Source organism: Anomalospiza imberbis, chromosome 3, assembly GCF_031753505.1.
Source record: "Anomalospiza imberbis isolate Cuckoo-Finch-1a 21T00152 chromosome 3, ASM3175350v1, whole genome shotgun sequence".
Classification (NCBI taxonomy): domain Eukaryota; kingdom Metazoa; phylum Chordata; class Aves; order Passeriformes; family Viduidae; genus Anomalospiza; species Anomalospiza imberbis.
The window spans coordinates 6,650,683-6,794,390 of NC_089683.1; the positions used below are offsets into that span (position 1 = coordinate 6,650,683).

General features: G+C 40.5%; 3 protein-coding genes and 1 long non-coding RNA gene across 6 annotated transcripts in view; all 4 read left to right on the forward strand.

Moving 5' to 3' along the window:
* Positions 1-2,136: 2,136 nt before the first annotated feature.
* Positions 2,137-9,532, forward strand: LOC137470199 (uncharacterized). Its single transcript, XR_010996938.1, has 3 exons — positions 2,137-2,310; positions 2,666-2,727; positions 9,152-9,532. It is a non-coding gene; the product is annotated as an uncharacterized lncRNA (long non-coding RNA).
* A 5,990-nt stretch (positions 9,533-15,522) lies between these two features.
* CD2AP (CD2 associated protein) lies at positions 15,523-92,549 on the forward strand. 2 transcript variants are annotated; one of them, XM_068183283.1, is made up of 18 exons: positions 15,523-15,538; positions 37,924-38,084; positions 54,013-54,166; positions 57,681-57,781; positions 61,812-61,932; positions 64,305-64,489; positions 67,862-67,970; positions 70,617-70,708; positions 72,250-72,354; positions 74,682-74,718; positions 75,020-75,082; positions 78,380-78,539; positions 80,352-80,494; positions 86,510-86,625; positions 87,411-87,497; positions 88,119-88,288; positions 89,013-89,076; positions 90,236-92,549. In XM_068183283.1, coding segments are annotated over exons 1-18 (1,911 nt in total). In that variant the 5' UTR covers positions 15,523-15,537; the 3' UTR covers positions 90,278-92,549. The 2 variants fall into 2 exon arrangements, with proteins under 2 accessions (XP_068039384.1, XP_068039383.1); XM_068183282.1 differs by lacking the exon at positions 15,523-15,538 and adding an exon at positions 16,349-16,557.
* A 2,047-nt stretch (positions 92,550-94,596) lies between these two features.
* On the forward strand, positions 94,597-106,458 carry ADGRF4 (adhesion G protein-coupled receptor F4). 2 transcript variants are annotated; one of them, XM_068183281.1, is made up of 8 exons: positions 94,597-94,975; positions 98,091-98,192; positions 98,574-98,610; positions 98,738-98,898; positions 99,877-100,155; positions 100,844-102,208; positions 103,078-103,119; positions 103,199-104,880. In XM_068183281.1, exons 2-8 carry the CDS (start codon positions 98,115-98,117, stop codon positions 103,322-103,324), a joined length of 2,088 nt encoding a protein of 695 aa, XP_068039382.1. In that variant the 5' UTR covers positions 94,597-94,975; positions 98,091-98,114; the 3' UTR covers positions 103,325-104,880. The 2 variants fall into 2 exon arrangements, with proteins under 2 accessions (XP_068039382.1, XP_068039381.1); XM_068183280.1 differs by lacking the exons at positions 94,597-94,975; positions 98,091-98,192 and adding an exon at positions 105,460-106,458 and having other exon boundaries at positions 98,457-98,898; positions 103,199-103,258.
* Positions 106,459-138,926: 32,468 nt separating this feature from the next.
* The window catches only part of LOC137471986 (opsin-5-like), a 17,623-nt gene continuing 12,841 nt past the window's right edge, over positions 138,927-143,708 (forward strand). The window contains exon 1 of the mRNA XM_068186687.1: positions 138,927-139,080. Within this exon, the coding sequence (XP_068042788.1) occupies positions 138,942-139,080 (139 nt within the window). The 5' untranslated portion in view covers positions 138,927-138,941. The remainder of the gene's footprint in view (positions 139,081-143,708) is intronic.

Here is a 143,708-nt window from a genome sequence, read left to right on the forward strand (position 1 = left end):
AGCATTATATCCACAATGGGTGACATTGGATTTTGGGAAGTGGTATCCCATTTCACCTCAGAAATACTGTGCTACAACATCAGCACAGTGTGGGAAGCATCAGAGCCATCTCCTCTCTGTCACCACCATGGCACATTCAAGGTCAGGTTGAATGGGGCTTTCAGCAATCTGATGTAGTTCAGGATGTCCCTGCTCATTGCAGGGGCCATGGACTTCAAAGCTCCCTTACAACCTAAGCCCCTCTAAGATTTTATGGTGCTATTTCAGCTCAGCACAGCCCTCTACCCCCATCCTTCCTTTGCTCCTTCCACTTGTACCCTCACTGATTATTTTTGCTTCATTGCTTGTCTCCTTTTGGCATTTTGGTGAAGAGAGGAAAAAGGACAACAGATGTTAAATAGGGGCACAGCTCCTCCTGTCCCTAGGAGCAGAAAGCCAGTGCAACACAGCCCTGGTTCTGTTTCCTTCCTACACGGAGAAGTTTAGGATTCCATCACAAAGTAAAAGTACAAAACTGCCTCATTGTCCTAAAAAGTCATGTAAGAATCTGAAGTAATTTTTTTGTACAATCAAAGTTGATGAGAAGTCTTCCCACCAAATTCATAAGCAGCAGGACCACGTCTGTACAATTAAAATGGGAGCTCCAACATCAAAGGCAGGCAAAGAAAGGGCATAGCATGAGCTCATGGGATTGTTTACTATGCAACTGTGCTCTCCACATTTTTCAGACTTTTGCTTGGATCTTATTTTCCTTTGAACTGCTGGCAACGTGCATGTTTAGGCCCACTAAAATACATGATGTTTTCTAACAAACTACAATACAGATTAGATCAATTCTTTAAATCATGTTTTCATCTTGAACACTGCAATCAATCATTTTATGCTCCATTGGATATAAAATTAACCCAGGGACTTCAGCTTTATTTCAGAATGTTCTGTATTCTAAACTGTCTAATTTTGCTGGGAATATGCCAGGGTTTTCTCATCCATAAAGGTGAACATAGCTCAGATCTTAACAGAAGGTACAGAGCTACTTTACTGTGAAAATACTGGGTGAGGTGGAAGCACACAACATTTTGATGGATATTAAAGAGAGGTCACAATCACAGGCACTTTTGTCCAGGGAAAATGAACAACATGGAGTATGCTGGTGAATCTGAATAAATAACTTCTGAAGGAAAAGCAGCTCAAGAAAATATTTTAAAGATCTGAAAATCCCAACAACAAGACCACCACTGACAATGTGAACCATTTGCAGTTACTGCTCCAGCTGCTCTCTGCCAGTGACTGTCTGCTATGGGCAAGTGTTTTCCTTGAGCACAGGGACTGTGTATGGTAACAGTCAGAGAAGTCTTCTATTCTGTAAAAAAAAGGTCTCAAAAGTATTGGGAAGCTTGTGATATCACAAGGTCCTTGTGATACTGGGAGACAGACCTTTATGTAATTTACAGGAAGTGCTTTTAGCAACTTTATGACTACAATTTCTATAAATATCTGTTGTAGAAAAAACACAAAGGAAGCTTTCTCAGAAAAACAATAAACTGTCATAGGCTGACTACGCTTTGCAAAAACTATACACAGAAACTTTGGGTTATATTTTGAAGAAGTAACCTGCAGCCTTCCGATCCTCCGGGGCAAAACTCTGTTTTTCTAAAATCTGCCTGTTGCTGGATTCCTCTTCTTCCATTAAGTCCTTTTGATTCTCTTCCTGGGCTGGACTAGTACTGTTTTCTTGTACTTGGAATAAAGTTTGATTCTGGGGAGAACTGTGGCCTGTGTAATTTCCCACGTTTTGGACTTCTGGGAGCAGGTTTTTGGGGACAGGTATTTCACCGTCCTTAATGCAGCTACAGCCTTTTTCCAACACCCAAGTACACCATAAAAGTGCTCTCAGCTTTTCTAGAATATTTCTGGAGGGCCCTGGATGGCAGCCATAAGTGCTGGTTTTGATTATCTGTGAAGTACTGTTGTGAAGATTGGTTTGAGCCCCAGCCCAGACACCTGAGAAAATTTCCTTTCCCATAACACTAATGGATCACTGTGTTAAATGTGACAGCAACTTGTTAAGGGTGGAGAAGATAAAAAAAAAGCATGTAATGAGCAAGAGCACTTCTCTCAAAGTTAAGCAATAAACAACGTAAAATGATTTGAAGTCTCCTTCTGTAATTTCAAGGTTTGTGTCTCCAGTACTAACATCCCATGGGGCAGACCCTGAGCCCTGTCTCTCCTCCCAGGATAAAAAAAGCTGATGACTCAGTTCTGAACAACCCTTCAGCCAACCCAAGCTCCTTCTCTCGTCTGGCTCCTCTAGTAAGCAGCCCCTTTTTGACCATTATTCCTCTTCTTCAGTCATTTCCACCTCAAGACCCAATTTCCCCCTAAGACCCTCCTTACTGTGATTCCTTCTCTCTCTTGTTTAATATGTACTTTCATGCCCTAAAGCTACAAGCTGTGAAAGATCAGACCAGTCACCTCAGGCCTGTTTTGGCCTGGTGAATTGGCTCAGGTTTTTCTTGTGTTATAGTAATTGTGTAATTTCCTCACCTTTCTCATGTCTTTTTACTTTATTTTTTTAACAGCAATTCTCTAAATATGAAGAACTTAATGAAAATCCAATATCTTCCAGATGGCTTCCTCAAACACAAAAATTAATCCATTTCCCTAGGTGAAAGGCTTTGTTCTCCAAGGCTCAGCTCAGATCTATCTGATACAAAGCTCTTGTGTGAGGTAAGTTTCCTCTCCAACACTTGGGCTCATTTCCTGGAGAAGGCCTTCTTTTCCCTGGTCTGTATTTGCTGTGTGGGCTACAACTCCTTATCAGCCTTTTCCTCCCTCTGACCTGCTGTCTTTTCAGCTTCTCTGGTTTGCATCTGTGCCTGGAGCAACTTTGCCTTCCCAGATCACAGACTTTCTTTTCTCCTGCTCTGGTATTGCCCCACTGCTGCTTGGATCAAGCTGTGCTCCCACGTGCAGACTGTCTGAAATTGGGGCTAGAGGTTACTTTATGAAAACCAGGTGACTTATAAAATTAGTCAAAAATACAGACAGTTATAACACATTTGTGACTGTTACAACCTCACTGGGGAATGACTTTAGAGGGTTTTTAAGGCAGCAGGCAAATAGCTGGTGCTTCAAAGACAAGAATCATTCTGAAGCTTATTACAAAAATTATCAGCATTTCCTACAAATGGCAAGATGCAGATCAGACCTCTGGATTAGATACCAACTCTTTTGTAAATGGTTTTACAGAAAGAAATAAAAATGGATACACAATTTGAGCAAAAATTAATAGTGTATGTGGAGGTGAGAAGGACAAGGAGAAAAATGGTATGGGCAAAGGGAGATTAGGCTGTTGAAAAAACCCCAAATATATGTGAAAGGTGACAGAGCAGAGCAATAGGAGACTGAGGACTACACAGGGCAGTGCTGTTGCACTGACAAAATAAGTAAGTAGAAGGAATAAAAATCTCTTTTTCTAAGAAAAGAAGTCACCATGTAAAGATGACATAATGGCTCTTGTTTTTTTTTCTCCCTTCCTCCCTGCAATTGCAGTCTAGGAGAATGTGATTACTACATCATATGCATCACATTTTCTCATGGAAGTTACAATGCTGTTACCAGATACTGTCATGACACTCATCCCACTACAACTTTCTTCAAGGACCTCGTAGAGCAGAACTCCAGAGTGTAGTAAAATTAGGCATATTTTGTGTCTCTTTCTTGTCTTTGATAGGGGTGAAATTCAACCCTGTGCATATTTTATGTGTCTCATAATAACACCCACTCATTCATTGCAGAAGAGGCATTCTATTGTCCTCCTGTGACACTTCCTTGGGATTGCAGCTGGAAGATGTGTCACTGGGACTTCCCTTTGTTCCCTTGCTCTGAACTAGATACTTGTGGCAGGTGCTGTGCCTCACAGAAACAGATACTCTAGGTCACAGCTTGCACAAGTGGAGACAATTTAAGTGTCTGGCTTGGGGATGACACCTATCACTGCTGCTCAAGCACAGGGGTTAATAGCAGCTGTCAAACAGCACTGTTCCAGCACTCCTTGGCTGGGGTGGTAACTCAAAGCTGTGGGATGACAGCCAAAGCTGAGAGAAGATTTCAGTTCTTGATTTCAGCCTTTTTTTTTTTTTTTTTCTTTTTTCTTTTTTCCTTTTAGAGCAGGAGAGAGTTGGAGTCATTACTGCAGGTCTGTGCCTCTACCTGCCCTTTTAAGGATGCCCTTTTGGCAGTCTGAAGACTGTCCCTCCTGGGAAAAAGAAACAGAGAGAAAGTGGGACTGTGATAACCCATTAATAAACCCAGTCTGATGAGAAGCAGCTGAGGGAGCTTGGGGTGTTGAGCCTGGAAAGAGGGAGGCTCAGGGGGGATCTTCTCATTCTCTACGTCTCCCTGACAGGAGGTTGCAGCCAGGTGGGGGGTGCTTTGTCCTCTGAAGTAGGAAGCAACAGGACTAAAGAAATGGCCTCAGGTTGCACTGGGGAGTGCTTTAGATTGGATATTATGAAAAAAATTCTTCCCAGAAAGGTTGTCAAGCATTGGAACAGGCTGCTCAGAGGAGGGGTTGTGTCACCATCCCTGGGGATATTTAAAAGATGAGTGAGTGTGGCCCTTGCAGACATGGCTTAGTGGTTGTGTGAACTTGGCAGTGCTGGGTGAAGAGTTGGAGTCGTTGATCTCAGAGGTCTTTTCCAACCTAAATAATTCCATCACTCCATGCTATGACTTCAGACTGCAGACTGCCCAGCTCGTTGAGATCTTTACCATGACTGCTGTCACCAGGACTCAGATTTGGCACTGCTAAGCTTGCTCTGGCACCTGTGTGCTGTGTTGTAGTTACTCCTGCATGTTTGGATGTCAAAGGCAAAACGGAAATAGTGAAAGCCATGCTGTACACTGTAGAAACCTGTGAAGGTGTTAAAAACGGGACCACACTTCCGGTACTAAAAGTGATTTCAGCATTTATTATAAAAAAGAAAGGCCTAAATCATGGGGAACTGCAGGCTGTCAAGGATGCTGCAGTGCTGGCACTGGGTCTTCTTGAGCAGCAATGTCCTCGATGTTCCAAGTGGAGTGGTGTGGCAGCAGCTCTCTGGCCACAGAGAGAAGGCACAGACTTTCCCAGGGGAAAGGCTGTGAGAAGATCAGAGAAAAGAATGAGAAACAATTCTTGTCTCCACTTGTTGCACCTGCTGTTGTGTGCATGTGGAATGTGTCATGGAGATTTGTTTACCAAAGGGTGATTTCTTAATTGGACACTGGATGGTGTTTGGATGGATGACCAATTAGGTCAAAGCTGTATTGGACTGGCTGGAAGGGTTACTGAGTTTCTTAAGAAGTATAGCATAATATAGTATAGGATGATATAATAAAGCAATTGATCAGCCTTCTGCAATCATGGAGTCAATGCTAATTATTACCCGGCTGGGGGCCTGCACTGGGTCAGATGCCCCTTTTTATCCTGTTTTTTGTCCATTTGGTTGGTTTCTGTTTGGATCCTTCATTTGCATGAAGGTTTATGGTGTGCTTGATTGGCCCATTACAGTTCTGTCTAGGCTGGCTCCTCTCACTTGGGGGTTGATGCACTTTATTTATTTGTAATACGGTACATAGAGTACTGTATTTCTTATAACTACCCTTTAACCCCTTTTACAATAACCAAACTAACAGTACATGCTTAACAATTATCAACTATTTTATAACAGTTTCTAACCTATTTTTGACAAAGGTACACACATGCCTGTGCCCTTTGTTTTCCATGGACTGGTAAGAACTTGACCCTTGTGCCTAGGACTTGTACAAGATGAATAAAAAGCTGTATATATACAGCACACACACAAACAAACATACATTCTGTATGTGCGTATGTTAATACGTGAACTTAGGGAACAATGTAACCAAGGCCTTTTTCCTGCTACTAAAGCAAATCATTGAATAATAATCCATTACATAAAAAGAACAAGCTTCATCTTGAGAACCATTAATGTCATTTTTCTCCAAACTCCTCTATGAATGTTGTTCCAGAATATCATGGCAGTGCTCTGCCATAATATCTCTTTTCTAATTTCCGGTTTAAGCACATCCACCACCATTTTGTATCTATTGATTCTGAGCAGTGCTGCTTGTAAGCTTTAGTCATGAGCTAAATCTAAGTCTGGGTTGTCTGCACTGCACTGTTGATTTTGTTTGCAAGGAAGACAGAGGTTTAGCAGAATCTAAAGGCAAAACTAACACAGGGATGCTGCAAAAGGAATTCGTATGATGGCATTTGCTTTATCCAACTTTAGTCATCAAGTCTAAGGTGGTTGTGTGTTTTCCCTCCACAGCTATCAGAAAGATGCTGGCACATCTCCAGGGTTTTTATCACTCAGGCATTTATTTGAGGATATGATGAACTGTTTCCCATCAGTGCCTGCTTCTTCCTTTCCACAGATTGTCAGATGAATCTGCATCAGCAGAGTAGCTGAAGCATGCACCTAAAAGCAGATGAAATGAGCCTCTCCTCACTGTTTATGTTAAAATCCAAAGAATATTCCAGTCAATGACACTTGGATTTTTCACTCATTGAGAAGAAAAGGGATCACAGAGAAGTCACCTAGGATGTCAGAGAACTGTTTTAAATGAACTAAAGTCCCTAAATGTGGTCTTTATCAACATGTCATGAGACAAGCATAAACACTGAAAGAAAAACATGGAAAGTTTAAACCATTTTCTTTCTCCAGAAGCAAGTGGCTTTTAGAATATTCATTGCACAAATTGCTTTAATTACAAATTGGAAGAAGAATAAGTTTTAGAATTCTGATTTCACATGACAGAGCTCTGATTCTATGGTGAAAAAATTGCTGAAACAGGAAATTTCATTCCTTCAATAATGTGTTGCTCTCTGCCCTTATATCAGACCAATTCTATCTTCTAGGAGCTCACTCTGAAAAAATATGATCTTTCAGCAGACCAGTGTGTTTAAACAAAACTATTGTTCTCCCTCTTGTTTGTGACAAAAGGTGGTGAATGGATACTGGGAGTTCCTGAATACAGCAGGAGTTCTGGAATAACTATTAACATGAATTTCTGAAAAAGGAATTTGATGTGAAGGGCCAAAGCATAAGGACAAATTAGATAGAAGAAGATATGCTGATTTTCCAGTCTGGGCTGGAAATAACACAGATGGAGAAGTGAAAAAGAATAGGAAACATCGTGTCTGCAAAGTGTTCTCTCAGTGTGTGTTTTTGGGAGAGTGTCAGCTAAAGAATTCAACTTTTGGTAGGATAAGTATATGTTACCCATGCCCAAATTTGTGGGTAATCAACTCACAAATCAGCTGATGAGTTAGTTAAATGTTGCTTCCTTAGAAAAAACACTCAGGTTTGCAAATAAATACCTTTGATGATACACTTTGGCAACTCAGGGACATGCTGTAGCACATTCTCCTTCTCTGTCACACATTCCTCTCTGCACTTTCTGATAGGCAAATGTTAAGTCCAAAAATGCAACAAGCTATTCTGTATTAATTTATTTGTGGTGTTTTCCTCTGCAAACAAAAAACTGCAGTTCTTCACACATTTATCAGGAGAAGTAGCAATAATCTCAATTCACCATCTCACTTAGAATGGGAATTCAGAAACATTTTACTTGTCAGGCCATCAATCCAATCTTCTGTTTGTGTCTCTAACTTCATTGGCTCTGAAAGCAGAACAGGAGCTACTTTTCCTCCTTCAGGCTGAGATTTTGGTAACAGTTAAAGTGGGAATACAGAGTCAAAATTTACACTTGTAGCCATGAGTCGAACAGGAAACTCATATTCTGCTGCTTTTGTGGAAGGGAATACACTGTGGTAAATTGAATAATCCCCAATACTTTAACTTCTTAGGAGGGAAAATATAAGGCAATCAGGTGCTTCTGAAGTGCTCAGTCTGTTGTTTGGCTCTGTTTGCTGCCTCTAGAAAACCTGATGTGTAGTCTTGGCGGCAGGCATCAGTGCCCCAAGGGAGAGGATATACAAGCCTGCAGGAATGTAGATAAACATCTAAGTTCTTACTCTGCATAACAACAACAAAAAATAATCAGTGAAAGCCTTCAAAGTGCTGCCAAGAGCCCTTCTTCATAGTCACAAGTACCTTACTAAGAGGAGAACTTACACTTCTAATTGAAAATATTTCATATTTAATAGATCCAATCATAATTCTGACTTTTTTGACAACATAAAAAATAATCTATACGGTTTTATTTTTCTGGGGCCAAGCAGGGAGAAATGTGTGTTTTTTCTAGCACTGGGCAATGTTTTCCTTGTAGTAATGTCTAATGGTTTTGTCAGTTGTTATTTACTTAATAACTTTCAGAACCAAAAATGCAGAAAATATTATTTTGTAAAATTTAGTAGCTTGCTGGGAATAATTACACACTTCACAGAAGCATCTACTAACTCTAGAAGCACATAGAGTTCAGCTGGTATAACTGAAGGTGACAATGCGTAATTGACAGGGGAAATAGTTTTATTATAGAATTTTCTAACAGTGGGTATTTGGTCAACTCTGGCAATTCCACAGATGTACAGAACGACTGCCCTTTGGGGGTGCTATTTATAAACTCAAAAGCGTCTGAACAGCACTAACAAAAAGGCTGCCAGTTTCAAGAAAATTAATGACAATCTGACATTGTTGGAGGATGAAGAGAGAAGAGGCTTTGTGCTGAGCTTAAGGCATGAAGTGTGTTTGCATTTCTTTTTCTCGGCCTTTCTGTGGAAGCCTGGAGTATTGATGAAAGCACCCTGCTCATGGCATTGTCAGCCTAGGCAAATCAACACAGGAAAATGTAAACTTACAGGTAACCTCACATCCCTTTCTCCTAAAGGCTCCAGAGAGAAAACGGTGTCCTTGTGTTTGGGAGCCTTCAGTGTGTGTCTTTGCTGTACTTCCATTAAAAAACAATCCACAACAAAACCACAAAACCCACCCCCCAAGACAATCACACCCAAAATAATCCCCTGAGTGCTAGTAGTTTGTGCAGAGTTTCTGCACCTAATCCAGCCTTTTGGTGATAGACTGGTTTTATTTGGAATTTTTAAAATTCCAGTCAGACATAGTTCAACTAAAGGTCCACAGTGCTCTGAAGACTAACAATTCCCTGCTTTAAATTTTCCTGCCAGATGTTGAAACTGAACTTCCTGAGCACAACCATCAGATGAGCACCAGAACCAGCACAGGAGTGAGAGAGCCAGAAAGAGAAGTTCAGTGTCAAAGAGTGACACATTCCAGTTGCTGTGTCAGTGCCTCAGCTGCTGTTGGCAGCCACAGCACAGCTTCCAGCACAAAGGGCCTGTACAGGTATCAGTGACTGTCTTTGAATAAAAAAGCACTTTCAGTTGATACCATCATCCTGCCTGTGACACAGAAATGCAGGCACATATATAACGTGTGTGCATTTACTGTGACACAAGTATTTATGTATCAAATGTTCTAATAAAACTCACTGACTTTTGAGCAAACTTTGTATCTTCTGATCACTTCAAGTTGGGCTACATTGCAGTTACTGATGCAGCAAGGGGAAAATTACATTTCTAATGCTGTATGTTTTGTGTGAAAGTCATCTCTGCAGAAAAAAGGCTTTGTATCCTGCTCTCAGAGCATATGTGAGAACTCTTGCAACAACAAGAAGCAGCTTCCCGTAACTTTTATTTTGGAAAGACAAAATGGCTGAAGGCCACAGCTGTTGATTTATTCAGATGCCGAAGGAAACCATTAGCCCATTGGACCCTGAAGATGAGATTCCTTTGTGCTAAATGTTAATATAAGGAAATCCCAAACAGGGGCTGCCAAAGGGACATAATACAAATGCAAAATGCCAAATGTACCCAGAAAGGAAGGAGGTAGATAGTTGTTTATTAGAGAAGAGAAAAAAAAAAAATCCAGTGAAAAGCACAGTTTGCTTTTTTCTCCTTCTTAAGTACAGTGTGATTTACAAACTGTGAGATGAAAACTCTACTGTGTTCAAATCAAACAGAAAATCTTTGAAACACACAGGTGCACATATGGTTGTACCGTTAACCACTGCATGTCCATGTGAACTGGTTTTTATCAGCATAATGCAGATGGAGCTGCTCCACAAACTGCCTGCTGTTTGCAGCGTTGTTTTAATTAGTTGTAATAGTCCAGTATAAATGAATTGCATCCTCAGAAGAGAGGTCAAAGAAAAAACATAATAGCTGTCATCAGGCTAGGCAACTCCTCTTTCAGATTGCTGCTATAATGGCCTCATGGCAGAAACATGATTAATCATTGCCTGTTCTTAGCCTGAATTTCACAAACATCTCCCTCTCCTCCAGCTTTTTTTTTTTTTCAAGATTCAGCAGTTACAAGTACTTTATTTCATACCTGTGCAGGAGTGACATTTCTAATACTTCATTCAGAACTTTAAAAATATTTAGTACAGGACAAGCTGTCATCTACAACAATGTTTGAATCAACATGGGGTCCTGTATGAAGAATGTATTTTTAAATGTCACAACGAGACCACAGAACTGAAACTTGTCCTGACTCCCTGTCCTGTTCTCAGCCCAGTGAAATGGAGCTTTTGGCATGTGACAAAGAAATGACACGAGGAGAAGGAACAGTATTCACTAGTCAAGGCTGAACTGATTATAGCAAAGAGAATGTGATTGATTGAGGAGGTTGATAATAGTGGAGGAAATAGACCAAGAGTGGTTGAAACAAAGGACAGAGGAATTTGTTTCCGCTGGCTGATGTTCCTCCACTTTTCCAACTAAGATTTTAACCAATAAAAAACAAACCATGTTTGTGTGGTGTTGTCACAACAGTTTCCAGTTAAATCAAATCAGGATAAACTTCCAGCATCCATATAATTTCTGTCATTTTGGTTGGTTGCTTGCCAAATGAGTGAGAATACAAAATATGGTTGGTTTACAAAGTCATTTGCAGTTATTGGCAGACCACTTCTCATAGAGTTCTTATAGATCAGCATTGACCCACATTCCATGGTTTGAAAAATATGGCACTAGGACTTGATTATTTCAACAGCCTGAAAAATGGCCCCACAAATTCCTTAGTATCACTGTGTTCTGGTGATCCTTGCTGTGTCCAGCTGGTGACAGTTTTTCACTGTCCTTTAGCAATCTGCAAGTCAGACTCTGACCAGATGCTCTTGGCCAGGCTGGAGGGAGCTGTGCTGTACCCAAAGGGTCCAGCCTGTGACCCTGGGTAGCTGCTAAGATGTCCCTAATGGAGCATCTGCAGCAGGTAGGAAGAGAAACAAAGTTGGCTTTGCTTCTTTGAATAATGATAGAATCTGAGAATTATTAAAGTTGGTAAAGACCCCCAAGATCATTGAGTCCAACCTTTGACTGGACACCACCATGTCAAGTAAACCAAAGCACCGAGTGCCCCATCAGTCTTCCTTGAGGAGTTCCAGGGATGGTGACTCCACAACCTCCCTGGTGGCCCCTTCCAGTGCCTGACAACTCTTTCACTGATGAAATTCTTCCTGATGTCAGTCTGAACATCCCCTGGCACAGCTTGAGGCCATTTCCTTTTGTTCTGTCCACCCCCCACCTGGCTGTCCCCTCCTGTCAGGGAGCTGTGGAGAGGTTCCCCACTGAGACTTCTTTTCTCCAGGCTAAGCCCTCCCCAGCTCCCTCAGCTGCTCCTCATCAGACCTGTGCTCCAGAGCCTTCCCCAGCTCCGTTCCCTTCTCTGGACATGCTCCATGCAACCACTTCCACAACAGGTAAAAAAAAAATAGGTCCAATAGTATGCAAGCTTCTTTCCCCCCTTGCTTGAAAATCTGCATTTTAATACCATTTTTAATTACCAAAAAAAACCCTGTTCTGTGGTTTTATATTTTCTCCCTTATTTTTTTTAATAAGAGTCCTGCCTCCTTCTGTGGAATAAACAGATTCACCCTTCACTGATTATGCAGTGAAGGGAAAAGTACTGTGTGTGCTTAATGAATATTTTCCCAGTTTCTATGTTTTTAAATGAAATATATCTGCTGCTGCTTCAAACCAGCAGAGGGAGTTTGCTCATCCAGATAATTTTTAAACTTCTCGACACAATTCCATTTTTTCACTACTGTTGTTACCTGGCAAGAACTGCTGCTGAAAAGAAAAGGTGAAATTTTACCATCCAGACTGTTTAACTCCTTAGTGCTAGAGGCTGCTTGCTTCTAGTCAATTTTTATGGATATCATTGTGCAAGAAGTTGCTGCAATGAAAAATGCATTAGAGAACTAAAAACATGAAAAATCAACTCAGCTGGAGTGTTTGGGAGCAAACTATTTGGTTAAAGGGGAATGTACAATTATTGCAGTGCATGTGCCACTCAAAAGTGCATGAAACCACTGTGTGGTAACAGCTGACACACTTTTTTTGGGGGGGGGAAAAAAGTCAGTTCCTTTATTTTTTGCCCTCTAGAGAGAAGCTTTGAAAGTTCCTGGTTTAGGTTTCTTTATTTGGAAATACTGGAGTAATTTTAAATGACCACAGTGGCAAAAAAGGTCAAGTGAAATGTTCACTGTAGCAGTACTAGGGAAAGAGTCTCATTATTACTAGGGTTTTTTTTGGTTTTTTTTTTTTTTTTTTTTTTTTTTTTTTTTTTTTTTGTGGAAGAAAAGAAATCAGCTCCAGTGGTGACAAATTGTATCATTCTTATCTTGTGTTATAAACCTGCCTAGCAGGAACTATACAATGATCTCTCTTGTAAAATAAAGTTATAGCAGTTACTGATGTTAGCAGTGGATATTATCTTGATCTGGAACAATGTCACAACTCTTCCTCTCTCAAAAGCAAGGTAGGAGTTCAGATATTGCATTAAGCTCAATCATAAAACACTTAAAATGCTAATCTTTCATTTTAAATAGTTTTCTTGAACAAATTTGTGAGACAATTGTGTTATTTTTGGGAACTTAATTGGATTTGAAAACACTCTGAAACAAATATGCACTTTTATAATTCCATAGAGTCAGAATATCACTTCTCTACACCTGGAACTGAAAGAAAGGTCAAAATAAAAAGTAAGAGCCAGTCTTCCCTGCATATCTGTCCAAATATAAGTAAAACTCTTTTCAAATGACTGCATAATACCAATTATTGACTACTATTCAAGGAAAAATGGCTCACTACAATTTTCAGCTTTTACTGAAGTGGAAAATGAGGAAGGAACCCATTTAAGGTGATTTAGAAGGCAATTTTCGGTAAATAAGCATTTAGCACATGCTACCAGACATAGAGCTTAGAGAAATGAAGTAGTCACGTGATTTAACAGTTGAGTGAAAATGGTCAATAGCCTGGCACAGATGTATTTTCTTTACATGTATTACAATTGCTAACCCATATGAGAATGCTAAATATAGGTCTTCATGCTGCTCTGAGTCACACATGAGCAGACTCTTGCACTTCAGTGCCCGTGAAGTCTTGTCAAACGCAGCAAAGCGTGGGGTAGACACAGCTGCCAGTGACACACACCTCACAGGGCACAGCCCAGCTCTAGACAGAAAACTGCTCAGGCTGCAGGGGATGCATTCAGCAGCATTGCAGGCACTCATCCACAGAGAAAGAGACTAGGGCTCAGCATCCACAGGGCTCCCTCAGGAGCCATCCCATTTCTGCCTCAGTGGTACCGGAAAGAGGATGGAGGCTGAAGTACAGGACCAGCAGATGCTGGTGCATTATCATGGGACCAGATGGGCTTGGAATAAAACTCAGGTTTTGTACTCAGGCTGCTAAGAAACTTTAAGCCAGCCCATAACTTCTTAAAGAGTTATCAAGGCATGTTGAAAAAAAACACAATTTCATAAAGCCGGTATCTTACCTGTCCACAGTGTAAGAACCAAGAACCAGGACTTTGCTCTCCAGCCTGTTCTAGACTGAAGGGAGGGGCAAAGGCAGCTTTATGTCAGCATGAATGAACATGAACTGGAACAAATTTTGGCCAGCTTCCAGAAAGAAGGCTACATGGAGCTCCCTCAATGCTCTCTAAACTTGTATACTATCGACATTTTATTTCTCATCTCTTGTTCATACACACTTAGTTTTGTGGCAGAGTTTAAAAAAGTAAAAACTGCTACAACAGATAAAATTTATAATTCCTCTTATCCTTTATCCTTCTTTTTTAGCATGTATCTCTACAAAGGAAGTGGAAAAAAGTGATACATGAGACAGATGAGGATAATTCATTCTCATGGAAGTTATTTTCTGAATTAGTATTGGAAGAGACTTCAAACTCCACGGCTGATGTTTCCTTTCTGTCTCGAACCTCCTCTTCCTATTAAGTAGTATAAACCTGGGGGTGCAGGAGGGTTGTAGTTTTATAAAAAATAAATTCTCCTTTTAAGGGTAGTATCATGGGGCCATTTATCAGCAAAACACTGCACCTGCTTCAAGGAAATTCTGACTATGACTTCTACATTCTCAGTTCTGCAGTTGAAAAAAAATGGAAGCACCTGCCTCAAAGTATGGTGAAGTAGATAAAATACCATAATAAAATATGATATATAGTTGTTTATACACTCAGACTTCATGTTTTGTCTTTAGTGCTCATGATCTGACTCATTTCCCTTTCTATGCCATGAGAAAGATGCTAAGCAAAAGCTGACTCCTGGAAATACTTGACATTCTTTTCAGGCTAATTTTGTCCTGAGCTTGGCTGAAACAGCTTATTTGGAAACACTCAGAAAAGGATGTCTGCAGCAAAGAAGAGGGAGTATTTTCACTTCAGAGAGCCCTGCTGTGTTATATTCCCTGATTTTCATCAAAACCAGACCATGTTTACATGTCCTTTTGGCCTCGGGATCAGAGTTTTTTCTTTAAATTGCTTCAGTTCTAAGTAGTTGTTTCACTCTTTCCTGAGTTTCCCACAAAAACCTAAACAATGGCAGCCTGATATAGCTTGGAGCACTTTCCTACATGCATCTGAAGTAAAAAAACCCCACCCAACAAAAAAGACCCCTACCCTCTAAACTCTTCAAAAAGCAGTGCACAAGCCCACAAACACGTGCATGATGTTAATGATATTGGCCATGGGAATGGTTAGGTTGGAAAAGTCCTCTCAGATCATCCAGTCCAACCTGCGACCAGGCAGCACCATGTCAGCTAGACCCTGGCACTAAGTGCCACATCCAGTCTTTGCTGAACACCCCTCCAGGGATGAGACTCCACTGTCTCTGAGCTGCCCATTCCAGTGGGTAGTCACCCTTTCTGTGAAAGGCTCCAGCCTGAGCCCCCTCAGCTCCCTCAACCTTTCTTCATAAGATTTTTGCTCCAGACCCAGATGAACAGGAAGACTTTGCGCCAGGAAGCAGGGCAGGGATGTGGGGTGGCCCCAGCAGTGAAGGGAGTGGTGCGGGGGACAGTGCTGATCATGAGTCCTTGAGGCCAAAATGGCAAAAGGAATCCCGTGTGCATTAGGAAGAACACTGCCAGCATGTCAGAGAGGTGATCCCGCACCTCTGCCCAGCCCTGCTGAGGCATATCGGGAGTGCTGTGTCCTGTTCTGGGCTCTGTGAGAGACACGGAGCTCCTGAAGTGAGCCCAGTGGAGTCTACTGAGATGATGAGTGGAACACCTTTCTTACAAGGAAAGGCTGAGGGAGCTGGGGCTGTTCAGCCTCGAGAAGGACCTCATCCCAGTCTGTCCCTGCGTGCAGGGAGGGCTCAGAGCAGGGCCCAGGCTCTGCTCCAGGGCCCCAGCAATGGCACCAGAGGAACGGGCAGGAACTGATCCCAGTGAGTTCCACCAGAACATGAGGAAGAACTTCTTTACTGTGCAGTGACCGAGCACTGAACAGATTGTCCAGAGAGGCTGTGGAGTCTCCCACTCTGGAGATATTCCAGAGCTGTCTGGACACAATCCCATGCCACATGCCCTGGGCAATTCTGCTTGATCAGGGAGTTGGAATCACTGTGGTCCCTTCCAACCTGACCTATTCTGTGATTGTGTGAAGGGGGCCGTGAGGGGTGTGAAGGGGGTGATCAGGGGAGTGATGAGGAGGCTGATGAAGGGGCCGTGAGGGGAGGTGAGTGGGTTACGAGAGAGCTGTGAGGAGGCTGACTGGGGAGTGATGAGGGAGCTGTGAGGGGGTTATGAGGGGGGTTTGATGAGGGCGGTGACGAGAGGGGTGCCGAGGGGCTGCCGAGGCGCCCAACGCGGGGTCTAACGAGGGCGATGATGAGGCTGTGACGCGGGGCGGGGCCGGGGGCGGTCCCGGGGGCGGAGCGAGATCCCCGCCCGGGGCGGAGCCGTGGCGGTGACGTCACCCCCGCCTGGCAACGGCGTGGGGGCGGTGGCGGCGCGCGGCTCTCGCGGGACTTGGCGCCCCCCGCCGTGGGCGGGGCGGAGCCACCGGTGCCCGAGCTCGGCTGAGGCGGCGGCGGGACGGGACGGGACGGGACGGGCGAGCGGCGCCTCTGCCCCGGGCCGCCCGCGGCTCGGAGCCGTCCCTTCCACGCCCGTAGCGCCACGGATGGAGCCGCAGTGCCCGGCTTGAGCGCGTCGGCGGGACCCGGAGCCGCTCCGCCGAGCCTGGGCGGGCGGTCGCAGCATGGGTGAGCGCGGTGGGGAGAGCGGCGGGACCGGCCCCCTCTTCCCGCTTCTTCGGGGGCGCTTCGCTGCCCTTTGTCTGAGGGGAGGGCGCGGGGCCCGGGGCAGCCGCCGAGGTGCCCGGGGCGGGAGCGGAGTCGGTACCCGGTGAAGGAGCTGCCGGGCCGGCGAGTGCGGCAGGTGCTCGGTGAGCGCTCCCTCCCGGGAGAGGCCGGGGCCGCTCCGTCCCGCCCGGGCGGTCTCGGGGCTGCGCAGGGGCTCGGGCTGGGAGGAGGCGCGGCGGGTTCCGTGGGTTTCGGTGGGGACAGCGAGGTGTACAGCAACGCCTGGTGCTGCTTGGCTTGGTGAAGCGTAAAAGTTTTTATGGTTAAACCCAGCCCTTTCGCCTTTTTTTTAAATTTTTTTTTTTCCACTCAGCGTCAATTTCAGCTGCGCCTTCGCCCATTTCTCCACCAAGGCGGAAGCACTCACTGTATTTTAAAGAGAGCGAGTGTGGAACCAAACCACTGGGAATCTGTTCCTGTGTTCAGGATGTGCCAGCTCAGGTTCACACTGGAAGCAGTCAGTTGTGATGGGTCTGGTTTTTAACGTAAGCGTCGGCATAGGGAAGTCTCAACGAGTGAACTTAAACACCCCTCTTGAGAGCCCTCTTTGCTTATAGCGACTTGCCCTTTATAGAGACATTGGACCTCACTGGGGTCCAGAACGGTGCGCGGATCATTTTGTCTGTCTCTCGTACCTCCACCCTGCTCTGCTGTGCTGTGCAAGGCCGGTGTACTCGTGGAGAGTGTGTGCTGGGGCGCGGGTGGCAGTGGCTTCAGTGTCCCGTGTGCTTATGCTGCTGTGTGCAAGCATGCTCCATCAGAACGGGAGTAAAGCTTTTTAAGTGGAAGGATACCTGGGTTTTGGATAGCTTCTCTGCCTCCCCGTTGTGCATAAAAATGAAGAAGTGCACGGTGTGCAGATCAAACGTGCAGTTAGTGAAGCGAGAGTGCACCTCCTGGCTGGTGTTCTGCTGATTATCAAGATCCGCTTTCAGTGTGTTCATCTCGGTGGAAGTTGTCTTATACGGGATCCAAAGCACACTTAAAATGAAATCTGAAAATATAAAATGAAATTAGTGATTTAAGTTCTGGTAGAAACCAAACATCTCACTTTTAGATGCTTTTTGTGATTATTCAGAATAGGTAAGACTTGCTCTTAATTTCTTTTCGGGCTGCATTGTTTTATTTGCAGGTGAGAAATGTCTGCCCAGGTCATTGCAGTGGCCTGTGATGGTAATTCCTAAAGCATAAAGGCTTAGTGTGCTAATTAAATATATTGAACCCAGGCTGTAATGCTGAAATGAGAACTACCTCAGAATTGACCTATGGTATGTTTGGGTTATTAAAATCCTTAGTATTCTCAATTACTATAGTTAGGAATACTTTATAGGGACTGAGTCCAGTTCATGATTGTATATGATTATTCTGTGACATTGTTTTATGTATTTTTGTCCTTAAGTTTACTTTTCTAAAGGAAATCTTCTGCTGATGACCATAATGAGCATGTTATTACTGTTTTAGATATGACTGAACTGAGTGGGTGTACACACTGTGTTGAGTATTGCTGTTGTGTGGGTTATTTATTACCATAACAATTTGTGTGTATGTGCAGTTACAGAGCAGGATAGTGGCCAGGCTCTAGAAAGGATTGTATAATAATCCTAGAGCCTTTAAAATAGATTTTCTCTGAAGGTGTTGTACTTTATTCAGATTTCCAAGTATTACTTGATTGTGGTCGAAAGGGGTGAGGAATATACAATAAAACATCACTAAAAATAAGAGTGGAAAAAGAAGCAACTGTATCTTGCTCTGCACTCAGTGTATTTAGTAGTTGCCTCACAATTTACCTTGAGAAGTCATTAGTTGATTATTTTATTACTGGTGTCACGGTAGAGCTGGCTTTTGATAAGAGATTGCCTTTTATGTCAGCCTGTGCAAGGGATTTTACATGTAAGAGGCGGTTTAGAGGGGAGTGTTGAGGTACTCAAGGATTTTTGAGATTTATAGAGAAGTAAGAACAGTCATTATGACTCTGGAGGAACCAAAAGGAGAAGGGCAGAAGTACAGAATGCCTTGGAAACAAGTTCTTTCATGTTCTTCTGGTGGCTGGAAATTAATGTTTCAAGAGCACATGTCATTCAGGCATCTGAAGGAAGGGGAGGGGGATGTGATCAGAGGTGAAACACAAGAGCATATCAAATTATGGGTAATGCCCAGTGACACCCTTGAGCCCTGTCATTATAATTCTCTACCTTCTCTACACTAGATTAATCGTGTGTGTATGACTCTAGAAACAGCTTGGTAAACAGATTAAAGGGAAAAAATGTATCCAGATGTTCTAGGTAGAAAATACTTTATTTATTGAATTGTTTTATGCTGTCTTGGGTTGATATTAACTTGGAGAGATTAGCTTCCAGCTGATTGTCATATGGCTTTATAACTTAGAAGGAAACATTCCAGCAGCAGCTGATAAATTGCCACAGTGAAAAACTGCAATCCACTGAAGGTCTGTCAGTATCTTCTTAGTAATATGCATCCCCCCAATCTTTTTTATTTCCAAAAATTTGTGCAGACTTTGATTTGTGGTGCCTGTGGTTAATATATTTGAATTTGCTACATGTTATCTTCAGAAAAAAATATCATTTTTGAATACTTTAAGAAGCCAGATACACTTCTTCATTGCCAGCAGAATAAGTATCTATATCTACAGAGTAAGTTCATTGAACATTAAACTTCTGTGAAGCCTTTTGCTAGCTTCATGTTGGCAACAAAAAACAATTTAGAAGGTTTTTGTAAGCAGACTTAATGCTTTTGACATATTGCTGTGGGGACAGTGGCAGTTTCAGTATTCATCAGTAGTATTCCAAGAACCTGTTATAACATTACCTGAGGATTTGTTCTTCAATTCAAAAACAAACAAAAACCCCTCACAGCACAACCCCCCAACCAAAAATCTACTCCATACACCCCTAAGCAAATGGGATGGGATAGGGTAGATGAAGACTCCTGCTGCTGCTGTTTTACCAAGGAATGTGTAAGGTGGGATGTGCAGTTGAGCTTCAGTCAGACTTTATTGTAGAGTAAAATGACAATCAGAAGTTCAAGTTGTTCAACCCTTCTGTACTCAGGTACTTGATGAGCCTGATGTTGAGCAGCTGTACTTGTGGTCAGCAAAGTGGTTTCTTACTACTATTTCCTTTACTGTAGATAAAACCATGAGGGAGGGTGATGTAAAATTGACTCTGGAAGATATGTGCCTAAGCTACTGGGAAACCCAATTACAGTAACTGGGAAGAATTGATGGATCCTGACTTTGGGTCAAGGTAGAGCACAAATCACATCAAAAGATGCTGGAGATTCTGTCAGCTCAGCTCTTGCCTTTTTTTTTTTTTGTTTGTTTGTTTTTTGAGTTTTTTTTCCCCCAAGAATGTAAGAACTGCTGTGCTGAGAGTCCTGACTGTGGAGACAGGTAAGGAGGAAAAGGATATGGAAAGCAGGTTTGTAATAAAAAAGTGGTTTTTCCTTTCTTTTTTTTTTTTTTTTTTCTTTTAATAAAAAACCCTAGTCTGGCCGTAAGTGATTTATGAACTTTCTCAGAGGTGTTTGTGGTTTCACCAGATCTTTTTTTATACTTAGTTCAAGTCCATGGTTGTCCATCCCTTAGGGGCTCAAAAAAGCCTTGTGGTTTTTGCCGACCACTGTCTGTGAGAGTGGTAATCCCTGTTTAACATATATGGGAATGCAGGGGGGAAATATGTCCTTTCAGTGTGAGGTTTTTTTTTTTTTTTTTGCTCTAAAACTGCTCCTTGTTCTGCCAGACTTCTTTGTATTTTTGAGAAATGGAGGGTGATTGTTTGATGGCTTTATACTGAGAAGTCTCTCTATATGTACTTTTGTTATGTGCTTGTCATTCCAGGTGCTGGTCACCTTTACTGGATAGTTATTTTAGTATTGATCATGTTTTCATCTCGTTGAAAAGAGTTTTTCATGTTATTCAAGAGTTAACTTCATGCAATGGTGGAATTATATTTACTGCCTTGATTTCTTTTGTTTTTCTAACAGTTCTTAAGAGCTTTAGTTTCAGCTAAGTAGGACCTTACCCTTGAATTATCTTCACCTTCACGGCATTTCTCCACTGTCTGTCTGTGCTTGGTTGGTTTTTTTTTTTTTTTTTTTTTTTTCCTTAGTGGGTTTTTGTTGCATAAACACAGGAAATGTGTGGTCGGGCACACTGCGCTGTCTGGGGCTAAGTGAGGTGGCTGCCTGGTCTGTCCTGCTCTGGCTGTCACAGCTCTGCTCTTCCCATTTGTTTTGCTTCCCTGGAGATGCTGTCACATAGGACTGCTGGTCTGGTAGTTATTTAACCTAGCTTGATAAAAATGATTTGTTAGAAAAGAGCAGCAATGAAAATGCTTAAAGTGACTAAAATCATCTTGACAGAAGTGGTGAGTCAATCAGGTGAAATTTGTTGCTAGTGGGTCTGGGGTGTAGCAGTTTCTATCAGCTGTGATTGCTACCTGGGCACTTAAAATGTGTTGTGGTCCCCTTGGCAGGGGTTTATCCTTTCCTTCTTCTTTTAAAGTGGGTATTTATTTGTCTTTTTTAGACTGCATCCTGTATTTTGTAAGGTAGCTAAATTCTATTCTGCTTTTTCTTTCCATAATGTTGCTTTCTGTTTCTACTCTGAATTGTGAATGTGCTAATAATCTAAAATGTTCCTGGCGTTCAGTGGAGGTGGTGCTTGAGCCTTTGCTGTCCCTTACTTTGGATGTGAGGTGGTGAGAAACAGATTTCCCCAGTGCTGTGGTGGTGGGAGCACAACCCTGCTTGATCATCACCCATGGCTGTCCTGGTGCACTGGTGACAGCAGGACTGAAGCACTAAAACTGCTTTTCCAGTTGCCTCTTTTCTGGTGAGAACTCTTGCTCTGTTAATAGCAAGAGTTTTACCCTAAATTATTCCCTGTTTTACCCGAAATTATTCCTTTTACCCTAGATTATTCCCTGTTTCCCAGTTAAACTTCAGACTTCATTTCACCAGCACAGGTATTTACTTTATCTGACTAATGCCAGCAAGAGTTTTTGGGTGGGACTGTGTTTTACTTCGCTACTTCCATGCAGAATTGACTTTCTTCATATACAGTCAGTATGAAATACTTCTTTTTCAGAAATCTTGAACAAAGAAAATGATGCATTGTGGATATTTTTGAACAAAAATTTAAGTCTTGCCACTGCCAGAGTCCTAAATCAGACTGAAGGAAAAATCACAGTATGTGTCTGTCTGCCAAATGAGTTAAATCTTTCCACTTTGGGGTGATGTACACTGTAGAGAGTATAATATGAGGTAATTTAGAATATTAAGTTCACTTTTCTTAAAGGAAAATTTATTGCCTATAATATGCTCATGACCCTGAGATTGGCTCAGCTCATCAGAGCCTGGTGCTAAAAACAGCAAGGTTATGAGTTTAGTCCCTGTATGGGCCATTTATTTAAGAGTTGGACTCAATGATCCTTGTGAGTCCCTTCCAACTCAGAACATTCTGTGAATTCTGTATTAGGCCAGGACTGCTTTCAGCAGAATTAATTAGAATATACTATTTTGAATAATTTAAAAAATCAAGCATTTGACTTTAATTTCAGCAGTTTGCACAGTGCTGACCTGTGGTGTTACTCTCCACTTAGTGCTGCAGAGCTTTGTGGTTGCAAATTGAGTTTAAATTCGACATTATTGTTACAGAAACTCAAAATGAATGCTATTGCTTTCATTGTTTTAGCTAGATAAAGTGTTGCTTTAAATTATTTAAATGGCTCAAGATTGCACTGTTTCTTAACAGTAAGTAAATCACTGTAAACATGGTACTTTTTGTCATTAGAGGCAAATGGTTTTGGAATTAAGCAGTGCTAGGCAGTCTCATTATTTTTGCTTCTGCAGCAGCTGTGAATAGATTTTTGTAGATGGGAGTTATTAATGATTTTTACTTTAATTTTAAATAAGGCAGTTTTGCTAGAGTTCCTGGAGACTTGCCTGACTTACTACTTAAAGAAGACATTTAAGTCATCAGTTTCTGCCTCTTTGATAAAATTACTGAGTGGTCGGCCTTTGTCAAGTGTTTTTGACTGTGGATATAGTTTGATCTATTTAAGCTGGCACTGAAGTTAAGTCTGAACCTTTGCTTACCTCTGACTAATGTGCATTGTTCTCTTCCCTTGCTTTAATGAGGCAAATAATCTGAAACTTGCCTGTCTTCCTGAATCAGCTTTCAACCAGGCTCGCTGTCCAAAAACTGAGACTGAGCTCATGGCTGCAGGAGGAGGATGAGGATGCTACTGGCACTGATATCAGCTGCAGCACGCTTACAGCAGTTGTCAGTTTAGCCCCAATAGAAATTTTTTGTCTTCCAGTTTTGGCTCTTCAATTGTAGCTTTATTGGTAACATACCAATATACCTTCATTCCTCTTAGTGTGTTTTTATTTCCCCAAGTTGCAGTGTTCCTTCATTTTTTAGGAAAAATATAGAAGCAAACTTGTCAGAATGTTTCAAGTTGTTTCTTCTCAATGCATCTTTGGCACTCAGGGAGAAGGGTCTCTGTCTTTGCTGTGTGAAGAAATAAAACCACTAGTTTCATGAAGTGAGGAAGAATCTCATCACTTAACTCTGGACTTGTATCTTGAGCTATGAACAGATTTGTTTTAAGGCTGCTTTGCCTATAATCTCCCTTGTCCCAAAGTCACACTGTGGGTGCAGTTCCAGGCTGTGCTTCAGAGATAACTCCAGGCTTCAGAGATAACTCCAGGATAACTGTGCAGTGCCTGTGTCTGGCTTGCCCTGGCTCCAGTGGCTGTGAACCTTGCTGGGAGCTGACGAGCTGGCTGGTGGGGAGAAGCCCCTGTGCCAGCTTTGCCATCGTGTCAGCAAGCTGGATGGCCTCACTGGCTTACCTCCTGGGCAAGAGAGTGGATGAGACTGGATTTCAGGAGTCGGGGAATGTAGTGTGTTTTTCCTTTTCCATTTTAACCTGCAGTTATTTTGCACTAGATCCATGCTATAATTTCAGACGTTCCTTCAGCATGTCTATATTAATTGTTGTCCCTAAGTGTTCATGAGCCATCAAACTGGTTATTTCACAACATTCTTTTTCTGTATCTTTAAAGGGGTTTTTTATCCCTTCCAATCCATTTTAACCAGCCAAATGTTCCTTTTAAACTGTACCTCTAATTTGCAATTTTTTTTATTGATTTAATAATACCTTTAAAGAGAAAATAGATTCTAAACAGCTAGAACCTGTTACTGAGATGCCTTTTATATTTCTGTAGGTGTTGGTTTTGATTGTTCTCAATAATGTGTATAACTAGAGAAGAGGACTGAGCACAATGTGTAAAAGTATGCACCTGTTCTTCTGTATCCTGATTTTCTGCAGTTGGGCTGGACTTGCAATGTTCCCATCACTTAAATGCTTTTATGTAGTTTGGCTTTTTTAGCAATATCATAAACCAGTAAATGCAAGATTAAGTAGAATAAGCCTGCCTAAAACTTGAGGTAAATCACATTGCTATTTGCACTCATTTTAACATCTAAATGCTTCTTGTCAGGGAAGTTATTAATTGCTAGAACAAACTGCCAGGAGAATGCTAGATCCATCATTTCTTGGTATGGCCAATCCCTGGATAATGCAGATATCGGTGTGTTCTTTAATGTCCCCTTTTGGCAGGTTTAGTGATCATGTGTCCATACAATGATCTAGTTCAAGACGCTGGCCAAGGCTGAATCCAGCTGGAAGAGAACCAGTGGGCTGCTTTGGCAGCAAACTAGACAGACACACCCTGGAGCAGCACAACTGTGAGACCAGCACAGGGGAAGAGGTGGTGAAATGAGAATGAGTAGGGAGAGACCATGCAGGGTGACTCCTTTAGCCTCAGACTGTTGGAGTCACTGTAAAACTCTGGTCTCTGTAAGTGACTAAAGCAGTCGTTCCTGAAAGGCAGAGCCTGTCTGTTTCCCATTCTGAAGAGGTTAAGGGAAGAATATTCTTTAGTTTAGAGATTTTGGTACAAGACTTGACAAAATTAGCAGGATTTACAAACTGTGTTAGTGTCTGCAGGGTGGGCTATGGGCTGTTTGTTTGAAACCTCAGTGTCCCAAACAACACTTCCTGCTGTGTTCAGCTGACTTGGTGCTGTTCAGAAGCCAGGTGGAATGAGATGCTGTGCTGCAAGTGGGGCAGTGGAAGTGCTGAGGTGAGCAAGGCTTTTGAAGCCATGAAGATAAAAGCAAATATGTTAATCCCATGCTCTCGTGGGTATGGTTGATAAGGAGGCAGCAGATTTTCTTGAGAAGTGCAAACAACAGAATGTAGGCTTTTAATTAAGGATAAATTATCATGAACTGTGCTGTTTTACTCTTGAAAATCAAATACAAGGCTTCCTTTGCCTGACCCACAGGTTACTTAAAATACATCTCATCCTTCAGCACAGGGAAGGAGAGTGTCTGTGAAGGGGAAGATTATACTAAAAACCACTACATTTGGCTCATTCACATTATCAGAAGCCTCAGTATAACAGGGTCTGCTTTTACAGCCTACCAGTATCAGAATAAAGATGTGGGGTCAGGAAGTAGGGGAATTGGAAACTATCTCAGTTGACACCCTTTTCAGCTTGAGGAGAGCTTGAAGGCATTTTTTAAATCATTGTGTGCTATAGGGATATATATATATATATATATATGTATATATATATATGGATATGTATATATACAGTGTGGGTTTGTCAAGTAAAAGCACAATTAAGAATGTATAAAATTGCTTCCTTTTGTTTTCATGTGCTCATCACCTTACTAGATGCTTATTTTGTGGGGAGAGTTTGCTGTTTCAGTCTTAGTGCTTCATCCTTACTGAGAGAGAACTATAAGGCAAATGTATAGATTGTAATGTAAATAGTTTCTAATATGTAGGTTGTAGGAGAAAACCTGCCCTGGTAGATAACCAGTAACAGAAAGCCTCAGGCTGGATGATCAGCAGATGAAATAAAGCTGTTTATGAAACAGGAGATGAGCTGTCAGTACAATGAGGCACAGCCTGCCATCTCCATGCAGCAAGGAGACTCTACTGATTTCCCATCGACACAGAGCTGCTGGATCCTGCTGTTCACTGCTGTATCCTGGTTTTTCAGTTTTGAGCAGTGACTGAAGCGCTAAATCGTGATCTTAGTGTTTGAAAAAGCCGAGGTTGTATTGCTGACTCTTCTGTCTTGATTTCACTTTTTTTGTGTGTATGTAGCTGGATCCCCAGGATTATGCCTGTACTTGTGAATATGTGGGAGCAACCAAGAGCATTTCCTTTGTGTTTCTGAAATCTAAACTACTCCTTCAAGTGACTGTGCTGAGAACAGCAGAGGTGAAGGTTGGCTTTCTGTGAACTTGCCTCAGGTGCTTTGTGTCCTGATGGCAGCAACTGCTATCCCTTGCTTTTCTGCTATCCCAGGCTGCTTTTCATGATCCCTTCTCAAATTCTTCAAATACCAATTGTGGTGTTACTATCAATTAACTCTTCAAGACACAGCACATGCTGTAGCTGCTTCCAAGCTGCATATTTGGTGATGAGCCAGCCATCAGGTTAGAAGGGCAAGTGTTGGGGAAGTCCTGAAGACTTTTCCTCAGAAGGACTGAAAATTGAGTGCTTCAGTGCTGACTCTGCCAAAAGCCCTGAAAATAAAAATGTACAGTTCTTATTTTAGAGATGCTGCTCTTCTGGCATGTTTCAGCCAAATGGGTGTACAGGGGAAGAATTATTGGGAGTGAAGCAGGAGGATGGGCAGGTAGGGATGCTCACTGATAACACTGATTTCTTCAAATGCTCAAGATTATGACCAGGTACCTAAAAGAAACTCCACAGTGAATGGGGTGGGGGATGACTGATGTGCTGCAGTAGCAATGAACTACCTTACTGTCTGCTAGGGGGCATGAGCAGGATAGTAGTCAGCAGGTGATGGGAAGTGGTTGTTCCCTACTCCCTGGCACTCACAGGCAGTCTCTAAAATACTGTGTCCAGTTTTGCTTCTCCCTCCCCTCAAATGCAGAGGGAATGCCACTGAACTGGAGAGTTGAGGTTGTTTGGGAGGCTGGTGCATATGGTGTGCAAGAAGTAGGTGTAGCCTGGAGAGGAGAACAACCTACTCTTGGAGGCACAGTGAAAAATTATGAACCAATGCCTGCAAGTTAGGACAGAGGTAATTCCCACTGAATATAATGTGGAAACATTATTATGAAAATTCAGTATCAGAAAAGGCGCTTGGAGTGGCTGTTTTATCTCCATCCTTTCAAAACTTCTAAGATTTAGCTGGACAAAGCCTTGAGCAACCTGATTTTACTTTGAGATTAACATTGCTCTGACCAGTTTGGAATAAGTTACCTCCAGAGGTCTTTTCAAACCCTATTTCCCTGTGATTGGAAGTATTGCAAACCATGCAGATTGAAATAATGATCTTAAAAAGAATTACTTAAATCCTTCTAAATGCATGTAGAAATAGTTATTTGAAGGACTTGCTCTCTGAACTTGTAGAACATAATTCACCTAATGAAACAATTTTGCCTCCTTTAAAACTGTCTGATTGAGATTGTAGGGTGCCCTTGAGCGTTTGCTGTTTTGACTGGCTTTTGTAAAATCCATTTCATAGGGATTTCTTTCTGTGCTTTTCCATCAGAAGTTCAGTTTATTGTCTTGAGTAAAATGTCCACACTAAAAAGTAAATGAACTTTATGTCACAATTAGTATGCCCTGACAGCATGGAGTCAGATACAAACACTTGTTCCTGTTCTAATGCTAAGCATATTTTGTGGTTTTTGCAAAATTCCAATCTGGGACCATTCAGACTCTTGCATCATGTCTGTTTTTACAGATGAAGGGAAGGGTTTGTGCATGCTCCGAATAATGCTTTTAAGTTCCTGTAAATTTATTTCAAAGTCAGATTCTTGCCATGTTTGCACAAGTACTAATTGTCATTCAGAATTAGAGATGTGCCAAATTGTAGGCTGTCTGTCAAAGCATTTCTGCACTTCTTTGGAGTGTAAAAGGAGTTTTCATCTAAACCCAAAAGGCTTTCAGAGATTTTCTTGTTTTCATAACTCTTGAATTCATAACCTGGGGCTATGATCATTATGTCCTTTTTGGCTAGGAGAATCCTGAAAAAAAAAAATCTGCAGGAGAAGTTGAAGCTTTTATAGTAGTGCTGAGTCCTGACAGAAGAAAGGAAACTTCAAGTTTTTATTTTTCAGGGGAATGACTTTATAAAAAGAGTTCTCAGATAAGCCACAGAGTCTTCAGCTTCAAACTTATTTTTGGAAGCTAATTATGTAGTGAAGGCTTTAAAGGGAACACATATAAATACAGTGTTAACCTCAAGGTACTTTCACTACTTATTTGGTGCTTTGGATTTGAACAAAATATAAATTCTTTTGTTCTTCAGTGCTTTTTTGGCTTTAACAGGATTTGTAATTCAGTGTTTTGTGACTCACCTTGAATGTTTTGCCAAATAGATGTTATAAAATTAACTTAAGGAAAGGAACAGAGGAAGAGGCATAAATCTATATATGGAACAATGTCTGAGTCATGGCTTCAGAAAATGTGGCGTGTTTTTTTTTAAAATATGTTCCCCTGTGCCCTCTAAGATTCCTGGTTTTCTCTGCAATGTGAATTAGTAGCATTTTTTCACTTCCACTCGGGACATTTGCTGCCTTTCCTGCAGGTGTCACCTCTCATTTCCGGGCTGGCTCCTTGCTCTGAGCTCTGCTCACACTGAGGGAAATAGCATGTAGCACAAACCATCACTTTCTGCTTCATGTCACTTCCCAGGCAAAACGTTTTGACCTCGTCTATCCTTATAAAGTATTAAATACCTGGAAGTGGTTGAGGTTTTAGTATAATACTTCCCATTTCATGTCTTGTGCTGTAAAGGGAAGAGCCCAGCAATTCTGCTCATAGAAGAGGGGAGTTAAATTAAATCCACAATTGTAAAGTTTAAGACAAGTATTTCTGATAATATTGGAGGAGACATGATGGGATGCTTCTTCTAGAGTTGATAAATCTGGAGTGAGGTACCCCTAAAACATGTTTCTTCCCATCTGGTTGTCAGTGGTGATTTATCTACAGCACACATTTGTAAATTTATGAGGGTATATGGTGAAGACAATTTGCTTTCGGTAAGTGAAAATTGACAAACATTCAATTTTCAGTTGCGTTTTATCTTATACAGTGTTAAGCACTATAATGCACTCCAGAAAATTACAGGAGCCTGGAATGGGAAAATGAGGCATATGTGGTTTGTGTCGTTCAGATCAGGCTGCTGGGCAGGGTTTCTGCTATACTGTTTAGTTTCCTTCCCAAAGTCTCTTGCTAATTGCCCCCAAGCCAGCATAAGAAACTGATGTTTGATGTGGTTGCTGCTACAATGCAACGAGTTTCTCATTAGTTGAAATATTTTGGGAGGAAAAGCCTACATTTTAAACTGTTTTCAACTGTTCATTTTCCTAATTATTTCAGGCATTCTTACTGGGCTGTAAAATTCAACACACACTTTTTATTAAAAATGCATGGTGAGTCATATCTTGGAGAATGCACCATTGCCTTACCCAATCTAAAAATGCCAGGCGGATCCAGGGTGGCTTCCAGATGGACGAGTTCTGTGCCGACAGAACCAAGTCTTCTGGCTTAAGACTGTCTCAAGGGTAGACTGCTATTTTTGTTTTTATTTTCCTTTGTTTTAGGCATGCTATGGATGTAGAGGAATTGTTGCTTTAAGCAGAAAATATTTGTGCTAGAACTGGGTGATGCAGCACAGAGCAAGTTACAAAAGAAGTAAGGAAAAGTAGCAGATACTGCAGGGTGGACAGAAACAAAATGGAAAAAGAAACTTGAATAAAGTTGCCTTTTCACTTGAGACACTGGCACAGGCTGCTCAGAGAAGCTGCAGATTTTTCATCCCTGGAAGTGTTCAAGGCCAGGCTGGATGGGGCCTGGAGCAACCAGGTATGGTGGAAGATGTCCCTGCCCATGGATGCTTTAAAGGTCTCTTCCCACCCCAGCTATCCTGTGATTCAGGCACAGATATATTTTATGATGTTTTTTGTTATAAACCATATAAATAAATTAAGAAATCCCTGTTGTTAGCATGTTCTTTTTCAGAGACATCCTGTAACTTTCACAGGTTTCTTATAATCCACGAGATCTCTTATATCCTTCACTGAAGTTTCTTACTTACACTTCTGATTTTACCTTTGCAGCTGACAGGAAATTCTGCAGAAGTTGGCCAAACTGAAATGAGTTTCAGCCACTAAGCATTTCTCCCAAAAATACCTTCTCACTGGGATGGCGCTGACATCTGAATCACGAACTCTCAGACAGTACAATCCCCAGCCAGCTCCAGGTGCTGTCTCACCACCCTCAGAAGCAGGAGTTCCTGAGGTCTAATCTAAATTTCCCCTCTGTCAGTTTAAAACCAGTGCCTCTAGTCCTGTCAGTACAGACCTTGGGGAAAAGTATATATTGAAAGGATGCAATAAGATACCTGTTATCATTCGAAAGTAGAAAATGTGGTGAGACCCCATAAGAAAATAACAGAAGTGCCTTTGTGCCAGCTTTTGTTCCTTCCTCTCTTGCAATGGTAGTTTTTTCCCCTTTAAGCTCATAGCACTTCGTCAACATGGGAAGCTGACAGTAGCTGGGCTGTTGGCACTCAAATGTAGGGAAGCAAAGGTTTCCATGAGATATGGGATATTGTGAGAGTTTCAAAGTTGCTTTCTTAACATATTTTGGTTTGCTTGATGTTGCTGGTTTTCTCTGTGTTATGTGTTTATTCTGACTTCATTCTTTTTTTTTCCCTAAAAGCTCTCTTTATAGCAGTTTGAGGTACCCTCAGTGTAAGCACTGGAGAGTACTTACTAAATTTTTAACAGGTCTTGTAAACCATCACATATCCAACAGCTCTGGCTGGTCAGCCCATGTGCTGAGGAAGTGGAAAGGGACTTACTGGGAATTTAGCCTGGCTGCAGCAGTGTCTGACTGCAGCACTCATCTAGTGCTGTTTTGAAACTGCTGAGCCTTCTGAGAGGGGTGTGTTGAAGAGAGAGTGAAGGCTCATACTCACTTCAACATGGAATTACTTTAAACAGAGCAAATTCTGTTGGCATCCAAACTGAGTCCCCACTGGGTGACAGCAGGGTGTTTGTGGTGCTTCCAGAGACTGGGTGAACATAGCTGAGCTGGTTTTATGTAGAATCAGCTTGGGTCCAACATTTGTGTGTTTGTATGCATTGGAGGCATCTTTAGTGCTTGAAAGGATTGTTTCTTTGCCCAGCAACCTGAACTAATAAGTTGTACAAATTTAGGTTCTCTGTCTTTGAAATAATCCATGACTGGAATAATTAGCTTACAGCAAATTGGGAATTAATTGTTTACACTTAAAAGAAAATGTACATAGAACGGCATGAAAATATTTCTATTTTATTGGTATTATGTTGTATTATTATAAACTAATGAAAGAATTCTCATGGCTCTGGGCATTTTGCTTAAAATAAGACCATAAGTCAATATTTGAATAAATGAGGTCAGCATTATCTTAAACTGCAGAGAACCTCCTCGGCCACATTCCTTCCTTGTGGCAGAAGAGTTAGCTTGACTGGCACATGAGATCAAAGCTTTAGGAGCAGGAGGAGGTGTGACTGCTTTGGTACAGAGCTGTTTATCTGGACTGGAGCTGGCACAACTTGTGTGGCTCCCTTGGGAGGAGGCACAGGTAGAAATGGCTCTGCCATGTGTCACTGCTACTCCAGGGGCCATACAGGAGGCACCTGACCTCCTTCTGAGCTCCTGTGAAGGTAAAACATCTCAGTGGTGATGCTTGAGGCTTGCAGTAGCCCTTGTGATGCAACTGTTTCTGAGTCCTCCAGGTGGAATGTGAATGTGATGGCTCTGCATGGTTCAGCTCAGTGAAATGTCTGCTCTTCTGTGTGGTGTGGCTCAAAACTGGTGACTGTACAGTTAAATATGTGTGGACTATGTGGTCTCCATTAGCTAATTACACTTATTCAGTTTCTTAATAGCATGGAGTTGCATCCTTACCATCAGAATTGACAGGAATCCATTGACCTTGTATAAGTAATGTGTTATATTAGGATGTGGTTTCATGGCAGATACTGGCTTTGAGCAAAGCAGCAAGTGGTGAGGGGCAAGATGAGTGGATCTGTAGGGGGAAATTGCTTGTGTGAGGGGCCATATTCAGGTTTCAAGTTTTGGACATTTTTATATCATTGTAGTTTTAGTCTTGTCCCATGGACACAATGCCTGTTAACAATTATTGTGCATTAAGTGCGTTCCTGGGTTTAGTTTCAGTGAAAATTCCAGATTAGTTTGTTGAGACTGTTCCACACTGAACAGAACCATCACAAATGAGGGTGGTTTGGGGCTTCACTGAGCAGTGTGTTCCTGATCTGGGATGTAACAGGGATGTAGAGGTTGATCTAAAGTGGCTTTGAAGCAGTCCTGTGTCTGACCCTGCAGTGAGACATCTTAAAGAGATAAACTTGCAGAAAGTTGTCACTACAAGCTTTCTCTTGGGCTGTTTTCTCTATCTGATTCACCAGTATTATAAACAACTACTAATTTAAGCAGAAAACAGGGGGAAGGGGCCACTGAATGCGCACAGCAGAAAGCGGAGGATCACAACATCCTTAGGTTAAGATGTCTTGGAAGTACAGCTTTGTGGGTTTCCCACTCTCTGTTGATGTAACTTTATTGGGCACCATGAGAAAAGAAGTAGAAAATACTGCATGTTTCCATCTGCTCAAGGTTCAGTCCCTCGGCTGTTCTCAGTTGGATGGTTATTGGGGTGTGAAAGGTAGGGAAGGACTTTTGCACAAGACCAGTGCTCAGAGTGGTTTCCCTGATAGTGGGAAATGTGAGGCCTACCCTGATTGAGGAGGAGCAAAACTACATCTGTGCCCCAAAGGAATGCTTGGATCTTTGGGGAACTGGTCATTCTGGTCATTTTTAATCAGGAGTGTGAAGCAGATGCAGAGCCTGGAGGAAGCCTGGCTGCAGAGCAGTGGGAGCTCTTGGCTGGGAGGGATTTGTCTTCGGTTCCTAAACCCTGGTGCCCACCTTGTGCGTGTGTCTTTACAGGAGAGCTTTGTAGACAAAACTCACAGTTTTGGGATCAGGAGCTAGAATTTTAAGGTCAGTGGGAAGTCTGTCAGGTCTTTCTATTTAAGCCTCTGGGTTGTCATTAGTGACTCAGGTCAGGGTGACAGGAAATTATATGGTATTGAAGTGGAAAGAAAACATTCTTATAGCCACATCTTATGTTTAACACTTACAGAGGTGTTTTCCTTGTTCAGCATTTAAACACCTGAGCTACTTTTTCAGTGTTAAGGTCTGTCTTAAGTGGCTGAACATATACTTAGTATCAAACCAGCTGGAATTCCTATAGCTCATAAATGGTAGAAGCATTTTTGTGGGAAAGTAGTTGGAAGGATCATTCTCCTTAAGTTCAGCACCTGATTTTGAAATAGTTGTGAAGAAAAGTATGGTCGTTAAAAGGGTAAGATTGTGTCCTCTGTGGTCTTTTGTCTCTAGCCTAAACTTGGTCTGCTATAAAATAAAATATCCTTGTAACTCTATTAATACATAATAACAAAATTGTTAGGCTTTGTTTTATAGGAGACTAAACTTTGCAGGTTTTATGTGATAAATGTACAAGTGGGAATAACAGTACTAATGAAGTTTGTTTCAGGCATCTAGCAGCTGTCGTGATAAATTGGAGAAGCAAAAGCTCAGTTTCTAATATAACTGCAGTTCTGCTGGCAAGGTATTTCTGGAGGTCAGACAACTTTCCAGGGTTGTTGTTCTAATAAATGACTTTGAACTGGCCTGAAACCTGCCTGAAGAGACTTTTATGGAGCACTGCAGCAATTCTTGCTGCTTCACATTGGACTCTGTCCCTCCAGGCCTGCAGCAGGTTTCAGCAAGGCTTCCCGGTATATGCAAGGATTTCAGTTATCTCATGAATCCCTCTCCCATCATTAAAAAAAAAAAAAAAGTATAAGCTATTAAAGTGTGTTTTTAATGGAATTTATTTTAAATCTGGTTTGTGTCTCTTTTTTTTGGCGACTACAGAAAGGTCACTGGGTTCTGACAGTATTGTAATACCCTAAACAAAGTACCAAGAATGTGAAATTGTGCTCTTTGCTGGATGAGTGCCTATTTCTATTGAAGACACAGGCATGCTAGAATTTTCATATATTTTCCACTCTTCCTTGATTTATGTTTTGATTTCTGTTTTAGGGTTGCCAGAGGGCCTTAGTTACCTCTAATAGGCAACTTTGGGAAGTGTTTGCGTAGCTGAAGGCATCCTTTGTTTAAAATCAGAGAAGATGGGTGTAATGTGGCCATGCCTTTTGGGAGACTTGCCCTCTGCCTTGGCACTGGGATGTGGTTGGCAGAAGAGCTGGTTGTGTAAGGTTTGGATGCATGGGGGAGTCCAGCTGTGCCAGCAGTGGCTGAATGAATGCTGGGTGCAGGCAGTGTTGCTGTCTTGGCTGACAGTGGGAGCTATTTTGTCAAAGAGGTGTTAGGTAGGACACTGTGCTGTGGGGAATAAGATAGTCTGCAGCTGCAGACTGGCTTTGACGTGTTTGGTGTGTTTTATCACAGAATCAAGTTGGAAAAGACCTCTGAGATCATCGAATCCAACCTACGACCAAACACCATCCACTAAATGCCACATTCAGTCTTCCCTTAAACACCTCCCTGGGCTGGCTATTCCAATATATGATCACTCTTTTCACCCTTTTGTGAAGAATTTCTTCCTAATGTCCAACTCAATTGTTTCAGTCTTGTTTTGTTAATGAGATTGTCATCTTACAAAGGAGCAAGAGCTGAGCAGACCCTTCCTACAGAGCCATCTTCCTCCTAATATGTCCAGTCAATAATTTTTTTTGTAGCTGTGTTGATTTTAATCAGTCAGTTGCCCCTGAAAATGGGTCAGAACCTTCAAAAAACACCATCTGGAAGGTTTCCCGAGTATGTTGGAAAGCTGTCATCGCTGGATGACAGTGTGTTTATATATTTATAAGTGGCATTTGTTTGGTTTCATTTTGTCCCACTGCCTCTTGTGCTTTCATTGGGTACTGCTTGGTCTTTTCCACGCCCTGATCAGTGAGATATCCCTGAGCCTTTTCCCAGCTCTTTCAACCTTTCCTTGTATGCAGATACTGTGAAAACTCAGGAGAAAGTTGTCTGCCCTTCTCAGGTGAACTTTAGTGTTTCTGGATGTGCTAGAAAAGCACAGTAAACCTCACAGCGTTCCTCCTTAAGCCTAAGACTATTTTTCATTTAAGACTTGATCGTTACAGACTTTAAGGTACAGATAATTGATTTGAGTGAGGTTTGAAATGGAGAAAGCAGTGTAAAAAGCAAAGGGGAGATAGGTAGGTTTGATAGCTTGTGCTGCTGAGGAGTTCTGCTGCACCTTCTACCGGCTGAGAATTTTTAAAAACAATTTTGACCAGCTTGTATTACTGGAGTGCCCCTTACTGCTGACTCATTGCAGTGTATCTGTTCTTGAATAAAGCTTGTAAGTGAGAACATGAAGCATTCAGAACTAGTACAAGAATTAAGAAGTATAATCAGTTAACTAATGCAATTTCTAGTTAGTGTTATTATAAGGAGTTGTGATTCCTTAAAAACATTTTCTGTCATCACTGGACTCTGTTTTTAATTGGGTAAATATTATAGTTTAGTATTTTTCAGAGATTTATTTAATCTGGAGTGTTTTGGCAGCACAGAGGTTTCTTGCCCATCACCTGGATGATTCAACTAGTGCTAATTGCTAGTATTGAAAAGCAAAACTTCTAAGTGTACTTGAGGACCACATAGTAGCAAGACATGGGATTTGTAGCTCCTTGCTGATCCTCTGTCATTATATGAAAAAAAAATCTATGGGATGAAATATTTTAACATTCCCCATGGTCCCTTCCACTTTACAGACTAGGCAACAGAATTTGTATCTGTTTTGTCTATGTATCCATGAGGGCGAGGGTGGCTTTGGGTATCACTGACAAATACAAGAGGAAATTCAGCACCTAAATTTCAAGTGTAAGAAGCTGATGTCTGTTTACTGCTATTTGTCTTTGGAACATAAAGACATGTGGGTGATGACTGGGAGGTTTTTCAGGTTCTCTGTTTGTTGTTGGCATGACTGAGTCGGTGTTTTCTCCTCTGGAAAGGTGACCAAATAAATGTGCTGTGCATTTCAAACACAAATAGAGAAACATTCTCCCAAGGGAATAAATAAGCTTTCAATAGAATTGGTTCATGTTGACACGGTGTGGGTGTGATTATCTACTGCTGCTGTGGAAAAAGGACCAGGTGTTTGGCAGTTCAAGTCACTGCTATGAGCGTTTGCCACGACTGACACTCAGTTGTGATCCACTTTCCATGTTTAACTCTGTAAAGCTGTTATATAGGATATGCTACCTGCTAATGTGCTTCAAAACAGTGTATCCTGAGAGAAATAAGTGACATGGATATTTCTTACATTTTTCTACATTTATAGGTTTCCAGAATGGCTGGGTTGAGTTGGTTGGAAGGTGATGTTTTCATTTGCAGACTCTTAGGTGATGAATGGCTGTTGTCTTTATGATTTGTGACTGCCAGAATTTCCTGTATGTTTGACAATATTTTGTCAGCCATTCAAGAGACAATTCTGTGCAGAAGCAAGACAGAACTACTCTGCTTGCTGCAGGCAATAATGGGGGAATATGATACTTTGAAACAAGCTTAAATAGTACATTTGGCAAAGTTAAATGTCTACAGTAGAAAAAGTGTGTGCTGGAAGTTCCAGGTGCATATTATAGGCAGGTATCTCTGGTGATGACTTCTGTTCATAAGAGAGATTTTTTTTTTTTTGTTAAAAGAAGAAAGTTTAAAAATTAAGTCTTTAAAAGTCTTCAAATTAAGTCTGACAAAATTAAGTCTTCACATTTATGTCTTCTGATTCCTTTGTAAATGGGTGCATTCAGAAAATAGTTTGCCAGACTGTCATTCAAGCATCTCTCGCATTCATGTCACTATCATGTAGTTCTGTTTTTTTGCCAAGGATTTTCTGTCTATCCATAGGCAGCAGAGGGATAAGGGCTTAACTGCAACCACTGCAGCTGCACTTGTGATTAAAACTGCCCACAGATTAGAATTACACATTGGTTTAATTACACAAGGAAATAATGCTTCTTCTCATTTGATTCCTTCATTTTTAAATTAATTGTTGGGTATTATTATGCACTGATAAAATAGATTAACCTGGGAAAAAAGCTTCTACAACCATTCAGGATTTCTGTCTTTTAACCTTGTTGTGCTCTTGTGCACTGTGATCTGCAGAGGAGAGAGAGGTTTCAGTGAGGACAGGGTTTTAACATTTGGCAGTGCCTGGCTATTTGACTGAATTTGAATGAGAGGGAAGATTATTTGATTGCTGCAGGTTTGTGAAATTTCAGTCATGAACAGAATTTCTTCATGAACAAATGGGTCTTTATTGTCAAACAAGCCAAGTCAGTGAGCAACTCTCATGGATCTCGTGCAGCAGATGAACAAGTGTGTGAATACACTGCTGTGCTCCTCTAAGTAAACTTAATTGTATCAAAAGTAAAGCTCACTTGCTTATTCTACTTCATACAAACCAAATGATTCTGAACGAGGGTACTTTTTATATATTTGCAATTTAAGTTGTATGATACTGTCAATCACACACCTTCTGGCTATATTGCATTTCTTGGATCAAACCTGCAAAATTTCTGTGTGTGCAGCAATTAGTTTTTTGCAAACATAGTAGCAAGCTCAAGTATGAGGATTAACAAGGCATTGCAAGTATGTACCATACACACAGTGTCTGATCCTTGGCCCCAAATGGGCACTGAGTCAGAAACACTTGCCCTGTGGGCAGTGATTCACAATTGGTAAATCTTCAGCTGGAACTTGGTGGGGAAAAAAAACATTGCCAGCAATTCCTTCCACCAAACATGAACAAAAGCCTACCCACCAGCACAAAAATAAGTCCTGGTGTCCTATTCCAAAATTTACTTTATTCTAATAGGTGCCTATCCAATTGTTTCTCCCTCTCAAAAATGTGTGGGAATGTCACAGTTCACAGATGAGCATTGCTGTGAGGGAAGTGCTTGTTGTTAGCATTCATTGTTAGGTTTGCTTTTTGAACATTCATGGCTTTCAAGTTGCATTTCCCAGTCTGGGTTGTATTCATTGTGCATATTTTTTTTTTTTTCCTTTTTAGTGGACTATATTGTGGAATATGATTATGATGCAGTGCATGATGATGAATTAACAATCCGAGTTGGAGAAATCATCAGGAATGTGAAAAAACTGGAAGAAGAAGGATGGTTGGAAGGGGAGTTAAATGGCAGAAGGGGCATGTTCCCTGACAATTTTGTGAAGGTGAGTTTTCTGCATTGGCTTGATTTTACTATGATGGTGTGGCTGGGTCATTGTTACTGAAATAGTTGGAATACACAAAAGTTGTATTTGTAACATGATAATTTTTTTAATGGGAAGACTTTCAAGGTGCTGACATTTTTTTAATATGTTTTTGAAGATTTTTAGAATTTAAATTCTGCTGTCTGTTCTTACTTTAGCATTTATTTTGGCCTGTGTCCTTGCATTATGTGGTGTCACTCTGACTTCAACCAAGTTGTCTGTAGCCATGGTTACCTTTTTTAGTGGGATGAACTGATTAAAAAACCAAAAATACAAGAAAGCCCTAAACCTACCCCTACAGAAGACATCCAGCCATGAGAGAGTTGGCAAAGTAAGGTCACAGCTCAGCTCATCTATAATGAAAAACTGCATCCTCAGGCTGTGCTGATGTGGATTCTTCAGCCTGGATCAAGCTGCTTTATTTGAAGGGGCAATTCTGCTTTGCCCTGGACTTTGCTGCTGGCACTGCCATTTTTGTGCCTCTGCAAACTCCTTGGTGTAATACTTCCATATACTTCCATATAGTCCAAGTGAATGTAGGTATTCCTGCCCCTTTTGAAGTGAAATTAATTCTTTGCAAACCAAAACTATCCAGTGTATCTTTCTGTGCTACCTTCATGTTGTAAAACCTAAGGGGCTATTGGTCCAGTGCTATAAACACTTCTTTACGCATATTTTAAATTTGATAATTTTTCTGAAAAATTGAAGAAGTGAAATTATTATTTTCTGATTTACTGTGAGGAGTTTAAAGGTTTTCCTTTTAAAACTGATGGGAGAAATCCAATCGTTCTCAGAGAGGGTCTCCTACCAAGGGAAAGTTTGTACAAATGCCTTTTCACTTGTCTAACATTTTCAAGCTGTTGGTAGTTTAGTTTGAAGTAATTTTTGGGTTTTGAGTCCTATATAAATAGTAACTTGACCTCAAGTGAAGTTTGATCACTGTGCTGATGTTCTTAATTAGCTCTCAAGTGCTGTGTAGGAAGAAAGCATCAGTTCTTTGCTGGTTTGTGTGTCATCAATTTGACCTGCTGCAAAGATGGGTTGGATGTAACATGTTTCTGTGTTAATTACCATACTTGTTGGGTGTTTTCTTGCCCTTCTGCAGCTGTGGCTTTTATAAACTTTGTTTAAAATTATTTCCATCCTGGCATCTCAGCTGCAGGTATTTTTAACTTTCCAGCTGTTCATATGTGCATGGCATGGTTGGATGTCCTGAATTACAGGGGCCAGTCAGTTTTCTAGAAGGCGTAGTTGTTTGGAGAAGCAGAAGGGAAGCTGTGTAGAAGAAAATGATCACTTCTGTTTCATGACAACAGGGGTAACTTGCCTTCTTGGTGCTGGAGCTGAGTGCAGTTATGAGGCTGATCTTGGGAACTTTTCTTCAGGGTAATATGTTGAGGCTGGAAGGCTGTTGTACAGTGGTGAGATCATGGGAAAGCATTAATTGTTAGGGAGGTGAAAGTTGTGTGTTTTCTTCATAGTCACTTTAATTATAGTTTCTTTGTAAAAGTTAATCTACAGGTAGTGATAGTTTGAGAGACTATTTCTGGGAAAGCTGTTGTAGCAAAGTGTTTTGGTGGTGTGTTGTTGTTGTTTGTTTGTTTGTTTGTTGTGCCTCCTCTCAAACCATTCTCCTTTGCTGCTGTAGTAGGTTTTTGGATCATGCTGCAGTATCTGTGGGATGTTACTATGATCAGACTGCTGCAAGTACCAAGCCTCAGCAGCTAAACTCAAATGTCCCTTCTTGGCCTGGTGTACTGTTAACACCTGCAAGGTGTGGGTGATCTGCTGGAGGGAGGTGGAAATGAGCACAAGCAGGGCTGGACTTTGGCCCTGTGAATGAGGAAAGTCCCTGGAGAGATGAATTTATTTGTTTGCTGCTAAGAGAGCCTCCACCATTGGGAGTGTTAAGAACAGTGAGGATGCTGACAAGAGATGAGTATTGCTGACTTCTCATGACCCACATGAAAGGGAAGGAGCACAAAAGTCTGAAAGGGGAGAGAAATGTGACCAGAGAGCACAAATTGCTTTGGGCAGTACTAAGGGTTGCACTAAGTTTTACATATTTGGTTGCAAAATTCTAGGCCTGTATTTAAATATTTATTACTTCCTGAAAGGATCATCTTACTTTCCTGTTATAATTTCATGCGTTAAATGAGGATATGGCCTGAATGCATTATGTGGTTAAATTTGTGGTGGCCATTTACTGATTTGTTAAGAATTGAACTGCAGCCAGGATATAGCCCCTCCATGCAGACTATGGATGGTAAATTTTAATTTGTGCTGATCTGGAAAAGATTAAAGTTTGAAGCTTGAAAGTGCATGTGTTATCCACTAGATTTGCCTTCATGTGTAAAATTTAAAAACATAATAAATATGACAGATTAAACTGGATAAAGATAAACATGTTTTCTTTTTCAAATGTTAAATGCTATTAGAGAAGATAAATTATTTTTTAAAAATAAGTAAAAGCCTTTGATTTTCATCAGCTGAAAGAGAATTGGGAGGAAGGTTCTAATTCAAGCTAGTTTGTTTTTGCTAATTTTGTTAGTTTGGCTCTTCTTCATGCTGTGTGAGGGCAGGAAAAGAGCTTGTTGCCTTGGTGCCGGCTGCAGACTGTCCTTGGCTGTTGGGCAGCACAAGGCTGCTTCTTGCCTGTTAGAAGGACAAGCAAAATGTGGACAGGAGCATTATTGCTGCATGCTGCCTGAATGTGTTGGATGCCCCAGATTGAGACTGTATCATCACTGCTAAAGTAGATCAATCCCCTTCTGTTTCCTCCCTCTGGGCTCGGCCCATACATTGGATTTACTGCCATTTTATGCCACTTCTCATGCTTTTACAAATGTATCTTTTCTGTTTGAAGTATGACTAAGTGCTGTCAGCTTCATTTTGGGTTGTTAAAGCAGGAAATAACTTTTTGATTATATCTTCCTTTTATTTCTCAAGTCTTTTAAATATTGCAAAATAATTTTAAATTGTGGCGGTAGGCTTGTTTCATGTAGTGGTAGCAGTTGGGTCTTTGATGTCAGAAGTGCAGCAGAGGAAGCTGAGACTATGTTTTTAATTGGGTTAATTTGTTGTACAGTGTGGGTGTACTAAGCACTACGTGACTTTGAAACACTCCTATGGAGAAGGGAATTTATGGAAGCTTCTTGTGGATACTGATGTAATGCTGATGCTTGGTACCTTATAACGTCATCTGGTAACTTTTTGGTTGGGTTTTAGTGGTTTCTACCCAGGCCTTTTGCATATTGATGGGGAGATCCTAGAGAATGATCAGAGCTTGGTGATGTCTGGTTCCTGGTGCCAGCTGGGACCAGGAAGTTTTCTGTGAGCCCATCACTTGCTGGGTTAACAAGCAATCTGAGATGGTCTGTCCCAAGTGGTGCAGTTCTTGGTGCTGATTTCTACTTGCATAATTTTGCTTTAAAAGAAAGAGAACTGGTAGACTTAGCTAAAGGGAACCCCATAAGGCCTCTGAAACATCCTCAGACACTACTGTGCATTGCCGCTGCGTGGGGTGAGGAGTGGGAGGTGTTGTAAAGGCTGGCTGTGAGCTTGGTCTGTGGGATGTCCAAAGCAGTCCTAAAGCTAGAAGATGGTGGTAAATGTACAGTTGAATACAAGTAGGTTTAAAAAAAGTGCAAACAATTACACTGCCTGCTTGTGAAGCTCATTTCCTTGAATTCATTTTTCAGTGCTGCAGCTTCTTAAAGATGTTCTGGCTATGTTGCAGAGCTGGGTTTTGGAGTGCACACTTTTCCAGTGTTATTAACAAAACCTCATGTGAAATTCCTGTTTAAACTGTGTGCATATCCTCTTTGAATGGGGTTGAATTAGAGTTCTTGTTTCTGACATTGTTATTGCTATTTTTCTGCTTCTTGTATGGGCAATTTAAAATAAACAACTTCATAAATTCCTGAAAGGATTTAGCAATGGAACCTAGCAGACTTGTATTGTTTTATTTGAGAGCAGCTTTTCCTTTCTAAAATCCATCACAGTGAAAAATGTGCACACTTTTGTTTGTTTCCAGTGTGATTAAGAGAAGTGTAGTAATGCTGTTAGATGGAACGTGTGGGGTTTTTTGAGATACTAAAGTGTGTGGAATGTGGAAGACTTTTTTTGTTTTGGGTTAGGTTTTATTTCCGTTTACTTCTAGACTTTATATAATATACAGGAACAGTTCTGTGAAAATAAAGATTAAAAGTCCAGGCCTTCCCTCCTTCAGGAAATCCCCCAGACCTCCCTCTTTTCTCTGGCCCAATGAGTCTAAACTCCCTTTTTTGCATCTGCTTTGACAAGATGGACTAAGATTAATTTTTGTTGATTTGTCTTGAGTAGGTCTATTCACTCTCCAGACACCTGTTGTGTTGATAACTGAAAGTGATTATTTGGTATTCATCCTTCTGCTTATTTTCTTAAGGTTTTTGTCCCTACATAGCTGAGAAGTTTTTTTTTTTAAGAACTGACGTTCCTTGTTTTATTTAATTTATTGCTATCTTAGTTTTGTAAATAGCTGTATTGTGAGTAATAGGCTTTACATGGTAGTAAAACCAGTTTGATCATAAGCTCAAGGCAGTAACTCGGATGAGGGAGGAGCAATGGATAGATTAATCAGTAGCTTTCATCAGTTAAGGCAGAGAGGTTTGCCAGCAGGCTCTGGGGACATTCTGGTGAGCGAGCCGGGCACTGCTCTGAGTGAGTTTGGGCCATGCAGCCCCTCAGCCTTGGAGCTGGTGAAGGGACAGCCTCCTGCCTGCACAGGTGTGAGCAGCTGCTGCTGCTCTAGGGCCGAGCCTGGATCCTCTCCAGCTTAACACATGAACTTTGCTTGCTGTGACATTTTTCTTCCTCCCCCTAAATAAAAAAAACCTGCAACACTGGGCGTGTTCGAGCAAACATGTCCTTGGAAGTGGTAAGCTTGTTTTATTTTCCATATGTTATTAACATCAAATGTTGTAAACAGACTTTGTGTTTCAGGGTAGTGAATAGAAACAGCATGAATTAAAAAGTTATGCTTGCAATATGATTTTGAGGGTTTATTTAGTATATGGTGTCAATTCTTGGTCTTAGAATTGTTTGTGTAATAAAATTACTGGGGGTTGGTTTAGCTCATGTCCCCCTCTGTATTATAGGGAGACGCTTAGAGATTGCAGACAGCTACTGTGCTTGCAGAAAGAGTTCCTTTTTAAAAGGATGATTTGTTTTTAGTTGATTCTTTCTGTTCAACTTCCTGATCTGTGTCTTTGTGGAAACAAAACACTGCCCAAGCCTCTTCCCTTTTCATCACCCCTAGACGAGCACTTTAGAGTAGCACTGCTGATCTACCTCCTTAAGCCCGTGTTTGCTGCCTCTGTCCTGTGTTCTCACTGGAGGGATGCTGTTAAACACAAGTGTGCTGTGAGCCAGTGAGAGAAGTTTTGGCTGAAAGCTCCTTCAAGCATAGCATCTTCCTTAATTCCTTTTCAGAAATAGTAAGTTGACCTCACCCAGAACTTTAAACAGCAATCATGGAGTTGGGAGGGATCGCAGACAAAACAGACTCTTCTAGGTTACTTCTAATCTGGGCATGATTAAAAAGTGTAATAACATTAGTTAAAAAAGCAGATTAATAAATAAACTTTTAAGCAGTGGGTATAGGTTAAGCCATACGCATTTAGTTTGAAACAAGTAGGATGTATTTAAGGAATAGAATAAAATACCTATTTTCAAAATGTTGGTGTCTGCTCCTTAAAGTATTATGTCCAAAATCTTTGCATCCAAGTCAGACTTGGAGAAGACAAGATATGCAGCAATTTATCAGTCCTGTTGGTCAAATTACATTTCACTTTATACAGCCTTTTCCTTTGTTTTATTATAGCTTTGAAGAAACTGTCACCACTAGCAGTGGGTTGTGCAGGGAGGTGACACTGAGTGCTCGGTGCAGCACTGCTTGCCAGGCAGAGTAGGCAGCCCTGCTGGTAAGAAGGTGATGTTTGCTTCTGAGCAGGCAGTTCTTGTTTCTCAGAAACAAAGAATACATGCGAGATTGAAAGCCATATTAAGTAATTTCAGTTTCAGTGCTGAGTATATGAGAGAAGTGCTGGACTCTTTGTCTTCAGGCAAGGAGTGAAGCTGAGCACTCAGGCTGCTGCTTTAACACCTGTTGACAATACTGTGGTGTCAACCCATTGTTCCTGCTGATTTTTCTTCAGGCTTTTGGGGGAAATAGGGCCACTGGAGGAGAGAGTAATTTCAGGGGGTACCTTGTTGGTTTGCCTGAGCTGCACCTGCTAATCCCATCCATTGGCACATGCCTGGGATTTGTGAGAATGGTGATAATGATTCCTGTGCTTGTGGGGTGAGAGACAAGTCTCTGCTATCCAGCTGTTTTGGCCGGAATAAACAAAGAAACAGGTTTTTTTCCAGCTGGAATGTTGGTAATTGGCTTGGGTGAGCCTTGCTTAGAATGTGGAAACTATTGTTTCTAAAAACAACAGTAAAGAAAATTTAATCAACTGAAAACATAGATATAACCAATGGCACTGGTATGTCAGCATTTTCACTGTATTTCAGAGCTCACCATGATTTATTCTTATTCCTGTGACTTTTCCAGTTGAGTCACTGGATTGACTGCCTGGGTTCAGACCAGTTGGGTCCTGACCCTCTGAAGTCCCTTTGTGGTGTGACTGTATCTGGCATGAAGAGTGGAAGTCTGGAGGTGTATTTGATTTAGCACTGTAGAGCTGCTGTTGCTGACCCAGCTCTGCCCACACAGCCATTTGTGGGCACCTGTGTGTCAGGTTGTCTTTTCAGCTGTCACCATGTCCACAGGAATTTCCTTTGTTGGTGTTGGCTGGGGATGTGTGAATTATTTCATATTCCAAGGCAGTATAAGTGTCTTGTTTGGCAAGAAAGAGCATGCAAGTGAGTTGACTATTTGGAATATTTATCTTGATGGACTGTTAGATCTGAAATGTCACAGATGCTTTCCTCAAAAGTGAACTATTTAACTGCAGGAAATCTGTTGAAATGATGTGCCCCTTTCTCTGTCCAAGGTGACCTGTGCTTTAAAATGTTTAAAAAATCACCCGAGAAAAAGATTTCAGTTTGCATTCTCAAACTGTTGTTTCACTGCAAGAGTAAAAATCTGTGGCATTGTGAAGTCTTTAGTGGCTGAATGTGAACACAAAATGGGGAAAACACTGGTGGTTCTTGTAATATTTAGTATCTTTTCAAAGATGAAATATATATATGTTGATGCTGTATTGTTAAGAGCATGAGAGAAATGGAAAGAGCCTCTAAGTTTTGACTCAGTGGCAGCACTGGTAGGGAACTTTGGGGAACTTAAGGTGCTCTTCTGAAGGACATCAGGATAAAGCTGATTAATATGATTAATGACCTATGTGAATACTGCTTCATGTGCTAATTATTCCCTCTGATTTGAGTTATCCAAGTTTGTTGATTGTACTTGTGCCTCTTGCTTTTCTAAATGCCATATCAGCTTGTGATGTTGTTCTGTTGGTAACAGCACGCTCCTGGATACTCCCAGAGCTGCTCTGATTGAGCGTGATGGTTTGTGTGGAAGAAGCAGCAGGTTTATACATGTCCTTATTCCTGTAATCATGTGAAGCAGTCTTCTCCTTTGTCCATCCTTATTTAGTTGTTACACTTGATTAATGTGTAATTTTATAGCTTTCTCTCCAAGCACAGAAGCAAGGCAACCATTCCCTGCCTGGAGGCTGCAAACAGGGTGTGCTTCATCAGGTGTTTGCAACTATCACTGAGCAAACTGCACAAAGCATTGCTGGTGTTTCAGGCAGCAGGGACTGAGTGGGCTTCTGCAGGAACATGACTTTTAAGTTTAGACTTCCCCTGTGTGCAGAAGTCTAAAATACAGCTATCAATATGCACTTTGGAATTAGCATATGTAATAAGACCGAAGAGGTCAGTTACCAGGTGCTGTTTGCTGTGATGTTTGTTACATCCCAGGAGGCTCTGGCTGCACATTCCAGCCATGTAATTGTAGTCCTTTGCCATATTGTCTCATAAATCAACGTGTGTGTACACTCAACACAGTTAATATTAAATCGGTTCTTTTGCTTTTTTATCAGGTGGAATGAAGTAATCTTGTGAAGTAATCTACCCTTGTGCTTAAACCTGCACAAGGGTAGCTCATCGCTGTTCTGTCATCTCTTAATATTTGCACCAATTGTGAATTGTTTGGTGGCTCATCATTTTGGAGGGGGAAGTTAGGTCTTCTCTACTGTAGTGCTTTCAGTATTGAGTTTCAAATGTATGTGTTCCTTGAACACTGGCTTTATTCAGTATTATGAGCTGATCTGAAAGTTTATTGTGGTAAATATTTTCTAGGTTTAACAATCTTTTTTGATGCTCATCACTTTGTAAAAATATATTTAGGTGCGTGTATATGAATTCATTAACTTTGGACTTGGTGTAACAAGCTTTTGAATTCTTAGAAACTGGTGGTGATAAGCATGTTAGATAGATGCTTTCAAAACAGGAGCAAAAAGCAGGATGCATTTTCAATTAAAAATGTTAGTTAATGTATGAATCTCTGGTAATGCCTAATCTTTAAACCTTTTCTAATATTCACTGAGACTTCAGATTTACATTTTTAGCCCTTATTTGACAATCTCTTCAGCATTTAATTTTGTGTCCTAGGCAAGACTTGTGAAGGGATGTGGATGTGTCAGTGTTTTAACTTGTGGCCATGAGTGAAATGCTGAAGGTTTTACAGGGAGTGCAAAGAGATGGTGCCTTGGAAAAAGGATGCAGGGAAGAAGAAAGCTGAGGGTGACAGAATGGAGGCAGAAAGGATGAAGGTGAGAAGGAACAAGGGATGTTCTGAGTTGAACATCAAAGTGAACCTGTAGTAGTTACTGGATCCCACATTTCTCTGGAGCAGCAGTAGAGGCAATTAACTGGGAGAAGGGAAAGGAATGTCTTCCTACCTTCCCATGTGGGGGAAGCTGATAAAACACGTGCTGTGGGAGCTGGAGCTTTGTCTTGCCTTTTGCCATGTGTGATTCTTGCTTTCATTGATCTGAAGCACTATTTTGTGGCTGATGGTTGACAGGACATAAACTGTTATTCTATAAAACAATTACAAGAAATATAATTAAATTTTCATGTATATGTATTAGCAAATATAATAGAGAAGAAATGCAATCAGCATTTCAAAATGGTTTTATCTGGCTATGAACATGGCAACACCATAGAATATTCTTAAGGTATTCTATTCAGAAGTATTTCAAAATGAACTCTTTTCTTAATTAAATGGTTGGGAAACATTGATGTAAAGATCTGTGCTTCCTCTGTTTACTCCTGTTAATTTAGGATTCCTTGCTCTGCTGTTGGTAGACCTGGTGAGCTGACTGCTGACATTTCCTGCATCTGGGCTTTCAGGTTTTGTTTGAGATCTCTTGTATTTTTGCCAGTATTAACAAGACTTCATGTCAGATTCTGATTTTACTCTTGCTTGGGGCAAAGTTAATACGTATCCAGTTCTCCATGATAAAATTGAATTATTTGTATATATAAAAACTATATGCATGTATTTTTATAATCTGTATCAAAATCTGAAACTTAAAGCCTGCTTCTACAGGCTTCTGCCTCTATAGGGTGTTCCTTACGTAGGAAAGTTCAGCTCTTTGTTCTTGACCTTCAAGTATGACAATTAATTTGCTACATTCAATGACTCAGGTTTTAGTCTGTAAATCTGCAGCAATTCAGTTAATTTTTAATACTTCCTGGAGATCCCACTTACTCCACATGTTGCATATTGTGAGAAAGAAGTGATACCTTGCCTGATTGATGATAGTTTTCCTCCCACACAAGGAGACAGTATGATTAAAAGATCTATATTTAGCATAGATTATAACACATGTAAAAATGTTGGTAACTTGTTAAACCATGTTAGGTGGTGTGGGTGTGGCTTAATAGAAAGCGTCAAGTCAGACTGTGAAGCGGCGAAGGCAGGGAGTGCTGCTGCCTCGGTTGGTTCAGCCTGATGGTGGGTCAGCACTTAAACCCACTGATTCACTGTTGAACATTCCCTACTTCAACCATAAATTAAGCCCCCAAAAATCAACCCATGACACCTGTTACACTTTCCTGGAGGTAAATTGTCTTGCAAAACAGAGGTTATCCATCTTGTCTGTTCTTCAGATGGTTGCTGCTTTCATCTTTAGGTGATTTGTTTCTGTTTTCAAAGATAATGTTTAATTCTCTGGAGGGTCAGGGGCAGCCTCTGACCTCTCCCAGCCAAGTTCTTCTCTTGAGAGGTGGAACCTGCTCTGCTCTCATCTCCTGAATGCTCCAGGGAAGGAACTCAGCAGCTTCTCAGCTATTTTGGTCCATTGAATTTTCTTGATGTTTCCCTTTAGGTCAGGTAAAGTAATGAGACAGGTAGGAACAGCTGCACATTACTCATCTTTCTTTCGTTGCCTTTATTAAATATTTTGCCTCTGGGCACCAACATTGAGGATGAGAAATCATATTTTCTACTAAAAGAAGAGACACAGGCAAAATGAAAGTATGTGGAATATCTAAGATTTAAGTGACTGGAGCTGTTAAGGCTGCCATGTGCCTACCTGTTTGTTGCTGTTACTAAAACTGGAAATATATATGGAAATGCCTAAATAATTAGTTATGTGAAGATTTTTGTGCTCCAGGAACTGAGGTCTCATTGCTCTTGAAGAAGTTATGGATAACAATCTCTCCTCTGTAGGCAGCTGTACAGATTTTTGTATGTATTTACATAGAGTTACATTTCTATGTGTTTTTTTCAGGAATGGCATTTTGCAGGCTGTGAACTTGTATAAACAGAACTATTGTCTGCTTACAATTCTTCCCTCTCCCCTAAGATGACAGGTTCAATTCTGAGTTACTTATTTTCTACCCTCTAAAATATGAGTCATAGACTTAATTTGTCAGTCCATGTGTTCTTCATTGCTGTTCTGATGGGGAAGAAAAGAGACGAGATAACTGTATGTGTAGGCTTCGACATTTATCTTTGTGTGTTCTTTAGCTCAGCCTCTTTAGAGATTGAGACCATTATCTGCTGCTTGAGATCTTGCTTTAAAATGTGCTCAGCCACTAAGAGTAATGCACTCATTTTTGCCCAAACTGATGTTACAGTGGAATTAATATAAGAAGTCTAAAGATGATTGTTCTTTGTATGATGGCATATATAGGAGGAGATGGCAGCTGAAGCCTTAATATTTATGTGTGAGGAATCTAGCTAAGGATTTAGATTTGCTGGATAGTGAACTTCTCTGTGGCCTATAATTCAGGAATAGACTTCATATTTTTAACTCCTGGCCTTTCAGACACTCTGACCTGCTTTCTGCATCTCCACTGCCTGCCTGATTTGAGAGCTCTTGGCTTCTGGCGAGGGAAGTGGGGAGGATCCAGCTGTCCCCGCTGGAGCTGTGGGTGGGCAGGCGGCTGCTGGAGGGGACCTGCGCGCCTCGGAAGTAGGTCAGGAGCACTCGCTTGTTTTAACAGCATCATGAGGCTGTGCATGCATTTACATGTGTTGCATTTTTGTCTGCATATAAAGGATAGTTCTTGCATCACACATTGCTGCACTTAAATGATTTGGAGATTTTTATTTGTAAACATACGCATTTCTTTGACTGATTATTAAACTGTGACAGATGCAATTAAAGCGAAAACTGCTTTTTAATTTTTTTTTTATAGTAAAATTTCTATACTTGTTTTTTGCCTATCAGGCTTCAGTGAGTTTGTAAGTGTTGTGAAATACACATTCAGTGGAGATTATGAAAACTTCAAACCTTTATGACTACTGCTGTAGTTCAGAACAGAACAAGTGGGTGTTTGCTTCCCAGTGGAGTGTTTTATGCCAAGAGACAGTCTGTATTGACCTTGTACTGCCAACTCATAAATGCATAAAATCATGCTGCTCATGGAAACACTGACAAGCCTTGAACTGCAATGGACTGTCAGAATAAAATTATTAACATTTTCAGCTGCAGTTAATGTCATATTTTCATTTTGGTTTTGCTGGCTGGCAGCTGGCAGTGGCCTCACCTCGGCAACAAGATGAAGTGTCCTGGAGCTTTTTGTTGGTATTGTCACAACACAGACTCGCTCTGATAATATGGGTATACAAGGCTGACTTAAAACCCACCAAAAATAAAGAAAGAAAACTGCCATGTGAAACCCATGGACAGGAGCCTTGGGCATGTTCAGGTTGAGTAGAGTGGTACCTCAGAGGTGAGACCTGTGGGCAGTGTCATTTTCTAACCACTGAAGTTCAAGCAAGATGTTCGGAAGAGATGTAAGAGTTGCAAACTCTTATTAATGTTACTGATAGGGCATGAATTAATGTTTGCATCAATAACTGTCAGTTTTGAGAGATCCAGTCTGTCTCTGTGTAGAAATTACTTCCTCTGTGAAAGGAGTCATAAGGATGATGCCCAGAATGAAGATGCTGGCAGGGGTGATGTGTGTGTATCAGAGGATCCTCATGTGTGCTTTTGAAAATGAATCTTGGAGCACTTCCCTGCTGTTAGAAGACTGATGTGAACTACAGGGTTGTGGTGTAGTGGACCAAATGCAGGTGTGGAGACCAGGGATTCCTGAATTTATTTCAGTTTGGTTTTATTTTAGTATCGTTTATAATGCCCCAAGGAAGGATAATTAACGTTGTGGTTTGTCTTTAACAATGAGAAAAAAAAAATAGTTCTTTCTTTACAAGAATGTAACAAAGGATAGAGAGTGAAATGTGAAAAAAACAGTTGCTGGCCCATTTAGGTATTGCTTACTGACACCTTCTGTAGTTCTTTGTCGAAACTAGATTTATGCCTGGCTGCTGTGGCAGAACTCTCTCGTGTGGGTGTTTTTTCTCTCCTTGTTGCAGAGCAGCTCCATGTGATGCTCTGGTGCTGTTTTCTAATACACAAAGTAAAGCGTCACTGTCGACTCTGATTCAAACCTGACTGGTACCAGTCCTGTATCCCGTCTGCTCCTTGTAAATCTGACAGATTTGCAGTTTCTGCTCCTGTTTTTATCACAGTAACCTTGAACTTCTCCTTGCATCCTCTTTGCTTTCGTGTGTCTTGGATTAGGATGATTTCTCTTAGTTGTATATTGACGTGCTCACAGCTTTCCTGTCCTGGCTGTGCTAGGAGGGTACAGAGGGTACCTTCCTGGTGCTGCCGGGCTCTCCCACTGTCTGATTGGTCTTTTGGATGTCTCCTGAGGAAATTCCTCACCAGTAAATCTTCAGCCTTTGCATTGGGCAGCAAGATTTTCTGCATGTAATAACTATACACAGAATTATTTTAGATCTTATTTTTTTTTAAATAATGCCACTGTGCTTCCTGAGACCCACAGTATTTTCTACATGTCATTACTTCAGGTGGAGACTCAAGCCTGGTAAGAAAGTTGCTCGAGCATTTCTCTTTTTGGTTTTGCATCTTTGGTCTTTTGTAGTGGGCACTGCTTTTGTCTGAAATAATTTCCAATTATTTATGACCTATCCATAATTTTGCTGCCTTTGATGCTGGACTTAAAAACATATTGTCTGTTTAATTCAAATTACCGATTAAGGTGGTGCTTATCTCACAATATTTTCTAGCATTTGGAAGTGGTGTGTGTGTTGGTTTTTGTTCTTTTTTTGTCTAATAAATAAATTTAAAAAAGGAAAAAAGGTCATGTTTTTGACTAAACTGCCTGTGTGGGGCTTCCCCACTTCCTTTTTGCATCTCTGTGCTTCTATAAAGCAATTGAAGCAGCTGCTTCTGAAGTCTTTTGCAAAGTGCTGACCTCAGGAAGGAGCCTGGAGCTGACTCTTTACTGGAAAGTGTAGCAATTGAAAAACCTGGGGAAGTACTAGTTCCTGGAGCAGCTTGGAGATTTTAGAGCCTGTATAAATTGCATAGCAAAAAAAAAAAAAAAATCCAGGGGCAGGCAGAAGCACTCGCGGCAGATTTTCAAGTACCAGTATGTTTTTAAGATGAGCATAATGGCCTTGTCAGCAAGGCAGCTAGAATGACGTTTTGGAGGTGACAAACTTTTCAACTGTAGCCAAATTTAAGTGCTTACAGTTTTATCAGTCTTCTAAGTAACAGGCCAAAAAACATCTGTAGGCCTGAGAATGACAGAATCTTTGACATGTGAAATGTCTGCTCAAATGAGAGGTAGACAGGATACTGTGGTATTCAAGAGGGGTTAGTTTTTGTTAGTTTTGGGGTTTTTTGAACTTGGAAGATGGGATGACTCTCAGCAGAGCTAAGATCTCCAGGGCAGAAATCACCATGGAGGAAGGAGAGTAACAGCAGGAACTACTCGACTGTTTTCTAAAAAGCCTTTTTTATGTAATGTAGATGAGTGGGAGGAAAAATCCTGCTGTCTGTAGTCTTGCTCTGTTCTTTTGAGAAATTGGATGATGCTTTGGTCTGTTTAACTTGAGGTTCATAGTACATTTGAAAGCATCAGTGGGTGTTCAGACATGCTGTTTTCCAGCTGGACAGCTACAAGTAGGAAAGCTGGGCTTTAATGGTCCAAAAAGCACCAGACAGACAGGTCCTGGGGAATATGTTCCTCATATTTTTGGCATTTTATCAGCACATGGGTTTTATTGTATTGAAGCTCACGTTCAAGAGTTCACATGACATGAGTAAGTGTATATCTATGCCTTGCCAATTCTGTTTTCAAGTATTAAATATTTTATTGCGGCTACAGCTGCAATAACTCATGGAGTTGTTAACCAGTGGCTACTGATGGTGGATACAAGAATTGGTCTGAAGTGGATCAAAAAAGCTGCAAGTACTTAGGGGTGTTTGCATCCCCAGAGATGGTGTGGAGGCAGACAGGACCATGGGTGCAGAAAGGGATTAGACAGCTCCAACTGCAGGCACAGGAGGGAGGGGAGGTGATCCATCTCCCTGATGGAACCCTTACAGGTGCTCTGGGAACATGGGAGGATCTGAGCTGCAGGAGCTCTAAAGAGCATCTGGGATTTTGGCTGCTGGAAGCTCTGTGCTGCAATAGATGGGCCATTGATCTGACTTAATGGGTTTTTTCTTGTGCAAAGTGATGGTTTCCTTCTTTCAGAATATCTGTTCTCCAGTGGAATCCCATTTAATGAGCTGATGCAATAGAGTGACTGTTGCTGCTTGGCCTTTTTGTCAAGAACTGTTGCTTTCTTGTTTATAGGCTTCTCAGTCCTGTTTGGTGCAATCAGTTTCAATGCTAGCATTCTAATTTAGAAAGATTAGGAGAGTGGGAGACATTAACCAGAAAAATGGTATCTCTGATATTTTCCTCTTGGATCTTTCCCCTCACTTACTCCCACTCTGTTTCTTGGAGCTCACTTTCTTTTCTGCTCACATCTTTCAGCAGTGCAATTGCATCTCTCATCTGTAAACACCTTGGAGTTTTCTGGGGCAGAGATGATCACCTAATACACATTTATGTATGAAAATATTTTAGTACCCTACCTTATGGTCTGTCATTGAAGCAATATATATATTCTTAAAAATGTTTTCAAATATGATCTGTCACATAAAAGTTGTAATATGAGACTTCTCATATTGTAATATGATACTCTTGAATATGAGTTCAAAGCTCCTTTTCTGAGATTTAGAGTAGATGGCTAAAATGCTGCTCCTGTTTCTGATTTTTCTCAGCACATTACCTGTTTACTAACACAATTGTATGGAAAGGTCAAATTTATTACAGTCTTGGGTATGTTTAGTTGCAGGATGAAGACCATAATTTTTGAGTATTATATGTCATTATAACCCAAAGGGTAAGTACCTGAAATGTGTTAGTCTAAGGTGCACCTGTTTAAAACCACTGACCTCTTGGGTGATTTAAGTGGCCTCTGAGTCTTTTAAATCTCTTGTTTCAGGAAGTTAAGAAGGATGTAGAACCCAAGGATGATGCTGTGCCACTCAGGAGGGAGAAATCTGGCAATGTAGCCAGCCTTGTGCAGCGTATGAGCAGCTATGGGCTTCCAGCAGGAGGATTTCAGCCTCATCCCCCATCCAAAGGCTTCAAGAAGCGTACGTGGTCTTTCCAATTCCTTCAGTTGCGCATGCTGCTGACGTGCATTTTCAAAATAAACATGAATTATTTAATGCATGACTTAGTTTTAAGGTTATGTGGAAAACTAGAGACATAGGAGGAAAAACTGATTCAAAGACAAATTTTGCTTCTGTTACATATGGACAGAAAGCTTAAATGTATCTTTTAACACCAATAATAGGAATGAATTTTCCTGTGAACAGGATTTAGACTTCTTCCAGATGTCAGAGAGCTCTGTAACTTCATGTGAGCTCTGTTTGTATTATCAGGTACCTGAACGGCGAGCTTGCAGGCCTGTTCATGATAATGGAAAGTTTTCCTGTGGTCATTTTAAAAGAAAAGTTGAAACATGAAAACATCAAGTTTTGCTACAAATTCAAGGCTTTGACAAGGAAGCACTGTGTAATTCAGATTCTTCCAGATAAGCTCGCTTCTGGTGTGAAATAAGGTGGAGTTTGTGGTGTTAACAAAAAACTGTAATTTTCCTTTTGTTCTGACAAACAGGATGGCAGGAGTGTAGTACTGGTGCTTCTGTAGCTGTGATTTCTTTGTTATAATGCCAGTTTTTATATCAAGGTGACTGAAGCCTAGAGAAGAAACCTTACCATTCCCTGCCTCCAGCAAATGGGCTTGTGATTTGTATTTGGTCATACCAATCTCTTGTAAGATATTGCTTTAAATTACTGTGGCTTCCTCTGTCTTAAAAGATTTTGAAGGCATTTATGATTTAAGCTTGCTTTTTAAACAAAGATTTCAGAACTTACTGGCTCTGGCATGTTTATGCTTTGAGGTTTTACCTGTATTCTACTAGTTATTGTTTAAAACCCTGAAACAGGACCACCACCGCCTTTACAAATTTTTTGAGACTTTGTTCCAGGAAACTAAGGATTTCAAATCATTTTTTAGTGACTCTGATGTGTGTGCATGTTGGCAAAAGCATGTAGGTGCCTGTTGGGTGTTTACACAGCATACTTTGGAAAAATCCAACCTGAAAGATTAATGCTGTTCCTAGATAAATACAGCCAGGCTCTGGAAGGGAAACAGTGTGATCGTGTGGGTCCTTCCACCTGGACACATCAGGATTCTGTGAACATGATCTGATACCAGTTCAGCTGCCAGCTGTTGTTCTGGTCACCCTAACCCTGGAATGTTCCCATGTTTTCCTTGCCATATCCTCATGCTGGTGGCTGTGGCCAGGGTAGAAGGTACAGCTTGGTCTCAAACTCTGCAGGGCTCTGGCTACTCTCATCCTTCTGGAGAAAATGGTGTGCAAGCACTTCCCTTTAGGCACACAGCTGTTTACCTGGTGCAGTGGCAGTCTCTGCATTTCCATTTCACTTGCTGTTCCCTTCTTCCTGGAAGATTGTTTGAACAGCTCCTGAAGATCCTGTTTGCTCTGTGCCTGGGCAATTGCTTCCTTTCTAGAGCTTAGTTGTCTTTGTGTTTCTGGTTTTTCACTTGCTGAAATGAGGTTTACAATGTTAAAAACAAAGTTAAGTTTCTTTCATGCAGCTCTCCCTGAATTCAGGTATTTTTGTGTCAGGTGGGTGGTAAGCTGCAGGCAGAATTCCTATCAGATGTTCTGCCTGTGTTCAGCAGAAAGAAAATACAGAAGGTGTGCTAAGTAACAGCAACAAAGAGCTAAATTTGGTTTACCCTGTACAAAACAAACAAAACCTGAAGCCAGACAAGTTGTTTTGGAAAGGGACAGAATTGCCTGCAGGCTGCCAGCCCAGCAGTCGTACAGCAGCACGTGAAGCTGGAGTTCTTTTCTCTGAGAGGACAGGTTCCCTTCCTAGGTTATTCTAGGGATTTTCAGAAGTGGGAGGCAGTACTTCCTAAATTGTGTCACTGGAAACAGACCTCAGATAAGAGGGAGGTTTCTGGGTGTGAAATGCATCCATGGGTTCCCCCCACTCCCATTTAGATATAATTACACTATGAAAATGAAGACTGAGATCAGATTTATGCCAAATGGCAGTGACTTTTTAATTTGCCTTTTTTGGTAGCAGTTAATCTCCTACAAAGCAGAAGCCTTGAAAGCACTGCAGGAGGCATTAAAGGCTATTGAACCATTTATTGCAATTACTCTGAACTGAACAATCCCTCTGGGCTTGTGCATGAGTTGCAGTGGAGGTAAAAGCAGGGTATATTATGTGGGCAATTATGTGTTACTAGAAATAACCCATAAAGCTTCATATTTCTGGTTTGTTTCTTGCATAGATCATATACCAGCATGTAGAAAATTCTTGACTTGGTGAGCCCTCTCTCAGAAATTTTAGATGCTGAATATTACTCCAATGCCTGGCCTATTTTGTGCTGAGGATGCTGGGTGTGGTTTTCTAAATGCCTTGCTCTGGACTTTGCACAGTGCTGTAAAAAGACAAGGATCAATCTTGGAGGCAGTATCTGTGTTTTGAAATGTTTTTACACAGCTAATCTTAATTGCTGAAGCTTGAGTGTGGAAGGAGTACAAAGTATAAGAGAGAGAGAGCATGGAAATCACACAGGTCCTGTAAGCTTAGGCTTTACCACTTGAAGCTTTTGATTGATATTTTCATTTAAACTGTGGCAGATTGTTTTTGAGGAGGATAGGGAGCATGCATGGGTCATATCTCAAGATGATAATTGTCTTCAAAAGCATGCTGGCTGCTCTGTTGTGGAAGAAGTCTGAAGGCATGGCCTCCTGTTTAAAGGAGAAGTGCATAAACTGTCTGGGTTCAGCAACAGCAGCGCTCCAGGATATGTGCAGAGTAATTAGGCAGTGTGGGTTCACACCACTGTGACTGCAGGGCTTGAGTTCTCAGAAACCACTTCAATGCTTTCCCCTCTCAGGATGTCATTTTGCCTTTTAATGTCTGCAGCGCTTTAATGATATAGGGCAAACAGCTAAAAACTGCACTTGATTTTAATCTTGCCTTTGTCAAAGACTGCTAATTGGCAGTTTGAATTGCTAGATGCCATACTGGCACTGAGAAAAGGTAGGTTTTTTTTTTTTTTAATTCACAGATAAAAATTCGTTCAGATTTTGAAATATGAATCCAGCAAATGTTAGCATTACCTCAGAGCTGTGGTTAGCAAGGTCCTTGTTAGAGGCCAGAAGGTCTGTAAGCTCTCCAGTGGTGCATAACAGAAGTTCCTGCTTTCAGGATTACTTAAGGACTGGAGGCTCAAACGTGCACATTTTCTTCCAAGTAGGTACTAACTAGCAGTGATTCCCATTCTTGCAAATTTTGGTTGGGAAATAGCTTGAGAAATCAATGTAGTGGGGATTTGCCTGACTTGCTTGTGTCAACATGCTTTTTAATTGGTATAGTGTTTGTTTATCAAATCTATTGCTCCCTAGCCAAAGGTGACCCAAGCAAACCACAAAATCAGGATCAAAAGCTACATAGCTTTTTGGGATGGTTTCTGGGTCTTCAGGAGCAGAGTCTAGAAAGGATGAGTTCTCCTTTATGAGTGTTCTTACTTTTGGTGTTTCCCTCAAATCAGGGTCCAAGAAGCGGCAGTGCAAAGTGCTCTTCGAGTACATTCCACAGAATGAGGATGAGCTGGAACTCAAGCTAGGAGATGTGATTGACATCATTGATGAGGTAAGCTGTTCTACAGAGCTGGCCATTCATGTGCTGAGAATCAAATCACCTTTTTAGATGATTTTTTGTATTACAGGCATGTTGGGAAAATAGCATGGGAAGTAGTGTTTTTGCAGCTAAAGTTAATAATTCTGGAGTTTTTTCTCTCAGGATCTAATACTAAAACAATGAATGCTAGGGGTTAGAAGAAATTGTTATCTGTTACACAGATTCATTTCTTGAAAGAGTTTTTGCTGTTCTTTGGCCCTGTCTGTGTGATCCTTGGCTTTAGGACACTTGTGGTAGAACTGTTAGATCACTTCCTTTAGGCTGACATACTCCAAATTGGTATAGGTGAAAACTGTCAATTGACTTGATTTGCCAGTTTCAAGTTCTCTTGTAAACTCATTGAGTTGGAATGGTGGTTTCTTATATTTTCTTAGCCATGTGCTTCCTTGGTGTCTGTTCCATTCAATAGCAGTGGTGGGGAGCTTGTATGTGTCAGAGGAGTGTCTCTTCCAAATGTGAAATCTGTCAGTGAAGCTGTGGAAAAGATCAGAGTGATTGTGGAAGGAATCTTTTTAGAACTCAGTTGAAAACTTCTGCACAGCAGGCTCTAACCTTCACTGGTGCCATCTCTGCCTCCCTGAGGCTCTGAGGAAGGAGAGTGAAGCTTTCTTTCTAGCCATGTGTTGCTGGTGGTGCTTTTTAAGTAGTTTTATGAGACTGTGTTTTTCATGTGCATGACTCTCTTTGGAGGAGAGTGCTAACCTGACAGTTGGCAGGAAGGAGACTTCCATTTTCCTAGCACGGAAAAAACTGTGCCCTTACATGCATTTGCACTAATACTTCCAGAATTTAATATCTGAGAGTAAACAGAGCAAATGACTTGCAAAACCTGCTCACTAAACTCAGTTTCATAAATACCTTTGTGTGTGGGTGTTTTTAGAGGAGTGTTCCTGGGTAACCTCAGCAGTTTAATTTGTGGATGGTGCCTGCACTGGCAGTTGTGACTGGATGGTCCAGTGTAAGCATTCATGAGAGAGCACGTGCAGTAACTGTTGTGGGAACAGCTCTTTTGCTTGCACGTGTCAGCAGCTGGAATTATTTTCAGAGGGGTGTGCGGTGTCATGTACCAGAGATGGCCAAATGGCCAAACAGAATAAAAAGATCGGAGCATTTCCTCATCTGCTTTCTTAAGGAAGTGTGGATTATATTTTATTTAGATTTTTGTTTTGTTAGTTGCCATGTGTATTCCTTTTTTAATGATTTGAAAATATGTTTTTGTAGTACACGGTCTTTGCTACTTCTTTGACAAATTTTTAGGGAAATGCTACCTGATAGAAAAATAGTGCAGCTTGCTATGATCACAGAGCTGTTTGCACACTGTTTTCATGGTGATGTAGAAGAGGCCTGACAGGTGTAGACTACATCTGTCTGCTTCATGAAACTGTACTGATGGGATCAGAAATGTAAAGAATGATAGAAAATACTCTCCACTGGTTGTGCAATATGCTGGGATAACTTGTCTTAGGTAATTTGTCCTCACTACTGTGAGATAGTTTGCTTCTGTTTATGTGTAAAAGGTGGTGTTTCTGTACATGCAGATGACTTGTTACTGTTACTTCAAGGAAAAATTTTTTGGTCACCTCTTTCTGTGGGGAAATAAGTTAAAATCAGCTCTGTGAGGGGATCGGCTCTATCAGTTACTTGAGAATAGTTCAATACTTAGCCCTTGAGTGGTTTTTGTAAATTGAGTTGATATAAATGACACCACTGATCGTGAAATCAAAGGTGAAGGCAAATGGGTTCAGAAATTAAGTGGTTGATATTGAAGGGAGCAGAAGTAACTTTTTGGGAAGAAAATTGTGCTGTATACTGGCTGAATCCACAGGGCTTTTTGTTTATAGAACATCACGTGAGTTTTACACATAAAGAACATGCACAGAGTGCACGTGATGATTGTGTCATTGCTCTAAAACCTTTGTTTCTCCTTTATCTCCTTTATCTTCCCCTCTCTCCTGTCAGGAGCAGCACTAAATAGCAGATTCATTTTTGTAGTATTATAGTTTTAGTATTTACATGCTGTTTTTTCAAGCAAAATAAAATGTCTTACAACATCATTAGGGAAGTTTTTAGTTAAAAAAAAAGAAACAAAAAGAAAAATACAACAGATTGGTAAAGCTGCTTATTTCAGCCATCTTCGCCATTTTTTCTTTGGAAGTCTGAGTTTTTCGTACAAATAAGCCGATGGGATTCACACTGAAAAAAAGTTCTGGTGTGTGTACCAGAGCTGTACCTCCCTCTTGTGGAAATTGGATCATATGATAATATTTTGGAATGGAAGGGAAGGGTTATGAAATTGTCATCTGTGTTGCTGCTGCTACCAGATGTGCAGATGTTCTCCACCAAAGCGTGGAGAACTTCTTTAGCCTGTGTCTTAACGTTGATGAAAGAAACCTTTTCTGGCCAGACACTTTGTGTGTAGTCAGGGGTTTATATAAAGGCAGTATGGTGAGGAGGCTGAAGTGAGTGTGCCCAAGAAATTTTGGGTTTGTTCCTGAGTGCCTCTGAGTTGGCATCGCTTTGTTTTGCTGTAAAGTGCTTTTTCTGACCACATCTCTTGGCAGAAGAATAAATGCTCAAGTAATTTTCTGTGTTGTAACCATTAAAAGTCCCTTTCTCATGGCTCCTGAGTGAGTAGGGTGGGTGAGTCAAGGCATTTGTATTTTAGTTTTCTGTTATGTGTTCCATAAAACCTGAGGTGCCAGAGCCTGGGCAGCATTTGCCAGTAATCTGTGCTTAAAATTTGTTTCAGAGGACCAGACTCTGAGTTTGAGCCATCCACAACAAAGCTGTATTTTCACACCAGGATGCCTTTAAAAACAACAGTGCTTTTTTCATTGCCTGTGTCTGCAGCTGCCAGGTTCTCCTTGGGCTCTGCTTGCTTGGAGGTGGACTGGCATTTAAAAACTGTGCCTGTGTGTCAGGCATAGTGACCTAAAAAGCCAGGCTAAAAAAAGATAATGCAAACAGCTGCTGCTTGGTTTGCTTTTTCCTTTTCCTCTTGCTTTCCTTTCTTAAAAACAGCTTTCCAGCCTCAAAACAGGGCAACCTAAATAAGAGTCTGAAAATTCATCTTTGTTACAGTTTTTAACTAGTGCTCATTAGGGAAAGAAAGTGAATTTATTTAAGGCATTTTGAAAACTGTTCATAAATTCAAAGACCACAATTCTTAGTCCTTTGGCATAATTTTACCCCATCACCTCTTCCTGCCCTGCTTTTGCTTGTTCTGCTTTAGCCCCATGTGGGGTATTCCTGGTAAAGTTTCCAATATATTGCTGGTCTTAGGACTGCTGTGTGCCTCCACAAAACCCTTGTGGACTTGCTGAGGTTGGTCAGCTCTGGGCAGGTCCCTGCCCCTGTGGTGTGTGTTGGGCCAGGCTGTGCTGTTCAGCCTCCTGCTAGATGGAGTGGATAGTTTAGTTTTCCATTTCTCAGACATCCTAAAGGACTTTTCTCTCTTCTACCCCACTTTATCTGTAGAAATTTGATCTTTGAAACTTGTCTTTTGATCAAAATTGTGTGAAGCTGCCTTGTGGATATGAGGCCAGTCAGAGAGCAGGACTGATGGAAACTGGACAAGACAGAGGAAAAGACAGATGGACAGCAAGAACACATAAAAATTTCCATGGACACACAGACTCAAAGTTTCATCTGTATTTCATGAACAGTTTAATATTTATTTATTGTGTTAAATGTGCAGTACCTCTTATTCTGTCTTGAGCAAGTTGATGAACCTTTTGCTGCTTTTTGGGATTAACTGGAATGGGGCTAATCTCCTGTTAGGATCATTGCTGTAGTCCTACAATTAACATTAAATTATTTTCTTCCTCTTCTTTTTGTCTAATGCTTCTACATGTTTGATAGGTTTCTTTATGAAGAAATTGTGGTAATTTGAACTTTCCCCAAAGTTGGTTGTAGAGTTTGTATGGAATTGATAGGAATTTCCTTTTACTCTATTGGTAATGTGCAAAACATTTCTATACAGGTAGAAGAAGGATGGTGGAGTGGAATACTGAATGGTAAGGCAGGGATGTTTCCTTCAAACTTTGTGAAAGAATTGGAATCAACGGATGATGGAGAAACACAGGATGCTCTGGATGACACAGGTAGTGTTCTGTTTGTTGCAAACTCTTAACAAAGTAATTTTTGATTTTTGATATAATTTAGAGTATTATGGTTAAAGTACAACAAAGTTGTAAAGAATTCAATCTTCCTAAGAATGATTTTCCATTTTATTTCCAGAAAGTGTTAATGCTGAGTGTGAAGATACCTGTCTGCTCCCACCTTCACTCATAACAAAATTGCAAAGTCTTAATCTTGCAAATGTGTGTTATACACTTTATCACTAGAACTTTTATCATATTCAAAGTTGATATTTTTTAGACTTGGATATAAAATTATTGTTTTGTTCAGTGGTTTTTTTCAGTCTTATTCTCACAGACCTGAGCTCTCTAAAACAGAAAATTCAAGTGTCTAACCAAGTCATTTGGGAATCAAAACAGTGTGGAGAGCCTCAACTTAAAATGAGTCCAGGGAAGGAGACCCTGGTTCTTAGGCCTTAGATTATGTTTTAATCTAACAATAAGATGTTTTTAAGGCAGGATTTACATTTGGCTGTCCTTTTGTGGCCATGACTGTATAGCAGAGGCAGAAGCAGATGCTCTGTGGCTAAACGGTAACTGGGTGGTGCCAGGCAGGTTTGTGCTTTACAGGCAATTATCTTGAAAATGCACTTCAGAAACATTTCAGTCTATGAAGATCAGTTTGAAGGGGACTTGTGGTATGGTATTGCTGAAACAGGAATGTTTTTTTGGGAACATCATAGCAGGAGTTAATTGATTTTTAAAAGACAGTTTTGGTTGGTTTTTTTTTTTTTTTTTTTTTGTTTTGTTTTGTTTTTTTTTTTTACCTTGTGGTAATGTCCACCCTCATTTACATGGTGTCCAGTACTGATTGCTTCAAACAAGGGCTTGCTCAGACATAGGGAAGAGCTTGGCTTGGAATTTTTTTTTTTTTTTTTTGAAATTGTGGAAATCACAGCAACATAAAATAAGAGTTTGACTTGGGCAGTCCCAAATAGCTCAATGGCTGTTTCCTTGGAGATCAAGTTCCCTGAGTTTAGTGGGGTCTGGTGCAGTGAATTTACAAATGGGTATGTGTTAATCTTAATTCCTGTATAATGAGATCAGTGACACTGCACAGTAATTTGAAGTAATTGTATTTTCTGTCAGTACCTAACAAGGTGGTGTGTTTAGCCCCTCATCCCTCCAGGGTTATATTTAATATTCAGTACTTTCACAGTCAGGGTCTTCAGTATCTTTTGGTTCCCTCCTCACTCTTGGGAAGCAGTAACTTCCTCTTTCACTCACCTGTGGTCATTCAAAGGTGCAGCCTGGACTGTGCCTACCAACAGGATGTTTAGCTGCTCTGTGAGATATCTGAGGGGGATATAACTAAATAAAGAGCATGTGGGTAGACAAAAGGTGAGCAACTGAAGTCAAGACCAACTTAGCTTCATGGTGCCATCAAAATATCTTAAATTTATGATAGAAGGAAGAGGCTTTAATCTTTATTGCAGTTCACAGGCCTGTGTGGGCTGGAAAGAACTTGAAAATAACTTGACCCAAAGGCTAAAGGATGTGGAGGCCATTTTGACTTTGGTTTATAAAAGCTGTCCATTTTCACATGACTGTGTCCTGGATTTCTGCATACAAAAATTGCTTGCCTATGTGTCCTAATTTTTGGGCTTTAATAGATGTAACCATAATTTAAAAACTTTAAAAAAAAGTTGCAAAGCTCTTAGCAACAAAATTAAGTTATCCTCTGAAATACATTTCTGGGAGGTGGATAAATGCTGTACCTTAAAACGGAAAGATTAAAAGAATTGTAAATAGTTGAATTATCCAGGAGTGATTAATTTCCAACAATTATATCTGATTTGAATGCTTGGAGTATTTTGAGCAGTAGGAAAATGTCACTTTGGTTCCTTGGGAGGCATCACTCTGCCACTGAAATACACTCTGTTTTCCTGTGACAGTTGAAACATGTTTGGATTCATTATGGACCTTTATTGATTATTGCTTTCTGTGGCTGTAGCTGTTCAAATTAGAAGCTTTTAAATGTTGGATTGAAATGCCATTTTCAGAGAGTGCATAAGCAGTGTTTCATAAAAGTAATGGAAAACACTGATGCTAACAGGCTGTGGAGCCTGAGTGCTAATTGAAATAGCAAAAATATTAGTGAGATGTTGACTTAAGTTGCCAGAGTAATCAGGACAAAACTAGTGTGATTTAACTTAGTCTCACATAAAATATAAAATGAGAACAAATAGGAGGTGTTACAGCTACAGTGGTGTTGCTAGAAAAGCTCCTTATCAGGAGCAGTGCACAAAGTTGTGCTGCTTCCACTTTTTTCCCAGAGGAGCAAATAAATAATTTCAGCTTTTAAAATAGCTTTCCCTTTCTTATTTTATTTTCAGAGCCTGTTTTCAATAGTCCTACCTCACCTGTGACCTCTCCAGGAAATGGGAGTGAACCTGCATTGGGACCAGCACAGCCAAAGAAAATCCGAGGTGTTGGGTTTGGAGATATCTTTAAGGAAGGCTCAGTGAAACTTAAAACAAGATTATCCAGTAATGAATCAGAAGATAAAAAGCAAGATAAGGTTTGTAGTGGTACATATTGTTCTTTTGAGATTTCCTGTAAAAATAATTTAGGAGATGTGGAATCTGTCCATTACCCTCTCATAGGCTCTTGCCTATAAAACAAAACAAATCCCCTTGAATACAAAACAAATCCCCTTGAATATATTCCGCAGTAAGTTGTATTGAACATTGATTCCAAAAGGTCTATTCAAATGTCTTGGTATTTTAACCATTTGAGACTGAAAACTGAGCTGATACATAAATTGTCTTTTCAGAGCCATGTGGTGAAATACACAGTGGCATCTCAAACACATCTGCAGTATAGACCTCTTGCAGTTCACCTTATAACAGACTTTATGTATAGTCTGGGAGAAGATTAAGTCTACCAATGCAAGTTGAACTTGTCTTTTAAAACAAGGAATATTTTGGCATTTCTTTGTGTTTTGGCTTATTTGGGTTTTTCCTCAAGTTTTGGCAGATGTTGAGATTGCTGTTCTAGGTGTCAACTGCCATTACCTTCAGTGAGTGCTGCCAAGATTCATAAATTACTGGTTGTGTAAGGCTGTAAGCCTGACAAATACAGTTCTAGGATTTTGCATTTTCTTTTCCCCATATTTTTATGATTGAGTGGGAGAAGGACCACTTTTATTCTTTGTTGTTTGAATTTTATTTTGATCTGAATTCAAGAGTGCTCAGCAGCGATGCTCAGTCCTTTAACTTGAATTTACTATTCCAATATATGTGGATTTTCAACTATTGGTAAATTAAAGGCAGCTGAGATAGTCCAGAGTTTCAGTTTTGACTCAGGTGATCAAGAAACCTTTTAAAGCCTTTGTCCATTTCAATTTTTGTTTGTGGGTTATGGTCATTAATGCTGTTCTGGTGAGTGATTTGTTTTCCTCTGCCATGGTAATATTTGTAATGGTGTAGGGCAAAATGTGAGGTGAGTCCCTGGGAGGAGGAGGATTAGAGGCTTCCTTGAATGTGTTCTCCCTCAATAGCTGTGCTCAGAGCAATGGCATGGTGTGTGTAGTGTTTGTTTCTGGTCTCGTCAGAGCATCAGATGATTGGAAAAAGTTGTGAGTGTGTTGCCTTCTGTTTAAAGCTCAGGGAATGTTGCTTCCTAAAGAAGGTGGTGTTTAGAAAAAAAGGTCTGTGGCAGACCTTACTGCAGCTTTTCAATATATAGATGGATATATAGATGGAGAGAGACTTTTACTGAGGTCTATAATGAGAGGACAAGGGGCAATGGCTTAAACTAAGAGGAGAGACTTAGGAAGAAAAGAGGGGAGATGAGGAAGATGTTCTTCATGGTGAGGGAGGTGGGGTGCTGGAACAGGTTGTCCACACAAGTTATGGTTACCATGTCTTTGGAATTGTTCAAGGCCAGAATGGATGGGGCTTTGAGCAGCCTGGTTGTGTGGGAGGTGTCCATGCTCATGGCAGGGAGTTGTACTTGGATGGTTATTGAAGGTCCCTTCCAGCTCATTCCTTTCCATGGGTCTGTGAAGTCACATGGATTCTCCGCATTCCTCCCCTTTGTCCCTTGATGTGGCAGTCTTTGATCACTACATGTTCATGTGAATGCTGTTATAGTGGGTTTTCAGGACCTAGCTTCCAGTTTGCTTTCTTGTCATCAGATTGATCATTCAAAAGGGTGCTTCCCTACTGTCTACCTTGTTATTTGGGAATATAAAGAGCCTTTCCAAACTTGTGCAATTAATATGAAGTCTGCTCAGACCTTTTGAATTGTTCTGTTTGACTGTGTACATGCAATAAAATACGCTCGTGCTGTGCAGTTTTGATTGGCCTGTCTGGAAAGGTCTTGTAGATAATTTCTTACCAAGAGAAGAAATGAAGTGAGAAAACAGTTTTGTATAGCTTAATCTCAGAGAAATAAACAATTTAGTTTAGCACTTAATATTCCACTTACACTTGTTGCCAAAGTCATCCCAAAGGTGGACAGACTTACAGAACAGCATGAAGAGCCCAAGGGAGATAATTCTCATGAAGCTCTTGTAAAAATAGATGGCTTCCTTGGATTTGTGCTTAACTTGCTTTGGGGTTAGCTGATGAAATGCTTGGAGAGCACTGTCAGTCTTTTAAGACAGTAAGAAAAAAAAAAAAAGTTGTGTAAAGGAGAGAGGGCTCTTTTCCCTTGGAAAATTCAGACTGTTCAGCACAGGAAGGCTGAGCACTGATGGATCTGAAGGGCCCAAGAGTGTACATGCTGCTGCAGGAGATCATTCCAGCTCTCCCAGCATCCCGCCTGGGCTCAGGCTATTTATACCCTGTCTGCCTAAACTTCCTCTCTTATTCCTAATTGCATCTTATGTTGGAAGGGGAAAATGCAGAAAACTATTTCCATGTTGGAGGTGTTTAATCTCAGAGAAGGGTTATTTTAGTGCTTCCTTCATACACCATTCTGGAGAGAGTTAAATTGCATAGGTACTGCAGGAGCATCCCAAGTGACCTTGGCTTCTCTGGTATGTCAGAGGCACCAAGCACCAGCCTACAGGCATTGTCTGGCTCTAAGGAGACTAAATCCAGTTTCTGTGACAGTAGAAGATCTGCAAAGTTGAACTGTAGATGAAAATGAGAAGAGCAACTAAAGGCAGTGGGATTTTTCATATCAGTAATGCTGTTAGGGCTGCTCAGGTAAGTACTGAATGTAAGATCATATTCTGTGTTTGTAGCTCTTAGGGTGTGAAGAAGTGGATGCAGTTGAAGCTGTCAGAGTCTGCCTGGCAGCTCAATAAGTTTCTGAGCGGAAAAATGAAATATTCCGTAATTTATTTCGGTTAGATGTTAACTCTGAAACTTGTGGCAATGCCTCTTTATTTTTTCATTTAGGAGAAATCTCTAGTGACACTCGAACTGTTCTGTACAAATTGCTGAGAGTGAAGGAAGCTGGGACAGGTTTTCATGTTCTCTTTCGTTGGTCTGAGTAGTTAAAAACTGCTTGTCTGAGGTGCTGTGTGGCTGCTGCATATCCCTGCCTTATTCCAGTGCAAAGTAAACATGGCCAGCGAGTTACTGTGAGCAGAGCTGTTAAATAACTGCTTCTGTTATGTGCTGGAGGAGGCATTATTCAGGCTAATGGGAGAGTAACACCTGGAACTGCTGAAATACTGTTGCTAAAGTGTATTTGGCCATATCCTGAGATCAGCTTGAAACTGTGCTCTGTCTTTAACCAGTAGACAAACTCTAATTGCAGTGTCTAATGAAGTAAATACAGTAAGCTAAGTACTTAGTTGGAAAAATCATTAAATCTCTTAGAGATGGTTATTTTCATCATCTCAGCTAATGAAAAATTCAGTGTGTACTGTAGCCTAATAAAACCCAAAACTTTAAAGAAGTTTTGTTAACAAAGTTCTTTTCCCTTAATACAGCCATTACCTAACCATCCCCCTGGAACAAAGTTAATTCATTTTCCCAGTACAACAAAAACTGAAAACACACCTGAAGTAATAAAACCAGAAGCTGAAAGTAAACCAAAAGGTAAGGCTGATGGATATTTACATCTGTTACATGGTGGTCCTTTCTTATGAACTATTTGGTTATCATTTGTTTTTTTGGTGTTAAAATCTAAAACGTTGGCATATACTGAAGTTTTGTGTAATGTTCTGTACCTTTGAGGAGTCAGCAAGTGCAAAAAAGTCTAAAGGAATTTTTGCTTACATTTCTTTAGGAAAATTATCAAAAACATTTGTAGGATTGTCTCCCAGAACAAAATAAGGCTGGGATAGGAACTTTTATTGCAACAGTCATTTTGCATTCATTTTCTGTTGACACATTGTTTACGTTCTGCCTGGTTTGATTCTGTTGGGATGCTGGAGTCCTATTTCCATGGAACAGTCTCCCAGCACAATTTCTGTCCCCAAGTTACACAAGTTCCTTTGTAGGCTCAGGATTTTCTGTGGAGGTGGCAGCGTGCATCAGAAAGTTGGTGTTTATGTTGTGTTGAGGTCTGTTCCCTTCATAATCCAGTTCCATTATGGTTCTGTTTATACTGTTTTTTTTAATTTTTCTTTTTTATCTCTTAAGAATTTATTACTTCATTTAGCTGCCAAATTGCAGAGTTTTATCAAGAGAGATATTTTTAAGCCAACCCAAAACATCTTGAGGAAGTGCCAACCCCATATGAAAAATTAACTTTGATTATGTGATGTAGAGTAGACTGCTCATTTCCCCAGTTCCAGAGCAGGCGTTTTGTCAACTTCTATATTGTAATTTAGGTATATTTTTGTTTTATGTGGAGGTACCTTATTTTGGTGTGTTGTTTTCTATGGAATGCATAATTTGCAGAAATAAGAAAACTGTGACATCTTGCTTTTAAATCATTTCAGTGCTATTGCTCTAAGAAACAGCAAGAGCGTTGTGAAGAAGCCCTGAGCATTGTGAAGTTCAACTTGTCTAAAAGTTTGCTTGAAATTAACTCAACTGTGCCTAGAAAAAAATCCCAACATTCAGTGCTGGACACCCAAAACATTCAGTATTTAGGTTCTTTAATAGTTTCAGGTGTATCTCATGCTAAAGCGTGGAAGTTGGTCCAGTCCTGTAGCCATGCTGAGTCTCTTTGCCAGAGAAACAAATATATCAGAGAGGAACTTAAATATGACAGTAAAAGAAGCTGTAGGACAACATCAGTAGGTAATACCTATAGACACCAGATAAGAGCATCTTAAAACTTAGGAAGACAGCTTGTTTTAATTCCTTTGTGTTTTATTTAAACATAGACTATAGTGTAGTCTGTGTCTCATCCTCAGTTTGAGAGACCAGGTTTTGAAATAAACTGTGTTCATCTGTTAGCAGATAAACACAGATCTCTGAAATGTTTAGGCTAGGTTGGCTTATTTTGCCGTGAGGTTCTTCTGGTTTTGGAAGCTTGTTTTGGCCTCTGGTGCAAGTATATAAAAATATTTTCTTTAAAAAGTAAAATAATCACAATTTGACCCCTCTTTTCCCCCAGTTATGTTAGGATACAATATTTATATATATTATCTCTTTTAGCTTGGCATACTTTGGCATTTTAACATAGTGGTTATTACTCATTTTTATTTGTGAATGCAGTTTGTGTGTTTTTAAACAAAATACAACAGCAGCAAAAAGGTTTGACTGCAACTGATTTATTCTCTTGCTACCCAGCAAAAGCTGTCATTAAGAATTGCAGATGATTCTGTGACTTGATGGTGTGCTGCTCTAACTGGAGGGTGAAGCAGCTGCTCATTGTGGGGTCAGTGTCAAACACACATAGGTTATGGCAGCACCTAAAGAGTCCTTTTTGTTTGCTTCCTCTTTCTTTGTGTGTCAGATACAGAAATACAACCTTGTTATCTGCTAAATTGTTTTAAATGTGCTGGGGTTAAAAAGTCTGTGTTTATGTATTTTGGCCTTTCTCATGGTTGTTTTTTTGTCAGTGTGGGAAAGGAAAACAAATCCTCTTGCTTTTTCAATTGCTGCCACAATTTAAAATGGACTAGGTTTGAGCTGTACTGAATGGAAATAAAAGAATTATTCTTTCTGCTTTTGCAGAAGAGGCTGTGGCCGAGTTGATGGCTCAGATGAGCTCTGGTTTCAGGTGCTTAGCCAAGGAATGCCTTCGCTTCAGTTACTTGGTTTCACTGCGCAATTTCTGAAGTCTGCTGCCTGAAAGTTCTGTAGTTGTACATGCTAATAAAGGATGTCACTTGAAAACAGATGCCTGTATTTAATTAGGATTGCAAATTTGAAATTTAGATAAATTTTGAGAAAATACACAAGAACGCTAATAAGCTTGAAATAATTTTTGTGTAAAGTAACTCAAAATTGAATATATAAATGCTATTGTGGGGGTAGATGGGCTGTTACAGTTTTAACTGTTACACTTTTAATCCCTTTTTTCTCCCTCTGAAATCAGAGGGCTTGAATTAAGTTGCTGTTGTTAAAAAATTGTTTTGGGGCTTTTCAAAGACCCATTTCCTTTGCTCAATAAATATATAATCTTATTTTTCCTGTGATTTGAACATTCATAAAGCAGTCTCAGGTGGCTGGTCTAGAAGGAAAGTGTGATTATAGTGTGAATTTCTCAGCTCTCAGACAGCATAAGTGAGCTGTTATAATGAATGTTACTACCCATGCAGATTAATTTGTGCTCCTCTGTTCCAGCCAAGGAATATTGCAGGACAATATTTTCCTATGATGGCTCAAATGATGAACTTAGCTTTAAAGAAGGCGAGATCATTCAAATAATCAGTAAGGTAAGAAAGTTTGGTCTGCTCTGACCATGTGTATGGCTTTGGTCAGTTTTGTACTGGGAGGTTGTGTATTAATTGAGAAGCAGGAGGGTCTGTTGGAGTAGATAGTCCTGTAGACTGATTTCTCTCATATGAGAGTCAACTCTTTGCTTCTGCACTTGATGGAGATGCAGATGACTTCAAAGATTGTTCCAGAGTAGGAGGTTATCTTGGGGTCCTCAAAGGCCAGTGGGATCAGTGTACACTCAGTACCAAATGCATTTCAGTGAGGAAATGGGAAAAGCTTTACAAACAGCTTTACCTTCAGAAACATTTTTTTTTCCCCTGGGGATTCAGAATAACCAGACAGAAATTAGTGATACTTTCTGTCTATAAGGGAAACATGATTATTTAGTTTAATGTTCTCATTTGCGTTGAATTCTGAAAGCAGCTTTTTGATAGATCATTTTGATGCAGAGATGGCTTTAAACAGAAAATAAACCTACCCATAATTAATTTCCCTGCACTATTCTGTAGTCTTTTGTTATTTTATATGCTTGGCTATGTTAAGAAATAATGACTTTCCTAAAAAAGTGGAAAGTTTCATCTTCAACTCTCACTCAGTTGCAGAGGACTTAACACATTTTTCTTTATTAAGATTTTAATTCTATGGAATTAAGTCATTGATTTTATGAGCATCATTGATCATAAGTACAGTGGAAAAGAGTAGTTATGGAAGGCCCTTTTGTAAACACAGCAACCCTTGCCCCATCTCCACTCAATCTTTTTCCTCTCTGTCTTTTAAAACCAATTTATCCCAAGCACACTCTGGTCCAAAGTGGAGCCAAAAAGAGTTGTCCAGACTGAGTGGCATCCCTGCCCATGGCAGGAGGTTTGACCTGGGTGATCTTTCAGGTCCCTTCCGACCCAAACCATTGTAGGTTTCTGTGATTTTTTTGGATCTGAGGCACAGAGGAAAGCTGTTATTTATGCTGGTAAAGTATAACATCATACTTTCTGTTATGGACAAAGGCCTTGATCCAGTAACATCATGTAATGGAGGTCTCTGCCACTGAATTAATTGTCCAGTATTGTATTTTCTCATAGTATGGTTGTTTTTTCTCTAAGGGAGTATATTCTTGTGCTTCTTCATCCTTTTCAGACCAGAGGAGCTGATCCATCACATCAGAATCACTTTTATTTAGTAGGATTTTGCGTCATGCCAATTACATTGAAGTATTTACTGAATAACTTGCTGGTCAAGGAAGCTGAGAAGATCAAATGTTGTGTTAGGTCTTAACTGGGTTTATGTACTTTCCTTCCCTTTGCAGATCTTATCCTTACACCCTTATCTTATATGATGTAATATAATTTCATCCTGCATTTTAGAAAGCAAACAAAAACTGACCAAACCTGATCTGACCTGTAGCTGCTTCCCCTTGTTAAGTTAGTCAGTTTCAGACAAACAATTACTTTGTGATCAAAAGGGAAAAAGCTCTTGTGTAACTGTATCTGTTCTGGGGAAGAAGTAAATACTGGTTGAAGTGACCTGTTATTTATTTTAGGACACTGGAGAGCCAGGCTGGTGGAGAGGAGAGCTCAATGGTAAAGAAGGAGTCTTCCCAGATAACTTTGCTGTCCAAATACAAGAGTCTGATAAAGACTTCCCTGTAAGTTCTTACACCTATTGTTTAGTATCACAAAAAACTACTGATGAAAATGCAGAGAATAAAATAGATCACAGCACATAATGCTGCTTAAAATATTACAATTGTGGCACTTTAAACTTTATCTTGACCTAGTTACATAAAAGAGCAAAGATGAAAAAGTTAATTTTTGTGTTTAACTTGTCCATAAATATTAAAGTGAGTCTTTTGAGATTAGTTCTAATTAATGAGGATGATGAGGTCATTTAGAAAAGGATGTAGTTCTGATAGCATGGTGTTGCATGTTACTGATTACTGAATTAAACCCTTACTGTTTAGGAAGGAGATAAGCTGTTGGTTTTTTCCATCTCAAGTCCTTAAGTAACTGTAATTACAAAATGCTGAATGACCCCTCTGGGTCTGACTGGGATTTTTCTGTGTCAAAACTTGCAGTAGGCTGCAGTATATGAAGGATATTTTTTGGGTGAGATTTAGAAATATTTTTTCACCATCTCGTGTGCTAACTTGTAGAAATGAATGCTTTCATGTGGTACTCAACAGTCTTATAATTTTGATCCTTGTACAATTTTTGTTGTTGTTGAGATTAATATGATGTTTTGGTTCTGTCACGTTTGTGTAGCAAAGATGGTTTTGTTAATTCCCAAATGTACATCAACCCCAGGTGGAATGGATTCAGCTCCAGATAAGGAGTTATTAATTTATCATTTGTCCTGAGTTGCCTCACATACAAAGAAGCCTACCTACCCCCAGTCAAAATTTTCTTTACAGATGGATTCTCAGCTGTGCAAGGGCAGCATGAATGCCATAAAATACAAGAAGAGGGGATAGGTAGGGTTGCTGTTTTACAATACAGAGTTGTTACCTACGGGGGGGTGGCGAGGAAACATTCTTCTACTCTAAACAGCATTTCCCTGCTTTGATCCTTTATTCTGCTTTGTGTGCAGTGTCTCAGCACAGGGATTCACCTTGCACTGAGCAGCTTTCAGGTTCAAGGCATTGGATGGCTGGTGATCATAATCAGCTATTTGATACTGACTTCATAAAAACACAGAGCAGAACTGTATAATGGCAAGTTGATGCTGAACTCCGTTAATTGTTTTTGGTATAGGCAGCAATGCTGCACAGCTGGATAATGTAGTTACTTCTTTGGGAAGAAAGAAAATAGACTCTTGTTACTTAGGTACGCTCACTTTTGTGTCCTCTGAAACCAGAGAAAGAAATTGAATATGGGTTCTCCTGCTTGCTTAATTACATTTCACATGTTACAATAAAATCTTGTTGCACTAAAAAGAGCTTATTCAATAGCTGTAGGGGCACAGAAGTGAAATCCATCCATAGCAACTGTTTTAAAAATACCCACTGCAGGGTGTTTTTGGAGGGGTTGTGTTAGACAGAGCCTGTATGGTTTCAGCAGTACCTGTGTGAAGAACAAGTGCTTTTGTAGGCTTTTGTATAATTTTATCAGAGAATCTTGTCCTTAGTACAACCAGAAAGGCCCCTCTTCTAAAGCAATTTAATGAACTACGTTCCAAGGATGAGTGGTTGAGATCTCACCTGAGAGGTGCTAGTCTCCTTTCAGCAGGAGAGAGATTCAATTTTAGGTGTATCAAAAAGTGATGAATGACTGTTTCAAAATAGTAATTTCAATGTACAAACAGTCACATTGTGATATTTTGTACATTTTTCATGGCTGGCATAGTTTGTCCATCTTTCCCACTTAAATATAATGGTAAGGAAGCTCGGATCCATGTTTTTCATGTAACTGCAGTCTTTGAGACAAATGCTGCCAGCATCTATTAGTTTCTTCTTACACTTGTAATTTAAAAATCAAGTAATTGAAGCCATTCCTCTGATACTTAATTTAGAAATCTGTTTTTAGTGAAAGTGAACATTTTTGGTTCAAAAAATTACCGAGTTACTCTTTTAGACTGGCATTGTACTAACCAAGATTGAGGTTTACATATTGAAATCAAAATTAGTGTGATCAGAGCAATTCTTTGGACTACAGAAGATGAAATTACTGGATTTTAGGTTTTTTTTTTCTTTTGTTTATGCTCATTGCTGAAGCACTGATTTCATTTGAACAGACCTGAATTTTGTTCCTAAATTTTCGTAACTAGTTGTCTGGGAGATATCAGAGGAGTTGTTCCAGGTCTTTGTGTTTCCTGTCTGAATTGATTGCCTTCTTTGTGCAATACTTTGAAATCAGTTGGTAAACAAGCTCCACTTTACGGTATGCAAAACAAAACACAAATGAGGCTGTCTTGGATACAGAGAATATCTGCTTGCTTGCTTGTTTGACTTTGGTTTTTTTCCTCTTCATTTTGCAGAAGCCAAAGAAACCTCCACCTCCAGTTAAAAGTCCAGGTATGTAGTACATGTCTGGTGGTATGAAAAAATACTAAATTGCAGAAGCAGTGCATGACTTCAAAAGAAAATTTAGAAGTAGATTTTTATTTCCTAGTAATGCAGCCATAGTCACACTTTGAGGTTACTTTTCATACTTTATATATTTTGCTGCTGCAGTATATTTTTAAAGACTGTTTATAAATGGTATTACACTCCTTGCAAAAGAGAAGACACTACTTGGTGTGAGTCTTATTTTTAGTTAGTGACCAAGATAATTAAAGCTCTTTGAAAAATATCTATGGTTTCCATTTGCATTCAGTTGCAAGACCTGAATTGCCAGCTGGAGAGAAGAAATTCCTTTCTTTGAGGCCTGAAGAAAAAGGTAAGGAGTTTTCTTCATGGTGACTTGGCTGCTCTGGCAATAGGCTCTCTGTTGAGGGGCCAGCATACAAATACAAACTCCCTTGATACCATCTACTGAAATTGTCCTGTGTTGTTACAGAAATGTCTTTGGAGTGATTAGAGCAACTGCTAAACTCTGTTAATCTGTTTATTTCTTGTTACTGCATGACATTCTGTGGATTGGTTTTTGTATTGCACAGTAACATGGTTACTATTCAATTAATGAAGGTGTAGTTCTGTAACAGTGGCTGCAGTTTTGGGAAGCAGTAGTAAGTTACTAGAAAGGCAAAGGTTAACTGCTGCAAAAATCAGTCTGGTCAAAAGTATTTTGAAAGAGCTACACAGAACAGGTACACAACTCCTTAGATGCTACAGTCTCAGAAACAGAGATTTCTTATCCTGTTAATTCTTGCTATATTCCATATTTTCAACTTCCACTGAATTTGGAGACATTTACTGCTTTATTCTTAAAATTAAAAGGACACCTTTTTTTAGAGGCAAAGCTACTATTGTCACCCAAACAGATTCTAAAAGGCTTTCCATGTTTGAAAAACTTGCCTAGTGAAAATGTTTGATTGTGTTTAAAAGTGAGAAGCTTAAACAAATGTGTTGGTTGGGCCTTGCAGAAGAAATCCTGATGTTCTTGCACCTTAACCAAATTAGAAAACCACTCTGTCCTGTGAATGGAGAACTGTGGCTGACCAGCATTTCTACCATTGAGGCTGCTGATGGGTTTCTTGGCTTCCTTGGGCAGTTTTTATTAGCCCCATTTTAACAAGGCACCTGCTCAGGTATTGAATATGAAAAATGCTTGTTAAAGTCAGTTCTGTTTGTTCTGTATGTGAGCAAACAAATAATTTTTATTTGTTGGAGCAATATCTTCATATGTGAATTGAGATCAACTGTATGATTCCAGAAATGTTGATCACCTGGCTCCTTCTAAATACTTCTAAACTGAAGCAAGTTTAATTTTAAACTGGTTCTGTTTGGACTATAGAGTTAATCTTTGCATAGTTGAGCTCAACTGTTCTTGGAGAAATATAGGAAAAAATACTGAGTGGCACCATCCAAAACACATAGGAATGTGAAATCTACAAAATTGCATACGGTAGAGAAGCCTTCTTTACTGAGCTACAGGAAATGAAGGAGGAAAAATTTGTTATGGATTCAGTTGCAGATCAGGTCATAAGAATTACTTCTTTAGATAGTATTAATGTTTTACTGGAAGATATGCCCATTTATCAGTGCAGTTGTACTTGTGGAAAAATAGTCCTGTTAATACTAGTAATTGAACCCATTAAGTATGAAATTGTTCTGTAACTAGTTTTCAAAAAAAAAAAAATTGAGCAGCTCTAATCAGAAGCTATCAAACCATGTCATTTTTATGCCTATTGGGAGACTAATCTGTCTTTAATTGCAATCAAAAATCGATCAAAAATTAGAGTTTCTCTGAGCATTTCTGTTTTTATAGTGAAGGACACTAAATGGTGTCATGTAGAATTTTTTTTCTAGTGTAAATATCTTCAGATTTGTATCTTTTATTTCCATTACTGAACTATTCATTTTTAGCCAACACTCTTTTTCATTGAGGAGCAAAATCCAAAAAAGACATGTCATTTTGTCCAGCAGAAATGCCCAGTTTCTGTGCTCATGGTGAACCTTGACCTTTGGTATTAACTTATTCCACTTAGCTATAGACATTTTTTATATTCAGATTTTGATTGGGAGTATTAGAAGGGAGAACTGACAGATGAGAGTTCAGGAATAGGGTTTGATGACAGCATTTTTTTCTGCCCTGTTTATGAACTCTGTTATTTTTAAAAGCAAAAGGGGTAATTCTCAACTTATGCTCAGCATAACTTCAGTAAAGCCGATTGATCCTGCAGTTAGTACTGGCTGGTGTTGGGTGTTTAAAACCGGCAGCGCTGTGTATTGGGTGCGGAGGCAGGAGTGGCCGGTGCCGCTGCTGTGCTGCTTTACACAGGGCAGGCAGCCCCACCGTGTGGCACATCCTTCCACTGCTTCAGCATCCTGTGTTCTTAGCTGAGAGGGGCTGCTAGGAGATGCCAGCCAGTTTGGATTTGCTCATTTCTCCTCCTGATGTTCAGGTGTCCCAAAGCAGGAAGACAATTCTGCCCCTGAGCAATGCTTTTGACAGAAGTGTCTCTAGGATCTGTTTGCTTCCCAAAACTCCTGTGAAAGAACATTGGCTTCTTCCTGTTTTGGGGCTGGAGGGGTGCTCAGTGGCTGCAGCATTTGTCCAGAAGAAATCAGTCCTAGACCTGGCAGTTCAGGCACTTTGCTGGCTTGGAACGGAAGCAAATACCCTGCCCTGCTCCCAGATCCATAGCATATATAAGCATTTTACACCAGATCAATACTTGGTTAAAAGCAAATTGCAGAAGGGGAGGATGGGAGAATCAAAGCTGAAGGTCACTCGCTCCATCCCAATTTTCTGATTTACTGCCCTATAAGGTCAGTAACTGTAAAAAACTGTAACTCCTTGCTGTAAACTAGCAATTATTTTTTAGACTATTCAGTACTTTGTGTATACTGAACTGTGGCACGGTTTTACAGGAAAAGTAAAAGTTTGCTCTGGCTATCCAGCAGGGTAGAGTTAGGACACATGGGTTGAAACCTATTCAACTATTGCTTGTAAAGCAGCTTGAATTTTTCAGTGTCCTGTATGTTGTATGTCAGCTCCTCTGAACAAGATTCAGTTAGGTCATGCAGTCATTGAACAAATAAATACAACTTTTTTTTTTTTTTTTATTATTATCCATAACCTAATTTCTGTCTCTTTGTAGGAAGGTAGACTTTAGATAAAATAAATTCAGCTATTCAGATAAAAATTCATTTCTCTTCTCCCCTTCTTCCATAGATAACTTATGCTGCTTGTGTGTGTAAGAAGTCTGGTTACAACAAAATAAAAACCCCTACCTCTTTAAAAGAAAATCAAATGAATTTGTAGAAAAGACAAAGCAGTACAAAGATTTTTGGTTCTTAGCTGTCATTTGCAGTGCAATAATGTGAATCCATAATTTATTACTACTGTTTCATGTCAGTAGGAAGATTTATCCTACTCTAAGATAAATCTTTTTGAGCTCAGGTAAGTAGTTTGTATGTTTTGATAAGGTGTCATTTAAGACACTTGCATATGTATTTTTCATTTTGATCTTCAGAGAAAGCATTTCTGAGAGCAGCTGCTTTCTAATTGATTAGCAATGTAAGAATTCTAGACAACGTGACGTTTTTAAAATGTGACTTCCTTTTTCAGATGAAAAAGGAGCTTTGGATCAGAAGCCTTTGAAGCCACAAGCTCCTCAAGTACCACCCAAGAAGCCTATTCCTCCAAGCAAGACCAACAGCCTGCTGAGAGCAGGGCTCCTGCACCCAAAACGTCCAGAGAAACCTGGTTTGCCATCATCTGCATCCAAGTCAGTATGACTGAAACTGTAGGCACTAAGTATATTCAATTTGATTTGTTGTTTATCTTCCCTCATGGGTGAGTTGGGAAGAAATGTGTGCTTTGAGGGTGAAAAGGATGTAAGGATAAGTTTTGCTTTCTACCTTCCATTGTATTAGTTCTCCAGGTCTTTATCAGTGTGAACTTAGGCCTTTGAAATCCTCTGAGACATTGAATCCATCTCAGAGTGAGCATTAGAGCATAACTGACCATGGGGGAGATGAAATTGCTCATCTGATGGCTGCTGTAGCTACAGTAACAGGGTGGAGTGAAAGAATGTGGGCATGACCCTTGAGAATTATTATTGTATTGAAAAAACCTGAAAATTTGAGCTGCCTCAGTGTTCAAGGCCTGAGCACTTTGTATAGGGTAAGACATAGGTAAGGCACAGGTACCTGTGCTAAAGGTACTCACTGTGGCTCATGTCTGCTCCTGGGGAAGGAAGCACTTACTACAGAACCACACTCAGATTCTCTACTCTTGAGCCTTCTCACTTGAGATAAATAGTGGATAAGTAGGTACAAGTACTTCTTCTAGATCCACTTAATTTTTTTTTTTCTTCATGAGTTTGAAACTTCCGCTAAAACTAATTTTGCATCCATGCAATCTCCCACACATGGAATTTTTCTATCTCCACCGCAGCAGTTGCTGGGCGCTTCCCCAGAAGTGCAAACCAGCACCTGGTTGGTAACTGTCGCTTTGGGATGTTCAGTTGGCTTGAAAGAGCCGTGAGGAAGTGAGGTTGTGATACACTTGGCCTTGTGCAAATAAAGCAGATAGCTGCTACATCAAAGAGCTTGTACCTTAAATAACTTTTCAGTATAGAATTGTGTTATGCTCACTTGGTATTTTGGAGGCTTTCTCAAGTAAAGATTACATTTTTAAAACCATAAATGATACTCTTTTCCAGCTTAGAAAATAATTGTTGCTCTAAAGGGATGCACATGTGCAGTTAAATAGACGTCTGTAGTAAACTGTGGGCCTTTAATCATTGAAACCTTTAAATCTTAGAGATATTTAAATGTCTGAAAGTTTTTAACATCGTTTTAGGAAGATCAGGCTGCTGTCTCTGTTCTACTGCAAAAAAATTTATAGGCTTTAGGAGGTGAATTAATGAAAGGAGCAGAGTTTATGTATGGCATGTACAGGCCAAGCAGGTGATCAGGCCTGGTCAGCTTGGGTTTGTGATGGCAAGAATTGTAAAGGAAAATGTTTAATATTCTTTATTTATTTTGGTGGGGGTTGCACTACTTTGGATTTTTTCATTGTTGTTCCTGGGGTTTTTTTTGTCTGTGAATGATGTGAGCAGATATGGTAGGAATGCATGGCAGGACAAAAGCTGCAAGGTAGCTTTTTCCATATCTAGCAAGAAATAACTTGTTCTTGTCAGCTCTTTTTCCTGTACGGGAATATTTATTTAATGTCAAGGAGTCAGTTTCTGAATTATTTCAAGAGGTATTAATGAAAATGTTATTCAGCTCACCTGTCGTTTGAAGTGTAATATTTTGGACTGAAATGCCAAAGTGTGTCCTAGAGTAAAAGTTCTGGATTATTTTCACATGGGTTTTGTGCACATCTGATAGCTCTGCAAGAGATGGAGCAGAAGAATTAGTTTTCACAGGAGTAGAATTGATCTCCAGAAGCCTTGATTTTAAAACAAGGCTTTAGAAAGTGATAAAATCTACTGTATTTTTTCAGTTTGCTTCTAATCCTTGGTATGTTTCTCTTTTAAACTATTTCATCTCTTGACTAGGCAGGTTTTGTCTTTTTTTTTCTTACACAGAGCTAATGGAGAAGTTGTTAATCTTCGACCAAAATCTGAAGTTGAGCCAGTAGCAAAACCAAAGTTAGACTCTGAACCATTGCCACTCAGACCAAAATCAGTAGAGGTAGATTCACTTGTGGTAAAGAGCTCTAAAGAATCAGGTAAGAAAAGAAATGTTCTTTTGGACCTTTCTCTTTGAATTGCTGTGTTTAACAAGGTTGGAATAATCTTTTTGAGTGATTTACTCAAAATGCCACTGAGTGCATTTTTGCCTGTGTATTTTCTTAGAAGTGCTGTAGGCAGCTGAAGGTAAGAGTCAGGAGGGGATGAGCAGATATCAGCAGGGTTTTTGCAGGTACCCGCTGAGCTCTGGGTTGTGACAGTTGGCAGGAAGAGAGACAGAGATAATGGTTTGTTCTTCTAATTTGAAAGCTTCTTTTTTTTTTTTTTTTTTTCTGCCACTTTCATCTTGAGTATTTATGGAGTTGTTTTCTTAATGGCTGGTTCAGTTTGTTCTGCTCTTGCAATTCAGATAACTTTGCTTTTCTAAGTTAGCTTTTCTAGCTGACTTCAGAATTCTTAGTAATGCCATTATCTTTGTCCTCCTGTGGTTTAGTTCAGAGCTATTCTAGATTTTGACTTTATCATACCTTAAATTGGGGCCTTAAAAAGCATGGAGCATTGTACATTTGAATACGTGCCTATGGCTTTGCTTAAAGCACCTTGAGCCATACCTGGCAACTCCTTAATTCTTAATATATCCAGTAAAACCCTTGATAGTGGTTAAAGCACCCACATTTAATGATCAGAACCTCTGAACTACTGTATTGATACCATTAGCCCTTGACTGACAGTGCAACTGATACCAGACCTCTGTGTGTCACTTAGGCAGAGATCAGCTGCTGTGGGCATACTTCTCTAAACTCTAAATTATTTCTATTTTATGATTAACCACTTCAGAAAAAGTTGTAATGAATTATACCTGCAGTGTTCATCTTGCATATCTCAAATGCAACTCTTTGTCTCAGAAAAGATTTTAGTAATAATAAATTTAAAAATAGTATAAATATATTTATTTTTAAGGTAAATTATGATATTCTAGTTGTAGAATAGTTGGTCCAAATTATAATAAATTAATCTGGAAGATAAAAATAATGCATTAAAAGAACCGAAGCAGTTTAGGATTAAAAAAGAATATTCCTGCCTTTTTTTTTCATTGAGCATGTTAAATATGTTTTTTAAGTGTACATGCTTTATATGAGGAAAGGTTAATTGATGTATGTCTCTAATATAGATGTTATACTGCTCAGATTAGATAGTGGAAAAAAATTCTTTAATGTGAGGGTGGTGAGAGCCTGGCACAGGTTGCCCAGAGAAGCTGTGGCTGCCCCATCCCTGGAAGTGTCCAAGGCCAGGTTGGATGGGGCTTGGAGCAGCCAGGTCTAGTGGAAGGTGGAGATCTTGAAGTTCCCTTCCAACCCAAGCCATTCTATGATTATCAGCTTTCTAACTAGTATAATAAATTCTATTATTATCTCTAGGGTTGTGTTAGAAGTGTTACTGTACAGCGTAGTATCATTTAAACTCAGGAAAAACTCCCTGTGAAAACAGCTGGAATATATTTTTTTTTCTTTACATTGTTACCTTGACGTCTTTAATAACGAGGGTGGCAACATAGTACCTGTGCTGTTAGGTGTTCATGTATATACTGCAACTCAGAATATTGTGATAGAAAAAGAATAATTTTACACAGATTAAGAAAAAAAAAAGAATTTTTTTTGCTAACATAAGTTTTTACAGGCTTCTGGAGAAATGGAAGATTTTAATACCTAGATGGGGCAGGGCACAGGGGTGCACAAGGGGCTCATGGACGAGGTCTGTTCAGTTATGTTGGGTGCACAGCAAGCAAAGGAGGCTCAGGCAGTTCATGTGGGGCTGCAGCACTCAGAAGGGTCAAGGAGCTGCAGCTGAAGGAAAGTTTCAGAAATCCTCCGTTTTGTCAAACTAACATTCCTTAAAACAATCTGCATAAGTCAGTCCTACTACTCTTGTGAAAAAGGACTGATCCAAACTCCCGCCAGTAAAATGTTATGAATCTCGTGCTCTAATTCTCTACATACTGTGCTGCTAAAGACATAATACTCTGTGCAGCCAAGGCTATATAAAACTATAAAAATAAGTTGTTGGGTCCTTATATAACTTTTAAGACTGTTTAGCCTTACAGTAACTAGAATAGGTATTAATAAAAGATAAGTGAAAATAGGTGGCTGGGGCTGGCAGTGTCTTTATTTTTTATTTCTTCCCCCCTCTTCAGATTATGATCCTGAGGTAGATGAATTTTTAGGAATTTTTTTTTTTAGCATAAGAAGCTGTAAATATTCTGTTATGAAAAAACCAACCCACTCCATATCAAAATTATGTCACCAGCTGTCAGATAAGGGCAAATAATCAGAACCATTTAGAAACATTGATCACATTAATATAACTCCGCTTGAGGTTTTAATTGAAAAATTGCATAAATGTTTCTCTGTTTGGTTAGAATCAAGTACTGTAAAAGACTAAAGCTGTAATACTGGCATGCTGAACATGTAAAGCAATTCTGTTTCTTCTACAAATGTTTCTTTTTCCTGCTTTGTAAAATAATTTTTTTTGTTCAGAATCTTTTTCTAGACATTCCTCTCCTGACTTTTCTTTCCAGATTTTGTTTCCTATCCTGTTTGCCATGTTTCCCTTCTTACGTGTCAGGAAATTACCCTACCCTTCTCCATTTTGGTAAGATAACAATCTCTAAGGAAATCCAAATGCTTTATTCCATACACATCCTCTTCTTAACATTGTGAGCGTGGTTTTCAGTTGCAATTATTGGTACTAAATTTTGGGGGTTTCTATTAAAAATGCACTTTTTTTGTTTGTTTGAATGCCTGTTTTCCTTAGCTGTTTAAGAAGTTACTTTAAGTAGGCTTTTCCTTTAGGAACTGGTGGGGACTAAAAGTAAAAAAAATAATGTACAGTTCAGCTATTGAGAAGCCAAACTTAGTGCTTGTTTGTAGTGAAATGTGTTCAGTACCTTTAGCACATCTGGTGTATGTAGGTTGAATGGCTTTATCATTCTGTACACACAAAGAACACAATCATGAAGCTTTTGGGCACTTAAATATTTTATAACTCATAGCTGTCCTCTGAATTTTTGGGGGAAATCTCAGCAAGATGAGTAATATAAGAAAGGGCAGCATCTTTTTACTCCACAGATTAATGTGAGTTCTTACCTTCTAAAATACTGGGTGCATTTCACTTGTATCATGGGTATTTAAACCCCAGCCACATGAGGTGGTGGAACCATGATTTCTTAAGCCACCCTTCAGCTTTGCTTCTTTTTGTGAAGACTTTTTAAGACAAGCTGCTATGAATACACTTGAAACACACACGGATCTTAACAAAGCCACTCATTAATTGTGCCTGTCAAAGCTCCTAACAGCTCTGTGGTAGATCCATGGTAAGCTTGTAGAGGAGACATTTCTAATAATCCATTCTATGTAACTATAGGCTTAGCTCATCTTCTTAGAAAGGTACTCTTGCTCAGTCATAAAGTCCTTTTTTTGACCCAGATTATCTCCAGATGTGTGGTATTGCTTTTTGGCACTATGATGGGATTTCCTTTAACAATTGCTGATAGGCTGTCTGTGACAATCTTATTTTTGATAAATCATTTTATTGATTGAAATGAGTGTAGACTGTGAATTTTCAATGGATTTCATCAGTATCTCTATTGGTTTAATGGTTTATTGGTTAAATTTTCTCTAAAATAACTAAAAATGCTGTTTAAAAAGAAAAGCAATAAAATAAACCCCCTAAGCCCGCAGTAAAATCAATCAACCTACCACCACCACAAAACTAAACCCCAATCTCCACCAACCTGTGTTTTAATTTCTTCCCTATATCAAAACAATAAATTGGAAAAGTAAAAACAAAAATTCAAGTACAGTCGGCATTCCCTCTGATTGGAATCTGCTGGCAAAATCTTAATGTTGAACAATTCTCTCAGGTGTAACTAATTCCTTTAGAAGCTCTTAGAAATATGGAAAAAATCCTTGGCTTTTGTATCATCCCACCATCTATATTTAAATAGTACACAGTTCAGGACTGTAGCAGTCTTTAAGCCTTGTCAAATATTGTGATTTTTTTCCCCAAACTTTATATTTTTCTTAATATATTTTTATTATTCTTAACATGCGTGATGATAACTGTTTGTGGAGACAGGACTGGCATTGCAATCATAATAGCAACTAAATTTATAATTCTTACTTAAATTTCTTGCAAAATGATTTGTCATTTCTGTGGAATGACAAAAGGATCATTTAAAGTCAGAAATCAGTGAGATGAGAGAAAAAGGCATAAAAGTTTTTCTTGTTACCTTTTTAAGGATATCTAACTAACATAAATCCTAATTTGCCCTTTGGCAACCTGGTCTCGTGGAAGGTGTCCCTGCCCATGGCAGGGGCTCAAATAGGGTGATCCTAAGGTCCCTTCCAGCCCAAACCCCGCTGTGACTCTGACAGCTTTGTGCTCTGGGATTACAGAGAATTGAGTAAAGACCATGCAGATGACCCTGTGGTCACTGTTGCTTGCAGTGTATTAAATGAAATATTGTATTGACATAGAAAGAAATCCCTTCTCATTTATTTCTCCCTCATCCTCTTTTCCGTCAGCCGCTTGCCATTCATCACTCTTCTGTTTCTTCTTTCTTTTTTTTTCTCCCCTGCTTGTTTAATTGCAGGTGTGATTGCATGTTTACAAAAGACTGTCTTGACATTCTCTTAAATAGAAGTAAAAAGCAGCAAAACTGATTGGTAACAGTGCTATAAAGGAATGGGTGATAATGTAGGTCTGGTCTGGGCTGTCCAGTGGAACTGAATGTTGTAAGGCCTTCAAGGATATTAATGCAGAGAACACATTAAAACAATTAAAACATTCAGTGGAAAACTTAGTACCTACAGGTATAAATTAACTTTGACAATGTGTGAGTAAAACAGATGATTTTAAGACATGCAGACACTGAAGGGGTATGAATAGTCTTGCTCAGTGTACCCAAGGCTTTTTTCTTATTTGACCTTTAATGGACATGCAGGAAAAGAGATCATAGGTTCTATTTGCTAAATCATAATGTCAAGTGAGAATCAGAGGTAATAAAAAAAAAATCAAACCCAAAATCTTGAATGTTGTTTATGGTGCCTGTAGTAAATACTGTGTGGCATTTTAGTTACAGTCTATAGAATAAGTGATGAATTGGGTGGTAAATTATATATAATAACTGTAATCTTATGTCAATGCAAAATAAAAACCACCACTCAATCTCACTAAACATCTGTTGCCAGGTAAGTATATATATTTTTGTGGAGAAAAGGCCAAGTCCTGTTGTTGCTTAGGTGAAATACTCACATTACTGAGACTAGTTGTGGTCAGTTCTTCCTATTATCAACTTTTCTCCTGAAGTTGCCTGTTCCCAGAGGATGTAAAGCATTTCTGCTCATCTGAGAGGGTTTACCTAGAAGTGTGAGCATAAGGAGACTAATGAGCAAAGAGATCTGTGTGATTGAATAAAGTACGAGAGTGGAGTTTTGAAGTGTTTTATTAAAGTCTTTATGAAGTGTATTATCTTTAGATACTGAACATAAAAAAAACTACCCTGCACAGACATAGGTGCAGTTAATGTCTTGTTAACTTTCACCAATGTGTGGAGTACACCAGTATGTAATTTACCATTTTGCTTTTATTTTTGTCTTAGTCACTAAACTTGCGTTTTCATGCTTTTCATACAAGTTCAGCTACAAGAAAATACACTCTCAAGTAGTTGAATATGGCAGCTCTTAGAAAAAGTAATAAACATATTTTCTGCAGATGCTGCCATGTTGCTAGAGCATTTCTTCTGTTCACACAAATTAACTTGAAGTCCTAGCTGAATTAACTCTTTATTTTTTTCAAGGGGGAAAATACAGTTTCCCATATATCTCAAAGTCATGCAGTTGTTTCAGATACCCTGTTCTGTATGCTAAAAATCTTCAAAACAATAAGAATTCTGATAATTCTTTTTTTGTGTCTCAAATTAAAAAAAAGTGATAAAAAGAACTCAGCAAAACTTTCTGATCTTGATGGTGGTCTCTGTTTTCATCTTTTTGTAGATCTGTTAAGCTTTGATGATGTAATAGCTACCTCAGATAATCTGTCACACCCGACTGCGAACCGGCCCAAGATGCCTGGTAGGAGGCTGCCTTCCCGTTTCAATAGCAGTAGTCCTGTGAGTATTTTGGGGGTGTTTTCCTAGTAGGGAACTAAAAACTGGCTTCCCAGGAAACAGGACTACACTGGGGAACAGTCTTTTGAGCCATTTATCTGAAGAGCAAAATGCTGCAGGGGTTCAGCCTGTAGGTTTTGTGCGCAGGGAGATCCATTCCCAGCAGGGAAGTGAATGTACTGGAACTGTTGCAGCTGAAGGAGTGTTTCTGTTCCATGGGGTTGCTGCAGGAAATGTTCAGCTCTTCTGGCCTCATTGATGGTGAAATAGATCTGAAACAGATCTGAAAGTGTCTTCAGTGACTTTGACAATTGGCCACTATAAATCTGTAATTTAATGCTGCTGTAATGTGGGGCTTTTGAGCTTAGTGCTGATGTGAGGTTGGCAGACAGTGAGAAGCAGGGAGTGCAGAGTCCTTGCCATCAGTTTTTGTCATTGGATGTTGCATAGTTAGTCATGCCAGATACCATCTGTAGTTACTGCCCACTTGTTTTTTATGGAAGCACCTACAGGCTCCCAAAAGCATCACAGACTTAAGTATTGCAAATGTGCTTGAAAATCCTGCCCAAGATTCTTGTGTTTGATTTAAATTCAGGAAAATGTGGGGAAGGAAATTCTGACTGTCAGGGACAGAAAAGTCTGCTAGTGTAGCAATTTAAGTTTTTTTACTTGGTTTTCCCCTTCACTATTGCATTTTTATAAACATGTGAAAGGTTTTTTTATTTAAGTTTTGTTGTTTTTATTTTTAATTCTGAAAACCTTTTCATTTCTTATGAATGTTTTACCAGACAAATCAAAATATGGGTCCAGAAAAAATTTTGAAGGTGCAGAAAGAAGAAGAAAGTGCCAAACCAAAGCCAGTTGAAACAAAGAAGGTATGATACTACCAAGGAGCCAGAGGAGTACCTGGCAGCTTGGTGTTCTGTTCATCTTGTTTGAATTTCCAGTACAGGTTCATGCAACCATCCAAATGCCAGTGCTTGTAGTTAAGTACAAGTGAGCTGAGGCATTTAGGATGAAGTTCGTAGTAAGAAATTCAGTACTGAAGTTAATTTATACTTACAAAGTGCATGAGTTCTGATGAGAACTGCTGTATCAGGTGGTATTTCCCAAATAAGTTCCATATCTGTTCAGCCTTCAGTCTCCTGACAGACAGAATAACTGAGCAGATCAGCAGAGTGCACAAAAGTTTGTTTATAATGATCCAGTGGAATCCATTAAATCACTTTTTTTTTTTTAAGTGGAGAGGACTGAAGTGTAAGTACTTTTTTTAGTGACTACAGGAACCTCAGGTAAATCCTTAATTAAGAGCTGTATAAAGTAACTATCTCTTATACTCCAGTAATCCATTCAAACTGGACTTTTTTTTCACCTTTTAGGTAGAAAATTAAGGGAACTTAGGCACATTTAGCTCCCATCCCGGTACAACTTGTATGCTGTAAGCATTCAGTTCATAAGGATTTCACTTCTTACCTTTCTTTCAATTTATTTTTTAGCCATCTGCATTCAGCCCATTGATTCCACCTTCATCTCAGAGACCAAGTTCTGTCATACTCGACTTTTTACCTGGAGACCTCCAAAATGATGAAAAAATTTCTGTGGAAGAGCTCAGGACTCAGATTAATGATTTAATGGGTTTAGTAGACGCCCTGAAGAAAGAGCATGGGTAAATATTTCCTTTGTCAGTCTGCAAAGGGTTATATAGACATCTTATAAATGTCTTCAATGCCAGACTTTAAAATAAGAAAGCTATTCGATGCTAATAACATATTAATACATAAATTCAGGTATTTTCTATTGAAATTAGTCCTACTAAATGTCCTAAATATGTACAAATTTGATGTCAGAGTATTTTTGGGATTTGTTCACATTTTTCTCTAATACTTTTCACTCCTGCATCCATTACATCTTTTTGACAGTATTTCTTAAACAGTTTGTGCTTTCATTGTAGGGAAAAGTAGTTATTTTTTTGTGGTAATGACATAAGTACACGGTGCAGGCCTTGTGTAACACTGTGCACAAGAACTTGCAGTATTGACATGACTTATATTCTAGGTAATTTATTCTCTGTGTAGAAGCGGCCATGTTACTTTAGGTTATTTTAGCTTGAATTCAACTTTAAATATTAAATAACAGCACAAACATCTAAGTAGCATCCTTAAAATTGGGATTAAAAATTAGGGATAGGTGAATAGCAGTAGGTAAGAAGTGTTGAGTGATGGTGGAAACTTGTGGTCCAACTGATGTAAGTAATAATTCACTGATGGGCATGTGCCTTGTTTTGTGAATCCCACTGGTAAGATTTAAACAAGATGTGTCCATCCTCTCCTCAGTAATGTGAAGTTTCTTTTTCCATTTCTGACTTCTGTTTCGATCTTAACTACTTTTAGGAGAGAACTGGAAAAACTAAAGAAGGATTTGGAAGAAGAGAAACTGTTGCGAAGCAACCTGGAGGTAATGTTTTCACTTTGGGAGGGCACGGGGAGTTCAGGGGTGTGTAGGCTTTGTTCTGGGATTTGATGTCACAGGAAAGTCTTAACAAACCTGTTCAGTCTCTTTGTGTTGCTGTTTTATTCTGTGATTGAATAAATGCCTCATGAGGCATTTGGATGTATAGAGAAGATCCAAGATCAGCTTTCTTTTTCTGGAATATTGTAAAAATCAGTGTGGGGGTTGGAGGGGGAGTTGAGTTTAGTGCTGTTGGATTCTGCTCTTTTCTAGAAATATGTCCAGCTGGACAATTTCCAGGAGAGACAGTTTATAATTTGCATTTATAAGATTGAAAGACCTATTTAATTTAGGTAATCAAAAGAAAAACAAAGTAAACTTCCCTAATTTTTGATGAATTGTTTAAATATTAAATGTGGATGATTTGCCAAAAGAACAGAATGAATCTGAAAAATTTCCTTATGAATGAATGCCACTCCTCAATCTACTGATGAAGAACACTACTTGCAGTCCAGTATGATGCCATTAAGTAGTTAATAGGATGAGCTCATTGTAGGAAATCATTTCAGTCTGGTACAAAAGGGCATTTTATTTGTGAAATAGTACATCTTGCTGGCTACAAAGCTACTTGAAGCACATGAGAGAAACTTCGGGTGAGTGTCTTTTTAATGTGACTCTAAAGCAATCAGTGAAGATGCCTTAAATATGCAGTGGAGATGAAGAGGATATAACTGCAGGTGTCCTCTAAGTCCATTTCAAGAAGTACAAATTAATCCAGGCAGTGTTTTGTGTGAAAGGCTGTTTTAGGAAGTTACTCTCAGGTGATGGTGCAGCACTACATGGGGACCTGTCAGGTGATTCCATAACCCAGCTTTGACTTCTTTTTTCAGAGAGAGTTTATCCAGATAAAATGATTTATAAAACAGGGTTTTTTTTATATTTTAAAAATATTATACCAGAACTGTAGTCAAATATTAATTATTTTAAATTTCTGTCCATTTAGCAATATAGTGGTACAAAATGAGCTTCAAATACTGAGCTGTCAAATGCTTCTATGGTGCAATACTTAAGTATCTTTGAAATGTAAAGAGTATGACTTTGGTGAAGGCTCTGAAGTTTTTATAGCAACTTTAATACTGACTTTTCAAAATGTTTGTTTTTTCAGCTTGAAATAGAAAAATTGAAGAAAGCAGTGATGTCTACATGAGACAGCTATGGACTCAATGTTTTTAACTCACCAGGAATTCAAAGCCGAACACAAGGAGAACTGACTCTTATTTCATTATAATGGATGCTCTGGTGTTCTACAGTCTTAAAGAAAAAAATATAGTAAAAAAAGGAATATAGTCTTATATTCAGAGAGATAAGAAAACAAAAAAGAATAATGGTGTAATTTTTTGCCAATATAAAAGAGGCCTTATTTCTTACTGTGCTGGAATTGCAGACCTTATTTTTTTGGTTTGCTTGGAAATACTACTGAATCTGTATAGAAAGGAGAGGGAATTCTTAATAGATTTTTATTGAATACCTGTAGCTTAATTTTTAAAGAGATCTATACTATAAATAGGGTGATCTGTCTTTGCAACTAATCTGTAAAATAGTCTGCTGGAAGGGATGGAATGACTGTATTGTAATTGTAGTCACTACTTTTTCCCTACATGCAAAAGGGAATATATAATATTTGTATAATTTTGGCAGTCTTACCCAGGGTTATGCTGTTGTGCCTGTGTGCAGTGAGAGTACTCAACTTATGAACAGCATAGTATTAATAATGAGATAGGAATTTGTTAGTGCAATGAAGCAGGGGAAACTCCTATGCATTGTAGAAAGATTGAATGATCTAATTCCATTGGTTCAGTAGAACGGTTTGTCACTTGCACTATTGGATTAAAAAGGGATTTAAGACTTAATAGTGAAATCATGACAAAATTAACTGTTAAACCACAAAATGCAAAGAATACAGAAACAAAGCGAGAGTTCAGTCTTAACGCAACCTGTTGTGCCTAAAATATTACAGTGTAGAGCATGAAAGAGTAAAACTTAAGTCACAGCATCTGTACTTCTGTGTTTCTGAAGTCATCAGTCTTTCTAGTGGTTCAGTTATGCATCTTGATTTGTTTTTCCAGTAGTCAGGTTTTGTTTCTAATATCTCCAAATAAATCCCTTTGGAACTTTGATACTCTCAAAAACTCTCAATATTTATATATTTATGCCATAAACTTTCTCAGTATATTGCATACCTCTAAGCTTAGTAACATCTTTGTATTTTAATACGTGATTGGAACAACTGCTTTGACATCATTGTGCTGGTGTCCAAGATGGTGTCTTTACTTTATGGAAAAGAAGTTGAGATCTTGTGGGTTACCATTATCCTTAACCCCTGGGCTCAAAACTTGCACCAGAATAATTCACAAATAAGATGCAAAGTGATGGGAGACAATAGTATTTATTGCAGTGTTTGTCTGATTAAAGAATTAAAAAACATACAGCTTTAGAAAGCCAGTCAAATTCATTATTTCTGTTAATCAGCTCATCTCTTTTAGGTCTACTATAACTTAAAAGACAAAAACATGCCACATAGTTTGGCAACTTCACCAATAAAAGAAAGTAATTAAGCTTCTCTTCATGGGAGTAGTCATAAATACAGTAATTATTCAGTATGTCACTTTTTCAAATGAAATGGAAGTGTTACTTCTTGAGAGTAATCCCACACCACGGGATTCTTCCACAGTTTGTCATAAAATACAGATGTCAGAAAGTTAATTGGGGAATGTTTGTCCATTACTGATTCAAATAGTTTATGAAATCTCATTGAAATCTGATCAATACACTATGCAGTTACGGAGTAATATCTGCTAGTCAAATTGCTAGTAAGCTGATTCACTCTTAATACTTATAACCTTGAATTGCCCAAGTGCATCACAAATGAATTGAGGAATCATGTGCTGCTCATCAGACACTAAAGTCTTGCCTGGAATTCATGCCTGTAAAGCAGGTGATGAAAAACAAGAGCCTAATGGAGGACCCAGTTTTGTTATCCAAGCTCTTCACTGTGATTGGAGCACGAAACAAATCTTGGAAGGGGTTGCTCTGCAGAAATAGTGCCCTGTGTGTGAGCTTGCAGAGGATGAACAGAACAAGACAATCGGTTAAAGCCACAAATGAGAGGTGTTTGTTATTTAATGGCCTTTGTTCGCTATAGCAATAAATGACCCAAGTGCAATGACTTGATTTAATAAACCCTCCTTTAAAAGTCGCTGCTATGAGTATTTGTAGCCATAAGGAAGTTGTCCTGATGTGTGTCTGTCTTGTCTTCAGCTAGTGTTACATACTGGAGTGGAGGGGGAGAGGGTAACGGTTTTGGAGACATTCCACAGTACAAGTTCCTAAGAGCAATGTGCTTCACTGACTTGTCTACTGGTGCTGTAAAATGATGCATGCTATTCAAACTCAGCAAATAAAATGAGTATAAAAACCTCTTCAGGCATCTGCTCAGTTCTGTTCAGGATTGTCTTGAATGCCCTTAAATTCTTTCCAAGGAGGAGTGTGGGGGGTGGAAACAAAGTTTTTATAATAGCCCCGTTTAAAGTTTTCAGTTTTCCATTTACTCACTGGGATGCTCTGGCTCCTTATTATCCGGGTGGCTTAGGATCCAAACTGTTGGAAAGCTCAGTTTTCCTTTGCAAATGTAACTGGGAGTTTTTACTTCTCAGGATCTATTCATCCCCTCTTTTTTTTCTTCTTGTCCCATATTGAACTGACCTTACTGTGCACCTTCAGAGGCTTTATTTAAGATCCCTCTTGCCACTCAGTAACATGGATAAATGCATGTTTGAATCCCTTCTTAAGTATATAGTGAAGAACTGAAAACTGAGGGTATGGCATGTTTAATAGGGATATGGAAGAGGGAATAAGCACATAAAGAGCAGAACAGCAGAAGGGCATTTTTGCCAGGTTTTCGTTCAATCTTGAGATTCTCTAAAAATCTTTTGGTAGTACACAAGGTATAGTTTAAAAAAAGAAAAATTACAGGTGTACTTACTTGATTTTTTCCATAAAAATGATTTTTTTTCATTAATATTAATGAAAGTGAATTTCTGTTGGAAACCTGTGATTATTGCAAGATTTGAATTGTATAGTGAAGTATCTGTTCAACTTTTAAATAAATACCTTGTATTCATTAAGATAGCACAAGTGTGTCGTTACCTCTTTCCAAAGGAAATGGTAAACCCAGGTTCACACAGCTGCCTTTTGGCTGCTCTAAAAGTTACCCGAGATGTTTCTGATCTCTGAGAAAGCAGGTGATGAGCACAGCTGGTTGCAGATCTTGGGTAATTGGATTTTGCAAGAGCTCAGGAGACAAACCACTCCTTGTAGGTGCCTGAGGAATGCAAACAACCCCAGCCAGCTTGTAAAGCATGGGACTGATGCTGCTGGGGTCAGGGTTTGGAGTGCCCTCTTTGTTGGGAGTCATGGTTTCAATCTCTTTCCAAGCCCCCTGGGAGCCCAGATTGGCACAGTTTCCTTCTGGGACAAGCGTGTGGGTATCTGAGGGCTGCAGGGTGTCCTTCAGAGAACTCTTGATGTTGAGGAGGTGTTGATTAATCAAGGGCCATTCAGTTTTGCCATCACAGTAAAGGTTCAGGGAGTGTGTAGCTCCTGGTGACGTGGGCAAGAAGCCTTCTGCAGCATGTCTGTACCTTGGTTTTTAGCTTTCTTACTTTAAAATATTTTTTTAATTGATCTCTGTCTGGTATTGTATCAAGTACAAGTAATTTGACCTTCCCAGGAGGGTTGTGTTGGCTGTGCTTGATTGTGCCTGGCTAAATTCCTACTTGTTCCAGATGTGAGGCTGGCTGTATCAAAGCAGAACAATAAATAATACCTATCTCTAGGTTAAAACTGGAGACATGCCTGTGACTGAGGAATGGGAGGAGTTGTGACAGTAGACAAAAATGAGAGGAAACCCCATAAACTCCTGACTAAAAACACTGCAGGAATGTAGAAAAAAAATTAGTTACCAAAGCTCTTCCAAGTCAGTCCTATGTGAAGGAGTGGTAGGAATTGCTCTTCTGTAGTGCTAAACTACTTGCTGTAAATTTCTGGCTATTGCAAATCTGGCTTATGGAGGTGGGGTGATATTTAGTGAGCCAGCAGTGACCATGGCACAAGGTTCAGCAGATAACTGTCACCCTTTATGATGGGATAGCCCTGAAGAAAAGGTTATTATTTGCCCATTGGGCTTTTTAGCTGCACAAGATGCTGTCAGTAGTGTCCTCTTGCATTTATGGAGGATAATGCATTATCTTGTCCAGATTTTGATCATTAATGTTTTGAAGTCTTTAAGAGATTGTTGTTCAGAGAAATTGTGGATGCTCCATCCCTGGAAGTGTTCAAGAACAGGTTGGAGGGGGGTTAAAGCAACCTGGGATGGTAGAAGATGTCCCTGTCCATGGCAGGGAGTTGGAACTGGATGGTTCCAATCCAAACCATTCCATGATTCTATGAAATACAGGAGAGCAGAAGCTGCTGCCTGTGCCTGGAGGAAGGGCACCAACCCTGCAGGTGTGACTCATGCCTGTGGACTCCTGGCAGAGGTGGCAATCTGGCAGATTTGTGGGCGTGTTTGTAACATGTTTTGTCATTTTTCAGTGCAATACCTTCATCTGCAGGTTCCTCAGCCTTAATCCAGTCAGGCAAGAAAAGAAGCAGCTGCTGCCCAACATTATTTCTTCATGGGAAAACTCCAAATGAGTCAGGACAGCCAGGCAGGGCTGGGTAAGACTTGAGAGTGAGACTGGGGCAGGATGGCAGCAGATGAGTGGTTAGAGAGTCACGTCTGAGACCTTGGGGATCCCTGGCTGGGTTAACTTTGCTCACAGTATTCCCCAGACTTCTGAAAACGGTGAGCACTTCCACAGAACATCATTATTCCACAGCTGCTGGAGAATTATCACTGGTCTGTGAAATTGCTTCATTCATAATCTAAAATGCATTTAATTGCTAAGGCTGTCTTTACTTCACACTTCTTTCCTTAGTTTTATGTTCTCTTTACATCTGTGAAAATAGATATTTTAATTAACCTTTGTTTGTTCTTTTTTTCTTGTTTTGTAATTGGTCTCTAATCAGTGTTGTTACTTCTAAGAAAAGTTGGAGTTTTGTTATGGCTATGTATAAAGATTACTTACCTCTTAGAACTTGTTTCACTTAAAGCTACACTTTCCAACTATGATTCCTTTAAAAATACAACTGACACCATTCTAAGAATTAAGACCTTTACTTTTTAACCTTGGATGACCATGTGAACACTAAAACCTCCTGCTGCAGCCTTAGCTTGCCTGGTAGCAATGGCAGGTTATCATGTTACAGTGGCTTACTGAGTTTTAAGCAAGCCATATGGCCATTCAAGCCCTAAAACCAATAGATTAGGTTCTGTAATAATGGGTTTAATACTTCTGTTTGTAGTGTTTGGAAAATTATATTTCTCTTACAAATTATTGCAAGGTCAGTATAAATCTTAATTTTGTAAAAAGTGTGCTTGTAATTTTTTGTGCAGGACACCTTTCCCTGTAAACTTAGCTGTAGTTTGTTTTCTGGAGCAGTGGACTGGGGAGAGAGGTCACTCCAGGTGATGGAGGACCCTTTGGCCAGAGACTTTGGGTCCAGCACGGAGGGGGATGTAACTCCCATAGTTGTCATTGTTTGGACAGATCCCTCTGTTTGCTGTGCCCACATGGGGCCAGACTGCTGTGCAATGCATCCTGCCAGTAGTTAAAATCAAGGATATGCTTGGGGTAGAGGAAAGGAGGATAGTTCTGTAGAGCTTTGCAAGATACTCCAGTTTTACACCAACAGGAGTCAGAGTAAGGGATTTGAATGTAAGGCTGTGAGCATTAACCAACATAGGGATTACTTTTTAAATTCATGATCAGTTTATTTTTTTGCTGTTTTAAGAGACTCTTTGCTCTCTTGTAACCACTGCCCATCCACTCTCTCCTTGCTTTTTCACTTCTGTTGAGGGCTTTGGAATAAACTGGAGAAGTAGGATCATCAGCTGGTGACAATCTCCTGAGTTGTGTGGAAGTGTCCCCTTACTAGAAAGTCCTTTTCAGATGAGAGGGTATTGGCACCTCAGCTGCTCATGTATCTGTGTCCTGGTACATGGAGGGAGCAGAAACCTCTGGAACAGAGGAGTGTCATGCTTACAGCTTCTTACAAAGGCAGGGATTATCAGCAGTAGATAGTTTATGATAAGAGATAAATCATCCTCTCTCTGCTTATGCTTTCCTGTGGCCCAGTGTCACTATACCCGTGTTTTTTTTCCTAAAGTAACAGTGACTTGCTGCTGTCTTGCTTGTTTTGCCCCGAGTTTCTCCAGCAGCACAGTGGTTGCCTTGGCAGGTTGTTGCAGTGCTGGCACTGGGTGGTTTCCAGCATGAGTCAAACAATGCAGCCGAGCGAGCTCAGTGTTCCACTGCTGACAGGGGCCGGTGTCTCGGTGAGCCCGAGATACTTGGAGATGTCCCGGATTTCTGCCTCACTCAGAGGTAACAGCCCTAGGTGGGGTTCCACCTGTGATTAAATACAAAATGAATGTGAATTAATTAGTGGTGAGACATGATGAGCTCAAGGATTCCAAGCTGTGAAATGGAATTAGGGCTACGAGCTCACAATAAACATTTAATGACTGCAGAAATCAGAAAGGAATTTGGGGTGCAGCCTTTCACCCCAAACCTGTAGGTGTTTCACAGCCACCTCCCATTCTTTGGCAATATTGATCCGAATATTCTGCTTCGCTTCTCCTGATCCATTTTATTTCCTTAGAAGAGCTAGTGGCTGCTAGCTTTTAGTATGAAAATGCTTTTCATATTAACAGCTGAATTCAGAGGCTGGCATGAGGTTCTCCTTAAGAGCTACCTTAGAAATTCAGTGCATTAGTTGAGCTCTTGCTTTTGTGGTAATTTCATGATTAAATTGAAACAGATCTGAAAACATAGCATGGTGGACAAACATCACAGATGAAAGGGGCAGCCAGCTGTGTGCCTGGGCCTTTGATGCTGTCAGATGGGAGAGCCTGGAGCCTCTGGATGGGAAAACACATCTCTGCTCTCCCAGTGCAGGACCCCTTCTGCTTCTGATCAGCATCATCTGTGCTGATCAGTATGTGTCAGGGGGAAAATTGAGGGACTTCTCTCAAGGCATGGTAAGTAATTTGATGAGGTTTTTCATGTTGCCTTCTCTTGAGATCAAACTGTCATCCTGTTTTGCCACTGTGCATTTTCTTCTTGCTTTAGTGGTTTAGCTTAGTGACTTTTATGCATTTTATTTTGGATTTTTTTTTATTAAATTAATCTACTTATACTTGTGGTGATAGAATATCAGTGTCTCAATTCTTCTGAACCCACAGCAGCTGTTGCTTTTGCCTTGGACATGTCTAAGATCTGATAATGAGATTTGATGTATCATGTTGTTTTTCCTTCATTCCCTTTGCTGGATTATTTTTCTCCAACAAATATGCCTGTAACAAGTTGCATCCCAGGATGCTTAGCTTTTATTGAGGACTGTGGGAAACTTCATGGAGGGAATAGAAGTTTGAATCCTTCTGCAAATGAAATAACTCTTCACTCTAGCCCATGTTTATCATATTTTGATTTCTGGCCCCTGAGTGCCCATGCTTCCTACTCACATGGCAGGAACTGCCCAAGGAGAGCAGAGCATTGAACCCAGTGGAGATGAGACTGTCTTAAATCACTTCAAAAGGGACCCACAGGCTGAGCTGCTTTAATAAGCTCTCCAGTTTACAGTGTTGAACAGATTTCTTTTTCTTTTTTTTTTAAGAAAGGATTCACAAGTAATTCTCAGAAAAGGTAATGAATTATGAGTGCCTGAAAATCACCTTGCAAGCCCAATAAAGACAGTCTCTGGCATAGGTTTAGCTGCTTTTTTACTAGTAAGTAATCAGACTGTGTTCAAAAAGTGGAAACAGAGACGTCTAAATTTCTTCAACATCTTTCTTCCAGGAGGAAATCAGCAAATGAGTGGTGATGGATGTGAGGGTGATCTACTGCCTGCTCCTTTGGGCTGCACACTTCTTCCTGGCTGTGCCAAACACCACTCCCAGGGTAAGTTTCACTAGACCAGGCTGCTCAAATCCCCATCAAGTAACCTTGAACACTTCCAGGGATGGGGCAGCCACAGCCTGCCAGGACAGCCTATTCCAGTATCTCACCACCCTCATCATAAACAACTTCCTCATCTGAGAGCTGTGCATGAGCTCAGAGTGTCACTTCAGTAGCAGGGTCCAACTGAAGGCTTCATATACAGGGGCATACTTTAAGTAGAGACTTCTCAGTTGGTCTGTATGAGCCAAGAGCCACAAGCTCTGCATTCTGGACCTCAAAAGGACTATTTTCCTTTTGCAATCCTTTCTGGTTTGTACCAAGGAATCATCTTTTACTTATTTATGTAAACATTCACTCTACATTCCACTTCTTATTTTTCAGGTTCTCAGAAACAAATCAAAGACTGCTGATGAGCAAGGTACAGTGCCTTGGTTAATGCTTTGTGTGATGTTATCAGTTATCAATTCTTCACATCCCTGATGCATCACAGACCATGGTATGCTGTCTTTCACCTTGTAACCATGTCTGCTTGTTTTATTTTCCAGATGCCTGTATAAATCTCATTCCCTGTCAAGATAATGGAGCAATTTGTATTCAGCCTTGCTCTCCCTCCTTCCATGGGGAGACAAGCTTTGTCTGTGAGGACAGAAAGTGGCAGATGCTGTCAGATGCTTGTGCAAGCCTGGATGTTCAGTCCCTTTTTCAGGTGAGGATGCTGTTGTGCACCTTGGCCTGTGCTTGTGACTTCTTGCAAAGATAGACCCTCCTTCCATGAGCTTTCAGTCTTGAGCAAAGGGAGATGGTATCCTGAAACACAGAATATTTTGATAACAGACTCCGACTTCATGGTCTCAAAGAACTGTTTAGGTTGGAAAAGACCTCTAAGATCATTGAGTGAAACCATTACCCCAGCAGCACCATTTCACCGCTGAATCTTGTCCTCAAGTGCCACCTCCACACCTTTTTCGAGCATGTCCAGGAATTGTGATTCCTCTGCTTTCCTGGGCAGTCTGTTCCAACGCCTGACCACCCTTTCAGAAATTTTTCCTAATATCTAAACCTCCCTCGACGTGGCTGGAAACCATGGCCTCTTGTCCTGTCACTTGTTACCTGTGAGAAAAGCCTGACCCCCACCTCACTATTACCACGTTTCAGGTAGTTGTAAAGAGTGATATGGTCCCCCCTTGAGCCTCCTTTTTTCCAGGCTGAACATTCCCAGATCCCTCAGCCACTCCTCATCAGACATTGCTCTAGTTCTTTCACAATCTTAAATCAGGTGATAGGAAATAAATTTGGGGGATTCTTGTGTGGAAACATAAATCAGAAATGAAGTTGCCTTTTTCACTTGGCTGGTGTTCCTCACGTGGACCTAAGTCAAGATAAGAACACAGTAGGATGAAACTAAGGAAAGAACAACACCAAAGTGTGTAATAATCAGATGATTTATGACAAATTCTCCTCTGCTGCAAGATCCTTAATCAAGTCACACTGCATTTAGTTCTTTCCCCTTCCTTCGCGTGTGTAGCAAAACCATGATATTCTTCTCAGGTGAGCTCTGGTCCTGGGTTTCAGTCCATCTGGCACCTTCTCTGCACACCCAGCACTGCATCTCTTGCCTAGTTGTAGCTGTGGCTTCATTTTCATTCTTTTCATTAATTGTCTCAAATCTATTTCCTCCCTCCAGAGGATATCCCAAAGTGAACTCCCATGCTCTGGAGGACATGGTGGTGGTGCTGGAGAACATCTTCCTTTTGTAGGAGGAGGAAAGCTAGGGCATGGGAAGCCTGGAGATGGAGCAAAACATTTTGGTGCTGGGAATCATAGCTGCCAAGCTGATTTTTCATGCATCATCCCAGATATCCTGTCTTCACCAGCCATCCCAGGAAACATTGCTGATATAGTGGAATTGCTAAAGAAGATTTCCCTGCTGCTATCAGAGAATGTCACTAGAGGAAAAATGCAGGTACTTACTTTTATTGGCTTTGGGAGGTACTTCTGAGCTTTACAGAGCTTCCACAAGTATTTTGTCCTTATGGCCACTGTCCAATGAAGTGGTGGCTGCAGGTCACATGGAGATCACCTGGAAAGTTTCCAGAGTGGGATATTTGGTTAGCAGAGAAACTTTTTGACTTATTCATGTGTGATGAAAATAGACTGTGGAATTGAATGTCTTTAAAAGCAAAGGTTTTCAGGAACTGCTGTTACAGGCATGGGCTAACAGTACAAGGAAGAATTACTTTCTAAAGTATGACACTGTAGGGAAGGCAGCCTTGTACAACAACAGCTGAGATCTTTCCCTGATGAACTCAGAAATCAGAGAGCAGGGGAAGAAATACACAGAGGGTGGTTAAATCAGACCTGCACTGTGGGTCAGCATCTGGAATAGAACTATGGTGTCCTTTTTGCTGTATGTTTACTTCTCCAATCACCTTTTGATGTAGGTTTTGAAGAGGATAGGACAGTTCTAGCAATGAGATGTTTGGGTTTGACTGGGATTGATCATGGGAATATATTCATTGTCAAAAGGATTATTCCTTTTATAGAAATCACTCATTAATTAAATGAGACTTTTTGGAGGCACTGCCAGGAGAATAATATTTGGTTTCTTCTAACATAAAACAAATTAATTCTATTTTGCATGTTTGTTTCAGAGCTACAGCAGGATAGCAAACCATATTCTGAACAGTTCCATCATTTCCAACTGGGCTTTTGTAAAGGACAGAAATGCTGGTTCAATATTACTGGACTCAGTGAATTCATTTGCTGGGAAACTTCTTCTAAGAAATGGGTCAGAAAGTATCCAGGAGCCCTTCATCGCTACCAAAGGCTACAGCATACACAGAAACAGTTCAGGAAAGAGCTTTGACTTTTCCATGGAGTTCAATAGCACAGGCAATATTACTGGGCAGGTGGTGATTCCAGAAGAAGAGCTGCTGAGGTTACCCAGGGCTTCCAAAGCCATCAGCGTTGCATTTCCAACACTCGGAGCCATCCTAGAGACCAACCAGCCAGACCCCACTTTTGTGAACGGGATGGTGCTGTCGGTGTTGCTGCCAGAGGAGCTCCAGAATATTTTGCTCACCTTCGAGAAGCTGAACAAGCTGGAGCAGGTGGGGGCTCAGTGCGTGGGGTGGCACTCGGCCGAGCGGCGCTGGGACCCCCGGGCGTGCGAGGTGCGCGCCCACAGCGTCGCCGCCGTGGTTTGCATCTGCGCCCACCAACGCCGCACCTACAGATCCTTCTCCATCCTCATGGCCCCAGCCGCGCCGCGGAGCTCACTGCTGGATTACATCACACGGGTGGGCCTGGGCCTATCCATTCTCAGCCTGGTTCTCTGCCTCGTCATCGAGGCTGTGGTCTGGCACCACGTCACAAAAACTGAAATAACCTACATGCGCCACTTCTGCTTGGTCAACATCGCTGCCTCGCTTCTCGTCGCAGATATCCTGTTCATCCTGGCAGCCATTGTGCACAATACAGCCCTAAACTACCAGCTCTGTGTGGCAGTCACTTTTTTCCTTCACTTTTTCTATCTTGCCCTGTTTTTTTGGATGTTTACCCTAGGCCTCTTAATTCTCTATGGATTATTATTAATTTTTTTTAAGATAACAAGATCTGTATTCTTAGCTGCAGCATTCTCTATTGGATATGGATGTCCCTTGGTTATATCTATCCTCACTGTTGCTATTACTGAACCGAAAAATGGGTATTTAAGGAGTGGAGCTTGCTGGCTCAATTGGTATGAGACAAAAGCCCTTTTGGCTTTTGTTGTACCTGCCCTGAGCATCATTGTTATGAATCTCATTGTGGTGGTCGTGGTTGTGGTGAAGACTGGGAGATCCTCTGTTGGAGAAGGCTGCAAGTCACAAGATTTGAGCAGCGTGATCCGTGTCAGCAAAAATGTTGCCCTTCTGACACCTCTGCTGGGCCTCACCTGGGGGTTTGGGTTAGCCACAATCATCGACAGCCGCTCTCTGGCCTTCCACGTTGTGTTTGCGCTGCTGAACGCCTTCCAGGTAAGCTCTGGGATGCTGGGAGTAGTGTGTGTGCTCAGACCTTGAGCCTGACATAAAGGTACCAGAACAAAGAGGGGCTGGCAGCAGGTGTGTGTGAAAAGTAGGATCTCAGTTTTCCCTTCCACTTGGTGGTACACGCACGAGGCATCCCGAGTTGGTGTTTTAGATGCAGGTGGGTCATGGGACAAACTGGTCGGGTTTGAAGTGGGATGAAGAAATAATCCTGTGATTAATTTCTGTTAGATGTAAAATACACCAGTTAATGTCCATAACTGCAAAGGTGTCTGATCCTCATCAATTAACAATTACACAGAAAATTCTCCCTTCCAGTGAAGATGACACTGGCACGGGTTTCCCAGAGAAGCTGTGGATGCCCCATCCCTCGGAATGTTCAAGACCAGGCTGGTTGGGGCTCTGAGAGACCTGGTGTAGTGGAAGGTGTCCCTGCCCATGGCAGGGGCTTGGAACTGGATGTCCTTTAAGGTCAATTCCAACCCAAACCATTCCATTCCATAGCTGATTCCATGGTTTTGATTAACTCATCAGCATAAACACCCAGTGTTACGTGATGCACTACTGCATACCCAGTCTGCCTTAGCTCTCCTTGGATCAGGCTGCACTGGGTGGGCTGAGAAACTCCTGGTTTGTTACCCCTCAGTCCAGTTCATAGTCAGGATTAACACAGGTTATTTCCATTCCTGATGTTCCCAGAGAGCCCGCGTGACCTGGGTGGATAAACCCATTTTGTGCATTGCTGTTACCTGAATCACAGGTGATGAGATCTCTCCTTAATTAAAAGACATCTAGAAACACTTAAGAAATACCATGTGCTTATTTTGGTTTTGTTAACTGGTTTTGCAATTTCTTAGGGATTCTTCATCCTGTTGTTTGGGACACTTCTGGACAGAAAGGTACTTATTCTGGATTATATGAACATTTTCTACACCTTGAGAAACTGGTCCCTTTAATATTTTTTATTTAAATCTGCAGACAAGAGAAGCCTTAAGAATGAACTGCCTTTCATCAAGGCGGAAGTGGGGTCTAGAAAAGGTAAAGTTTATTTATTTTCCCGTTAATGGTGAATTTACTAATTTACAAACCTCGTTTTTATGTTAGAAGAATGGACCCATCCACTACATCTTACACCAAGTAACATTTTTCCAATGTAAATTCTTGCTGAAGGACATAGAGGTATCTCAAAAGTCTGCTCAGGATATTAAGCTTCTAAAGATCAGAAGTGGCAATCGATAGTTTTTGTGACTCCTGCATAACCTACTGCTGTGGTTACGAAGTTAAAAGTGGTATATTTAACCACTCTCTTCACCTGCAGCTGTCAAAGCCCTTTTGGTAAACAGTCCCAGTAACTTTTTTCCCCCCATATTAGATTCACTTTAAGGTCACTGAATAAGGAAGGAACAGAATTAGGAATCAGAAATCCCTATATAATGACCTGTTTGCTGCCTTCACAAAAATATGGATGTATATGCCAGCAGGGCTGCTTTAGGATGTCAGAGGATTGCTCTGCTTTCATCTGAGGGATGGAAACCACTCAGAGCCCAGCCAGTGAGTTTAGTGCTAATTGATGTGCACTCATGAGAGCTTAAGGTTCTTTTAAATATCAGAACAATTCATTAAAGCAGTTCAACATTAAGTAAACAAACTGTGTTTTAGCAGCTTCCTACAAAAACCTTGGCAGAATTGAAGTGTTGGCATCAATGAGCTGGTGTTCCCTACCTCTACTAGAAAACTTTTGTCTGTTGTTCTTAGATTTCTTTTGGTACCAAGGCTTAGTGGTTTCACACAGTATTTATAAAAGGGAATGCCCTTTAAGTGTCTCAAGAATTACCTGCAGTGTTTTTGCTGTCTGCCAAAAGAAACTGTGTCAGTCCAGTTTGGACATGGGAAAAATAATTTCTTTGCCTTTTTTCCAGTCTATTACTCAGTTATAATATTTGTATTGAAAGCTGCAGGGGGTCTTCCAGTGACTCTGTGTTCAAATGTACATGGCTTATGAGGGGAAAATAGAGGGGTTAAGGCAACTATTCCTCCTCTCTGAAATGGGTCATTAGGGACAGGAGAGACTGTGCAACTTTGAGATGACAAATCTTTTATAGATCCAGGAAGATCCAATAAAGATGTTTCACATCTTGTCAGGAGTTTGGTCAGGATTGAAAGTTTGAAAGTTAAAATTCCCTTAAAACGCCATCAATATAATAGTCTGGGAACAACAGATGGAAATGTCACTAATCCCATGACTCAGCAACATTTGATAAAAATATTGAGTGATCTCACTGGGCAAAACTTGATGTGGAAACTATGGCTGTGTGTGCTTGGGAATTTGGGTCGATGTTGTCACTCACCTGGGTGGGAGAAACCACATGTAGGTGTTTACTGTGGCATAACAGAGGGGAAAGATGTGAGTCATCCACTCTGTAAACTTGAGTGTAAACATGGAGTTTGACTTATCAGAGCTGGAGAAGTTTGTCATACCTGAGATGATTTAAAAAAAAAAATAGTCTTGTTTCAGAGAGCCTCAGAATCATGGGATTATTTTGGTTGGAAGAGACCTCTGAGGTAGAGTCCAACTGTGAACCCAGCACTGCCAAACCCACCACTAAACCATGTCCCCAAGGGTCACATCTGTGTGACTTTCAAATGCCTCCAGAGACTTCATGGTGGGCAGCCTGTTCCAATGGTTGACAACTCTTTTGGTGAGGGAATTGTTCCTAATATCCAATCTAAATCCCCCTGGCACAAGTTGACGCCATTTCCTTTTGTCATGTTGCTTGTTACGTGAGGAAAGAGCCCGACCCTCACCTGGCTGTCTCCTCCTGTCCAGGAGTTGTGCAGAGCCAGAATATCCCCCCTGAGCCTCCTTTTCTCCAGGCTGAGGGCCCCCAGCTCCCTCAGCTGCTCCTCCTCAGACCTGTGCTCCAGAGCCTTCCCCAGCTCCGTTTCCTTCCCTGGACACGCTCCAGCCCCTCAATGGCCTCCCTGAACTGAGGGGCCCAAAGTGGGACTGTGTACCTGGGGGTTCAGTGGTCAATGCAAAACCCTGCAAGGATGATGCAGACTCTGGCTTCAAGTCTCTGAGGTTGCCCAGACCTGCAGGAGCCTTTCCTTTGGGTCACATTTTAAGGTGACCATCTTGTGGTATTTCTCACAGGATGCCGAAGCACCTCCTGTTTGAAATGGAGCCTCCACCTCCACGGATGATACTTGCAATCTGACCTGATTGTTTTCCCTCCTAGTCCTAGCAGTGGGCTGTTGTCTTCAGTGGATCTGACCAGCGAGAAGAAAAGGAGCACTTCTTGCAGAGAGATGCTGGTTTAGGGGAGCTGAAGAGCCTGACCAGCTCGGAGCATGGACAGCACTGTCTGGGAGCACAACCACAGGAAGCATCATGAAAACCAGAAGAGAAAAGGCCCTGAACCTGCTGTCAGGAGCAGGAAACCATCACTGTTGCTGCAGCCCTTGGAGGAAACATGCTCAAGCATAAAGCTTTTTTCTCACCTTTGTGAAAACTGCTGTGAGGAGAGTTAGTCCTCGTTTGCCATTTCAGTGCTTCAATTTCTTCTTTTCTTCTTTTCTTTCTTTTCTTCTTTTCCTTTCTTCTTTTCTTCTTTTTTTTTTTTTTTTTTTTTTTTTTTTTTGGCAGTGCAATAAGGAGCTGTACAGTATGTGGAGCTGTTCTAAAATTATTTAATTTTTCATGTGATGTACAAATGCTGAGCATTATCTAGCTGATTTTGGTTGTCTTTTGAGCAAAACCAATTCTATTTATTGCTACCGTATTCATCATTTCCATTTGTCGTCCCCGACTGAAGGACAGCTCTGTTTCTGCATTGCAGCTGTTCTTTCCCTCCCAATATTTGTTGTCTTCATCTCCATCATGTACTTGTGTGTCAGAGGAATTGTACAAAGCCCTTTTCTGATCTGTCAGGACAGAATTTTCTTTATTTTTCCTGTCCTGCAAGACAATGACAGAGACGAACAAGAAACAGGACTCTGCAAATAATCAGTTTCTCTCTTTAGATGTGGGAAAGCAAGCAGAACTGAATCAAATGGATGGAGATCTCCTGTGCAATGTCCTAACAAAGGAGATTATTTCTCCATGTGAGATGGGGTGTCTGGTTTAATTAGAAAATCTGTCCTTGTTCTGAGAAACCCTTTCCAATGAAGGCCTTGATAGAAGCATTATTGATTCCTGTCAGGATAAATTGATGGTTTCAAATGAAAATAAAGCAGAAATTTTGTCATTGTTTCTAACAAGTGGTACTTCTCCTTCTCTAACAAAATGTAGATACATGCCCTATAGCATTACCTCAAGTCAGAAACTTAAACCCATGTGACTTCACATATATTGAAATATAGAAGATTTAAGCAAAATAACACAGTTTAATGTCATCTATTGAAGAGGGAGAAAAATGCCCTGGCATGGAAAACCCACAGCCAGATGTTCTGGTGGGAGAAGCTGAGGAGGGTCTGGAGGGCAGAGCTGTGCCTGGGCCTTGGGGTATTTCTTGTCCTCAGGACTCTGTTGCTTCCTCTCCTTTCTTCTTTCCTTGTAGACTGATGTTGTTACAGGAGTCCATCCCTGCTCCTTTCATACAACCCATCTGCACGTTGGAGAGCTTTATTCAAATAGAGGAAAAATTGGGTCTGTGTGCTGCTGTAACAAATTTTAAAGACCATCACCCCAAGGTCTGCTTCTTGGTGTCATTTTATTAATGAAATGATTGGATTTTTTTTCTAGCACCTGAAAATTTAAGCAAACTTACCACAGCTCAGCACCTGCCCTCCTCTCACGTGTGCTTGTTAAACCAGTCTGTTAAACAGTGGAATTTATAGATGGTCTCAGGTAAGGCTTCCTTTATTGTACAGACCCCTTCCAGGATCCCAGGAAATTCAGCAGGAGTCTGCCCCAGCAAAGCACCATGAAAGGAATCTGTTTCATCTGCTGTTTATCAAAGGGTGTTTGAAGCATGGTGCTTATTTTCAGCACCTGGCACGTATCAGTATTTTCCCCTGTGTTTTATGGACATTTAGGTATTTAAAAATAACACGGGTGGGAGAGCTTTACAGAAACCAGTTCAAGGTCCAGGATGAGGAGAAGCACTGAAATTCTATTTTTAATACCCCAGACTTAAACTGTGCAGGAGCATTTAATGAGTAAATATATTTGAGAGGTGAAAGCTGTAGCTGTCCTTCGTGGGCTGTAAGCTGGTATTTCTCTGAATGCCATGGGTTGACAGCCCAGCTTTAATTGCAGCTGAGCAGAGGGAACCACCAGACCTGGAATTCTGCCAGTTTCACAAATTACCTGTGTAGCAACAGCGTAAGAATGTCAGTGTTTTGTGGGACACTTGGACTCCTCGGTGTGCAGGAGCTTGGTTGGAGCTGTTCCACCCTGGCTGCCAAAGTGGTGAGACCTGAAATCCTGCAGTGCCCTCCCTGCCGAGGTGTCACAGTTCACTGCATCCCATTTCTTTCCATAGCTTACAGCTCTGGCTAAGTATGTGGCCACACAAACAGGGTCTGCAGGGCCACATCCTTCCAAAGTTAAGTCTCATTTCAGTGGGAAAGCACAGTTTGGGACATGCAGCACTATTTCACCTCCTGCCCCACAGTGAGGATGCTCCTAACATCCCTGGTGGATGTGCTCCCAGGAGAGGGCCCCTCGGTAGCACTGCTTCCTTCTCTGGCTCATCTCGGTGGTTTTGTTTAGGCCAACAGCATAATGGGGATATATTTTTAGCACAGAAATATGTGAATGCCATTGGGTCAAAATTCTAAATTCACCAGTATTCCCCTTCCCTGCCCCCCCAGGTCAGATGTCCCATTTGTATCCTGCAGGCAGGCCAATGCTGATTATGTAGTTGACAGTTTCTAATATTATCCGTATTTTGAAGCAGATTATTTTTGTTTTAATTCTCTCAAAGGGGGCACAATCCATATCAAATTGATACTGGTGCACAAGAAGTCCCAGCTGAATTTGAGGAAGATCTTTGCTGTGCAGTGAGTGAGCAATGCACAGGTTGTTCAGAGAGTGTGTGGAGTCTCCCTCACTGGAAATATTCCAGGACCATCTGGACACAATCCTGTGCAGTGTCCTCTGGGATGATGCTTGAGCAGAAATGTTGGACCAGATGACCCCACTGTGGTCCCATCCAACTTGACCCATTCTGTGATTCTGTAAAATGCCATTGGAGTTCTTTAATTTTAACTTCCCTGATAGATTTTGATGTAATGAAATCTTTCAGTGGTTTTTCTCTGAACACTGTGGTTGGAGATGTTTTTCTTCAGTAACTTCCATCTGGACACAACAGAGAAACCTTGCTAATGGTGCAAAGCTTGTGAACATGTTTACATGCCATCTGTGTTTCAGATCAGATGTGGCTGGACACTGGGTGTTCCTTCAGGCCCCTCAGTTTCCCCTTGTATCTGAAACCCATCCTGGCTCCAGTGACACCCTGGGGCTGCTTCAGGCTTTGGGAAAAGGTGCATGTCCCTTCTGATCTGATTACTGTCCCTTCTGTCACTAATTACTGCAGCCATGTGCTAAGGCTGTTCTTTTTCACAACTGGAAAATATAATCTGAGGTCTATTTATTTACTTAACTGTGGCCAGTCAGTGGAATGGCACTTTTATTTGCTCAGCAGTGCTAAACTTTAAAACTCTGTGCCCTCTTGATTGCTTAAGCATAAATTTTTAATTATAGCTCTTCAACCCACATGTAAGATGTATGTGTACCCTTTGGGTACTTTTGTTTCAGGTTGAGACCAGTAATAAATGATCTCTTTGGGCTGTTTGAGATTTAAGTGTTGAACAATGGATTGATTAGCAAGATCATTCCAACCCTTGGGCAGTGCAAGTTGAGTTTTATCACGTAATTCCTATTCATGCTGCAGCACCTCTGGGCAGGGAACAGGCAGACTGTTGTAATTACTGGGCTGTTGGAAGATGGAGCTATATTTAGCTTGAGTTTGGCTTTAAATATCCTTATTTAAGAAGGGTAAGTTAATAGAGGAGTGCGTGTTTTGAGAAGCAGTGAGTTTTCCTTACCCTGGTGTTGCTTAACAGGCTTTCAGTGAACACCAGCTCCTGGGCTCTGTGCAGTGGTGTGAAGGCAGATCCCCAGCATGTGAAATGGTCCCTGGTGGCCTCAACACTTGATCCCTGTCTCAGGCTGTCCTTCCCAATACTGCAGTATTGATATCAGCAGCCAAATGGGAATTTCTGGGGTTAGAGGGCCATCTCCAGGCAAAGCCGTCTGGAAAAGGAAGCTGGGGCACTTCTTTCAGTATGCCTGCATCCATGCCAACCCTTTTAATACACCCTGCTGCCCATTGATAGCATCTTTGCCTCACATCCTTGCTCTCAGAGTGTTTATCTTCCAGAAATGCCCCACAGATAGCAGTATTTCATCCTGACTTCTTGTGTTACAAAGGAGCAAAGCTGGGCTGGGGTATCCTTGGCCTGTTTAAATCCTATCTGATCCCTCACCCTGCTCTGTGCCTTTCTGCTGTTTCCACAGGAATGATCCATTTTTTCCTGGGTAATGACCATTACTCATGCAATTCTTGTTTCTGTCGCGCTGCAGCTGAAAATCTCCCACATTGCTGAGATGGTTGGGTTGGGAGCCCTGGGACAGCCTGGATTTCTCCTTTATTATTACAAAATGTTATCTTAATCCCTGCTCATTGCAGAGAGCCTGGGGGATTCATCTGTGCAGCTGGAGAGGTGCAGCAGAAATCCCCTGGTTATCTGCTGTGCCTCAAGCGCAGAGCAGGGATGGGGCCCTGGACAGGGGATTTTGACTTCCTTATCAATAAGCTGCAAAGCTCCTGGAGTGTAATGTGTCAGGCTCTGTCAAAAGATCTATTGAAGACAAAACTTGAAGGCTGACTTTGAAGTGTGCTGATTAGCACTAAAATTTCTTTTAAAACAAGCTGCCAAGCTCTAAGTGTCTTGAAAATGTCTGCTTTGGGGAAAAGGCTCACTGATACTTTTTTTAAGCTTTTATATTCTAAACCAGAAGTAACTGCTGAGATTAACCAGAGGCTTCTCTTCTCTTATGTGATCAAACCACCTTTCAAGCTTCTTTTGATAGATTGACCTCTCTTTTCCCTTTCAGAAGAGGAGTTGTCATACTGAATTTGTATTGATTTCCATTTTTGGTAGCAGACAGAACAATTAATTTAGTACACAAATGCACCTATCAGGTCACAAGCTGTGTTAAAGTAATAGGAATTTGGGTCTTCTTCCTGTAATGAATGTGTGTGAAAACCTTCAAGGAAAAAGGAGCTCTCCCAGGTGATCTGGAGTGCTGCAGTTGTTTGGCGGCAGCAGCAGAAGGCAGCCCCTTTGGAGGTTGCTTCACTGTGGGATGTTTCTGAGGAATAAACATACAAAATGTGATGCTCCTCATGAATATGTGTTTCCTTTTTTCTAAAGCAATGCTTCCTGTGCTGCTGGTTAAAATCTTAAGTTAGAATGGTTTTGTCGCTGTAGAGCAGGACGGTAACGAGAATGACTCCAAATTAAAGGCTAGAGAATGAACTCTGATTTATTTCAAATGCACCGCTCTATATATAGGGAACATCGTGCGGACTAATTTCATTGGTCTTAGAGTAAAAATATCTCACACCGCTGGTGTGCAGTGAATGACGCACAGTGGCAGAACATATCTATAAATAATGTGAACAACAAGATAGATTAGAGAATTATTTACATTCTTTCCCAACTTTCTCCCAGGCTCTCGCCTGGTTAGAAAACCCTCTCTTTTTCTCTCTGACTGAACTGAGAATATCCACATGGTTTGGGTTGGAAGGGGCCTTAAAGATCATTTCATTCCAACCCCCCTGCCATGGGCAGGGACAGCTTCCACTATTGCAGGTTGCTCCAAGCCCCATTCAACCTGACCTGGAACACTTCCAGGGATGGGGCAGCCACAGCTTCCCTAGGCAACCTCCTCCTTTGTCTCAGCACCCTCACAATAAATAATTTCTTCCTAATATCCAATCTAAATTTTCCTTCTTTCAGTTTGTACCATTACTCCTTGTCCTACCACTGCAGTTCCTGAAAAAGAACTCCAACCAACCTTCTCTTCATGCAGAATTATTGTTAGTTAATTTTGTGTCATTATGGTTGTGTTGCTTCTGGCGAAATGTGACTGAAAGACACCAATTCTATGAGTTTTGAGGAAGCTTTTGCCTCTGAAATATCCTGGAGAGGGTCAGTCTGTCTCAGGTTGCACATCTCTGTAGCAGGTTTTGGTTTCTCTAACAACATGTTTCTCAGTGTATTAACTTGATTTTTTTGTTTTTTATTAAGGAGTTGTAAAGGTAGAAAGTGGTGAATTAATTTATTCTTTGGCTTTATCACCTGACTTAAAGCTCTGTGTAGGTATGCACATGTATCAAAATGCACTGCACCACCTTTGTGCAGTAAAAATTTCATCTCTTCATGCCGTATCAGTGGAGGCTGTGCCTGGAATAATTTATTTTTTGTTAATGTCCTTCTATGGCTTTGGATATGTACAGCCATTTAAAATAAATCACTGAACCAATTAATCAAAATGCCTTTGATAGGATTAAAATTTTCCAATCTGTGGCCAACAGCAAAGATGTGGTATCTGTTAGAGCTTGTATGGCCCCAGAGCAGTGCAATTGTTTGTTGCTTGCACTCATCTAAGGAAGATGAGGAAAAACAAATTAATTTTTTTTTGTGTCTTCAAAGATACAGGCAGCAGGCTTCTCAAGAGAGGCTGAGGTAAAGGCAAAAAATTTTTCCTAAAGGCAGGCTGAAGGATTTTAGAAATGGAAATTATATGGAAAATATAAAAATATGAAAACAATATGGAATAAAATAAAGTCCTTTTGCTTACAAAGAAGGCTCAACTTTTGGTTAAAAAACCAGAATGCTTTAGAGATTTTATTATCAGTAAAAGTTGTCTTTTATTATCAGTAAAAAAGGAATTTTCTGGGAGGAGCAGAAAGATCCTTTGCCCCCTTTAAAATGGTCCACCAAAAGAATTGGAAGAAATCACATCATGAGGAGTCAGTGAAAACAATTTTTTTGGTATCTTTTAACAGTGTTGAATTTGAGATGAAAATCTGTTTTTGAATCCTTTTTCAGTATTTCCTGGCTGTAGTGTGGACCCAACACCGGCTATTCGTACCCTTTTGTTTGCTGCTTTCTGTCAGGAACTCTGTGGTAGTTTTTCAGATAGTGCTGTGGCTTTAGGTTCTTAGTTCTCAGCTTGTTTACTCAATGTGCTCAGTGCAGAGCTAAAAACCATCTCTGGAACACATTTTGTTTTGTTCAGTGTAAGCTGAGCACCTTTGGAAATAGGTGGCCTGACTCTCTGTCACGTGGAAAACACCGTGTGTTCTTCAGCCTTGTGCACTCCCATGTGAAGCCAAAGAGGAGCCCAGGACAGGCTGAGCATCCCTGTGATCAGGGAGCAGCACCCAGGTAAAACTTTGGGCTCCTTACGTGACCTGGATAAAAACATTTTTTAAAAGTCAAAGTCATCTTGCTCAGCACATTCACACTTTCTTTCTCCTGACAAGGCAGACTCCAAAGGTGCAAATCTAATGGAATCTGTCGTTTTAATGTCATAGATTTTCACCCTCTCATCAGTGTGAGCACAGGCCTGTGGGGAATTTGCAGTGTGAGCTCTGAGCCCTCCATCCTGTGAAGAACCTAATTTATTAACGAGAGCCAGATGCACAAAGCAAATCCAAAAGGCAGTGGTTTTTTAAAGCATAAAATTACATATTGAAAGGAATAATACCCATAAACTTGTTCTCTTTATTGACCTAGTCCAAAACCAAATAACAGGTTTTTCACCCCTGAGACTGTGGCATAATCTTAAATAATTTTTGCAGATATTAACAATTTTGAAGATGAATTAAAGATCTACATAGTTTCAGATCTTATAGAGATTCTTACAGAAGTCTGTAAGAAAAATATAGAGAGTGTGTAAAACAATTCTCCATCTCCCTGAGCACAACTCCTCACAGGGGTAATGTAGCAGAAAGCATACATGACACTGTTAAATACAGCACATTTTCACTAATTTATAATCACTTCCTGTCTCTCTGTGTGCAGTGAAATAATCACTGCTAAGCACCTCCTACACTATCCAAATATATCAGGAGTAATGCCAGCAAGCACCAGCCCTTTCTATGATTCCGTGATGCTGTTGGTGGGAAAAGTGTTGTAAATTCAGCCATGTTTTACTGGGAACTTTCAGAAAGTTCAGATATCTGCATCTGGCTTTGTATTTTCTGTAAATATTGACCTAACTATTTAGAGCAAAGGTGATGAGGCAAAGACCTTTAATCACTCAGGCAAAAAATTCACCCAGCCTTCAACCTGCACCTTGCCATCCTCTCCCTGGGACTCTCAAACAGGTTATTGCCTTTTCCCACAGGGAAATTTTGAGGAAATGGAGCAATTTGCAAATGGAGGCTTTTGCAGCTGAATGCTTTACTCAGTTTCTGTCCCTCCCTCAGGTCTGAGACAGACTGTGCAGCATTCCATAAGAAAAATGCAATTGCCCTGGAAGAAATCAATGTCTGTCTTTTCCTCCTGGAGGGGTGAGCCAGGAAATGCTCCAGAGCATCACTGCAGGTGTGGGCACTGTGAGGATCTGCTGGGTGGGGTCAGAGATGGGCAGGGAGGAGGAAGAGAAAGGAACTCCTGGATCATCTGCACAAGAAACTAAATGGCCAGTACATGTGGATTTGTTAATTTTTAGTGTGAGTATTATACAGGATGAGTCTTCTTTCTGCATCTATCTGTACCTATCTTTCTGTGTCCTGAATAAAACTTCTAAAAATGACAGAACAACAAGTGGATAAAACTGGAATTGTATTCTCAATTTCATTGCACCATATTTTATGGGAAAAGTTAGGTTTCTTTCAAATTCATGACCATTTGGTTAAGCATTTTATGGGAACACTGAGTCAGCATTCTCCCTATAAAAGCTTTAATTTCCAGATTTACTTGCTGCCAGAACTTGGCTCGTGCACAGTTGTACCACAGATTGTAAATACAGCACAAATAACTAATGCCATCTCCAGTTCTGTTTCCTGTGTTATGGGCAAGCATGAGCAGGTGTTTTAAAAGGCCAGTTCATCCTCTCTCACTTCATTCTCTTCCCCAACCCCTGAAATTGTTCCAGGCACTTTCCACATGGACTAAAGTAACTGATACCAGTTTGGTACCTGTCTGACTGGAGGTTTAACTGAAATTTAGCCAAAGTGTGTCTAATCTAAAAAAATGCCCAAGACACACATTAGAATTAATTCACAACCCTCCCCCTTCCTCCATGCATGACACATTTGTCTCTTTTTATTAATATTAAAATACAGTTCTGCTGATTTGCCTCTGTGACTAAATGTACTCCCAGAAAACCCTCTTCTCTTAATCAGTTCCCTAGATTTCTCCGTGCTATTTGGGTTTTTTTTAATACTCTGTCATTGGAGCTGCCTGTTGCATTCTAAGATGTAATCACATCTTAGCTAGAAAAAGGTTGGATGAATTCTTTAGGCAAAATAATGGAAACATCTTTTTGTCTTGGCAAGTTCATGCACAATTTCACCTTTGCACATGCACAACGGCTACATCAGCTGAACATTTTATGCTGTTGGTACTTGTTTTCATTAGAAATGAGAGGTGATGTGACTTTTCCTATTATTATCTGTTTTCTCTTTAGGGGAAAATGTCAGTGTGACCTGATTAAATTAACATTCTTGAGGCATTTTATGGCTGTGAACTTTTCTCAGAAAAAAATCACTCATATGTACTGATCATCTTGAACTTTAGCATGAATTAGGCATGCACTAATTTTGTTGGCAAATTGTTAATTAAGAAAAAACCCTAAATTATGCCTTGCAAAGCTGTTAAAAACCAATCACAAAGGTATAGAGAAATATCTCTTTCTTTTAGGGTTCTCTTATGATGACTTGTGAACAGTAATCTTAGAAATAGTGTAGTTATATTTCAGGATTCCAAACAGCTCAAGAAGATTGAATAGATGGTATAATAGCTACAGAAAATCACTAGTTAAATAATTTTAAAATTGATTTGGGGTGTAAGGAGAAAACATATGAAATAACATGTGAACATATGAAAACATGTGAAATATCTGGGACCCTTTCATCAAATTCTGTGGGAGCAAAAAAGCAAAACTTACCTGTAGATTTATGCTTAAGAGTAGTCATTGCAGGTTTACAATCTGAAGTAAGAAACAAGGATTAAAATATCATAAAGTGTTCAGAAAAAATAAGAGTGCACAATCACAACCTCATGTGGTTGGCAGAGTGTAGATTTTAGCCAGAAAACCTTTCCAAGCTTGAACAGACCCTGATTTTACTGGGAGTTTAGAGGACCAGAATGTGGTAATGAATCAAAATAAAATTATTAGACATCTCTCAACTGTGCACACGAAGGCAGGTTGTGGTGGATGTGTTTCCAGGGATGCTGTCTTGGTTTGAATTGACAGGTGTCTGCTAAGTACAGCAGGAGCCTGCCTTGAAATAGAGAATGTAAACCCCCTCCCTCTGAATTATTATAATTTTGAAATTAAGGGACTGTCAGGCAAAGATATGGGAGTAAGAATAACAGTTCTTTATTAGGGAAACAAAAATAATATAAAAATGCAGTAATACAAAGCAACACCAACAGAGTCAGAACACGACCTGACTCCTTGTGGGCCAGGGTGGTGGCAGCAATCCCATTAAATGGTGGCTGCAGCCCTCCTGCAGTGACGGGTGTGGCTCTGTTAGAGCAGGGACCCTGTAGAAGGGTGTAGCCTTCCTCTGAAAGTGCAGTGGTGATGTAGATGGGCCTGGTCTTCCTCTGGGAATCCAGTGGAGAAGAAAGCTGCTCCTCTGGGAATCCGGTGGGAAAAGGCTGTTGTGGTGTTGCAAGTGTCAGATTCTATCCAGGTAGGAATGCTTGGCTCCTCCTCCTGGGCAGAGCATCTCCCAGTGGGATGATGGAATTTTATCAGTCATGGAGTGACACTCACTGGCCCATTAACAGAAGATATTTCCCCTGAGGGAGGATTGGTTTGTGGAAGAGATAAAGAAAACTGCCCCACTTGGTTTTAACAGGTGGCCCAATTAACAGAAGAAAACTGTCCCACCTCTAACAGATGGCAATAGAATACAAACCCCCAGGCACATCTTGCATTTCCAACCTAAGACAGATGCACTGGAGGCTGCGGCTCTCAGGGCTGGTGTGGAGCTCCCGGGCAGAGTTAAAGACATTATCCTTGCAGAAATGGTTTAATGGCGGATCGGTGTTAGGTTGTGACAAAGCAAAGGTAAATCCGTTTTCTTCTCACGGCATAGACGGACAAGGGACCTCATAAAAACAAAGATTAGAATTTAATGAAGTATCTATAAATATTCATTGTTTTATGAATGCCTGTCTCCTATATAATGGTTTGAATTCCCTTAAAATTCTTGGGAATGAAGGAAAAGCTTCACTCATACCTTCATTTTTTCCCTAGAGTTAATTTCCAAAGTAGCTCTGTACTTCACTTTTGTTACAATTACTCAGAAAAAGAATTGCTGGATAGAAGTAGAAAATTATTCTGTTCTAATTGCTAAAAGAAATTGCCAGTATGCTGTTTTAGTTTGATCTGTGCTTCCGGGTTTTGGTCAGGTTGAAATAATGAATTTATTCATGGCTCCTTTATTTTTCTCTGGTCAGGTTGAAATAATGTATTTAATCATGGCTCCTTTATTTTTCTCTGCAGAAATTAATTAAACTCTTTTTTCCTAGAGAAAAACTCAGGGACCTTGGAAATATACAGTACACCAGCTCCAAAAAGTACACACATTTGTGTGCAAATGTGCAGCTTATATATAATTTATGTGGATGCCCTTGGATAATCTAAGCATGTTCGGCAGTGTCTGGTTAGTGGGTGATTCCCTGTCATGATATGCCTGAGTCTTTTTTTGAACATCTTTCCTTCCACAGGAAGGTGTTAATCATTTACCAGTCCTCAAGGGATTGCTCCCAAATTTCTAAAAATTCCAGCTTTCATTCCAGTAATTATCTTTTATCCTTCCTTCTGTGCCTTCCAGGGGACATTATTCCAAATGCTGTGTTTGCTCTTCTAATGTAGTTATTTATTGAATAATTTCCTGCTTCTTGGATAGACTTTTTCTCAGATTCCAGTCTGTGTTATAAGGTCCAGCCTCTGACTGGGATCTCCCAGTATCCCAGCAGAGATCCTAACACTGGTGTATCATCTTTTAGAGGAAGAGACTGCAAACAGCAAGGGATTTAAAATAAACAAATAGATCTCTCCTGAACATTTGGTATGGCTGCGGTGAAGGCTTATCCACCATCATGGGTTTGCATGTTTTCAAATATTTTATTCCTTTAGGAAGAAAATGTTTTTAGAGGATAACACTTCAGGTTGCACATTTTTGACTGGAACTTTACTCTGTTGCCATGTGGGACATTAGGCTCTTGTAATGTGAAGGCTCTAAAATTAATCCACTGAGTGTAGAGGGCTCTTACACAGCCTTTTCTCCCTCATGCTGATGGTATGATTTATACTGGAATAAAAACATCATGAAAGAGAGGTTTAGAAAAAAAAAAAGGGTTTGTTCTCATTGACCTGTCCAAGACAGAGCCAGGCTCATCTGCTTACCATGGCCATGAGTTCCATCCTCACCTCTCTGTGCTGTGGTCACTCAGTGCTCCACCTCTCCTTTGGTCTCTGTCCCTCAGTGAATATAATCTGTTAGGACTATTTTAAGTAATTTCACTGCTTCATTTGGTTTTACTCACCTCTTAATTCTTACTCTGCTCATTTTATCATCTCCCAATTAATCTACTTTGGTTTCAGAGTATCAACCATCTTGTTAAAAATATGCTATCATAGTAAATTATTTAAATACATACTAAATTTACTTGCATTAAACATATACTTAATATCTTAGATATATAATCAGAAAATAAATTCTCTGCTTCTTTGCATGTTGAAATAATGAAAACCCCACCTTGAGCCATAGTTTGATTTATATAAAAGCTTTTTGGATTTAATGATAGCTCACAATTTGAGGACAATAACAGCATTAGCTTTGCCACACTTGGTGTGAACAAGAATTAGTCATTAAGAGGTGATTAGATTGCTTGTGGAGAAAAAGTGCAAATAATACGATGCCTGTTTCAAGAATTAGGCAAGAATTTTTTTGTTGTTATCAGGACATATTTTGTATAGAAGCAGAGGAACTTTTTTTTCCTCTCATATTAATGATCAAAAAGTCCTTAAAACCCAATTTGTCCTGATTCAGATCACTTAGAATGCCTTTTTTTTTAATACTGCAAACATTCTTGGTCCTGCTTCCCTTACTAAGAAGTGAAGAAGTAACTCTTTTATTAGAAATGCATTGAGAGAATGATAGATTCATTAAAATTGGAAAAGACCTTTAAGATTACCAAGGCCAACCATCAACCCAGCACAATGACTAGTCAAAAAAGGAGATTTTATTTGCAGGACTTGCTTTTACTGCCTTTAGCACCGTGTGTAATATTGCTGTGGGGTGACACAAAAATGCCTCTCAGGATAATTGAAGGATATTATTTTAATTGCTATCTTAACAATGAATTTTAAAAAAAGAATTCAATCTCTTATTGACTTTAATATTTAAAAGGACAAAGTGCTCATAAACCCCATAGACCGGGAAATTAAAATGTTAATATTTTCTCAGAAACTGGGGTACTTCTGCATTTGTAGTTCCATATATTCACATCTAACTGTCACCAAGACAAAAATTCATCCTTAGTCCAAAGGCAAATATTGCTTTTGACTGATTTAAGCTGCCAGGAATGCACCAGGTCTGTACCTGTCCCTGATACCCATCAGGAGAAGATGAAACCAGCACAGGCAGGGTGATTTGGCAGTAGGAGCCTTATCAGGGTCACAGCAGCTCTTTGGCCCTGGTGCCAGCCAGGATTTCCATTCTAGGAACAAACTCTGGTCTCCAAAATGATGTAGCTACATCCAAGCCCTCTTTTGGCAATATTTCCTGGCCCAGAGTTGGGATTTCTTGGTTGGGTGCTGGTTTGTCTGGGCCAACAGTGTGGCAAAAAATTCAGCTTCAGTGCAGGTGAGAGATTCAGTGTCAGGGAAGGATTTCCCAGCAGTGATGTGGTCAATGAAATCTGAGTCACCCTGAAGTCTGAAATAAGTGGAAATGGGGTGAGGTAGATAATGTCCAAGGACAAGGGAGGCACTTAGGAAATAATGTGAGGAACTGTTCTTATGTTTTTTCCTGGGCTCAGTCTATCTTGACATTAAAGACTCTTCCCATCGTGGTCTCAACACAACCCTTGTTCCACTGATGTCAAAAATCTGTGTGGTCTTCTAAGTTTTACCACAGAAATCTTTCAAAAACAAAGAGAAATTGAATTGCTCAGGTATGGGATATAAACCTTCACCCTGGGTATAGTGCCTCACACCTATTACAAACATATTCAAGTGGAGAAATAGGAATATTTCCTTTGTATTATTTTCCAGAAAAAAAAACCCAATAATTAAAAAAAAAAAAACTAAAAACAATAATATTCTGCTGTGATTATATATATATATATATATATATATATATTTTTTTTTTTTTTTTTTTTTACTAACTACACCTTTAGTTTTTAATTAATCCATTAGAAATGTATCAATGATGAAAGCTCCACAAGCTGATATTTCACATTTCCAAGCACATCTCCAATGCCTTCTAGGTGAATTGAGAAACTTTTAATTTTTCTTTGTGGCATTGAAGGTAATTCTGTTTAGGGTTGGATTTTTTTGGTGGTAAAATTGTTAATTTAATGGTAGATCCTTCTTACCACTGTGCTGCCTGCAGAGACTTGCTTGCCCCCACACCTGCTCTTACCCAGCTGGGACAACCTGGGTTGGCAGTGGACGGTGGGCATAACCCAGAACAGGCACAACAGTCTCCAAAACACCTCACAGCTCCTTGGTTTTCCTTCCAAGTAAATAGAGCACAGTAAATAAACTCCAACCTGACACTTGTGAGACTGGGAAGGCGAGGAGACTGGTCCAAGACTAAAATGTGTAACATGCACAGGGAAGCAACAGTGCCTGGGAAGGGAGCAGGGAGAGAGGAGAAAAGGTAAGTGATAGACAAGGCTGAAGTGTGGAATTGCACAGGGAGATAAAAAGAGGAGACATCCCTACCCTGAAACTCTAAAGGGGATTTTGGTGATTATTGCATCATAGAAGATGTCGTGTAAATGAATGAGGATGTATTTTCAGAAACTCTCATTTTTTCTTTTATTCCTTTGAGCCTCTTTCATCTTCCAACCCAATTTACTTCAAGACTTTTCTCTCTTGCTTTTACCAGTTTGAATACATTTCTTTTTTTTCCCTACCTTCTACTGCTGTTGCTGCATATTCTTCCTTTATTTTCCTTTTCTCCCTTTTGCAATCTCTTCTCTTCTCTTCTCTTCTCCCTTTTGCAATCTCTTCTCTTCTCTCTCTCTCTCTCTTCTCTTCTCTTCTCTTCTCTTCTCTTCTCTTCTCTTCTCTTCTCTTCTCTTCTCTTCTCTTCTCTTCTCTTCTCTTCTCTTCTCTTCTCTTCTCTTCTCTTCTCTTCTCTTCTCTTCTCTTCTCTTCTCTTCTCCTCTCCTCTCCTCTCCTCTCCTCTCCTCTCCTCTCCTCTCCTCTCCTCTCCTCTCCTCTCCTCTCCTCTCCTCTCCTCTCCTCTCCTCTCCTCTCCTCTCCTCTCCTCTCCTCTCCTCTCCTCTCCTCTCCTCTCCTCTCCTCTCCTCTCCTCTCCTCTCCTCTCCTCTCCTCTCCTCTCCTCTCCTCTCCTCTCTCTCTCTCCTCTCCTCTCCTCTCCTCTCCTCTCCTCTCCTCTCCTCTCCTCTCCTCTCCTCTCCTCTCCTCTCCTCTCCTCTCCTCTCCTCGTTTGTGTTTTTCCCTTGTTTGCTGTACCCAGAGTAAAGAATTACTTGAAAATACAATTTACACATGTAGTTGCCATTGGACATCTCAGCTGGTGGCCTCAGCTGAGTCATCCTTGTGATAAACTGCCTGGTGTGACTGCTGCAGTTCCTTGATCTCTGCTCCTAGCTGGAGGTCGAGCAGGCAACAATCAAACCTTCTCATTGTGATGAGTAAACCTGCAACTCCAGGGGAGACATCCTGGGACATCAGGTAGCACCATATTTTGATTTTAAATGAACATGTATAATAGACCATGAGTCAACAGAGGTGGATAAAAAATATTCCATCTTTTTCTTTCACCTCTTTCTCCCAGGAGAATGGAGCTGAAAAAAGCCTGGAGCCCTAAGAAAAGATAGAACATTATTTCAAGGATATTGAGTCCATAAAAAAATTAAACTTTTTGTGGAATTGCAGAATCATTTAGATTGGAAAAGGCTGTGAGTATCATCAGGTCCAACCATTAACCCAGAACTGAAACCTACCACTAAAACAGGTCCCTCAATGCCACATCTTCACATCTCTTAAATACCTCCAGGGACGGTGATTCCATCACTTCCCTGGGAAGCCTGTTCTGGTGCTTTTGGTGAAGAAATCTTTCAGATCATACTCATTAATTTAAAAAAAACCCAAAAAACCCCAAAACCTGATTAATTTCATACCTTCTGCCAAGTTCTGCAAACGGTTTATATTTTTTTTAGGATGTGATACCAAGACAGTATCAATTCTGTCCACTGCTGACTCAAAATGTGTAGTCAGACCAGTCTGCCAGTATGTCCAGAAACTGAGTAAACAGGAGCTGAAATGACATCCACAAAGTTAATATCATTATTATCTCTAAAGGATTGTGCTGGAGCAGTGGAGACTCCACAAGCAGAGTCTTATTTCTCCCAGTTAGGAGAAATGGTTTGGATGGAATCTTATCACATCCACTTGCTAAACCAACTGGCATAAATTGGATTAGTTTAACAAAACTTACACAAATAGCAGGGAGGTTTGCAGCTGAAAGAATGGCAGGTACAAGCCCAAGCACATCTCTTCAGATAAAGATGGACAAGGGAAGGGATATGCTATCAAAGAAGGGATTTGCTGCTCCAAATGGTGAAGTTCATGGTTCCCCTTGCGTTGCCTATGGTTCTGCATCTCCTTTTTGCTGTTTTTTCAAAGCATTAAAAGAGATGTAATTAGAGATTTACACTAGTTTCTGGTTTTGAGGCAATCAACAAATTCAAAATTTATTAGAGAAACTGTGGGCAGTGTAATTGTGTAGTCCTCACTCCCCTAAGAAACTGAGAAGCAAGTAAACTGCTTAACTTCCATTCAATTTTCAGAATTAATATGTATTTTCAGGGATGAAGAAATTAAAAATTAGTTTTTAGGAAGTATCTAACATCAGAAATTTCAATTTCAAATTTTTAATCAAACTACATTTTCCATTTCTCTTTAACCAATTTTCTTCTTTTGAATGATGGCATGATAAAAGTGGTTTCTGCTTTTGTTGGGGTTTTTTTTGTTAGGTTTTTTTTTTTTGGTGTTTCGTTTTGTTTTGTTTTTCTCATGCTTAAAGATAAAAAGCTAACAGATATTTAAATTTTGATGTTTCACATTTCACCAACTCCCATTAGGTGGGATGGATTTTAGCTTGCACATAAATTATCTTCATATGGCATAGGATAAACTCTGGAATTCTGCTCACCTGCACTTTATTGGCTGTTTCTTTGCTCTGTGCCATCCCTGTCCCTCCTCTCAGGAGGCTGGGGACCACTGGCTGAAAGCAAAGGATCCCAAGGTGTCCTCACTGCTGGAGAGAGGCCTTTTTGAAGTGAGATGTACCCAGATGGCCTGAGAGAGCTGTCAGCAGGTGGCCTAGTTTGAAGCTGTCTTTGGCAAGTTCTGCACACCCAGAGGACAGAATTAGTGGCTTGATTGATCACACAGATTTTATATGCCTTAGTAAGAGAAATGCATTGCTCCATGCAGGCGTGCTAAAGGACAGATTGCCTACGTTTGCAGTGGAGGTTGGTGTCAGGTGTTTTGGAGGGATGTGTGAGGAAAAGTTAGAGTTAGGACTAATTTTAGTCCTCGAAAACTTGGCACTTTTGGAGGGCAATTCACTTGACTAGTCTCAGCTCTTCGTTCTTAGTGAGATGAAATGGCCTCTGTGATTACAAATTTAAGAAGGAAGGAAAAAAGCCTCCCTGTTGGACTGAGAACGTGTAACAGGAGCAGACACCAAGGTCAGTTCAGAAGGAGAGGCAGGAGCTGCTCCAGGAGCTGGAGCAGAGATTCCCCTGCAGCCCAAGGTGAGGACCATGGAGGGGCAGCTGTGCCCTGCAGCCCATGGGGTCCGTGGGGAGCAGAGATCCACCTGCAGCCAGGGAGGAGCCCAACAGAGCAGGGGGATGCCCAAAGGAGGCTGTGGCCCTGCAGGAAGCCTATGCTGGAGCAGGGTCCTGGCAGGACATGGAGCCCCATGGAGAGAGGAGCCCACGCCGGAGCAGGATTTCTGGCAGGATTTGTGAACCTGCAGTGGATCCCACTGGAGCAGCCCATTGCTGAGGGACTGCAACCCGTGGGAGGGATCCACACCAGTTCATGCAGGACTCCAGCTTGTGGGAAGGACTCGCACTGGAGCAGTTCATCCTGGGATCTGGATCTGTCTCCTGGGAGAGGAAGCCCACACTGGAGCAGGGGGAGAGCGTGAGGAGTCCTCCCTCTGAGGAGGAAGGAGCAGCAGAAACACCATGTGATGAACTGACCACAGCCCCCTTCCCTGTGCCCCTGCTGAGGGAAGAAGGGCCAGAAAATCCAGGGGGAAGGTGAGACCTGGAAAAAGGGAGGGGTGGGGGAAAAGGGTTTTGAGATTTTATTTTGCTTCTTATTACCCTACACATTTGCTGAGCAAGCTATCTCCCTTCCAGAGGGTGGAGCACAGTGGAGAAGGTCTCAAGGGTGAGGGCAGTAGAGCTCCTCCAGTGTCATGCCAACAGGGAAGACCTGGGCATGACCACAACTGCTCCACTTGGCAATAACGGCATTAGCTGTAACAGCGTAGCAGGAACATTTAAAATATCTTTCAAAATGGTGTGAGTAGACCCAGCAGAGTCCATGGTTCAGTTAACACATTCTGGCAGACAGAAGATGAGCCCCCAGGAGAGGATGGCACCCACCTCACCCAGCTCTTCTGTGCCTCAAGCTCTGCACTGGCATGGTGCTAATTGACTGTGTCACATGCTGCAGTGCATGACTGGGAGGTTTGCACAGCCTGGCCCCCTGATGAGTCCTGGCATCTATTTCTCAGTGAGACAATAACAGGAATAGGAGGAGTTTTGTTGGACACATCCAGAAGGATGAAGCTCTTGCACTCAAATCCCCTTCTTTCATTCCAGTTCTTGTAGCCAAGCATGAAATCATGTAAGCAGAGCAGGGAGTTAATTTTAATCTCAGCTGACCAGTGTGACATTAAGCATCAAGCCACAATTACTATTTTTTTAATAACCATGTGAGCAAATGCAGAGAGCATTTCAGACACCCTGCCCTTGGCACACGACCACGTTTGCCCTGTACTGGTGTTTGTGCTGCACCAGGATTACCCCACAGTGCTGAGCAGGACCATGGAGCTTGGCTGTGCTTCATGGGGGTGTTGAAAAGACACCTTGCAGTGCTGTGGTGTATCAGTAATGGAAGTGCTGCCATTCTGATTAATTTTTTATTTGCTCTTGCATTAAATCAATAATTTTTTAAAAAACAGCTTTAAAAATATAAAGAATAATTGCACGAATGAACTGGTAGGCTGAAGGATATTTTCCCCTGTACCTTTCTTTTTTCCTAGACATATTTTTTTTCCTAAAAAAATCAATAAAGGATTCAGCTTTCTGTCCTTGCAAGCATGTTCAATATTGGCTTTTATTTCTGTTTCTCATAGTACATGCTACTTACATTCATTCAAGCTCAGGGGGACCAGCAGTTCCTTAGTTTTCTTCAGTAGTGGAACATTTTCCAAACTGTAGGGCTTTTTTCTCTGAGATTCCTGAAAAAATTATTCAACAACTTGAATCCTTGAGTCTCACCTCTTCACTAAGCCGGAATTAGCTCATGAGACAGTTCACAATGTTCAACTACATCCTCAGCCTAGCCTGGCACAGCCAAAATCTTCTAAAATTCCTCAGTTTTGTGGTTTGCCTGGGGCTATTTTTATACTATTTTTGTTAGTGAACTTCTTTCCCATCCATCTATGAACCCTTGCTGTGCCAAGATTTTCACTCACATGTGGTTTTTTGCTGGGATTTTGCCATATGTAGTAAGATTGAATCTTACCAAATATGAGCAAGTCCAAGGTTCAAAGCTACTGGGCAAGGACTGTGATAAAAAAAAATAACCCTCTCACCACTTTTCTTATTTTGCTGTTAAGATTTTATTGCCCTGACTACTTTGCTGCTTGAGCAAGGAAAGCAAGTCAAGACCAGTCAGTAAGACCAGTTAAGATGGGAGCTAAGATGAGGACAACATCAGTGGTCTGTTACTAACAATGACAATGTCATCACCTGCAATAAACTGGGGAATGAACTCAATTTCCTCCCATTGCCAGCTTTCATGAGTTGTTAGCTATGATTTCTGCACACTCTTTCCTAGAGATAAGTGACATGCCCCAGAAGGACTTTGATTTGTATTTCACATCTACTGGATTTTGAGTCTGTAGCAACTACCAAAGTCCTCTTTAAAGCAACTACTGTTTGGAGAAGAACCATGTTCCTGCTATCTCCTGGTGCCAAGGGCTCTGGATGGTGCTCTGAATTACATCCATCTTTTCCTTCTTTTCCACCTTTGCCTTTTCCAAGTCCTGCCCATCCTGAGTTTTGCTGCTGTCTTTAGCCCTCACTAAATGCTGATGTTTATTGCTCTGCTCCATGTTGATGGGAAGGACTGGAGGTGCAAAGGACACCAGGTGTCACCTGCCCTCAGGACTTACACCTACAAAGCAGGCAGTTACCTTGGGCTTTTCCCGAGGCTTGTGGGGCAGCAGCACAGGGGTGGTTTTGCGGGGCTCAGAGCTCCACATCCCAAGAGCTTTCCTGGTGTCTGCAGCTGTTTTGGCACACACTGGCAGTTTGGAAGACTGAAGTTCTTACCTAGAGTGAATTTTCTCTTTGGAAAATCATGAAATTTTCACCTTTCTGTGCCAGGGCTCTTCACCCCCTGAATAAAGTACGGCATTACCGATGAACGTGCTCTGCAGAGCAGCCTCAAACCAACTGAGCATACAGCTCCATGCTCCTGTTAATCCTGCAGTGAACTGGCCTCAAGTCACTTGACACAAAGGGTCTTTGATGGTGCACCCTGGATTTTTGGTTAGTTAGAAAGTCCCTTTCTGGAGTTTCATGATTCCTCTCTTTACATGCAGTGTTTTTGGGCTGAAGGAGCTGAGTGTGCCAAGGAAGGGTGAACTGACAGGATCCAGTCTGTACTCAAAAACTGGGCTACTCCCAGTTCTTTCATAAGGAAATGAGAAAAAAGTTGCTTTTCTTTTTTATGTAACCATCAGAAAGTGGTATCCAGCCTTACTTTGAGACTCTTCCCTGGCTCAGAGGAATCTCAATATTTCTGGAAATCATTTGCTGCTTCTTATCTTCTTTTACCATTTTAGGAGAGAATCCTTTTTTTGTCTTTTACTGCTAGAACACAATTCTTCGGCAACACACACCTTTGGCAAGCATAGAAAGACACCCATGAAATCATGACAATATTTTAAAAAATGAAACCAAAAGAGTGTCATCATCTCTATTTGTCTTTAATACTAAAATGTTGAGTGAAGTCACTCATTAAAATCTTTCAGTGACTTCTGCAGCCTCTTAATTTCTAGTCCCTGCCAGAAAGGTGATAGGGTAAATGTTGAGATGCAAAGCATCTAAAAATGTTTGCTGCAATATTCTTTTTGTATTCAGGACTGGATTCAGTTTGCTGTGTTACCTAGGAAAGTAATTCTTGACCAGAGCTGATGAAAGAGCTCTGATGTTCAGCTGTACTGACTCAGAAATCTGCCTCAGTGAAGAAAATCGAGGATCAATCCCTGTATTTCATCTTTGCTAATTTCCTTTTCAGCCTTCTGATTTTATTTTGCTGCAGAGTAGATTGAAAGGGCTTCACTCAGTGTAAAAATTTTCTGAGTTCGGGGTAGTGATGGTGATTTACACACACACCTTTTTACCATCCAGCCCGGTCTTATAAGTGCCTGGTGGTGCTGGTGAAGAAAAGTGAAATGCAATACTGAAAGAAGCTTCTATTACCTCCGTGAAAGCAACTTTTAGTACTGCAGATCTTTTTCCTCTCTTACCAGAAAAGTAAGAATAACTTGATGAGAAAAAGCACCTTCAAGTTTAAAAGCATCCCCCGTTCTGTGGCGGGGGCGATGCAGAGGATTCCAGCAGTGCTGGCAGGAGGGACCCAGCAGCGTGTGACATGTGCTGTGACAGACTTTGCCTGCCTCTGGCTTAGCCCCCTCCTCTGCCTGGAGCATTCCGGGGTGGCTCTGAGGAGCCCCTGCACTTTGGGAAACTGCCTGGCACAGGCAGAGGGGCAGGATGCTCCAGAGAGGGAATTTCTCGGGGTGAGATGGATGATGGACAGCAGCACCACCGGGGACAGTGAGAGGGGGAGGAACAGTGCAGAATCCAGAGTCGGGGAGTCCGGGATGGGAAGGGGGAGAAGGAGGGAGATTGGCTCGTACTGAGAAACAGAATGATTTTCCCCTCTCCCTCTTGAGCTCTAAAACTTGAAACATCAAGAGCACTGTGGATTTCTGCTTTTACAGATCACTGTGGTCCAGACTTTGAAATAAAAGCAGCTGTGGAGCTCTAGGGGGGATGCTCTATACAGAGTTCATTAATAAGGTAAGTCCTTTTTCTCCTGTTCTGGTAAGGTGCTGAAAGTGTGGGTATTTACATGCAGGTGCAAAATGGCAAACAGATAAACACCAGGGTGCTTACCTTACCTATTTTTGCTGTATTCTTAATTTTGGTCCATTTTCATATTATCTTTGCTCATACTTAGTTTCTCAGAGAGTTCTTTTGATTGCTACTTGATTTTTCTTCTTCTTTCTGTGGAAGAAAATGTTTAATCGTAGGAATGAATATGTCAGGGTGCAGCCTTCTGAAATGGACTTAAGAAATTCAGAAAAAAATTCCTGAAAATTTTGATATTGCATGGGATCCTTTATTCTTTTCTCTCCTCCACCCCTTCTGAAGGCATTGGAGTCTCCAGACATGTGTGATATAACCAAGGATGATTTAATGATTTAACAGGACTGGCCAGTCTAATGCAATTCTGATAAATATTGTCCTTTTTGGACTGATGTTTCCACTAGTCTTTCTGAAATTCTGCCCAAATCTGGCATTGTCTTTATTACAGAATAAATTTAGAAGAGAACTTATCATTTGTGTCTTTGGGCAGTACCAGGAGCTTAAAACCTTGATAGATTTGATACTGATTATATGACTGGTATTGATTTTATGCTGATCATTGATTAATTTAAAAGTAAGAAAATAAAATTAGTATCCCAAAACATTCCCTTACAACAAGGGAGAAAGTATTTGCAGAAACTTTGCTCTCAGACAGAAAGGAACTGCCTGGAGTTGTACAACTGTAGCACAGGGTTATGATGGCATTTTGCAGCAAAGAAAATGCAGTTCTTTGTATTTAGCAGAACCCTAAGCTTCATTTAATAATAAAATAGCATTGAAGTAGTCACCTGAGAATCAGGCATCAGCAAATCCTTGTATTTACATGCATTTGTAGCATGTTTATTTGCTGAGCTGGATGCAGACACCTGCTCTGTGTGCCTGACTGCACCCCAATTTGCAGTGCTGAACTTACTCGATAGTAAACAGGAAGCAAAAGGACAATTTTAATATCAGGGTCAGCCTGTAACAAGAAGAGAGAGATCCAGCAGAGAGAGAAAGTTGCATTCCCAGCTTCTGACTAGTTACATGACTAAGCCACTCTAATTAAGTTTATGAGCTGGAAAATAGTTGTGCATTTAGTTACTCCAAGCCTTATGTTTTACACGAGAAAGGATCAGATGAGATTTCATGTGCTGGTCTGCCAGGAAACCACTTGTTTGTCCCTGGGACAGAGCCAGGTGTTTGTGTGCCTCGGGATGTTTGTTTAGTGGACAAATGGGCAGTGATTGCAAAGCAGAGCGACAGGATTTTCTCTGCAATAGGAAAATTCTATGGAAAAGTGCTTCAGGAGCCTGAACCAAAAATTCAGGTGCTGTATCTTGTGATCTGGCACTGCCTTTCTCTTCTTCATCTGGTCTTGTTTTCATGGCTTTTCCTTGTTGCTTGTTCTCCAGTGGTGCTACAATTGGGGTACAGTTTTCTTTTGGTTAAAACAACACTTGCTGGGTTACTGAGATCATTTTTTGTTCCTCTCTAGATGATGCTTGGCTGTGACTGCTTTCCATTTTTGTCTAGAAAGCCTCTGCTGACTATGTAGCTCCCACATTTGAGTGGCGCATGCTTTTTCTCAAGTCAGCCTCAGGGAAGCAGGAGTGTGAAATGCTGTGCTGTCACTACCATAGAAAGATTCAATAAAAACTTTACAGCCTCTCCAGATACTGTGAAATGTCTGCCTCTGTTTTCTTAAGCTTTGTTTTGGCTCAGGTCTAAGCCACGTTCCCTCTGCAAGATGAGGAGAGGGGTAGAGTCAGATATTTGTCATGTCACTGTGCTGTAGCAGGTTCACAGCTTTGATCTGGTCACTACCAGGAAAAATATTGCAAGAAAATATGGCCCTTTCTGCCCCAGACAAGAGCAGAGGTGGGTGCCAGGAAATTCATGATCAAGGTGAGCTCAAACATGTATGTAAGGAAATTCTGATGTGTCAGAGGTATCCCTGGGAATACAGTGGGATCACAGATCTTCTCCACCTAATGCAGTTAGGTTGGGTTTATGGCCTAAAGCAGCAGGAAATCTCCATTGCTGTTTATCAAACATTTTACCTTTACATGGTTCTTAATTTTAATATCCCAAATTGAGTTGTTTTCAGTCTTCTATTTACCAGAAAAAATAATGTTTGGGTTTGAATTCAGGTTCCTGTGAATTTATCTTACTGCTTTCTGCTCACCTTCCTGTACTTAGACCTCCTGTAATTCATGCATATTTTGTGGTATATTATCATGGTGAATTGAAACTATTTTGGAAGTCCTTAAAAGCACTTTTGATACCCCATTTCTGCCAAGTCAGTATTCTCCTTCCCTTCTGCATGTGTGTTACCTGTTCAAGGCACTTGAATTTCCCTTTGTTGCACACAGCCCTATTCATAATCCATTTTGCATTAAGAAGGCTTTTATCAAGGCTGAATTCAGCAGATTATTGGATCTGCACTACTTATACCCCTACAATACTGAAATGAATCCCTAACATTATTCTTCCCCAAAAGGATCTACCTATATTAAGGATTTGGGAGGAAAACGAGTCTCTCTGACCTAATGAAGTCAGTTGTTTAAGAAGTGTGTGATCTCAAGTTTCTTTCTTTGAGAATTTTGATTAACCTCAGGAAAAATTTACCTCGTGAGGCTGTGAAATTTCCATTATTAGGAACAGACTGGACACTCATCTGTAACAACAAAACCAGAATTTAGCCTGTGAAATCAGATAAAGGTTGAAAGAAGTATTCTCTGATTTGCATACCCAGCACCTTCAGATTCTAATCCTGGACAAAAAATATATATATATGGCAATTTTCAGGGACATTAGCAGGCCAGAGAGCATTATTTGTTGTTTTATTGAGCTATGGGGAAAAAAAAAACTCGCAAATAAATGGAATAATTTGGATGACTTCAGGCTTGTGGATGTTGGGTGTCCTCTGGATATTGAGAACTAACTGTATAAATTTTGAAAACAATAACCCTTTTGATTTTTCACATCAAACATTGAAAACATATCAGGCTGATGAGACTAATCTGAGATTTCAGTTTTGACCACTTTATTGTAAATAAACCAGTTTTCTTCTGAAGATGCTGCCCTGGGAAAAAAAAAGCCCACAACTTCAGATCTCAGAGTATATGTGCAAAATCTTAGTCTGTTAGAGATAAGAAATTCATTTGTACTTTGTGAAAAATGCCAATCACTTGGTTTTTAAAAGTTTAAAAGTTTAATAATAATAAAATGGTTATAAAAATAGTAATACAATTAGGGTAATAAAAATTTAGAATTAGGACAATTACAAGACAATAAAAAGCAAAGACTTATGGACATCTGGATGCTCTCGGGCACTTAAGCCCGATAAGCATGTTTTGTGAACAAAGGAATAACCCTTAAAAAACCATACACTGTTGCATATTCATACATCATGGTTATGCATATATTCTATTTGGAATAAGAAACTCTGTTTGGAATATGTCAACTCCTAATCCCCACGGCGTCTTCGAGTCTGAGCAAGGCCTGAAGAAATTATCTTCTTCTGCTAAGAGAACCATAAATTCCTCTTCTCTGGAAGATTTAGGTGTTCTGGGACTGTTGTCTTGAAGCGAGTATCTCATTCCCTTAAAAAAAAAACCCACATACATAGTTTCTATTTTAACATTATGCTGTAACCTAAAACTATATTTAGCACACTACTTAAGAGAATTAATACAGCATAACTTTCTAACATTACACATATAATATTTGTTGTAATATTTGCGAAAAGCCAATCATAAAGTATGCATTTTTCACTACTTCATTGTACCTCCCCATCACTTAGGACACCATGTGGTTCACAACAATTTTCCAAGCCAGCAGAACACATTATTCTTGCTCGGATCACTGACTTGGGAGCCATTGCACCAGAACACATTAATCCATTGGTCCACCTTCCCCTGCAGATGCAAATTCCCTCCGTTCTTCTCTGAGGGGTAAGAGGTTTAGCAATTTGCTGCAAATTCCACATCAAGCAGAAGAAGGGAAGAGACTTGGCAGGACGCAGGGGGTTGCTCTGTGCTTGGTCCTCCAGACCTTTCTGCTCCCTCAGAAGGTTAGGGAACTGTAAGAATTTCCTTCAGAAGACAGGAGAACAGGTACACCAGGATGGAAATGGGGGAATTGGCAAAGTCTTGGTGTCTGATGAAGTATAAATGAACAAAACCCCAGCCAGGACAAGCTGTGTCAGTGGTTTAGAGGTGCTGAGGCAGCATTTACCCCAAAGTTCCCACCTTCTCCAGGTGATGCTGTAGAGGGATATGGGACCTAAAGGCCTCACAGGCTGGAGTTTGTTTGGGGCACGGAAAATCTCGTGCTGGGCCTGCTGTGATCCAGCCACTGAAGGGTCTGCAAAGCCCTGAAACCAAATGTCAGTGCCAGATAAATAATGGAAATAAACCAACTGGGGCAGGGTTAGATTGGCTATCAGGAAGGAATTCTTTACTGTGAGGATGGTGAGGCCCTGGCACAGGCTGCCCAGAGAAGCTGTGGATGCCCCATCCCTGGAAGTGCTCTTGCCCATGTTGGGTGGATCTCTGAGCAACCTGGGCTAGTGGAAGGTGTCCCTGCCCCATGGCAGGGGTTGGAACAAGACGGTCTCTAAGCTCCCTTCCAACCCAAGCCACTCTATTCTGTGATTCTGTGATAAATGACAGGTAACAGTCAGGTCCTTTTGGTTGCTGTCACTCATCTCCTGCAAAACATCATGCTTTTGGCAGCTCTGTGTGAAAATTCCCTGGATTTGCCTAAACCTTAGGAAAAACATCAGGTGTTTTGTAACAACAACCAGGATTTTTTCCTGACCTCCTTCTGTGCCCTCCCTACGGGAGGAAGAGGTCAGGAAGGTAAGCATTGTTATGTGGTGACTTCTGTCCTGAAGGAGGTGGGGATGGTGTGTCCTGGCCTTTGTCAGGGTGAGAACAGCCTGGCCAAGCCATGAAGGACAGGTTGAAACACCCCCAGTGAGAGATGAGGAGAGAGCAGGGAACAAAACTGATGTAGGGCTGGCAAAGCTGCATTGATTAGGCCAAACAAGAAACCTCAAGTCACTTATTTTTCTTCAATCTCAGAAGTTTTGAGGCTTGATATTGAAATTTTATAGTGTCTGAGTCAGGAGATTGTATCTCTTGAGGTTTGCTGTAGTGGAACTGTTCCATTTTAAAGAATATATTATTTAAAAGTGGAATTGTTTGTGTATTAATTAAAGATGAGTGTCTGCAGCACTCATATAAGACTGAACCCATTTCTAATAATCAGAGTGAATTGGTTTCTTTTGTTGTGGTTTTAAATCTCTTTTCACAGGCACTGAGGGCCTTCCAGCACAGAATGTGCTGGAAAGAGGGTCAGCAGATGGGCTGGATGGCAGCCTGTGGTGCTGTGCTCTCTGTCCCCAGCTTTGGACATCAGAAACAGACCAATGTGGAATCTTTTGGTCTTCTGAGGCAACAAAACCAAGATCAAACCAGTCCTTGATAACTGGATTACTTCCCAGCACTTGTCCAAGTGTGCCTACCACACTGCATGAAGCACTTGTGTCACAAAACACCTTTTGGGAGCTCGGGTTTTCATCTATGGTTATTAAGCAGAATCAAGGAATCAGTAACAAACAGGGTGATCATCTTCTTTTCTCTTTTTGTTTTTCTATTTTTTTTAGGCTTGAAAAGTGTACAGCTTTGGTAAAATGAAGGTCCTCAAGAGCAGCTGTTTTGCTGTGGGTCTGCACTGCCTAGGAAAGTGAAAGTAGCTGCAGACACTAAATTATTATTTTTAGAAATAATTCCATTTTTTCAAAGCCCAGTAATAAGTCTTACTGCATAGTCTTGAAACGGAAAGGAAATAGAAGCACCTAACCAGGGCTTTATTTAAAATACCTGGGTATTGTTTAGCCTGAGATGGGGACCACATACACAGAGGGCAGAGGGGAACTGGTTGCCAGAGAAGCTGTGGCTGCCCCATCCTTGGAAGTGTTCAAGGCCAGGTTGGACAGATCTTGGAGTAACCTGGGATAGGAGAAGGTGTCCCTGCTCATGGCAGGGGGGTTGGAATGGAACAATCTTTGAAGGTCCCTTCCAACCCAAAGCATTCTGTGATTCTGTGATCTGAGTGTAGCTTTTCTCTCGCCCCTGCCCTTCCAGTGCTCCTGTGGGACGTTGCATTAGGTGTTTGGGCAGATATGCTGTGACAGACATTAAGTGTTTTCTTGGTATCAACAGACCAAAAGTTGTTGTTTCAAAAGTTCTGTCTTTTTGTCTTGTGTGAGAAACATGAGACATACCAAATTTAGTGTTTTATATCATTATTAACAGGAATGCAGCAGTGGGATGTGATGTGATGGAGCACAATGCACACATGAAATGTAGAAAATATTAATATTTTAATTTAGTGCATTCAAAGTGATGATTCCTCTCCAACAGGTGGGAGTGAATCCACTGTAAAATAACCAGCGGCCTGGTGGTTGAACAAGCCTACTGAGGACAAAAGACAGATTTCCAGTCCATAGCTTGAATCTTCAGGATTTAGTCCTAAAGTGAGGTGAAACAAAGCCCATTTTTCTCAAAAGAATTTCTTTCACTACACTAGGAGATTAAAAAAACAAAACAAAAAAAAAAAAAAAAACCAAAAAAAAAAAAAAGAGAAAAGAGAAAGGATGGTGTGCTGTAGCTGCTTTGAGATAAGATTTCTGATCCTTGTTATTTATGTCCCTGAATAGAGTGGCTGGTTGGACTATTGGGAAGTGCTTGGCTAAGGATGTGTGTCATGGATGTGAGTTTTGGCAGTCACTGCTCTGTCGGCAGTGCCCCAGCCAGGATGGTGTGACAGGATGAGGCAATGACCACTGGGACCTCTGCCTGTGCTTTCACAGCCCCAGTCTGTGAAAGGAGCTCCTCAAAATACCCAGCAGAAGTTTAGGATAAACACAACACTGGACAGTGTGAGCTGGGATCCAGCAGACACTGAGAGCAGAATAACTTTTCTGTGGACATACTGAGAAGTGGATGTAATTGGACAAATGAGGAGATAATTACCTTTTTTTTCCCTCTTAAAAATATAATATTTGCTGACATTAATTTATTCTTTTAGCTTTTGTCTTTTACTGACTCAGATAAAATTATTAATAGTTTTATTGTTTTCAACGTATCATGAGAGAGCAGAAAATTATTAACACAATCTTAATGAACACAATTGATAGTGGTATCTCTTTATCTGTATTAATCTTTCAAACAAGCCCTACTGACTCTTTCTATGAGGTGACTCTGGGTCTATGGACATCTTTTGTTTCACTTTGCCATTTATCCCCTGCCATTAATCTGCTTTTACAAATAATTGCTACACTTGTCTGTGGGCCATCACTTTGGAAATAATGTTTGACTTCTTGTGCTCTCTTGTCAAGTACATTAAAGCATCCCTGCCACAGTAACTTCCACAGAGGATTTTGACAGCATTTGAGAACAGTTCAGTTTCTGGGATTCCTATGGCACTCACTACACACTGCTGTTTCCCATACTAAATTACTTCTGTCATTGAGCTACAACATGCTTTTAGTTTGTTCAGATTTTTTTTGATGGTTGTCATTAATATTTCCTTCATTTGCTTGCAAACTTACAAAAATGCATTCCCCACTTCATACCAGTTTGGCTGTCATACATAAATTGGGAACATCCACTTTTGGCTGGCTAACATAAACACAGTGATTGTTTTCTTATTTATTTAAATTAATTACTAATTAAGATTTCTTACTAGTTTAGATTCTTACTAACTTAGATTAAGGACTTCAGAATTTGCCTGGGTTGCTACACCTCTCCTTTGTAGCTTCCCAAAATGTTTAGGAGTTCCCAGGAACTTGCAAGCAATGAGGATTGGTACAAGCATGGATCACTTGTGTTTCTATTAAAATAATATTTTGTAGTCTCTGTTGCTGACTCATTAACTTTTAGGAGCTGTGAATGAGAAGATTAATGACCTTTATCAGGCATTTAATACTGTGATACCTCACAAAACACAAGTATAAATAAAACTAACAGAGCTGGCAGTTTAAATCTTGGTTCCTGAAATAATGCATTTGTGAAAATGCACATCCCCTAGATTTGCTAGGCTTTGCCTACTAGTATGAAAGTTATCCCTCTCAACATTTTTTACCCAGCATTTAGACACTAGATGCTATGGCTTTTCTTGACTTGGAATTATGAGAGGACTAATTATTCTGCCCTGTTAATTACACACTTTTCTGTCTTATGCACTCTAAAAGCGAGATTGATTCTGGAATAAAGCTTCATTTTGGGGGCACTGTTAATTCCTGTCTAGTCAGGATAATGAACACCTTCTAAAGCCATAATCAAGTATTAACCCCCTGTACTAACAATTTTTGTGTAAATCAAGTAGAGTTGTTTTTTATCTTCTTATATCTGAAACTTATTCTTAATTCACCAGACATGATTTAAAATTATAAGGAAAGTTTGCCTACCTACTTGGAAGTTAGATATTAATTTCCTTTTATTTTTGTTGCAAATTTTTAAGAAATAATGTGTTCTTTCTGCTTAAAGCTGAGATAAAGTGTCTATTTTTCAGCAGCCAGAGGGGATACTCTGTCACAGCATCTGCAAGCAGGTAAACAGCTAATACCAAATGAAGCAGCAAAATTTTCCATGTCTAGGTGGACCAGAGAGGAGGTCAATGGGCTGGGGCTCTCCTGTCCCAAGGCTGTGATTTGTCTGGCAAACCTGCACCTTTGCTTTAAGGCACATTAGAAAAAACCCAGCGTCAGCACTTCTGGCTGGGTTTAGCATACACAGAAGTTGAAAATTCCTATTTAAAGCTACTTTGTTTGTCTGCTTGGACATAGCAAAATATTGTCCTTGTGAGCCACCTGATACTGACTTGAGTGGGAGATTCTACTGTGGCTCATACTCTGATATTTACATCAAACCCAAATTGTGCTGACAGGTCCCAGATGTGCTTTTCCATTTGCATCACTTCAGCCACCCACATGGTTCCAATGCTGCAGCCACAGAGGAGCTGTGGGACCCTGCAGGCTGGGCACAGAAAAGAATCAGGATCCTTTTAAAGGCCAGGTGGAACCTGGATCAAGACCTGTGGCTATGACAGGATGGACAGGATGATCCTGATTATTTCCCAGGTTCATGCTTTAGTCCATCCTTTTGTACAAGGTGGTCTTTTCAGACTGTCCAGGCTGTTGTATCAGAGTATCTGATCCAAACCTAAGTGGTTGCTCTGCTGTCTGGAACAGTGAATTAAAAAAAAAAAAAAAAAATTAATCAGCCTTTTTTTTTTTTTAATAAAAAAAAACCCCAAGCGACAATGAGGCTGTTGAACTTTAAATAGTTAATGATGTGTGGAGCCATATGTCTGGGTGACTTTTTGTTCTCTCCCATGTCTGGAGTAGCAGTATGCCTTCATGGTTCAATCCCCTTCAGTAAAATCTTTCTTTTTTCTTTTTGCCAAATCTCGATAGACAGTAGGGAGAGGGTTGTGAGTGCTTCAGGTGTACATGTACAATACCAGACCTGTCGACACAGGTCTGTTATTGACAAGAGTGCCTGTCTTCAAGATGCAGAAGAGAGAGCAAATGGGTAAAATAAAGAAGTACTTTTTGTTTCTCATTTAGTCTCTCTCCAAGTTGGACTTTTGAGGGGAAAAATTTAGAGTTTCACAGCTTGTCCCAGGCCCCACAGCATAAGTTATGGAATCCCTGAGTCAAGTGCTAAGTTCACGGGTGCTGTTCCTGCCCCAGCAAGCACCAGCAAGAGGAACTGGGGTGTCTGAATGCCCTAAACCTCTCCTGGCTAGGTGGTTTCGAACATGGCAGAAACGTTTTTGTCTTATGCAGGAGTTCCTCACTTTACAACCCTTCAGTTGTCCTGGAGGGATGATTTTCATGGGTGTTTGCCAGATTCCCATTTTCCCCTAAGAGGGTTCCCTTTATTTATATTAACATGTTATTGAGGTCTCAATAACCCATTTCCACACAAAAGAAAATGGAAAGAAAACCCAACAAGCCTTCCTAGATGACTCTATTATTTAACACTCCTGCTGTTTCACAATTCCAATGGTCAATTGTTTATAACCATGGCAAAGTTATTTGCATTGGAACACAACACCTAAAGAACTCTAAGGAGAATTTATGGATGTAATTTTTCACTTACCTGTACAATTTGCAGATCTGCCATCTGCAGACATAGTGCCCCTCAGGATACAAAGAAATTGCTGAGACTGTCTTGCAGATAATTCCCAGTTTCTTGGCATTGTGAGAAGCATGTGTATAGACAAAGAAAAGCAGCAGACACAGCTCCAGCTTTCCTCCAGTTCTGTCACTGGTCATGAGAAGGAATAGATCAGCCCCTGCCCCTCCTCTTCCCTTCATGAGGATGTTAAACACCCCAGTGAGGTCTCCCCTCAGTCTCCTCTAGGCTGAACAGACCATATCATCTCATCACCTCAGCTGCTTCTCAAAGCTTTCTTCTCCAGACCCTTCACCATCCTCGTGGCCTCCTCTGGACACTCTCCAATAGCTCAGTGCTTTTTTCCTGTTGTGGTCCCATGTAAATAATGATGTTCTTGGATAAAGTAAGTCATGACCCAAATCATGGCACGATGCAAGTTTGAATGGTATCCTGAAATGCCCTGTGAAGTGTCAGAGCAGAATTGAAAATTGGAAGATGAATCCTCTATGAACAAAAATATCTTCACATTTTCTAAGAGCAGGTGTGATCTGTTGCAAACTCTGTTCTTTTGTTTTTCAGACACTTCACTGGACATGAGTGGGATGGCATCAGATCACAACAATTCTTCCCAGGAAGAATACATCCCACACTATCTCCAAAAGGAAGACCCCTTTGCATCAAAGCTCTCTAGAGAAGCTGACATCATAGCTGGCTTTTATTTGACAATAATTGGTAATGATTTTATAATTGGTCTTTGAAATATGACTGTGCTACTGCATCCTTGCAGATCTCAGAAAAGAGGAAGAAACAGCTTTTCATTAGATATGTAATTACACATTTTTTCATACTAGAAATAAAAATCTGGAAGGGAAGAGAGACAATGTGTAAGAAATATGGTGTCAACAGTTAATACCAATAGATAATGCTGCTGCAGGTAGCCAGAAGTGACTAGCAGTAGATGTTCCAGCAAAAAGTGAAGAAATACTCATTGTTTATAATAACTGATAGTGTCACTATAGGACACGAGAAAGCACGACGCCAGCCACTGCTATTGTCAAGGTAAAAAGTCCCAGTTTATTTTCTGACTCCAGCATTTATAGTTTTCCAAAGGTGACAGTGGATTGGAGGGTGAGAGTGCCACCTCTCCAACAACACTGGACAAACTACCAGTCCATCAAATTTCTCCTCCTCTATGAAGGATTGCAAACCCAAGTTATTTACAGAAAGTGTGTGAGAAAGTTTGCTACAAAAATGTAAACTCAGAAGGCTTTAGAAAATCGTAAAAAATCAGGGCGACACTGATAGGTTGCTACACAGGAGTTTAATTTGTCCCTGGGCAGAATAGGGTTTCCCTCATTATGCCATATGGGTTTTGAGGCCTGTTTTCAGCCTCTCTCATGAGCCTACACAGCCTGAGCACCCTCAGATGTGTTCATGTAACCCTTGCTCAGCTCCTGGCATCGTCTGTCCTCTGTTACGCATCACACCGAGCAATATTTTCTGCCTAGCACCCTCCCCATCCTTTTGTGTTGGAGTCCTTTACAAGGTTCAAAGTGACCTTGCAAGCAGAATAAATGCAATTATCTATTGGTTAGTGTACACCCATGATAGCTGGGACTGACTTCTCTTTAAAGCATTCACATGCCAAGGAGTTATCATTCAGCAGCAAAATGCTGGTCTCTATTTCTTCTAGGGATAAACTGGGCCTTATTCTTGATAATTTGCCTTCTTCACTTTGTGGAGGAGGGCAGAGTTATGTCTTTTTGTGTGCATATTTGTCTCAACACCTGAGGGAATGGCATGAAGCTGAGTCAAGCCAGGTTTGGGTTGGATATCAGGAAAAGGTTCTCCACCCAAAGGGTGGCTGGGCACTGGAACAGTTCCCCAGGGCAGTGGTCACAGCACTGAGCCTGACAGAACTCAAGAAGTGTTTGGGCAAAGCTCTCAGGCACAGGGTGGGATTCTTGGAATTGTCATCTTCAGGGTCAAAATCCAGACTTTGGTGATCCACGTGGGTCCTTTTCATCTCAGGATATTCCATATTCTATTCTATTCTATTCTATTCTATTCTATTCTATTCTATTCTATTCTATTTTATTCTATCCCATACCATTCCATATTCTACTCCATTCCATTCCATTCCATTCCATTCCATTCTTTATATATTTTAAGTTCCTTTATGCTTTGTGGTCTTACTTCATGCAGTTTCTCACAGCTCAATGGCAATTTTCTCACTGAAACTGATGTGGGGACAGAACTGTTCTACAAAAACCTGGGCTCCAGGTGTCAGATGTCGGAAGACAAGGCTGAATACAGGGCGTACAGTGACTCCTTGACATTTATTTCAGTTTTGATTCAATGTCTTATTCAACGAGTTGTGCACAAAATACCAAGATCTGTCAGTCAGCCCTACCTTTGTGTTTCTCATTCACTACTTTACATCCCCCCCTCCTACTCTGTCTTGCTGCTTTTCCAATTGACTGATCCAATTAATGCAATCTTTTCCATAGTGGAGGCAGCAGAGTTTTATTATTATTTTCCTTCTATTTATGTTTCTGTTTATTTCTCATTTCTCTTTTACTTATGTCTTTATTGAAAAAAGAATTCAGAGCAGCAGAGGTGACAGGTGAAGCTGTATCTGGGTGCTGTTCTTGGTATTCATACAATGTTTTGTAGGAATCCTCACTTTTCACACATTTTTTTTTTTCTATTGCTCTGCAGACAGAAGTTTTCACTGAACTGTACAAAACAACCCCCACTTTGGGTCTTTTTTTTTTCACTTGGTTAGGTAAACTTAGCTTTAATCCCAGGAAATATGTCTGATGGATGAATCTTCCCAATATACACTGTGTTGCCTTGTTATATTCACTGTATTTAGTGTAGATTTATCCTTTTCCAAAAATTACCCCTGTTAGGTGTGAAACATCTTGAAAAACACAGGCACAATCAAATTAAGGCAAGGAATAAGAATCAAAAATTTCCAGTGAAAAGCCAAAAGCCAACCATAAAGGCACAGAACAATTTTGTGAGCAATGTGAGGAAAATGAAATTATAATTTTGAAAGGTCTCATAATCGTTTTGATATTGGACTTGTGAACTCATTGTATCCAGTGGCCTGGGTGAGGGTAGCTCTGCTGTACCTGCATGTTTCTGTACATATCATATCCCACATTTAGCTCTAAATTAACTTAATTTTTGAAGCGTGTGTTTTGAAATGCATTTTACTTGGTTAATTGCTTTGCCCTTGTGTGCATAATAAACTTCACTAGTGGCTTTTATTAGAGCTAATTATGGTCTTCCCATATCCATATAAGTGCTGTATTTGCATATTCCTTGGATCTATAGAAGATGGATATTAGGAAAAAATTTTTTCCCTGAAAGAATGGTTGGGCACAGGAATGGGCTGCCCAGGGAATGGCGAAATCTTTAGCCCTGGAAGTTCAGAAAATGAGTGGAGGTGGCTCTTCGTGGTATGGATTGGTGGGCATGGTGGTGCTCAGTCAAAAATTGGACTTGATCATCATGGAGGTATTTTCCAACCTAAATGATTTTATGATTCCATGTCTGTGGTTTTTTATCATGACTTATGATTCAGATTAAACCTATCACATTTTTCCACTGAACTGAGTTCCCTACTCCTTTGCAAGAAATTGTGGCCCCTCCTGAGGATGGTCTGTGGGGACATCCTGAGAGCAGGGACAGGGAAGCAGGAGGTGGGAAGCCAGGACTGCTTTTGTGCATCTTTTTGCACTTGAGCTGTGTAAGGTGCAAGTGAGTTTAAAATTTCCTTCAGAAAGGAGAAGAAGCTGAACAGTGAGTGAACTAGGCTGGATCTTATCAGGAAACCCTGCAGAGGTTTTAGGGTCAGACTGGGTGTACAGCTGAAGTATTCCAGTTTGAATTAGAAGAATGATTGTTTTTTGTCTTTCAGGAAAATCAGGAGTCTTGACTATTCTGATAAATTTTATGTAAGCATGTGATCCTTTGTCCTGAGTAGTTCCTTTCCATGTTTAGCTTTCTAATTGTTTAGAAAAAACTATCAGATCCAATTCTTTTGTCTTTGTCACTTCCCTCACCAGCCTTTTCATCACTGCCTTGATTGATTCACTGTACAGCCAGGCAGGGTGACAAACTACTGAGCAGGGACCCGCTGGCTGTCAGCTCCTCTGAAACTCCTTGGCAAGTCACTATTGATTTACAGACTGTTGTGCACATTTCCTCAGCCTGTTATGAAACAGCTTAATTGAAAACAAAATCCTGAACTATATTTTCTTTTAAATTTTTTAAATTTTATTTTCTCTGATGGCTTAGTGCTGCTCTCAGGTTGGAGAAGTGGAAGTTTATGTCTCCAGCTGGCCACTTGCAAACACTTTCCCCTCTCGCTGCAGGTTGTGTGTCTCAGCCTGGCTCTGTCTCTGCAGGTGTCACTTTTTTAGTTATCACATCCTTGGCTCTTTGTTTGTATATATGTAATAGTGCCATGGTGCCATGGACAGTTCTACTGGAAAAGTGCCTTTTTTTTTTTTTTTTTTTTTTTTAATGTCTGAAAAGTCTTTTGCCCCTGTTTCCAGCCTACCAGAGTTGGGAGCCTGCTCCAGCAAGGGCTTCAGCTGACTGCTAGGAAAGTAATTTCATAGCAGGAGAAATGGAGCATTAGATGTCTCACCTAAGGAGATTATGGAGTTTTGATCACCAAGGAGTTAAAAAAAAAAAGATTCAGATTAGCAATTTTCAGATGCAGACAAAGACAAAAGGCAACACAAATTATCAATGGACTTCTTCCAGCCAGAGGATTTGGAGGTCAGTGGGCTGGGGCTCTCTGAAACATTGATATTAATAATGAGCATGGTTTCAGAGCAACTTGGCAACTTCAGATCTACTTGGCTGATAGAGATGTCTCTCTAGACTGCCAGTCAGTTGAAAAAGATTCAAGAAAATGTCAAATGCTTTCAAAAGGTATTTCATACTGGATGCTGGCACTCTAGTTATCCTAAATATCACTGGAGAGGAAAATGGCATTGAGAGAAAAAAGGATTAAAATATTTGAAAAATGGTCACAGCATTGAGATTCATTTACTCAGCTGTGAAGAAGAAAATTACTCCTATGAATACCTCTATCTGCTTATAATTCAGATTAAATTTGCAGAGCCATACGAGTAGCTTGTTCTTAGAATTTATTTCACCCAGGGTAAGTAAAATTTGATGAGAAAACCTAAGATCAATAATAAGCCAGCTTCTGTTCTTCTGGTTATTTTGTAAAATAATACAGAAAGCAATACTGTCAATATAAAATAAAAAAGTTTCCAATATGTTGCTTTTAATACAGAAAAATTCAAAATCAAAATATTTTTCTCCTGAGT

Excerpts from the sequence above, each read along its gene's own strand:
- CD2AP (XM_068183282.1), top strand. Across the intron at positions 74,719-75,019 it reads ACCTCCAGTTAAAAGTCCAG|TTGCAAGACCTGAATTGCCA; the intron begins GTATGTAGTACA and ends ATTTGCATTCAG. Across the intron at positions 86,626-87,410 it reads GTTTCAATAGCAGTAGTCCT|ACAAATCAAAATATGGGTCC; the intron begins GTGAGTATTTTG and ends ATGTTTTACCAG.
- ADGRF4 (XM_068183281.1), top strand. The coding sequence starts at position 98,115 with ATGGATGTGAGGGTGATCTACTGCCTGCTCCTTTGGGCTGCACACTTC. Across the intron at positions 100,156-100,843 it reads TCACTAGAGGAAAAATGCAG|AGCTACAGCAGGATAGCAAA; the intron begins GTACTTACTTTT and ends TGTTTGTTTCAG. Across the intron at positions 102,209-103,077 it reads CGCTGCTGAACGCCTTCCAG|GGATTCTTCATCCTGTTGTT; the intron begins GTAAGCTCTGGG and ends GCAATTTCTTAG.